Raw genomic sequence first — 144179 nt, 5'->3', positions numbered from 1 at the left:
TATGACAACAGGGCTCCCAAAACTGACTTTTGGAGAACCCCACTGTATGACAGGTGCCATAAAGGTTTAGGGTAAATCTGAATAAGACTGGCTATTTATTAAGTCTATAACTTATTATTTTTCTTTTTTTTGTTTGCTCTCATTATGATCAAGTGAAAGTAGATTAAAAATTATCAAAAGAAAAAGCTAGAGAAGGGACAAATCATCCATACCACAGATATGGGGATTTTTACACAAATTCCTGTTGGGATTGATGCTAAAACAAAAGAGTCTTTTTTAAATGAGCTCCACTAGCTCTTCCTGCTGGCAATTGCAGAACTCATGGGACTGAGACCTTTAGCAGAATCGCTGTAATTGGATGATGGAAGCCTTTGGAGTCCTCGCTGGCCTCAAAGACTAACACCACCATCATAGCTAGGAAAATAATGTATGTACACAAACTGTATCAAAAGCTACCTTTGCATATACTAGGTGTTATCTAAAACATACATAGGCTACACACACTCATGTAATCCTTCAGTTTTGCCAGATACATGTTGCAGCTTTCCATTCCTGGTACTAGGCCCTTTCCTTCAGTCTCCCCCTCAGGGCAAGATCCTCTACAAGCAACATGATCAATAAGTCAACAGAAGTCTATTTATTTCCTTTAGAAGTTACCAACTGGGGAAATTTGTCTGATCTTTGGATGATTGACATGCTTGCTGGCAGAGAAAATGGGCCCCATGGCTTAAATTTGCGCAAGCAGTGTTGAATCAAATTCACAGATTTGCATGCTTTGTTGTCTACCAGTTTGACTTCATTTTGGGAACAAAAGCTGTCTGGCAAGTGCTAAATGGATAAACAGTTGATGCAAGGATTTCTACACTCCCCAACCGTCTACAACTTTTATTTGAATGGTTGTAGAAAGAGTAAATTGATTGAGTTTTTGTTTATTTTCAGTGAATGCCTCCAGTGGTCTATGTCAACTAATCAAAAATAATAATAATACGTGAGGAAATATCAATCCAACAAAACACATCTGTTGACAGCATTTTATCTGTTCAGGACCACTGATTCATTATTGACTAATTTATTTTTGAATACGGCCCTGTTTTTGTTTTGATGGTGATGAAAACCAGTTTCTGAAAATCTGCTCTGCCATTTTATTTTCATTTTTAATGTTTTCCAAGGACAGCACAGATAAAAGTTTGTCAGGATTGTTTGGCACATGACCAGTGTTGGGGAAGCTACTTTGCAAGCATATGTTGTAAAACAAATGTAGTTCAGCCTGGCAGTAGTTTGAACAAACTACATTTCTACCCCTGGAGAAATATAGTTTGTAAAACTACAGATTAAAAAAAGTAGCTTTAGCAACAACTTATACTCATTCTACTCATGTAACTCAGAGTTAAATAAACCAACATGTGGTGTAGGCTATATATAGTAAAACAAAATAGCCTACAAAGAATTCACATGCCAGCAGAAATATGCCTCTCCACTCAGTTTTTGTTTTTTTAAAGAAAACAAGCTGATATTTTTTGGACATACTATTTTCTCATTTTCTCTTTATATTACCCAACATGTCTACATGTCTACATGTTGGGTAATATAAAGAGAAAATGAAAATCCTACCCAAATACCCACTTGTAAATGTAAATCAGTCAACAGAAAATGTAATAAGAGGTCGACATAGTCTAGAACCATGACAGGAACGCCAGAGGCAGCGTTGGCTTGGCATGTCATGACATGATTCATGCCTTTTTTCAAAGAGAGTGGATGTAGTTTAAAGCAGAAGTAAGCGATCCGGTCGTTTTGGCTAACTTCTTGTCAGCCAATGGAGTTAGCAGCCCCCGCCCTCGTCATGGATCTATTGGTCCTCGTCCCTACGTCACCACATTCACGCGCATCCCTTGGCTGCACACACAGCCCTTTATGCCGTTCTTTCTCCTCATTGGATAAAGCTTGTAGGATACAAGGAAGTATACAAGAAGTTTTCAGAGAGCAGAGCAGAGTGACTGACAGACCTGTGTTTCAGACCAAACACTCTATATAAGTGATTGCTGTCAGAAGATATAACTATTTAAGACTTATATTAACACAAACATTCCGCTTACTTCTGCTTTAACTACCAGCAAGTTACAGCAAATTGTAGTTAAGCTACTGTATGTAGTTCAACTACATGTAGTTTAAGTCTCCCCAACACTGCACATGACCCTCATTAACATGTTTGACATCAGTGCCGGAGATGGTGATGAATCACCAGTGATTGGGCTCCCAATTGTAATTACAGTGACACTTTGAGAAAAGTAATCATATAAATCCTCTTTATTTTGGAGAGATAATACTAGAAATCAATCTGTTCCCTCACCACCAACTCAAATGTGAGCAAAATGGCTGTTTATTTTACTTTGTTGATCAAACACCAAGCTTTTCCCCAGCAACTCTTGGTCTTATTTGAGATTCAAATCAGTGTCTTCATCTCTTTTGAACACGTTCAGAGGGAGGATGAGTCTCAAATGAGTCTGTTCTGTTTGACAGCTCACAGCTTCAAAGGCGAGAGTCTAGACTGTAGCTAGCCTCTCACTGAAGACTGAATGCCTGCGTTTCAAAGCATCTGCTCTGCTAAAGTGTCCTTGAGCAAGAGTCCCTACCGGCTCCTCTGGGGCAGCTGAGCAAGTGATGGTGTTGAGTGGAAGTGGCTTCAACAACCATTGTGTTATAGTTTACCCCAAGGAACAACACCAAAAAGGCCAGTTTCTCTAGAGACTTTACATCCAGCCAACTGAAAATATACATTTCAAAACTGTAAATAGTGAGTAAAACTGAAGTTTGGAAAGGGAGGTGGCTTGGTTCCTGGAGATTTTGGAGCATTATCAGAAATAATAAATCTGTTTTTAGAAATAATATAACATTTAATTGTACAAACTTAGCTCAATATGTTACTGTATGCGGCCCCGTTTCCTCTCTCTTTCTCGACTCCCTCCCACTGTATACGTAGATTATACACATACCATCTTTGTGTTCGAGCCTTTGTTTTGTTTGCTTTGAGGTCGTAACAGTAACATGTGATTTCAAGCAAGGTTGAGGTGTTGAATGGCGTCCACTCCTAGTGCTTGTTGACCTTGAGCACCCTGACCTGCTGCAAGTCTCTGCTGTATCTCCTGCACTTCACTAACAAAATGCTCTCTCTCTTGTGGAGTAAGTGGTGTTAAAAGGCTAAAGAGATATAAGATGTTTGTTGGTTTGCTTTTTTTCTGTGTGAGTGGGTTTTACACAGACTGCGGTCACTACACTCCCATCAGTTGGATTGTTATCGTTAATGTGCCATTAGAGTGTCTTTCATAGCAGTGCCACGTATTACAATCGAGAACACAACTGGAGCAAAACCAACAAGTTGCAAACATAAAACAGCAGCAACTGGGCAATGACGCCAGTTAACAGGAACGATTCTGAGTAATCAAACAGCAGTGAAAGATAATTGAAGAACGGTTAAACAGTTTGACATGACAATCAACACAATTATAGTCAAAAACAATGAGATTTGTAACTGGGTGTTTACAAATCTCAGTTTTTACATCTTGCAAAGTTCACCACATGCGTTTGGAGAACAGATTGAAAATGTGACTGAAGCTAATGCATTTTTAAGTCAAACTGGAGGGGACTGAAGCTGCCGTTGAGTTTAATTGGATTACTGTCGAACTTAAGGTGGGATCTCGGTGCACACATTTACATGATCAGTTTGGAGTGTTTAAACACTTCACATTTCAAACCGCTCTTGCCCTCTTCTCAGTGGTAATTTACACTCTGTTTGATTAATAAGTAATACATTGCATAAAATAATTGATAATGGGATTCCATTAACATTGTCATGGTTAATTGACAAAGCAATTAGCCATCTGTTGATGGAGCAGATCTCGGAACGCATGCTGACTGGTGTAATCCATACACGCACACAGTGACAAAAGTCAGAGGAAACACTCGTAGCTGCCATCACAAGACAAGGTTTATTTTATACTGAGAGAGAAAGAGAGAGTGTGTGTGTGTGTGAGTGAGTGTCGGTGTATGCCTGTGTACATTTACACCTCAAAATGAGCCTTCACCATGTGTTTCATTGTTGACCCAGCAAGTCGCAGGCCTGCGTGTGTGTGTGTGTCAGGTTGGACCATCTGTTCTCTCCATTTTTAGGCACTGCGTGTTTTTACAAAGATGATCTTGAATCAACAGAGCAGTTCGCTCACCTGTGACCGAGCCATCTGACTAGTATTTAACACCGACAACAGTAAATGTTATTGAATTGCTGCAGCCTGCACCGCTGTGTGTTCCTGTTCCTAATAGGACTTTTCTCCTGCTCATTATACTTTTCCTGGTGTTTAAAGAGTCAGATGGGGAGCATAAGAAGCACAGTAATGGTTATGAGCTGCATTTAATGCTGTCAACAGTAAATGTAAAATCAGTAGTTTTTACCTTGAAAAATAATACGATCATTGTCCTCTAACTGATTACGACATGCAGCATGAGATGCAGTAAAGCTTTATGAGACAAGTTGAACCCAGGCTGAGTTCAAATCTGACTCACAGCTTCACAAGGGTACCTATCTTTGAAGTCGCTTTTTCCCATATCAAGTCTCTGTTTTTTCACCCAGATGTCAACGGAGCATGTTACGCCCCGTTGCCGGGGAAAAGATAAAGTAAAAAGGTGGAAAAACTGCACGAGCACGACACGTTAGCAGCCAATGTGTATTCTCATCAGTCAGCCATACTGCTTCTTCGACAACACGGAATTGAAGTTCCAAAAGTATAACTTATGCAAGTGAATTTTGATAAAAGGTAAGTAAAATGTTGTAAACAAAAAGTGATATAAAATAAACTATTTTTATCTGTAAGTGCTGTTACTGTCTCTGTTGTCATCTTCCATACCTGCCAGGCAAAAGCAGTTGAACACCGAATAGATGATCAATCATCATTTTAACCCTTTTAACTCAAGACACATGAAAACAATGAATTCTTCTTCTTCTTTAACTCACTCTTTGTAATGAATTGCTATATTAACATATGAAAATCATGAACTTATCAATCAGGTCTTTTCATGAATTATTATTATTAATATTTTTCTATGCTTATATCCTGTTTTAAACAACATTCAACATTATAATCATGACACAGTCCTTTTACCCACATTTTGCCATGAATTATTATTATTAGCCATAAGCTCTTCTTTTAAACTCAGCTTTTTATCATGTTCAGTATTATACCCGATATTATAACCATGACAAGCATGTGTATTCTCTCACAGAAATGTTTCAGATCCATCAGTTAGTCTCCAAACTAAAGCCTGGAGGCTGCCCAATAGGAGTACACTGACAATGAGCAACTCTAAATGGGGCAGTTAGAGGTCATTCGCTTCCGCTGCCAAGATTTTTCCAATGAGCCAGTCCACAGATGCAAAGGTGTGACTTAAAATCCATAGGGGTGTTTCTCAAAGCTCCAGGCTACCACTGACCTTGCACTCCTTTTCAGTTTCATGTTTCAAGTTCAAGATTTATTGTAATCTGCTCCGGTCCCATCAGGAATGTGAAATTAAACTCTATCCAAACTTAAGAAAAATATGCAGTTCTGAAAATATATCTGTTATTCAAGTTTTGGGAAAAAAATCAAAAAACATGTTTATTTTGAATCAATAGATAAAAATCACTTAAAATAATAAAATACTTTTTTTTCATATTGTTATGCAATCATCATTAACACTTCTCACTCATCCTGAAGAAATAATTCAACATTACTTGGTGCAAACACACTGTTTCCAAATGATGGAGGGATTATACAGTCTATGAATCACTGCACACAAAATCTTGAAGAAGGAAACTTGTGTGACTCACTTATTTATATTTTTACTTCAGATCTTAGAAGAGCATCCAACCATTTTTAACAAATTGTAATCCACAGGCCACATTCAGCACAGCTCAGTACGAAGACCAATAACCTGAAACAGACAAGACATTTTTTTTCTGCTTCTGTCTTTATTTCTGTGAGGCACGATGAACGACCTCAGATTTTGTGCCATAAATGTGCCTGTACTTCGCCTGTTCCTGTCTACGCTGAAGGAAATTCAGGCTTTTACATGTAGCCCTCCCATAAATTATGGAAAAATTTAGGTGCAATCAATAAAAGGCCTTCAACGTCTTCTTCTTATGGATCTATTTATAAAGTCTTGTCTGACAGGACATGTCTCTGAGGAAACCTTTGAATTACTTATAATTACTTTTTTTAGTCCCTGCTACTTTAAGCTGCAAGAAACAGTAACGCGCTGATGAATGACCAGCTACTGAACATAAAGATGTTCTAATCCATCTTTAATGATAATTTAGACATTTTCTTATTAATTTTCCATCAGGTTTCCTTGGAGTGACCCTGAATCTAAAGTCTTGCCATGCACTTGCTCCCACTTCAAATGTCTTTCCACTTTTCCCTTTATCTCTCTCCTGACCATTATCTATTCTGCCTTTTTGTCACCTCTCAACCAATCTCACTCCTCTTCCCTTTCACTTTGTCCTTTCCTTCTACTCCTCCTGTTTTCTTTTTGTTTTTCACTCCCTATCCTTTTGCTTTCTCCTCTCCTCTCCGCTCCTCTTTTCTCCTCTCCAGGCAGCCAATTAATCTTGCCTGGTGCTAATTCCTCATGAGTGCCATTTAGTGGCAGCTCAGCGAGAGGATCCATAAGGATTTAATGTGTTTATTAAAAGTTTGACTGCCGGTCGATGGAGACTTCTCCTCTCCCAGCAGTCTGCTCTCTGTCTCTGCCAGCAGGACCATGCACAGCATGCACATTTGTGTGTGTTTATCTGTGTGTGGAAATTCCTCAGGGCTGCTGCTTAGTAAATGATTTTCAATATCTGTGACACATTGGGTGGTAGAAATGAAACAGACAGTGAAGAGACATTTCAGCAGGTTGCTGCTTGACAGAATTGTTTTCTTATTTTGCCTTCGCATTGTCATTTGAAAGTCCTTTTGACTGCAGGACACTTATTTGTGTATTGTTGTTTGAAAACATTTGCAATATGAAGTTGAAAATGCTGACGTGACTCAGAAATGTTGGAAAAGTTATTTGTTGAATCAGGATCAGTCATGGAGGAGCATTTCATGAATATAGCATTCATTTATTTATGCAGCCGCTTTTGGTCTTCTGTATATTGTATTAGAAGTGTAGTGCAAACCCATTCTCTCTCAGTGTGTATGTTGTCTGTGTGTTTAGATCTGACTGAGCTACAGTATGACTTTGAGAAAACAGCATCATTAACTTTGTAGTTAACTGTGTCACTGGGAGACAGGTCTCATAGGCCAAGTAACTATTCGGCTAACTTTTGCAGTATGTTGAGATGCCTATGAATATTCCCTTCTACTTATGAGTAAACGGTTAAAAGCAGTGGACATAACATAAGAAACCTCATTAAAATGAATTACAACAACCAACATTTTACTGAACATTAACTTCACAATTTTGGAAAAGAAATACTTTTTTTTGCCTCCGTATGCACACAGTATTTTGTCTGTTGTCCTTGGTCCAGTGAAGTTTTAGCTGTAAGGATTCACCTCTGATGCAGCTGAACATTGCTCTAAGAACAAATTAATTAACTGGATACTGCTTTGTCAGTGGTGTCTTAGGTGTGACAATGTTTTAATTAATTATTTAATAGTTTATAAGCTGTTGTGTATTAGTAGGACAGGCTCATCAGTTGCTGTGCCCCTGTGCAGTATGTTAATATGCTGCTTTATTGCCCCGGAGAGAGTCTTATACTTGCAAGTAGTTGATATTCCAAAAGAATAAAGTGTATCTATTGCGGAGTAAAGCATTTGGGATTAGTAGCTGCAAACAGCTCTTGGATTGTTTGTTGATGCAATCTTATTTCTAAACTGCAAAGTGGCTCAGTAGTTGTGTTAACGGGCCTTTCATTTGCTGCTGAGACTGAGAGCAGGCAGCAGAGAACATTTAAAAACTAAGAAGAAATACAATACAAAAGATGTTTTAACCAATTCTGTATTTCTGTTGTCTTGAGAGGAGTTTTCAGGAGGATTGACTCACTGTCTTTTCACTATCTACAACTATCTTTTCACTGACTGTTGCTTTTTAGTGTACTTTTTGGTCAAGTCATGCCAAGTCTATGCATCCACTGTAAGTCATCTCCTATGAAAGAATGTTTCCTTCTTTTTTAATCTGCTTTATTGATTTACATCATTTGCTTCATCACTGTTTCACAAAATTGCTTCTACATTTCACAAGCATGGAAACAAACGACTACTCGGTGAATGATGATGTCCTCGGTTGGTGAGCTATTACTCGCTCGCCATGCATTAGATGGTCTCGCATCTCTCCTCACTTCATTTCTGAACCAATGCCAGGGTGAAAGTTGGCAGGTGAGAGGAATAAGAGAGGGAAACAAAACCTTTGAGCGCTCATATTTCTTTACCCGGCGGTGAACTCAGGGTTGTTTCCACCATCAGAGCTGGTTGTACCTCATCTTGCTACGTTCATTAGGTAATGAGCAGCTAGATGTGAAAAGTAAATTGAAACTTCATGAATAAATAAAATAAATGATTGTTGCTGTTGCTCCAGGTGGTGATTTACATTTACAGTACATTTCCCCCCAAAGCTTAGCAACTACATCCACACTTTTTCAATTTCACATTTATGCTTGTCTAAAAAGAACTGCTTCATCCAAAACACCTTGACCGAAGTTGTCCTAAGTGATTTTTGCACTTTGTTATAGCTAAAATTGTAGCTGAGATGTGACTGAACTAAAAGTTTGATTCACATCACATTTATATTTACTTTAGCCATTCATAATTTTGTGTCCCCCATGTAAAAGGATCTTGATTCATTATGTTTCTCTACTAACTTTTTCCTTTGGTTGCATATAATAACCTAAGAAAGAGAAACAAACACAATTTAAGTTTGTTACAATTTGTTAAATGTATACCAAGGGGGCTGAGTTGCAATAAAGTGCAGTTGCTATAATGTGAACCATTATGGGAGGTGTAAACACGGAGTCAGCAAGTTCACTGTGGGCTCCAACTTTTTGAAAATATGTACAGTATATGCTTTCATTTTCATCAAACTAGCTATGGGAAGTTCCAGATTGTACCCTGGCTGTACAGAAAAACATTACTAGATTCAAATGTGATGCTTTTCAAGCTGTTCTGGAGTTAATATTTGATCCTGACCCTGTGTGTGCATTCTAGTTTCCTCCAGGCGCTCCAGCTTCCTCCCACAATCGAGAGACAGGGACATTAGGTTAATTGGCAGCTCTAAATTGAACATAGGCGTAAATGCGAACACGAAGCCGTTTGTTTTTATATGTTAGCCCTATGTTAGACATACAAGCTGTCCAGGTGGGACCCTGCCCTCACCCAATATCAGCTTCAGCCCCCCCACCACTCTAAAAGAAGAAACAATGTGGCTAATGAATCAGTGAATAATGCATAGTTTGACACAGAAATTCAGCCTGCAGCCACACCTATAGGGATTCACACAACTATACAATTGAAATTTGTTAGTCCAATACAATGATGTAAGCATTGTTTTATAACAATTTTGAATTCTGTATTTAATTAAGACAAAACCCTTTGAGCTTCCACAGTGGCTCAAAGTTCAGTACCATGGATAGTTCCACCATAATGAACTAACAGCCAGAGAGCCGAGGAGCTGGACTGTCTCTGAAAATACATTTTCATTATGTGACTGCAGGAAAGTTGCCCTGACATTCTCTGTACCCTGAACCTCACAAAAACTTGTTCAAGGTCCTTTCGTTTTTCTGTCTCCGTCTTTCTCTCTTTAAAAGTGAAATTTTGTTATCCCTTAGTGACAGGGACTAGTTAAGCGATATCATCTGCCAGGGGACAATCTGTCAAAGCCAGGACAGAAAGCTGGCAGTGGAAAACTGCAGGACAATCCCTGATACCGAAGAGGCACACAGCCAAAATGAAGAGCGGGATGAGGGCAGATGGGCAAACCAGATAGAAAGCAAAAGTTTAAGGCAGGGTTTGTGGGGTGGTTGTATGACAGGGAAAGAGGATGGGAGGCCAATGACGTGAGAGGTCACAGTAGAGATTAAAAAGAGAGAAAAGAAAAGAAAAAACAGCCAGGTCAGGAAAATGAGAATGTTCAGTTGTTTTTGACTATACAGAAATTGATATTTTAACTTTTAATGGACAAGAATTGCACTACCACTGGATATGTGTTTTGCAGCAATATAGCTCTGCATTAGCAAACCAACCCTCAGAGTGCACCTCTAACCTAAATTAAAATCCAAGAAGTTGTTTGATATTTCAGTGTGATGCAGTCATGTCGTCATGTAGTTTTATAGTGACATCAGATTGGATTGGCTTTCAGTTATACCTCAATAATTATGGGCCCAGTGTACAAGCACACACACAGGTATAGGCCTACTACATTTTACTTTGGTGATGTGCAGTACATCATAAATTGAATCTGTATGATATTATCTCTGTTAACTGTGATTCAGAGGGGTTTCAGGGGTTTGGATTACTGTTTCTTGACATTGTGTCAGAAAATGTTGAGTTTATACAAACACCTGACAGATTTTTACTATCTTCCACAGAAAACAGCCAGGGGTCTTAAACACTTACTATCACCTCACAATTTTTGACAGCCAGCGGTCTTGAAAGGAGCTGCTCTAGTTGGAGACAGCTGGAACATAAAAATAGACTGTAGCCTATATTCACATAGTGCAGTCTGGTGACACAAGTTTCTGCCATGGTGACTCTGGGTATGTTTGCCAACTTCTTGTTTTAATGCCTAAAAACCTGCTACTAAACAATTCACAATCAGTTGTTGAATTTTTATTGCAACTTTTGTACAGGTTAATGGGCACTGAGTGGAAGAGGCCCACAGGTGTGGCTGTTCTTGTATAGTCCTGTTTCTTAAGTTTTAGCTGGTGTTCAGCAGCTGCTGTGTTACACCCTTGTTTGAGGAAAGCAAAAGAAGAAAAAGACAGTTAAATTATTAAGTATTGAATGAAGAAAAACATATAAGAGAAGGAGGACTGGATCAATCATCAGAGTTTTTACAATGTTAAATAATACCTGTGTAACTGTCACTGAACAAAATACTGTAATAATAAGAAAAACAGATAACGTAGCACCCCTGTTGCTACTAGTGCCACTAACTGCCATTGTCCTACAACACGCCCTGAGTGATGGCTGGCTGTGAATCCTCTGCCTTTAAAATGGCTGCAGCTTCTTTGGTGTTGGCATGTCAGATATTCCAATGGGCAAAGCACCACAGACAATGGAAACACACACTCATTAACAGCAGCCAGCCCCAAAACTGCATGTGGGGCACCGATGGCAGCTGTAACATGCTGTTAAGTTTGTAAGTGACACCCAAGAGATTTTCTTTTTTTTTGTTTTGTTTTTCTAAATGTATTCACTTTTCATCCAACAGTGAAATGACGTAAAACCTCGATTTCACTGTTTTCAGCTGAGTTATCGTCTCATCTTTGGAAAGTTCAACCTTGATTTGTCTTTGAGGAACCTGCAGTTAATGCTCTTTGGAGGGAGGAACTGCCCATAACAAGCCAAGGCGCGCACACACACACACACACACACACACACACACCTAAATTTACAGCCCCTGACCACACCTGTGGTAAATGATCCAGCAAATGGAATACTGCTCAATCCTCACTTTAATACACAGCCATGCACACACACATTTTCAATGCAAATATTATAAAGAAAGGACAAACTGCTGTACTAGCGGCACAGAGAAATGTGAAATCACACTTTAGTGTCAGCAATGACTCCCAAAGAACCAGCTACACAGTCTTATACACTCAAATAAACACAAATCACAATCTCACACACACACATAGAGCTGGTCTTAAAAGCTTGAAATCAATCCGCACATAACATTTAAGGCAGCTGGAAAGTCATCAGATTCTGAGAAACTATTTCATGGTCTGTTTATTCAAAAATTTAATTTTCTCACAGTCTCTCTTTTGCACATGCACCCACACAGATATATAGCTAACATGGCCAAACCTGATGCAAGAGTCTTATATACCCAATTTCATATGGGGAAAATGACTGCAGTCTGAACACAAGTTTGAGTGAAAAGGTAAAATATAGATCAGAGTGTATTAACATCTCAATATGATGCTTATTGTTTGCATAGTGTAGACAATGACAGACTGTTGTGACATCCTGTCATAGTGATTTCAATAGGTGTTAGCCACAGAGTTTGTGATTCACCAAGACCTTTCACCAAGAACTTTTTTTAAGACTTGTGATGATTTACTATAGTGTTTTCAGTTGTACAATTTAATTGTGCTAATAATAATGATGATGACCATTTATCCAATTGTATAATTAAAACACATATTATTATTGATCTTTTTGGGGATTGGGCAAAAGTTCAGTTGCAAATCATGAACATGAAACAATCCAATATTTACTGTATCTGTTGCTGCTCTGTGTAAGCCTACTAAATGCTTAATCTAGCATGCTAACATATTTACAATGGCAACACTATTGATGTTCAATTTCGTTTTTGGCCAAATAAAACTTTTGAAATGTCAAGAGATCACCAAAGTTATTACAATTAATCCTGAGGGTGGCATGGATCTCTGTACCAAATGTAATAGCAATCCAGGTATTGCAATTTTAAAACCTCAAATATCCACCTGCTAGTGTAGCAAGGGGAAGAGTGAAGGCATTACCAAATTCATTAATACTCATCCTTTGGGCATCATGGGGGAAGAAAATTGCATGGCAATGCATCCCATAATTACTGAGATATTGCAGTGAAAGTGGTGGACATCCATCCCAAGGGTCACAAAACAGAGAAATAAACACAGTGGGTTGTGGAACATGACTGGATAAAATAAAGTGGTTTTGTGAATCTTGTAAACCCTTGTGAGGAAGACACATCAAGACATAAACTTTCAAGATTTTGATTTCAAGATTTCAAGACTTTTTTTCCCACATACTGTAAAGGTAGACGAAACAAGCTGTAAACACAACTCTGAGATATTATTAGTTATGACGTTGTGTTAGCATCATTTGCAAACAGACACAGAGCAATACTTGCATTTAATGACTATGCTAGCAAAGCACTAAATTTATCATGATTAAGGTGCGTGTTGTTTGTTGTATGAAGAAAGGAAACATATTGTTGAAAAGTCACGTTGCCAGTGGAAGTTGTGGTAGAATGTCATTCCAACATTCACCCTCCCTTTAGCTCCGGTCTGGTTACTCTAAACCCATGTGGTAAATGTCTCTTTAACAGCTACAGGTCACCGGCTAATTGCTAATATGTCTTTCTGCCATTTGGTGCTGGGCAGGTAGGGTACAGTGAGCTTATCCAAGCTCTTTCATTGAAAACACCATCTGGAATGGACGATTATGGGAGCGGTCAACCGAAACACAAACCTGTTGTGGGCAGGAGACCATGACAATAAACTAAAAGGAGCTGAGGAGAACATGAGAGTCTCATTCACTGTGGGTTTGTCATTACTTGAAGTCATTCAATCTGAAATCTCCTTCTTTGGAATGACATGTAACATACTGTACACAGACACGCACACTGGCTGAAATGTCCTCACACACATTCACACATTCCATGAAAGTCTTCAGTCCCTGCAAAACAAAACACATCCAAGACGCCTGGAAATGCAGAGCATTTTATTAAAGACTGACACACTTGAGTATTTATAAGGAGTGTATGTGTCATAGAGTCATAGAGTGAACAGCCAGAAGCCCCACTCCATTATCCCCAGTCAGTCTGTAGACCCTGTACATGTAAAACATACCTCTTCTCCCAAGCCTATATGACCTCCCCTACCCATAGCCGGTCTCTCCATCACCTCGCTCATTAATGTGTCACTGTGTACTGTCTCTCCCTCGTCTCCCCCTGTATGTCTCTACCCTGTTTCTTTTGTGTCTTTTTAAGCGTCTTTGGGTTTTTGAAAAGCGCTATATAAATTAAATGAATTATTATTAAGCCAACAGCTGTCACTTACTGTCACCTACCAAACAAGCACTCACACACACCAAATACTGTGCACGAAGTACACACCCACACACTGTCGCTCCATAAATGCACTCCATTCACCATTCCGAAACACACCCATACACCTTGTTATGAACACATACACTCAGCATACAAAGCTTTTGTCCCACACACATGCACACGCACACATGCATACACACAGACTTCTGTATTCATCTAAACTGATGGGCTCATCAATTTTTTAAATCTGCATTGTTCTTAGGACAGCAATTACCATCTTTCCCTCTTGTCACATTGCCCAATATGAATTGGTCACACAGGGTGAATAGCTTGTTATTGCAGTAATTATATTCAGTGGTTATAATTCTCTTCTTACCACTCGCCCCACTCCCTCTCCATGATGTTTTTTTTTTCTTTCTCCTCACTCTGTTTTGCTCTTGTACTTTTTTCTTGTTTTGTGCAATCCCTAGTTTTCCCATGGCTGCTTCTCATAACCAACTCTGGGCTTGTTTTCCAATGTTTAACTGCTGCATGGTGGCTTGAAAACAGAAGCACCCCTCATGTAACATAAACATTATGTTAAAAGGTCCTTTTCTTACTATTATTTAACATTCATTTGCAAAAACTAATATAAAGTTCTTTGTCATAATACCAAGTTTAACATATACTGTATGTATACATACCAAAATATGGACCTCAAAACATCTGAGTTTAAATTAGATTTCACTGCCATTGATTCTTTATGCTTTGCCTCTTTTTTAATGGAGGAAGGTGGTCAGAGTTATTGCCCAGTTCTATATTTTCAGAAGTGAAGGATGCTGAGGTTTCAGTTTGTCTTTGCTTGGTCAAGGGTCCCACTAAAATATTAATACACTGTAATGCTGAGTCAGAGAGAGATGGTTATCAAGAACAAATGTAGATCTCTCGAATATATTGCATAAGTGAATTGCATTTTAAATCAGTGCCACTCGTGTTTTTATTTTCTTCCTCTCCAAATAAGTAACATTTGGTCCACCATATGTTAATGTATGTATCATTTTTAATTATGAGTTTTCAGAATTAAACTCATTGTTAGTTTAGGGATTTACCAAGAGAATCGGGCAGATATACCAATTATTGCCAAGATGAGCTTATCTTGGTAACTTTTAGCTACAGTCAGAAAAAACTTTTTAAACTTCTATAAATTACTTTCTTACTCATTTAGTGTTATGCATTTGTTAAATGCAATGGATGCTGTGGAAGCTGTTAGATACTCAAGAAACACTCCAGTTGACAAGAGTTGATTAATAAAAGCATCTAATCTGATTACTTCTACAAATTCTGCTCTGAACAGTAAATTAATGGTCTCAATGTGCTGCTTCTTCTGCGTGTCATTGCATCGTTGTACCCGATGCACCTTCCTACAGTCTGGCAGAGATTGTTGTTTTGCCGGAGTTTGTGATTGATTAACCTGGACAGCAGGCCGGTATCATTTCGGCTCTGAGCCTAACTAACAGCTGCTGTGGAGCTGCTGTGAAGGTGGTTTGGGACTGTCAACTTAATGTCTGGAATCTATACCAGAGACAGAGGGAGGTTATAAACTCAACAACTACTTCTGTCATATGGAAAAATATGCAGCACTCACGCACAAGTAGACAGTGCATGTGTGAAAAAGTATTTCTTTCTTACATAACTTAGACTACAGTTTCCGCTGAAGCCAGTCTCTCTCCCGCCCTGAGGCAGTGTGTCATGAGGAGGGGCATCACAGAACATCTGCTGCATCATGAACACGCAGGTTACAAAACAAGGGCTTGCTTCTTTGCACAGCAGACTGGGCTGACCTGTGCTGTAGAGGGACATTAGAATAGCCTTGCAAAATTTAAGGGACACTGGGAAGGCCAGCTTCCATCTGCTCGGGCTAACAACCAAAAGTGCAGCTCTCACCCACTCAATATGGAGAAAGACTATGATTAATAATGCAATTTTTTTAGCAGAAGCTGCTCCGGGTGTTTATAAAAACTGACCTAAAATTCAACAAGCTATGCTTTTATTACTCCGAGTAAAGATAGGTGCGACAGGTGGCAGCAACATGCCCTTAGAGAATGATTACAACAAGACTGTTTTGGATTATATGACTGAAATGAAAAATAAGTTCTGATGTCCGGCTGCTGGTGCATCTGGGAAAACAAACAAACATGTTAATTTGGTTTTCGTGCCATCATGATGGATACGTTGTCAAAAAAAAAGACAACTGGCCATGTGGACACAGTAAGTCAAAAAATGGGCAGTAATTAGCTACTTAACTACTCACTGATCAAGCATTAAGCCTGGCAGTAGCTGAAACAGAAAAAAGAGCCAACAGTTGGTGATACACAAAAAATCTTTATAGTGAAGCTGTCAAATGCTGCACATGCTGTTTAAAAGCAGTATGTAGTTAGTCTACTCTGGTCAGTTTTAAACTGAACTGTAAACTGATGACACTTGTTGTAGTGAAGACAGATCAACCTTGCCTTTAAGACAGAAAGAAACATAAAAAATATTTTCTTCTCAAATCCTCTACAAGGCGATTACTTCTCGTTACACTAAATGGCATCTGTCTTCTTGACTCTAACCAGCCAAACAAATAACCTCTGCTGTTATTATTGCTGAGATGTTCAGTCAAACTGCAGAGGTGAAATGAAATTTCAACTTTAAGTGCCCACTGTATCAGAGATGTCACAGATGGCTGGTTTGTGATTGAATTTTATTGTCAAAAAAAAGATCAGACCCATGGATGTAGTTCACAAAGAGCTGTTGTGTCTCAGTGCTGTGAACGCAGTATTTCTCCATTTTGCGTTCTGTGTCATGTTTGGGCATTACGACATGAGAAAGAATTACTAGATTGGAAAGTGTGTCTCTGATCTGTCATCTTCCATCCTGTTACCGTACAAGCCCAAGTACCAGCTGATGCAAACGCAATCTTGGAGCTGTGTGTGATGGGGAAAAAAACATCTAAACATCATCCAAAACAATCAAAAAATGCTTGCTAGCCTTAATTTGGCTTGACTAAAGATCAATGTTTTCATTCTTAGCATTTTTCATTCAAAAAATACCCAAACTTTATAAATTAGTGAAAATAAAATACATACTGCATTTAGGCTATTGAATGAAATGATAGATGGACTGTGTATGTCATAAAGATATAGTACAAAGGTGTTTTGAAGCTTGATCGTATAATTGAGGGATAATTTACTTGCTGTGCTTTGGCATTTCTTGCGATTTGTAGGATATTCTGGGATTTTTTTCCGGCCAATTCCATTCCATTTCAGTTATGCTTTTTAAAATAATTTCTTTAAACCTACTGAAGTAATACATTAAGGTCAGTTTATTTTTACCAGACCTACTTTTCTCTAAACCAGTGTAACATTGTTTTCTAGAAATCATTAAGAGAATTAAACTGCATGCTATTACTTGTCTTCTGCTCTTTGATTCTAGTCAGTATTGCATGTATTATTTGGTTTAAAAAAATCCCATGCCACAAAATGTGTTTACCTACTGTAAGTTACCTCTGAAATGAGACAGATTTGATAGAAGGTCAATGAAGATCCATCTGATCCTTAGCCTGGACAAACGTACCATAACCTGATGGCCCTGAATGTTGTAACATCTCAGTTTTTCAGACTCAGGTCGTCCTTGTGAAGCGTCTGTGGCGTGGCCGGTTCCCCGTCGGCCTCCTGGATGACAGATTGGTAGCGACCTGATGGTGTCTGGATGGCTGGGCAGGTGGCTGCTAACTGACTGCTGGCTGGCGCTCTGAATAGTCATCAGCTGCTGGCTGGCTGTGCTGGTGGTTACCTACAGCTGCCAGGCTGTGGGATGTAGACTGGCTGCTGCTACACTGATTGGCTTGTTCTCACCTCGAGGGACCGAGGGGCTGGGTGAAATGAAATGAAAGCTGGTGACCCTGAAAAACTGACAGAAGTTGTCATTGTCGTCTTTGTGAGGCCTCATGTGGCCGCCTCTTTTTTAGCAGGCGTCCCTATGTGGACATATGAGCACATGCACAGTATATGGAGTCGAACGGTGCACATCGTTTTTAATCATTTCAAATTAGAGATTAGATTAGAATTTAGATTAGAAATTGTTGTTAATGAGAAACCTGGACCTTCTCAGTCTGACTAATGTAACATGCTAACTTTACACACAAGGGATGCAGCACAAGCATCCCACAGGTTTTCCAAAAATAATTTTGTATATTTCCACTGCCGCTGACTGCACATGGATGTTGTTGTTGGGCAATATGCTGTATGGTTTAAATTGACGGGTTTTTTTTCCCAACAATACATTTTGGAATATAATCACCACTGCTTCTATTTTTTCCAGATATCCCAGAATGGCCCAAACAACCCACTAGCAGGAATAGCTACAGTTTAAATTAACTGTTACCAGACATAAAACTGAATTGATGACGCTTCTTTTCCTTCTTCTCAATAGAAAAACATCAACTAATTCCGTCACCATGATTTCAACCATATATGCTCCCATCTGCGTTTTAGACTGAAAAGGTTGTTCTACAATTTGTAAGATTTTCACTCATCAGGCGCTGGTTTTGATTTATGACCACTTTACAACAAAATCCATTCCATGAAATTGCCACTCTGTAACTGCCTCTCTGTGTGGTAGTTTTCATTGCTACCACTACAATCTGCCAAGGGACAAATAGAAGGCACTTCATGCATGTAATGGATGTAATGGCACAGGTGTAAAAAGTAATAAAACAAAGGATGAGTTCCATTCATTCTCAGGGTTCTGGTGCTGTGCAGACGGGTTGGCATGCTATCACTGCCATATTGTCATGGGACACTTGAATAGAATAGAGTCATCATTATTGTTAATAGAAACACCTGTGCTTTTTGTACTATGACAAGCCAAATGCCTGCTGTGAAAAAGGCCTACGAGCACAGACTGTCTGGTAAAGTGATTTTCGAATTTCTGACCGAGAGGCTTCTCACAGTCTTTTGCTGCCAGTGCTCAATACGAGTCCTTTTGAGACGAACCCTGCGATCCGTATTATTAAAACACACTACTTGTTGACACAAGCAACCACAGTGTTGCTGTATCTTCCAGGGCTGAAAACTTAAAGATTGTAGGTTTGAGTTGGGTGAAGGTTATTCAGTGTGGTTTTAAATAAAAAAAGAGTAATCTCTATCTCTGTCTGTCTCTCCCAGTCAATACTGCCCTGTGTGCTTCTGTCCTCTGAGTACCTTACCATTGATTCAGTAAAGATCGACTGGCCATCATTTGTCAACACACTGACCAAACTCTCGCAGACCTGTGCCTTTGTGACGGTAAATACTGCTACTGGAAATGAATGGAATAATATTGTTAGCCTGACTATCAGTTTGACAAGCTAGGGGATGTCCACATTTAAGAAATGGCATACTTTTTTTACCATGTGATTTATGATTTATTTGTTTAATAACTGGAAAGACAACAGGCATGTAAATGAGTGTTTACATGGCGTTGTGACTCGTGTTAAACTGCACACTGCAGAACTGATGGATCATTATTCCAGATGTTTGTGCAGTGGGAGATAAATTAAACCAGGAATGTACAAACCCAGGAATGATTTTAATTGTGAAGTGTGAAATGCTGTAGTGAATGTAAAGAAGTACCCTGGGAAGGGAAAGGAAATAACAGCAACTTGGCGGTGTCTGTTTATAGAGAGATCATTGATAGTCTACAGCTGAGTTACCAGCACATACTGGAACAAAACAATGAAAGGAACAATAATGTGGACATTAACAATGAGATAAGACAACAAACAAGATACAAGAGAACAAGAGCAATGCGATGAGGCGGAGAGATGGGACTTGAGCCAGCTAAACGGGCACCAGCATCCACAGCAGCGGGCTGAGTCACTTCATATACCGCCAGCCGGGCCACTTCTGCCACGTGAAGTCACTGTGTGACTAAGGATAAGATACACACTCAGAGCAGTCACCCAGTAGAAAGGCAGCTACACACTCCTCAAGAGAGTCAGCAGGCAGCGAGATAAACATGGACTCCAATAGTCAAGTATGTTTGCATATGAATTCTGCCTGAGCTCGATGTTGGTCCTATTAATGGAAAAGCCAGGTCATCAGTCCACCATCTTGGTGCAAACAGTTCTCGTGAATCCTGTGTATCCTACTTCTGTGACCTTCTGACTTTTCCTCTGGTGTCACCAGCAGCTCAAACTTTTCAAATGAAAACTAATGTTGGATGGATTAGAATTAAATTCAGCTTCAGTATTAACTGTAATAACTTTAGCCATTATCTGTTTTTTTTCACCCCTCACAGGATCAACATTCTAATTAATCAGTTCACTGCTGTTACACCTGCTAAACTGGTAACATTGGCCCTCATTAGAGCTAATTAGTACATGTTAACATGTATTCTCTAAATTTAGACTGTGAACACCAGAATGTGGCACAGTAGTGCTATTTAAACTATGGTCCACCTTTATAACAGTGTCTGCAGTTGTGATTAAGTTACCATACAGTTTAAATGTCTCATCATCTCTCATGACTATGGCTTTCACAGTTAAAAGGAGTTCTACAGACATACAGTGATACATCAGCACTAACTCAGTAAGGTATTCTATATAAAGGTGAGGTGTTGCATTGGGAGGTGGATGAAGGAGACAGAATGAGGCCAATGTTAACAAATTAGTGACTTTAATTAAAGGTGGCACAACAATTTGGGCAAGTTGAATGTGTTTAATACTGTAGTCAAACTGCTGTGTATGAGAGCCAGTTTGAATGAATATATGATCCCACTATTCAGCTGGACACGGTCTACAGAGCCTGCAGCTCTCTGCTCTGTACTAATCACTAATGTCCAGTCACTGTTTGTGTTGCTGCAGTTTCCTTTCTCTCCCTCGTCTGGGTCTTGGCTCGCTGTCGTCTTTTCTTTTTGCTGAAACTCTCTTTATTTTCTAATTTGTGTTTTTGTCCCTTTTTGTTGTTTTGCCTGTTCGCCCCTTGAAGCATATAGCATAAATAAAGCCCTTGTTTTCTTGGTGTATAAAATAATTGTCTTGTTGCTACTGTCTCTTTGCTTTTACTTTGTCTTTGCTTCCCTCTCTTTTAGACTCTTCATTGCAAACAGCCTAACCTGAAGTGGAGGTTTACAGACAATCAGTGAAATGGCCTTTTACTACACAATTCATCCTAGCTTTTTGATTAGTGCAGATTTTTGATTATACTGTATCTTCTTTACAGTATATTAACTAATTATTGTTGTGTCTTCTGTGTGAAAAGGAGTTACAGTGTTAACAAAAATATTAATTACTCTCTCAAATTTCACTTAATTACATGCAGTTACATTCAGTTGTATTGCTGACCTGTTAGCTCTTGTTAACTCTGATCATCCTTGCTGGTATATTTATTTCCTGTAATGCTGGTTTTGGTTTTGTTGTTTGCCTCGTCTACATGCATTGTAGATTGAGATTGAGAAGGAACACATCTATGGTTTGACCTTTACTACCCCAAATTCCTCTTCCATCTCTCCATATTTCCTTTTGTGTGAGAAATAAAAAAGTAAAATGCCAAAAAATAATCTTTAAGATAGCAGTATCTGTGTCTGTACTAAAGTATGATACATTTCTCCTTGTATCACTGATGAATATTTGTGCAATATTGTCAGTTTAGTTTGGAAAGAAGTTGCTTTCATTTAAAGGGAGGGATACCAAATCCTGACATTTAGAGCTGCTGCTGCAGGAAGTAGAAATATGTTCTGTGATCAAAATCAATCACAGCTTCACTGGAGACATAATGTCACACTTTCTGTGTTCACTTGTCATCCCGAACGATATGGAAATATCACCAATAAACAGAGTTAAAAATCTTTGAGGTGAATGTTCACCCCTGTAGACCTCTGTTGCTCTGCCGCAGGAGGAGATCTAAATCTTTTATGTAACTGAGGAGATAATGAGGTGGTAAAGCATGCAGGCTGAGGCAGGTTGAAGGTCACTTGCTGCACAGGTGAGTTTATTTCTGCAGCACTTTGACACCTGTGGCTGTGTGGAGGATGCAGAGAGAACTCAGACCATAAATATGGTTATGACCTCAGAGCAGCAGAGTATGGAAACCTCCTGGCTTTGACCATGCAGAGCAGGACCATGTATTTTTAAAGGGTGGCTTCCTTTATTTAAAAAAATATGAGTTGTACATTTTTCCCACTGAGAATTTACAAAAGATTAAATAAAACGCTGTAAACTTGTCAATTTAAAGTAAATGTGTGTTTTTTATAATCAAGCGAGTACCATACATTAACAAAACCAATAGAGTTTTGATGACTTTGAATCGCAATCTTAAACAATTTTGATTTTGGCAGAAATCAGTTTGCAAACGCTTTTTTGTTTGTTTGTTTTTTTGTTCACAGTTTTTTTGCATCTTTTTGGTCTTGGTAGGAGCTTTCACCCACTCTAGGCTTCATATTCTGAGATATTTTTAGGCTGTCTTGCTTGCACAGAATGTTTATTATCTACCCACAACAAAGAGTAGAACAGGAAGACAGACAGTTGAAATCATAATGTTCATTTTTTAATCATCAGTTGAGGCTTGAACTCACAACCTTTGACACCTAAGTCCATCTTCTATCTCACTGGCTAGTGACAGATCATGTGAGGCTTCACAAAGTGAGTAAGCCATACACTGTCATGTAGGCAGATTTGTAACCACTGTAAAGAAGGAAAAAAAAGAAAAAAGAAAAAAAAAAACCTCTGCTTCCACATTTCTTGTTTCTCACTGTACTATCCATAAAGGCAAACATGCCCCCACAAATGCATGGACTCAAATTGTTCACATGAGAGAAAATCTCAAAATGGTGTGAAAAATTCAGTTTTTGAGAAAATTCTTAAATGACAAAAGTCTCTTCAATGTTGAGGCTACAGTTTGATTAAAGTTGTGAAGCTGTAGCACGTATGGTTGATTTGTTATGAATTTTCAAAGTTTTGAACTTTAGACGCTTACTGTAGCGCCATCATCAGGACTATTGGCACTATTAGCAGTTTACAGGTGAGGTAATCTGGTATGGGAAAATGAAGGAAACCAAGCTCACTGGAAATTCCATATGCACTGTAAAAAAAAAAAGAGCTGTTCCAATGTAAAATCTTTCAGTAACTAATTCCCTAGCTATTGTTAATTTACTCAATTTCTCTGTTCAAGTAATTCTCTCAATTAAAAAATCTTGGTTGGCTCAATTTGATTTGTTTGCTTGCCCAACCATCAGAAGAATTCACTCAATTAAAGTTTATCCATTATCCCAACCATTAAAGAATTCACTCAATTAAAGTTGATCCATTATCTTATCATACTTTCAATTAGAAATTCTTCATTGGACATCCCAATGAAAAATAGCTAGGGAATTAGTTTCTATACAATTGTTCATTAAAGCAATCAACATAAAATTCTTAATTGGATGTAAAACTAGACATACTGAATCAACAGAATGAAAGCAGCAATGTTTTTTTAACACAACTTTATTAAAAATGCAAATAGTGCAACTTTGCAGGAACTGGCACCAACTCCAGGATGTCGACCTTAACTCCGTCAGTTGCAGTCTCCACATCAGCTGTCTAAATTAAAGTACATACAAGACTCGTTAAAATCTTTCAAGATATTTATAGCAGAAGTGTTTCCCCCTGATGCCTGAAATGTTGATTTAATGTCTTCATGATATCTTTGAGAAAGTACTGCAGGCCTTGGATTGCAACCGATCTTCGATGCATGGTAATGTTGTGTTCTGTATAGAAAGAACAATTAGGAAATTGCATCACACAATGTTCAACACTGCATTATTACTTGCACCGATAGGCCACACGTGGGAAAATTGTTTCACATTAATAAATCATAAAACAATATACACAGTGGGTCCTGCATATATCATATGAAAAAAAATATTGCTTAAGTTACAGCAGGCGAAAACAGTGAAAACACAAGCGCGTCACAAAGAATTTCCCTCTGTTGTATGTTGATTAGATTAAATTTAATGTAGACCAATCAGTTAGGCTAATTGTGAAACATGAATTTATTGATATGAATGTGATGATTTCTGTACATCCAGAGCCCCGGGGCAGCACTGCTCTTCTGACCTGGAGCCTCACTTTTCATTTAACAAACCATTCAATGAGATCATGAATTAACCAGCTGCTGACTCCTTGACGACCCTCTACTCTCTGTGGCTGCTCCCCAGGTGGAGCTTCACTTCTCCAAAAACGTGGGAGCAAATTTCCAAACAGGCGTCATTTGGATTAACTGTCCGCAGATTGGGACTCTAAATGATTTCTTTCTCGCATGAAAAAATATTAAAACTAAGCGTTAGTTTAGCTGATGGCCGGTATCCTCCAGCACATTAACATTAGCTAGTCAGTCATTCACTTAATGAATCATTTGTCATTGATTGAACGAGTCACTCGTATGAAATGTCACATGACAGCCAGCATCTCTTTGACTGGATTTATGTCTTTTAATTGAGCCAACAGCTAACTGTGGGTGTTCACTGTATTTGAATATGTTAGTTCTTTCAACAATTTCCAAAGAATGATCATTCCAACATAGATTAACAGGTTCAGTCAATTGATACCACGCCAAGAAATTGATTCAGCAATATATTTTTGGTTAGCCCAAAATGTCATTCATTGGGTTTTTTACAGTGTGGATAGAGCATTTGTTTCACAGGGTGGTCTACTGGGATTTGTCTTTTCTTCAGAAAACAAAAAAAGTTTTTCACAAATCCAAAGATAAAAACACACATGGAGAAACTGTTTTCTGCTCTCACATCACGTCAAATATAGTGAAGGTGGTGATACGCGTCACCTCACCTAATAAATCTGTGAGTAGTTCACAGCCAATAGGCATCCCCCTTTTATATGAAACAGAAAATGTCACAGTCCTTCACGAACTTGCACAGCAGACAATGAAAACAGGTTTATATTTGGGGAATTAAAACTGTATCTATCCGAGATCATCCCCACGTGGTGTAATTGAGTTTCATATGTTCGCTTTTGGGAACGGCTACGATAAAACAAATTCTACAAGACAATAAATGGCACAGTAAACAACAGAAAGTGGTGATAACAGATGGTTGGTGTCCTTTCTTGTAGCCTGTAGACCTGAGTCCTACAGTGTTCAATCAGTCCTATCTTGATACCAGAGCTGAGGTTATCACTTGCAGCCTCTCACTGTGCATCTATGTTTCATTATCTAGTAAGCAACATTAGTGTTTGTATTTTTTTTTCCAAACTATCTGATGGTGGAAGAAGACATATCTGCCTCCTCTCCAGATCTAACCATTTCTCTCCCTCTATGAGGAGACTGTGGAGATTTTGGGATATAGCTGCATGTTTATCATGTTTATCTTGCAGACACCAATAAATATTATAATCCAACAGCCCCTCTCTATGGTTTTATGAAGTGGAGTTAAGGGAGTCTGGGTCTTAGCTGAGCTACAGCAGCTAATATTACGTTTCTGAAATCCATCTGCTTGCTAATTCTCGTGGTAGCTATGAAACTCCTACGTGGCCCTGTGGGGCTATCGATTGTATCTGTTTCTCTTGTCACTGTTAAAAAAAAACGATAACACCAACAGCTGCTTAGTCAGCTCTTACACAGATAAATTATCTTAGAGGTGGAGGAGGAGGAGCAGGAAAGGACGAAGGAAAAAATAAGGAAGAGGAGATTAAAGAGGGAGATTGGTCGGGAAATGGAACAGAGATAAGGAGTGAAGATAAGAGAAAGTGAGAAAGAGGTGGGTGAAATTAGGGATGAAGAGGCAAGAGAGGATGAAGACAGAGGAGGAAGAAACAGTGCAAGTATATAAAAACCGAGCAAGAGGAGACCAGCGCTTTGTGTAATCTGATTTTTGCAAGAACACCTTATAGTAGGTATTGTACATATTGTACATATTGTTACATGTTGTAGACAATATCACGTAATACTCTAGAAAGTTTCAATTGTTTTGTTAACAAGATGTATGCCAGCTATTTCTATTGCACTAGATACAAGGCTAAGATTTTAAAATCTATATTCACTTAAGTTGTAAACATGCAGAACCCTGCATCTCCCATAATGCAACCCATATAATTTACTGTTTTACAGTACCTGTGCTTTTACAGTCTAAATTGTACACCTCAATTAAGCTGCAAGTTAAATCATAACAGTCAGTGATTCATGCTTTCACCACTGCTTTCAACAAATAATGCTTTTTTAGTAATGATATAAGGGTGAATGCTGATACACATATACATTCAATCTGTTTTTAGCCGCTGAATTCATTTTGAGAGTATTAAACAGATTATTTGTTATAAATGTAACTTGTAATTGTGTATCACTGCTGCACTTCAAAAGTCTCTTACTGCCCTCTGTTGATCATTTTGCTTCAGTAATGAAGTAGGCCTACACCACGGCACACCATGCTTAGTTTAAGTGATAACATTTCGTGTCTTGTTTTCAAAATGTCCCCTTTTTTTTCTTTGTCACTCTGGAGAGTCTCCCCATGCCATGAAAACCATCATTCTATGTTCATTTTCATTACACCAGCCCTGCAAGACTGCGGGTCCCAACTGTGAGATTTCATCCTCTTTTGAAGTCTGCTGCTGGTCTGATTTAAAATGGAGCTCGGAGGCAGAGCAAAGTTATGGCTGGCCTGAAAAAGTTTGACAGACAAGAACGATGCATGCAAGAGTTTGATTTTACAGAGTTAATTTAGATAGATAGATTATAGTACACCCTCAGTTTTGGAAGGCTTTTGTGATAACATCAGTGCTGCGGTGGTGTTTCAATCACGTGTTTGGTTATATTTTAATCATACTTTTTTTGCTCTCTATAAAGCCTCTCCACGTCAAGACAAAACAATCCTCTGTTTACTCCCATTATACGAGCACGGAAGCCAACTGTGAAAGTTTTCAGCTTCGTTTGAACTCTGCTGCTGATCTGATTCGAAATGAAGTTCCAAGGAAGAGATAACTCGCGGTTGGCCTGAGAATTAAAAAAGACGTACAACTGATTCACTCAAGGGAAAGTTTAATTTCAAGGCTGTTAAATTTGCTTTTCAGTCCGACAGATAAATCCCTCGTTCTTTCTAATTCAAATAACAACTACACATTTCCTAATTTTCCTCTCCGAAATGCAGTATGCACTGTATGTACGCTGTACAGGCCTGATCCCTGAAGGGCTAACCCTTGTTTAGCCACTGTTCTCTCCAAGACTTGACTCTGGAAGCCCTGGGTCTCAAGGGCAGAGAGGAAGAGGTCTGAGAAAAAATACTGCTAGAAGGAAAGAGAACATTGGACTTCCAGCAAAACAACTCAGAATGAATGCTAATGTTGTTCCATGTTTGCTGGATGTGTCGATTGCTTGCTAACATGACAGCCACAGCAACTTCACAGGGTGAGGGTTGTGTTGAGTTGTGGTGAGCTCTGGTTCATGGTGCATCTAGTCAGGGTGCACAGATGGAGTGGGAGGGTGCTGTGTCAGAGCCTCATAAAAAAAGCCACCCGGGTTATCAACTGGAACAAATTAAGGGAACATCCTACAATATAATGCAATCCAATACAACAGTGCAGTGATAAACAACCTTATAGTATATCTATTAAATTATTGTTGTGTTTGATCCAGAAAGGCCATGATCCAACTATGGTAATTTTCTGTGACTCCAGCGTGCGTAGGGTGGATGGTTTAAATAATTTTCTTTCAAATTCAGATTAAATCGCTCTGTGGTGTCCTTCCACCCCGCCGCTACACCCTACTCTATCTTGTATTTCTCACCGTGCCTCCCCCCTGTTTTGCTTTCTTCCCACTATCTCATTTTAGCGTCCACAGCGCCCGGTGAGGTAACAGATTAGCGTGCAAGAGGCTCACTCACGCCTCCCTCTAATTGGAGTCTGCTGAGCTGTTAGTTCAGCCTCCATCTATCTCACTCACACTGGTCAGTCAGAGAAGACAAGGGGCCGGATTTACTAAAGGTTTGCGTGTATTAAAACGTGTGCAAACGTGATTGCACGCACAAACACATGTGGAACCTGATCTACTAACCGGACGCACCGAGGATTGCGTCTCTCAAACGGGCAAAATAGCACGTGCGATCCATTTAGCGTGTTTGCCTTGATGAATATGTAAATATGGGCGTTTCAGCCAGAACGTGCTAAATACTGGGAGGAGTAGATGCAAATAGATTTATTTAGCGCGAGATTGTGGTGGCTGTTTTTGCGTCTTTATTTACCACGTCTGAAAACCATGTACTAACTGATACAACTTTGCCAAAACGTATGCGTTTATTGGTTTGATACCTGTGAGAGCTCCATGATCTTACATCTCTGCATTTCCTCACGTCTGGGTAATTCTGTAACAGTTTTTCAGCCGTGTTAAAAGTCTTTTACGCGCCGTTACGCACGGGGCACGTCTGTCCTGCAGTGCGCTCCTCTCCTCTCCTCTCCTCTCCTTTCCTCTCCTCTCACCTGAGGACCCGGACTGAGACACGTCACCGCTGCCTTCACCCGTCTTTGATCGCTCTGGTCAGTGGTCAGAGCGTTTAGATCCGTGTGTCCCACCTGAGCTCTCTATTAATCCACTCGATCATGGGCGGCACACACACACACATATTACAGGTGTGTGATTGTCGCTGCAGCTGCTGCCTGTTCGTCACTATATGACGAGTTGGGCCCTGTAGCGATTTGTGTTTATTTATCTAAACAGAGCGCGAGAGAGATGAATGCTGTCATTGTATGCATCGGATCAAATGTCATTCTGTCCCTTCGTCCGTCCAGCTCTCTGTCCACTCTCTCCATGGCTACACGCGCAAAACCCTCATTTACATATTGCGGTTTGCACGTGTTTTCATTTAGCGGGTTACTCTTAGTAGAGCACCTGTTTTGCGTGCACTAACCAAACTCGCAATATTATAGCGGGCGCAAACAATATAGCGTCCGCTATCTGAGATCTTAGTAAATCCGGCCCAGGGTGTTCAACATTCTTCTTAATAAATCATGTTAAGCTAATATCGGCTTCACTGTCACAACCTCAGTGCTATGCTATAGATATGCTGGTATGGTATAGATATGTTGGTGTCCGTCTGTGTGCTCACTTTATGAAGGCCTTGACAATCAGCTTCAAATTACAAATAAACAAAACACAACTCCGCCCACACCAGTACATCTTTCCCAGAATGAGATGTTGTATCTTGATACGAACACACTATTATGTAAATTTATCACAATATCTTCCTGTATTATTTTACCACAGCATAGCACGACCACAAAGTCCTGATGAGGCAGATTAGGTTGCAGCTGAATGTTAAGTTCTCCATATTCATCACTTACAATACAATGTTGTTATGCTTCTATAGGTTTCCCCGCTAAACTCTGAAGTAGAGTAGCGCTGTTCTCTAAACATCCAATAACAGATTCAATATTACCTTGCATATTTGTCCTTTGATAGTGCACCTACTTTCTTCTGTTACCTCAGAATTTTCCTTGCCACAAGGACAAAATCCTTATTCAGGCTTTGGGGGGTATAGTTAGTAAGACAATGAGAGAGAGAGAGAGAGAGAGAGAGAGAGAGAGAGAGAGAGAGAGAGAGAGAGAGAGAGAGAGAGAGCATGTGTGTGTGTGTCTGTGGAGAAATAGGGGTGAGGATAATGCATCCTGCTGGGTATGTTTATTACTCTTATTCGAAAAAATATCAGCAAGTGAATACCAAATGTTGGCATTTAATCATAACTGAATACCATTTGTATCATATCCCTATGGAAGCTCATTACTGCCAATGTAATGAAAAAAATAGAACTGTAAGTCAAAATAATGGGCATCTTGCTCGAAACAATGACTTAGTGCCTCAAAAATAATAATTCAGTATCTTAAATAATTACTTACTTACTTTTTTTTTTTTCGTTTTTACATTTTTGAGCAACATACATGCATTAACTATGATGCATATCCCAGTTGACATTGGGCAAGGGCAAAAAACAAACAACCTCACACCTGCAACATCCAATATATTGGAATTCTTACAGGTGTTCATAATCGTGTGTCCATCCCAAAGCATTTGTTGAGTGTAATTTGCCTTCCGTAACTGCACAACATATTATAATGAAGAATTTGGCAAAGGAGCCAAACTATCATCCTTCCTCTGCGAGTGAGGATATACATAGAGGTTACACACACTCCTCGCTGTCTGTGTGGAGATAGAAAGATATATCTTGAATACACACACAGAGAGAGACACATGCACACACAGAGTCTCAAAGGAGTGATGAAATAGATGAGAAGAGGATCCACGGTGAGCCTGGAGGACTGGATAAATATTGACCTGAATGCATGAGGTCTGTCACAGTACATAAAACGGGCTATACGCTTACTCAGACACGCGCACGCGCGCGCGCGCACACACACACACACACACACACACAGATACACAGATACACACAAACATACACCCACACAAAAATACACTCACTCACCAACTGTATGCCCTAACAGAACCACTACTGAACTCTATAAACTAGACCTTTAAATCACACTTGAAATATGTATTTGAACAAAACCTGCAATCAATATTAATATTTATGGAGAAAGTGAGATTGAGCCTCACTGGGTGAGGTATAAATAAATCAAAATCTTGAGTGTGTGAGACAGAAATGTGTCATTGCTTAGGTGAGATTGCAAGCACAGTTCTATCCAGTGCTTGTGGGTGAGGATGGGGTGTGGTTTGCATACCCGTTAAAAGAAGATGCAATAAATGCTGCTGGCAATTCATTATTTTCTTATAAACAATGATGCTTCAGGCTCTGCTTCTGCTCTTTTTATTTTGTAGTTATCTAAATATGTGACTGACAAAAATGCTACAGTATATGTTGTGTGTGAGATAATTCATTAAAATAAGATACATGAAATAAAATCTATCTTGGGATGGAAGAGGCCAAAAAAATGAAAAAAAAATGCAGTTTATAAAAAAAAATATTTTCATTTTGGAACATCTTGCAGAAGATGTTCAGCATGGTGTAGATTTGGGAGATGGTGGTACAGCTCTGGTACAGTCCCTGTTAGTTTATAAACCTGAAACTCAGCTTTATTAATCCCCCATTTGGGTGACTTGAAGACATGCATAACAATAACAGAGCCCCCAGTGCACTGATTATGAAAGGATATGGTCATATTATATGTCAAATTAAACAGCAGAAGCTGGGCTACAACGTGTAAAAAACCATGTTTCTATGACCCAAACACAGCCCAAACACTACTCAAACAAACAACTAGACATCAAACTTCATAAAGCACCTCTGTGTGGACCCAGTCGCCACATTTCTGGCTCGTATACTACTGTACATTATGCAAAACACATCAGCGACCTCTCATCTGAACGTAAACATCGGGGCGTCCCTCAACAACCGCGGCTAACACAGCAGCTAGCAGCAGCACGGCAGAGGGAGAAGACAACAACCAGCAAAGTCGAGCAAACACAGACACTGCGTGGCCAAAACATGGTCGTACATTTGCTCTTACCTTTGCTGTTTTGCCGTGAAAAGGTTGTGTTATGGGTAAATCCACAATATTTCCAGTTGAACTCTGCCTAGTGTTTACATCTGAACCAGCCGGGCCGAAACACGACGGCTCTAGGACCCTACACGGAGCCTGACGGAGCGCATACAACCCCACGTTGGCCTGCACGTGGATCTGCTGATCTGATTGGTTCATGGCTGTCACATGGCTGCCAGTGCGGCCAATCACATCGACCTGGGTCTAGCGTCATTCCTCTCTCTCTATTGGTTAAAATGAGCCGCCACTCACTCGAATCGACCACTCCGCTGCAGAGATAGAGGCTGAAAGCCAAACCCACCCAAATAAGCTGCTCTGAGCAGCAGGACGCAGAGACACTGAATCCACTATGTTAGTTATTTCCAATCGGTTCCAGTAGATTTATTTTCAGTTAGTTTATCCAAATTGTACGGAAGCCCTAAAGGGCCAAGTCCGTATAAATTTTTTTATTATCGTTTTCTCGTGATAACGACTTATTATTTCGTTATCTCGAGATAACAAAGTCTGTTTTCTCGTGATAACGAATTAATTTATTTCGTTATCTCGAGATAACAAAGACCGTTTTCTCGTGATAATGAAATAATCATAGAATGTGTGGTTGACATGGTTGCCAAGCAACATGTTTCCCCGGTGCAATCGCTTCTGCTTACGGGGAAGTAGCAGCTGGTTAGCCGCTGTATGTTCGTAGCAGGGGGCTACTACGTATTAACTGACTCGCCGCTCTGTGTGTGTGTGTCGCGGTGATAATTTAACCGTGAAAAGTAGGCTACAACACACACAACATAACGTTACAGCCGCAGTGTTGTGAGTGAATCATGTCGGGACAACCAGGCTTCCAGGCCGCCGCCGCCGCCGCTGCTCTAGTGGCGGCCGGGCACCGGGGTCTGTGAAGCGGATTCATGAAGCCTGGTTGTCCCGAGTCCCGACATGACTCACAACACTGCGGCTGTAATGCTATGTTGTGTGTGTTGTAGCCTACTTTTCGGCTACAACACACACAACATAACGTTACAGCCGCAGTGTTGTGAGTGAATCATGTCGGGACAACCAGGCTTCATGAATCCGCTTCACAGACCCCGGTGCCCGGCCGCCACTAGAGCAGCGGCGGCGGCCAAGCACCGGGGTCTGTGGAGCGGGTTCATGAAGCCTGGTTGTTCCGAGTCCCGACATGATTCACTCACAACACTGCGGCTGTAACGCTATGTTGTGTGTGTTGTAGCCTACTTTTCGGCAACAACACACACAACATAACGTTACAGCCGCAGTGTTGTGAGTGAATCATGTCGGGACCAGAGCGATTGCTGGTCTGGACAACCAGGCTTCAAGAACCCGCTCCACAGACCCCGGTGCCCGGCCGTAGGTGGCTCACACACCCGGGGAAGGACATCCTGGCAGTGAGGGTGTGTGAGCCCTGAGCTTTGCCTTCCCCGCCGTAGCAGCAGCGGCGGCGGGGGCGGCCGGGCTCACACACCCAGGGAAGGCCATACTGGCAGCATAGTTAAGAGGAGAAACTTTCTGCTTCTAGTTTAGGAGCAGCGCAGCGGCTCGCGGCTGCAGCTCTGTTCACTAATACACTGACTCCATTCTCAGTGTATGAAGTGAACAGAGCTGCAGCCGCGAGCCGCTGCGCTGCTCCTAAACTTAACAACAACAACAAGAAGCAGAAAGTTTCTCCTCTTAACTATGCTGCCAGTATGGCCTTCCCTGGGTGTGTGAGCCCGGGGCCGCCCCCGCCGCCGCTGCTGCTACGGCGGGGAAGGCAAAGCTCAGGGCTCACACACCCTCACTGCCAGGATGTCCTTCCCCGGGTGTGTGAGCCACCTACGGCCGGGCACCGGGGTCTGTGGAGCGGGTTCTTGAAGCCTGGTTGTCCAGACCAGCAATCGCTCTGGTCCCGACATGATTCACTCACAACACTGCGGCTGTAACGTTATGTTGTGTGTGTTGTAGCCTACTTTTCACGGTTAAATTATCACCGCGACACACACACAGAGCGGCGAGTCAGTTAATACGTAGTAGCCCCCTGCTACGAACATACAGCGGCTAACCAGCTGCTACTTCCCCGTAAGCAGAAGCGATTGCACCGGGGAAACATGTTGCTAGGCAACCATGTCAACCACACATTCTATGATTATTTCATTATCACGAGAAAACGGTCTTTGTTATCTCGAGATAACGAAATAAATTAATTCGTTATCACGAGAAAACAGACTTTGTTATCTCGAGATAACGAAATAATAAGTCGTTATCACGAGAAAACGATAATAAAAAAAATTTATACGGACTTGGCCCTTTAGGGCTTCCGTAAAATTGTGTGAAAATAAAGATTAAACAATAGTTTATAGTATATAGACATTTTGGAAAGTTCGCCTGGATATTTTGTAGTAAAATCTCAATAATTTTGTCCTGCTTCAATTAATCAGAATCAACCACTGCAGAGACAATGTTCACATGTTGTACAATGATTTTATAGAGAGTTTGAGCTTCATCAGCATTATTCTAAAGGGCACTCATCAAAAATATGATTTTTTTTAGGCGAATATTAATTTTATTAATTTTTTTTCTGTGTGTCATCTTCATTTACTCTTCACCAGTAACAGATATACTGAAATTTACACATCTCAGCAATTCCTCATTTTTTTCCCTTTACTATGACACCAAAAGTATTCAAATAGACCTTGTGGTTGCAGAGATATACTCATTTTATTATGGATATGCAATTTTCGAGAAAAGGCCTAAAAAATAGGCTTGAATTCTAAAGGGTTAAAAAAAAAAAAAGTGTTGAAAGCGGGCGGGGTGAGGCAGTAAGAAAGTAGTTTCCCCTTTGATCGGTTTACACCAGAGGGAGGAATAAAAAGGTGAGTTCAGACGTGGATGATGCAACTCGAAATAACATGAAGCCAGCCTGATCTGTCAATAGCCTATGTGGTAAACAAAACCTAGTGTTCCTGGAGAAATGACAGCAGCATACATGTTACCTCAAGATCTGACATGAAGCTGATTGTCCTGAGCCTGCAGGGACAGTCTTTCTGTAGAGTCTCGGTCCACTGAGCCTGATGTGGAGTGATAAGAGTGACTGAGAATGAGTAGGAGCAACTGTACTCCAGTTAAGAACAACCCTGGAATAGAAACAGCAGATGTTTGGCAATTTTGATTGAGATTACTTATCAAAGTTCTAGATCAACATTTTGTAGATTGTTTTTTTCTAGAGTCAAAAGTTGCTCAAGTTATAGTGACATGTTTTATTTATTTTATTTTATTTTTTGATCAAGAGATGATTGCAACTCCAAGGTTCCTACTCCAAGGTTCCCAGTCCCGTCTATTGTAGGTAGGATTACTCATGTAATCTGTTTTGAAGGTGAGGCATCTTGGAAAGCCTGTTACCAGATATGACCTAAATCACTGGAGTGTGATTCCTTTAATCCCAATGACACGTTCCAGTATATACAGATACAGAAACTGTGATCCTCTAGTGCCAAAATTCATACTGCAGCATGACAACAACAAGCCCCAGACATACAGGCACGAAGAAGAGACAAACAAGAACGAGGAGTCCTGTAACAGATGGTCTCGCCCCCACAGAGCCCTGATCTCAACATCATGAGATCACATGAAGAGACAGAAGACAGCAACAAGCTACCTGCCAAGCCGGAACTGTGTGCAAGTGTACCACAGAGAACTGGTGCTGTTATGAAGACAATGGGTGACATCATGAAGTATTGATTTGATTTTTAACTATTTTTAACTATTATTTAATCTATTATTTATTATTAAATAATAAAAAACTACTCACAAAAAGTTAGAGATATTCAGCTTTCGGATGAAATTTCAGAATGTAGGCTACCTACTCTAAAATACCTTCTCTAAACCTTTGAATGCACATGTCCAACTGTTTAATGTTTCAGTACCGGGGACTGAGGCCAGGTGTTTCGTTCCTGTGTGGAGTCTAACATGAGAACATGAGATACTGCGGACTGAGGCCAGGTGTTTCGTGAACACGAGATACCGGGGACTGAGGCCAGGTGTTTCGCTCCTGTGTGGAGTCTAACGTGAGAACACAAGATACCGGGGACTGAGGCCAGGTGTGTGGAGTTTAACATGAGAGCACAAGATACCGGGACAGTGAATTAATGAAACGCTACAAATTGGATCGTGCAGGAATCATGCTTGTGGTTGATCTCATTAGAGATGCACTTACTTCTCCAACCCAACGCCACAATGCAATACCACCCGAAATGAAAGTCATCACAACACTGCTTCTTATAGGCCGGTCAGCAATCACAGACACTGATGAAAGCTGAGCCATTTTACCCTCGTTAATACCAAATTGAGTTGAAATGTTAAAAGTGCAAAGATAGGAGTTTCTGTCCATTCCTTGTTCACAGTTCTCCGAGAATGTTCTGGAATCACTCATAAGCTAATGGTGCGTTCCAGGCAGGCTTTTGAACCCGTAAGTCACGACTTCAAGTCACCAGTTACGAGTTTGTAGCGTTCCAGGCAAGTTACGAGTTACAACTGGGAACTGGGAGTACATCGATCTACGAGTTCACAGGTGGGAAGTTACGAGTTTGACTGTACATTCCAACGGGTAACCATAGGAACAGGTCGGAAAAACACGAGTTACGGGTTGCCTGGAACGCACCGTAAGACTCCTTGCTAGGAATTTTTAGGTCTATTTTGGCTTTTCTGACTAAGAGGGTCTCTCACGCTTTAAGTCTGACAGACTCTGAGTCTGAAAAGCCGAAATAGACAAAACACATTTCCAAAAGTCGTACAGTTCTTATCCATCACCCCGAGACCCAACTCTGTGGGAGCATGGGAAAGCCAAGTGGCCCCCCGGGGCCCCTAGAGCAACGGGACCAAAATATTCTGATAGAGGACTCTCTGATATACAACATATTAATATTTCATGATGATAAGTTAAAGCGTGTATGTTTTGTTGAGAAAAAGCAGGAATGGCTGGATTCACTTTGATGTTTGACCCCTGTGACCTTTGACACTTACCAATTGGCTTTATGCACAGCTCCCCTACTTCCTGATCGTACACCAGCTCCTTTAGCTAAAAATTCAGCCTGATAGGCCAAAGCATCTGGAAGCTATTAAAGAATTGCTGTTGAAACATTTCTCCTTTAATATGAGGTCGGAGAAAGGAGCATTGCTTTTTGGCTATTTGTGACCCTTCTGAATGTCACAGAGCTCTGAATCTTTTGCACACACAATCTACTAGACATTCTGGACCACATATTAAAAGCTCATCTTCCCGCATCAAAGTCTTGGTGTTTTATTCAAGGAAACGGGGTCAAAAAGGTCACAGATCAGCGACCTTTGACACTTGTGAAGGTCGCACGGGTTTGAAATTGCACATGGTGGATGGCCTTAGGCCCCGGACAAATACATGAAACTTTCAGCCTTATAACCCCAAGAATGTGGACGTTATTAGACAAAAGGCTTCTAAATCTAGGCTTTGAAGGCCGAGAAACGAGCCTGGACAGTCAGCTGTGACCCTTCTGGACGTCCGACAGGTCTGAAATTCTAGAGAAACTTTGTCTCTAGTGCTCTGAACAACCTATCAAAATCTCAGCTTCCCGCATCAAAGTCTTAGTGATTTATTCAAGGAAACAGGGTCAAAAAGGTTAAATTTAACACTAATCAGTTACCTCTGACCCTTGAATTCATAATAATGTTTTTCAGATAAAAAATAAAATTTCACTCATTGAATTAAAAATTACATTAAATGTGATGTGATGTGGACCAGAAAGATGCTGGTGAAAATTATGAAATAACAGAAAAAAAGAAAGAAGTCAATCCAACTTTTATGCACTTTATTGTTGAATTTTAACAATATAGCACCCTTTTTTTATTCAATGTTGAAAACAAAAAAGATGTTAAGACCTTTTAGTTACTAAGAAAATAATATAAGCTCAATTTGTTTTATTTTTTCATTTGCTGGTAACAGCAAGCTCAACCAATCAGACACGTCGCTGATAAATATGAGGATTATGGGTAATGTAGTGCTTCTCTGTGATATGACATTGGAAACAAAGCGTGTTTTCTTAAAATAAAGTTGATATTACACAGGGCTTTTGGACTAGCAGAAGCACATAATATTGTTACACAGTCTTCCTTTGATGGTTACAGCGTTGTGGCTAATAATCAGATCTTTCTTCAGAATATTGATTAAACAGAGCAGCTTTTTGAACGCGGAAGTGGTCTTCACCTGTAGAATCCACAACCCCCCCCCCTCCTGGTCTGACGCAGCTTCCGACAAGGACGTAATTTATTTATTTATTGATTGATTATTCTGCACCAAACACCATGATCACTAAATAAATAAATAAATAAATAACCGAAAGGACGTCCTTGCCGAAAGCTGCGTCAGACACAGCAGCATCAGGTTCAATAAAGATTTAAGGAAAAGTTAAAAAAAAAAAAAAGTTATTCTCTGCTCACAGCGTCTGTCAGTGCCGCAGCCGGGTCGGCTGGATCACTTGCTCTGACGCTAGGGATCCACTGGCGTCAATGCGATTTCTTGCCGGACGCGACGCCTCTGAAAAAACGGACGCTTCGGTAGGCGGGAACACAGACCGGCGAGTTAACGGACAGTGGACAAGCAGACCCCCGCCCCCCCGAGCTGTTCTCTATCTCGCTCCCCATTGGACAGCGACCCTGCGTCGGACGCATTCATTTGCATAAAGTTGAGCTCCGGTCAACTTTTGGACGCGCCGCAACTGCTCGAACGGACGCGCCGCGTACCCAGAATGCTTTGCGGGCGCGTCATTAACGGTTTGACGCGTCCCATAGAAATGAACAGGCAGCCGCGTCGCGGCGGACGAAACGAACGCCAGTGGATCCCAGGCGTGAGCGTCACATATCGCCGCGAAGGGAACTGCATTGGAATCAACTGAAAGCCGAGCGCGTCAAAACCTGACGAAAAACGGGCACCTAATGAGTCAAGCATGTGACGATGAGGGACAGTGACCGTTCGTCAGGCTGTTGACGCACTGGGGGTGAGAACGTGTTGATATATCATTGGATAAAGGTTGTAGGATACAAGGAAAGTTTTCTCCTCGGCTTACAGCAGAGAAGAGTGACTGACAGACCCGTGTTTCAGACCAAACTCTCTATGATTGCCGTCGGAAGATTTAATTATTTAACACAAACATTCCGCTTACTTCTGCTTTAAAGTATTGTTGTTTTTAAAGCAGCCTCTTTTGCATATTACTGTTTAAAGTTGTGGTAGTAAACCAAACAAGTGTTAATAGTGCATTGGATTCATTTTTAAACACACAGGATCCTGTGCCCAAACCCTTAATGTACCCTTAATGTAATACATCATTCTTTATGGCTACCATGATGATCTCCTCATTAACTGGTTTAAACAGTGATCCAATTGGGATATGCATGTGGCAGTGAATGATATAAAAAATCACTGCAGCAGAATGATGCAGTGAATCTTCCTCTACAGTGAAATTGTCATGGGGTGGTTCAGAGAAGCAGCGTGCACAATACAGCAGCAGAGGCTAGGGATTGGAACAAGGCTTCATTTATTAACAAGCTGATATTATGGGCAGCAGAGTCTTTGAGGGCAGAGGGGAGCAGACGCTGGACAAGGAGGAACCAGGGGAAAAGGTTGAGGCTGGCAGCTGGAGTGAGAGGCATGAGACAGGTGCAGGGGAAATGAGAAGGGGCAAAGCAGGGGGAAGTGGAGAGGATGAGCTGATCCAGTGCAGAGCAGGAGACAGATGGAGGCACGAGTCGGGCCGGAACTGGCTGCAGGCAGAGGGAGACAAATATCAGCAAAAAGCTCAAACAAGCCAAGACGTTCAAAAGAGGATGAGAATAACTGTGTCGCTGAGTCTACGATCTGGCAGCGCGGTGGAGTCGAAGCCTGGTACTTAAACCAGAGAAGATTGAAGATGATTAGCAGTTTTCCAGCCAGACACTTGTGCACCTGATGCCACTCCTGTAATCAGAGCACAACACAGACAGACAGACAGACAGAGGGGGGGCAGAGAGGGCAAAACAGAAATACGCGATCTCACACAAAAACACTTCAATTATCATATGTGATGCAGCTTGAAGTACCAACCTGGGTATCTGGGTATCTTTAGGAGGTGGGTTAAAAAATGAGTAGAAATGAAAAGGTACACCACAATCTATTTCCACTCCAAGATAAAGTGCTTCTACTCATTATTCTCCATGTTACATCAATTTCAGTGTACTCACCACTAAGAAATCTCCATTCTCCATTAAGTTACGTTACTATTGAAGTAATCCTATTTTTATCTAAATCTCATAACTTCAGATATATCATTCTACTTGAGAGAAAAAAAAACAGCACTAAGTTTCATATTACTGACTCTGCAGCAAAGCCAGAATTTAAACCGTGGGTGTAAGCAAAACAAGATCTTGTTAACTGGGCTTTGGTTTTTCTTTGATACATCACCAACTAAAATTCAAAAAATCAAAACATTACAACACTCCCACAAAAAAATACTTGTCCACCAGTCTCAGAACTCTAGGGATATGACTGAAAACAAAGGTTCTTCTTTCCATTTTATTTTTGGGCAATTGGTAGTTCTTCTCCTTCACCATCCACAAAAGTGCTTGCCCTTCTCCCTCAGGATTGTACTTAGTTTAACCTGCAGCTGCAAGGCAGTAATTGACTTTGGCGTTACGTGGCTTCTTCCCTGGTGTGGATCTTAGCCAGTGGTGCCTTGCTTTTCTTTCACAGTGTTAATGCTCAATTCAGCGCAGCCAATTTACATCCACGTTAGTTTCCATCAAAGACCACCAAGGGAGTTAACCCAAGGGTGTAAGAGATGCCTCAAGATCTCCAAAGCACTTTGCCATGTCATGGGACAGAGAGGTAAGTCAGATGTAGAACTAAAATTTAATAGAGACATGCATCAAAAATTATTCAGCATAATTACTCTGCATAATCAGCCTCAAGAAGGTGAGAGAGAAGGGTATTCCCAGTGAAGGGAATTTGTGTCTGAATACAAAAACAATGCAAACACATCTAGATTTAACAGAATCACAACAGGGTTTCAAAGAAAGTCATTTATAAAGTATGACTTTTTAAACTTGCTCTATTATCTCCACCCACTACACATATAAACACAATGTTCACATGAAAATGACAAACCAAATGGTTCTATTCATAATATAGACCTTAAATGGTGGCATATTCTCCAATTTGAAGATGCAGGAATGAAGGGCATGGAGAACCAGGGTTAACCAGTTAACCTTTGTGATATTCAGTCTAGACCTGTTAAACTGATATGGGATTTCAAACAGCCTTTCCATTGACCTTTGACCTCATCCTGAAGAAGATCAGAATACAACATGCTCCAGCATCAGAAAGGTTTGAATGAAACAGTGAGCACCTATTTGCACTACGGCCAGTATTCTGGGGCTGAACCCGACTTCTGACCTCCCTGTTGAGGGAGACATGTTTACAACGGCATTAAAGAGGAGGACACTGCATTTAAAGGTTTTGGCGTAGGTTTAAACATGGTCAGATTCTCCAGCCCAAATCCAGGTCATCTCCCTCACTTTCGAAGCAACACCACCATCTACTGTTGTCATTGTGAGAACACACCTCATTAGACATGTCAAGAGTTCCCCTGACATTTTTATTTGCATGCCTTCATCTAACAACCACAAGTGAATGTTGTTTACAGCCATTCATCTGTAGTCCGAGTGAGTAAAAAATCAAGTGTTTGTCTTTCAAAGTTTCACTCTTTTTTGTACAAAAATCTTTTCTGTGTTGCTGCTCATCTCCCATGGCTCAGTAAACAAACACTGTCCTTTGAAGCACAAAGTGGGTATTTTGTACTATAAGGACAAGACAGCTCTTTAGCTCAGCATGAATTTGAGAACAAGGACTGTGGATTTTGTCTCCCATCACTTACATCAAAGTTGCTTTAAAGAGGGAATCTCATTGTGCCAAGGAGGAGGAGAGGAAACAATTGCAGCAACCAATAACTATTTCAATGCACATATGGGGCATGGTAGTACAGTATTATACAACACAATGAGTACATACCCATCCCTCTGGCTCTCTCCATGGTGCTGAAACTCAGCCACTCTGCCCCTTGCTGTGGTTTAGAAACTATGAAGCCCAGGTTGTTTTTAGCCTTGTGTTTTAGTAAGTTAACGATCATTATAAAAACAAAACAATAGCAAAACTATAAAGAATTACAGTAATATCTTTCATTCAATTTAATTCTCAAATATTTCTTACTAATATAATGTAAGTTTTGAAACCCTAATAAGGCTGCTATTCATGTTCAAGAACTTTTTTTTTTTAATGTTCAAGAACTTAGCTGCCTAATAAAAGTGCATGAAGTTAAAATGTTCACTTAGGATATTAATTCCTCTTCTGCCTGTTTAATCAGATATTTTCTATACAAAACTAAGCTCTAAACAATCGTACTCCTTTTGAGCCTGAAAGTGACAGTTGACTAATTCGAGAATTGTTTTCCATGCAAAAAAAGAAAGAAAAAATCCCAGGAAACAAAATCCTTCATTTGAATCACAAATAACTCGTTGTGTTGTTGGACAAAACAAAGCTTTGTGGTTGAAAGCTTTGCAGCATAGCCAAACCACAAGCAAAGTTTGTTTAAATTCGACAGAAGGGACAGCAGGGTAGAAAAGAAGAACGTTCTCTTATTATCGCCCAAAAACAGGGAGGAGAAGATACATAGCACATTTTGTTTGAAGTCCATTTCATAATTACAATAAGGAGCCCAGTAGCAGATTTGTGTACACAGAAATGTATTAAAATATATACATATATTGTACACTGCAAGTTAGAATTATTTTCAGTGTTCATGTGTTGGCATAGGCACTTTTTTTTATGTTTTTCTTTTCTTTTCTTTCTTTCTTTTTTTTTTTTTTACAGTACTTCCAAAACAAAACCAATAAATCAACCACACATTCCAAATTAATACTGTGCTTCAATTAAAGCTGGGTTCCCTTTCTATTTTCCTCCTTCTTCTTTGTCTTTACTTCCTCCCTTTTCCTGGTGCCCCCTGGTTTTATAGTGCTCTTCTGGCAGACTTCTTAGCTTCTCAGCAGCCTAAAAACACAAACACACTTCTAAAGACAAATACAGGGACAAAGAGTAATTCACTGAAATCCCGGATTTGCATTATAATTAGTGCTGGAAAAAGGTTTTTGTTTACTCTGAAATGTCAGTTTGCTGTTTTACCATTGTCTTTTAATGTAAGTTATGCATGTAGTATGTTTGTCAGAGAGCTAAGCATCAGATTCTGTTGATTAGCTCAGATAATTTGTAATGTAAAACTCTGAAAATGCCACAGCCTCAAAAAACACAATCCAAAAAAAACATCTGTGGCAAGAAGAAATGTCAGCTGTCACAAGTCAGAATGAGAGATGAACCTCTTCTGTCACATCGACAAGATTATCAACCGTTCTTGTGTCATGTTTTCCACTGTTGTGAGGCTAACCAGTCCCCCAGCATGACTAAGGGTAAGGGTATTAAGCTTATGTTGTCCCCCAAGGTTCGATTCTTGGGCCACTGTTATTCAACCTGCACATGCCCCTGTATCGCTGGGTAAAACCTTGACGACAACAGTGCAGCATTAATGAAGTTGATCGTAGCTCTTTCTCGTAGTGCCTGGGTGCAATTAAATTTCCTTGAATTAAATGAAGATGGGAAAGTCATTTTATTTTAAAGTTATTACTCAGGTTGTTTCCAGAGCTATAAATACAAACACCCAAGACAGAAATCATGGTGTTTTAATTGACTCTGATCTGAGCTTCAGCAGACACATCAAAGCAATACCTAAATGAGCATTTTATCATCTCAAGAGTAAGATTTGATATCTCCTGTTCAGACAAGACCCAAGGAAACTTGTTTATGCCTTCATGACAATTGTAATGTTCCCCCCGAAAAATCCATTTGACATGCAGTTCATTCAACAAGAATGAGAAGGAGAAGAGCTGAGCACATCTCTCCTGTTAAACCCTTAAATCTTTACACTGGCTCCCTGTGGTCAACAGAACACAGTGGATCCAAGGTGTTGGTATCAGTCCCCAAATCACTCAACAACGTGGGGAAAAATAACATCAACCAAATTTGTATTGTTGCCGACCTTGAAATCTAAATGAAAGGTCTTTGGTTGATTGGTTTCTCTGATCCACTTTTACTTGTTTTGTAGCAGGATCTTTGTATAATATTTAATGTTATGCATCTTATGTTCCATATATTATACACTTGTACTAATTGCTCTTATTCTGTTTTTAATTGCTTATATTTTATGTTGTATGGTGTGGTAAAGAAAGAAGTCTAGCAAACTTCTGTCTTATTAAGAGTGCAAAATCTAACTTCTACTTAAATGAATCCATAAAAAATATCAATGATCCAAAAAAGAAACTCGCTAAATCCAATTGCCCTTGCGAAAGAGATCCTGAATAAATAAACGTGCGGTACCCTAACATTGTTTGTCTCTATGAAAACCAGAACAGTCACTCTGTGTCTTCAGTCTCACGACTATATGACAGGGGGATTGTACATGTGTTGTATACTGACCTGTTCAGGGGTGAGGTCTCTCTGCTCCAGGGCGAGCATCTCATATCCGACCATAAATTTCTTAACTGAAGCTGAGCGCAGCAGAGGAGGGTAGTAGTGAGCATGTAGCTGCCAGTGGGAGTTGTCTTCTTTTAAATAGGGGCCAGTAGGGGCTCCTGAGTAAAGAGGGGGAGACATTTGAGTTGAAACATAGGGTTAGTGTAACACTAAATGGACACAAGGTCAATCAGAGACTTTGGTTACACTGATTAGCAGATTAATCAAATCTAACTTTACAGCTAATGTACTCTATCGTTTCTCAATTACCCATTTCAAGAATATTATTATTTTTTTAAACATTCACAATCAGTAAAATCAAGCAGTTTTTTACTCATTTCATTTCACTTTGTCAAAAGCTATTTAAATTGTTTGCACATATATCAGGACAGTTTTGACATTTTTGTCAAAAAAATAATAATAAAACAGCCGGGAACCAAATGATGAACCCCTGTCTACCAACTGAGTTACAACCACACTATAACACCATCCTAATGGCCTATGGGCTTTAAGCACAGCTCCACTACTTCCTGAAATAAGCCAGCTCCTTTATTTCCTGTCTTACATTATTGGACCAACTAATTAATTCAGGTGTGTCTGACCTCACAACAATGGTCAGACACACCTGGATTAATCAATTGGTATTGTCATTCTACATGTTAAAGGGATAGTTCAACATTTTGGCATATTCGCCCATTGCCATAATCCCTATAGTTTTAGGAGTAGGTTCGTTACCTTTAATTGTCGGTGAAAGCTATTTTTAGAACGGCGGAGCCGAGCTACGCTACGGAGGCTAATGAGATTTCTTGGTTTCCCTCATAAAACTCATCAAATACACAATCCAACAACTCCAAAACGCTCTGGTGGACAAGATGTGACCTGCACATTCACCACGCTATGAGATAATAATGGAACGTTACAAAACAGAGTTGTTTTCGAGGTAAATTCATGCAAAACCGTTGATGTGCGTCACCGTCGGGGGCAGTTTTTTGGCAAGCAGTATCTGCATTTGCCTTGAAAACAACTCTGTCTCGAAATGTTCTGTTATTATCTCATAGCAGCAGTGCAAGATAAATAACATTTAAAAATGGACCCTGTCATAAAATAAATAAATAAAATAACCAAAAGAAAAAATAGAAATCCTCTGTGAGGCACTTTGTGTTACATTGTATGAAAAGTGCCATATAAATAAAGTTGATTTGATTTGATTTGAAATAGCAGCAAGTAATTACAGCAGTACAAAGTGTAAAGTGCGGAGGACAGACTTAAGGCATTAAGTTCATATCAGCATTGCTGTTCTGTCTTTGAGGCAGCCCAACCTGCTGCCTGAGGGGAGTTGGGAGAACAGTTTGTGTGCCGGGTGGGTGGGGTCCTTTTTGATAGATGATGTTCTGCTTCTGAACCTTGCTGACATAAACGTCCTCCCAGGTGGGGAGGCTGCTGTTGGTTATTTTTTGTGCAGATTTGACCACTTGTTGCAGCACCTCCCTGTCAGTCACAGAGCAGTCCCCGTACTAGACAGTAATGCAGAATGTCATCGGGCTCTCCACCACACACGTGTAGAAGGAGGTCAGGACTGCAGGGCTGAGGCGCTGGTGGTGTGCCTTCAAAATGATGCTGGCTGTATTGGTGGCCCACCTCAGATCGCTGGGAATGTGCATGCCCGGGTATTTAAAGGGTGGACACTATCTCCACAGCTGCTTCCCCAATGAAAAGGGGGAGGGTGGGGGTTCTGTTCGGAGAAATGCACAGAAGTTCTGCATTTCTGGTCAGATGGAGTCACATTATGTCCATTTTGTTACAGTATCAAACAAGCCGACATAGGCCAGAAAGAGCACTAGAAAAGGAGGTCTGCTGCTAGCCAAATCAGCACATCAGCCTGCTTGCCTCTCCTCTGTCTCCATGAACACCGCTTCCTCTTTCCCTTGAGCTGGTATGTTTTACCCCTACAAGCTGCTGTGCTCGGGAGCTGCATTCTGCCCAACACTGCTTTAAGCTCTGGGAGCACTGAATTAAAGAAGTGAAGTGAAGAACTGTTGGTATGATTGGTCCACCGACCTGTTGTTGATATACCAGTGCCCATGTTGTCTGGATAGCAAATAGACCTGAGTCTCCCTGAGAACCCACAAATGTGCTGGTCTTAAAATGAGTCCTGGTCAGTCAGGTGCATTTCTGGTGTATTGTTATCATGTGAACCACACTGTTTTACAATGAATCCTACAAATCCCCATGAATCTCTTTATATTTGCCTGCCTTTAGTTGTCTTGGCAACCACTCATTCAATTCATAACATTCAGGTCTGAAGAATATTGCTTCAACAATGGATGATGTCATCATGTTCTTTAGGTCCGTGTCATCAATTACTCTCAGAATGTTGACAATGGACGATAGCATCAGAATGCATTACTGTTGGACTTCATTTGATCTGTGAGTCAAGGACAAGAAAAGTTCCTCTCCACGTTTCTCTGGACGTCTAAGAAGACAAAAAGAAGATAATCAGCCATCATGAGCTTGAAGACCAGACAGTCCCGCTACCGTGTTCTGGGTCCTGTCTCCCAGGTGGATGTGAGCCTGTTTGGAGGCCTAAAACCAAGACCACCCTCCCAATCAAAGCTTTCCATGGCCCAGTCTCAATCAAGAGAGACTGCTCGAATCGTCACCAGTGACAATTTGAAGGACAGGAGGCGCCAAAAGAAGAAGGTGGGGGCAGAACCAAAACATCTCTGCCTCGAACAGATTGCAGAGAAGCCGTGGATGGAGCTGAGGGCCAAAGGTGAGCAGAGCCTGCTATCAGAGTTTGGACTAAAGCTGACCCACCCTCCACCCATTAACAAACCATCTAAAGCCCTGTCCTGTACACTCTCCTTCTCTCCTAAAGCCTGCCTCCCGCCCATCCCAAGTGCTGCCACAAAGAGGTCCGAACCCCACTGATCTGTACTCTCCTGCTACTGTACCACCATGAACACCAGCATGTGGGTTTTCCCTGGGTGCTCCGGTTTTCCCCATAATCCAAAAGAAATATGTGATTTGTTTTAATATGAAAATAAATGAACAGAATATGAAAATAAATGAACAGTGCACATGGTTTTTTATTGTTAAATAAAAATTACAAAATACAAATGCAACTGGCTTTAGTATCCCTCCACCACTGTCAGGTTATAAGAAAGTCTAAATGTGAATATAAAAAAAAAATAAAGGGCTTCTCAGAGGACTCTCAAATGTCTGGTCTTAAAGAGGAACTATGAAGTCCGGTTGCTTTTCCGCTGTTTTGCTAACCCTCATCCTGGCCATGTGTTTACAACGAAGCCGGAGGGAAATCAATCAACAGAGCCATAGATAACATGTTATACAATGTTACGATGTGTATATTTGTGTCTTTTAATCTGTCATAAACAAGAGGTTACGGGGCGCGTTTGTGTCAAGGTGCACAGAGACGAGAGCTGGGACACCAGGGCAGCGGCCCCGAACTTGCAAAGATGTTTTTCAGCCAAGAGACGCAAAGTGACACCCATGTTGAAGGCAGAGAGCCTCCATTCTCCCTCGTAACAAGTTAAGCTATTTATTAAACCATCACAATTACTCAAAAACGGTTTAATTAAGGTACACATGTAGCATAGTTAAGCTACAAATCCTGCATAGTTCCTCCATAATGACGCCTTCCTGATACAGTATAAGGTTCAACACTATTGCGTTCAATGCCCAAATGCTATACATTCATGCTAGAATGAATCAAGAATAAACTTTCTAGTGTGAAATCACCAAATCTCCTATGGGGGCCTGGTAGTTTGAGATCTGGTGACTGTGAACGTCACATTTCTACTTAATTTTCATATTCATGCAGACCACCAAGAAAACATTGTTCATCTGTCTTCCTCATGTTTTTCTGCCTCTTTATCCCCGTTTTTCCTTTGCCACTGTCTGCATGCGCAACGTCACAAACTAGTGGATGAATAATTACATTATTGCAAAAACCTCCAAATCCTCTCAAGAGGGTCATTACCAGAGATACATTCTCAGTGATTTGTGACTGTATTCTTCATTTAAACACCTCTTTTGCTGCCTGTTTGGCTCTGTGATCTTAGTGGAAGGTAACGAGGTGATCAGGGAAGTAGAAACTGCAGTGACATATCGCTCTTAAAAATAACACAAAAGACTTAAAAAGAAAAAAAAATCCCTGGAGCTATTGTGAGCTTTTCCTTTAGAGGTGGCTTCCTGACAATGGGAGCTGATCAGACACAGATAGAGGCGACAGGAGGGAGACATAAAGGAAACTAATGGATAGCAAAAGAAAAAGAAAGAACAAAGAAAAGACTAAAGAGTCTAGATAAGGAATGGATAGAGATGAATGCCCCTATTAGTAGACAGTTACAGAATTTTTATAATATCCCCGTGTTGGTTCTGCTGCAAACTGTGTGGCCATATATAGTATGTGCATATTAATATATGAATTAGCATAAAAGTTACAGATACTCCTTGACAGGGGGACCACCTGTTGTTACTGGTGTAATAATCAGAGACAAATCATAATAAGGTATAAGCAGGTACCTTTGTCTAATCCATGATTTCCCAGATGACTCCAGCACCATCCAACCACTTCTCCCTCCCTCTCCACTCTGCCACTAATAAGCCTAGCCCTAAATAAAAGCTGGCTGCCTCCAAATGAGCTGAAATAAAGCAGAAACACAGATGGGGAGATAAAGCAGCTCATTATGTGAGCCAGGTCTGGGTGTGTGTATGTGGATAAGAACGCATTTTACTAAATTAGGTGGTCAGTGTTTACAGTATGTGTAGCAGACACAGTGTCTGTTAGAGTCTCTTTTTCCTTAATCCCCCTTGATGATCTTAAAATAACACCAGTGTTTTAGGAGTTGAAAGTTCCTCCAATTAAAAAACCATTGAAGTAGTCTATCAACTTCAATAACAGCACTGGAAAAGCACTGAAAAAGTGGTTCATTGTTTTTGTTTTTTTTTAAGGGAAAGGATTCTTAATTCCACATTGTTAGAGGATCATGAAACAGTTTCTGGCAGTTGATATTCAGAGATATTTGTTGTAATAGTGGGAAGTAATTCCATTTTAATTTGATTTTTTTTTTCATACTCCAGATGGCATATTACACTAACTGATCCATGGGAAAAGCGGTGCAGTGGTGTAGTTTATTTACCCAACCACTCTCCTTCTCTCTGCTTCACTTGATATGGCAGGACCGGTGTAACGCATCTCAAGCCGACGGTCGTGTGAGGGATTTTAGACAGAAAATAGCAGCTGCAGGTGTTTTGACACAGAGAATGAATAGAGGCAAACCTCCCTTCAGCAGGCTTGTAGCTATCGGCCTGACAAAGCTTGTTAGTTCACTTTGGAAAAGGTAACATTACTGTACCTCAGTTAAAGCAGAAGTAAGTGGTCCGGTCGTTTTCGCTAATGCTGCGTTCCAGGCAGGCTTTTGAAATCGTAAATTACAGCTTCAAGTCACAACTTACGACTTTGTAGCGTTCCAGGCAACCCACTCGTGTTTTTCCGACCTGTTTTACCTGTGAAAGTCACTATAACGGCCACTCGTAACTTCCGACCGGTGAACTCGTACCAGATCGAACTGGTACAACTTCACGGTCGGAAAAATACGAGTTTCCTTGAACGCACCATAACAGTCCTTGTCCCTACGTCGCCACATTCACGGCGTCCCTTGGCTGCACACACAGCCCTTCATGCCGTTCTCTCTCCTCATTGGATAAAAACTGTAGGATACGATAAATGTTTTCTCCTCGGCTCAGAGCAGAGCAGAGTGACTGACAGACCCGTGTTTCAGACCAAACACTCTATGTAAGTGATTGCTGTCGGAAGATATAACTATTTAAGACTTATATTAACACAAATATATCACTTACTTCTGCTTTAAGGATGGCACAGTGATGCAGTGTTTAGCACCCCGCAACCCTGCACAGATAAGCAGTAAGGCCAAGAGATGGATGAATGTTTTTTGGGGGGGCAACATGATCCAATCTATTGGTTTTAACAAAAATCTTTTTCTTTTTTGTTCTTAGTGTGTGTGTTTTTGTGTGTTTAGTACAATATTTTCCTCTACAAATGGTTCTGTTTGTCACGAAAAAAAAAAAAACGAGGTGAATTCCTGCCTATAACCTTCAAAACAGCAAGGTAAACTGACCTATGAGTTTAGTGTCTACCTGGGAAATAAAACGGACTAGAAGATTAAAGGCAAAACTTAACACAAGATCTGTAGGAGCCTGCAACTTTAGACTGAGATTTTACTTCAAAGATGTGATATCTGATAAAATAAAAAAGAAGAAAGTGAGTCAATGACTGTGTCTTCTCCTGCCCTGTGTCCTTTTCTCTGCGCTACACTTTGGGAGGGAGCGTATCATCTCTCTTTTTATAAACTATATCTTTCATGTGGGCTGCCTTGCTCTGAGCGTGAAAAGGCAGCAACGGACTGACAGCAGCGGGTCAGCGACCCCGGTAGTGTGTTCAAAAAAGATACAGCTCTTCATTCTCTCAAAGAGATGAGATGATATAATCAGGGCTTGAAAATGGTCTCTCTTCAATATCTTAGGTTCAGTTACTTCCTCTCTGTGGAGCCATGGACTAAATTATTTCTTCCGTGTGGTAAGTTTTTATTAGTCATACCATATGTACATGCATCAGCCTGAGGCTACTTATAAAAGGTGAAAGAGATCACAAAGAGACCCAAATATATATTCATTTGGAGAAAGTAAGAGGCCAATGTAAGGGAGGAAGAAAGCCTGTGTTCATGAGCACATTACCAAAGATCAGTGTTCTTGCTTTTTGAGAATTGTTAAACCATTCTGTCAGAAACACAAGCTCTATATTATATCTATATTATATATTTGCTCCTAGTTCCCGTGTCAGTGAGGTTTCCTTTGTCTAAAACCACCCAGCAGGACGCAGCTGCTGCAGGGATTGAACCTGCGACCTTTAGCCTCGACAAGGATCCCTCTGACCGCTCAGCCATGATGACACTGCTCTCTCTTCCTGTCACACATCACTCATCGCATCACCGCACTCTGCTCACCTCTACTCCTCTTTGATCCCGCTGTGAGTTGCGTCTGTGACATCGCTCAAAAAGAGACATTCCTCCTCAACTGTCTCAGAGCAGGTAACTATCAGAAACCGTCTCAGCCGGGCTTTAGACTCACACAGGGAACAGCTGCCTGATGTCAAACACCTTTCTGTCCAAAGACTTACAGCCTCGTGTGTGTTCGCGCAAATTGCTTCTTCACAAAAGGCCAATTAAACATCGGCCGGGCCGTCAGCGAGAGAAGATTCACATCCACATCTTGGCTGATGTGATGCAAGTTATTTCAAAATAGATTTATTTTGGATGTTATTGTCTGAGGTCTATGCAAATTGTGTTTATCACTGCGTGTTCTGTCAAAACGAAAAAGTAATTTGCCGTTTGTTGCAAAGGTGCCGAGCAGCCAGTGTTTTTGTATGGGGGCCTGTTCATTCATTTGCTCCCTGTCTCATTACTGCTTCATTTCCTCTGACCTGTAGTGCTTTGCTGCGGTGCAAAGGTAATAGAAGCAACATGAAAAATGGCAGCGGGATCCAGACACATGATAGCAAATAAAAAGTAGTCAAACTGAACATGTTTAAGATGAGAAACTGTGGCAAACACTGACAGTATCTGATGTTAATGTCCCTTTCTCACTTACACTGCTCTATCACTGTAACCTAATCCTTTTTCATACCTTTTAAAATCACGATCCCCTCGCAAGATGTTGCAACTTCAAAGGAAATATAGGACAACATTCACACAAATGACTAATATGTAACAATCTCAGATTACAGCGTATATGTCTTTGATGCACTAAAAAACACTTTATCTAACAGAAATGAAGCATTGTTCTTTTGACAGACCCAGATGAAAGCTGTTCACTTGATACAAGTTTCTCTGCTGTCAAATGCAGTTTTTTGTTCATTTCAGAGTTCAAATTATGACATAACATGTTATTTAATATGTTGCTATTTCCAGGTGACTTTATAAGAATCCTTGACCACTGTCACTCTTATCTCCAGGACCAAAAGGCGAACACTGTGCAGCTTTCCTGTCTCCGCCACTACACCATGAGTGCTCTTTACTGCCTTCATATAGGAGACATACACCATAAATATATTCAGATGAGTCTGAGTATGAGCTGAAGTGGTAATGAGAGAGTGGCATTAGAGTTGAGTGTCTTGTTTGTCAGTTTATTTCAGCAGAGATGATGCAACCACATCAAAAGGTGTCTAACCCGTGAAAAACAAGATCCTTCCCATGACATTGGACAATCAATCATTATATATATATTATATATTGTATGTAATATTAATGTCATCTTGGCGCATAGCGTGATGTGAGGTATTGTAAAATCACATGAGATGGAAACTATTGGAGAACACTGAGTGAGAGGAGACGCCCTCTGTGTGTAAAATTATATTGATCTTATGCTGTAACCAGCATAGTACAGAGTGAAGACTGACTCCAAGGACAAAAGGAAAGAGAAAGGGATGGAAGGATGGCAACATAGTGAAAGAGAGGATCAAGACGGGGAAGAGTGTGAAGAGACAAAGAGAAGGAAGGGGAAACAGAAAGCGAGGTGCAAAGAGAAAAATAAGAGGTGGCAACTATGTTGTCTCTTGGCGGCCAGAGGAGAGGTGGAGGTGAAAGGTATTTAGTGTATTAAAAGTCTGCAGGGTGTTGAGCTGTCATAAAAACTTCAGGTGAGGTGTGACAACATTTTAATGCACGTCTTCCCTCTTTATCGCTTGTCATTCTTGTTTAGGAGTATTTTACAATCCCAACTCAACTTCCCATATTTCATGACGGACTCTCTTGCAAATTACAGTCACAGTAAAGCATCACTGTCAGCAAAACTCATTCACATATTAAACTGACTAACTAAGTGCACCCTCACAGTCGGTCTGATATGTGAACAGCCAAAAGATTGTAGCCATGCAGTTGGGTTCCTATGTACCACAAATTCACAGATTGTCAAGTATATGACTGAAATGATGTTAAATCTTCCCCTCCATCTGTCCCCGCTCCTTCTGTCACTCAACAGGAGAGGCTTTAAACAGGTCACTTCATTTATACCAACACCTTTTTTCTTCTTTTTATCCCTCCCACTTCCTTGCTTTTTGTCTTACCGTGCCAGCCCATGGAGTAGGGGAAAGAGACTTCAAACAGATTGTCGTACTTGGTCAGGAGTTGCTTCATAATATCAGCCAGATCTGACAAACAGAGAAAGACAGAAAGAGATGAAGTGAAAAAAAAAACACAACAAGAAAGTGGCAAGGAGGAAGTCAAGTGATATTCGTTATCGAGTGTTGTTAATAATGAATGATGTGCGGGAGGGGAGCTGAAGGGAGCCCATGTAAGAGTGAAAACTGAAAAATAGAAACTGAAAAGCGAGTGCGGTCTAGGCAGCTGGAAAAGTTGGAAATTGAAAATAAGATAAAACTTTTATTCATCTTGAGGGGAAATGAAATATAAAAGAAACACCTGAATATATGATGAACAAGTCAGCCAGACAAAAAACAAAAAACAAAAAAACACTGTAGTCACACGCACGTGTATGTTTCTCTCTTATGCACAAACCCTAGACAGATACAGAAGGTATCGTGGATAGTCTAGTATTCAATCATTTGAGTTAGCAATTAAATTACCACAGTATTATATACAGTAAGTCAAATAAGAAATATATTATAGAAAAGAAATATAAGAATATAAGAAATATATATTTAGTGTTGATGACTTGACAAATGACATAATCGGGCTAGTCAAGAAAACCCACCGAAAATTCCCACAGGACCTGAAGTACTATTGGGCCAACTTCGCACATTATCAGTTAAATACTGTCTGGATTGATCAAACTCTTCATGGTCCTTAATTGCTCATTTGGACAGACACTGGAACCAACAAATCAATGTGCTGTTCTGCTGGCTGACAGCATGCTACAGGAACACGTTTGAAATGACTTTAAGTGTCAAATCCAAAGTTGGTTCAGACCACAAAAACAAATCTGAAATCTGCCGACTGCAGGCACTGTTTTTTTGTTTTTTTTCTGAGCTGATGCCTGTTCTGTTTGGGGTGAAACAGCGCTGATGGGCTCTGTCTCAGAAGACACCGACCCACTGATGCTTCCCTTTCCATGTGCCTGGAGCTCCACATCTTGACTTTACACAGGCTCAGACAGTTAAACAGACTCAACTGCCAACACACAGTAGGTCTTTATGTGACTCTGCAGCTGATTTGCTATTGCAGTGTTGTATGTTGGTGAGGGAGAATGATGGGTAATCCTAAATCACCTCAATGGTGAATTGCAACTGTTATAAATAACAAAATATTGTTATTGTTATTGTTTCCTTAGTCACTTACTCCCCACACACACACATTAACACGACACACACACTCACCCTCCCTCTCATCTGATGTCAGGTCGCTGAGTCTGAGGATGTGTCGTCGTGGTAACAGCAGCGTCTGGTAGGGCCACGTTGCCCAATATGGAACCACTGCCAGCCAATGAGAGTTCTCCACCACCACACGCTCCTAAGGAATGACAATGTTTGATTGTTAGAGTGAAACAATGCTATTCTGTATAAGATGTTTTATAGATTTTGTTCTCAACTGTGATTTATTTTTCTTTCTAACAACGTCTGAAACACCAAGCTGAAGTAAAAGCACAACTTTTGGGATCTGTTCCAGAGTTAAGAAAACAATATTCAAAATGTAAATTACTAGTAAAAAAAACTAAACTTTATATTGTGTATATGTTAGTGGGTAATGGGGGCGGGACTAGATAAGCTTTTGCTTCTCCCGCTTTTCCCTTTCGGCCATGTATTGTATTATTTGATGATGAAGTGTGATGATGATGATTTAAATTGACATGCCCGAAATAAACAAATTGATTGATATGTGTTTTGTGTTTACTAATCTTGAACACAGAGGGTTTGTAGTTTGTAAGACCACAGTCAGTCACAGTCACACAGGTTAAACATCATCATCTTGTTAAAATCAATGGGAGCCAGTGAACCTGAATCTACGCCCATCGTCTGTCAGCTGTTGGAGCTCCTTGAAGAAATCTCCTTGGTGAATTTAAGTTTTCCAAAAGCAGTTCAAGCATCTTAACAGTCAATTTATCCACTACTTGATTCAAGAGGACGGCTGATCTCACAATTCTGCTACTGCTTGACATCTCTCAGCTTTTCTCATTTCATGATTTTATTTCTCCTTTTCACACGATTTGCTTTTTTCCCCACCTCAATCTTTCCCTGTTTACGTCTGCTCTGTCTTTGGCAGACATCCTATACAGACAATACAATCTAACATTTGTCACCTGTCGGCTGACTTGCAGGTAATTACTGTGCAACACTGTCTTACTGTCCTACTTACTACACTCTCTTGTCTGACTGTGTTAAAGATCAATGTCGATTTAACATGTGGGTGAACTACACATTCACCCACATACTGTATGTTAGAGCAAACATACCAATAAAGAAAGGCCAAACAGATCTTGATCGCACTCCTTTGACTCAAAAAGTATCCACAACCAAAAAGAATGCAAAAGCAATCACCTTTTCACAGATTATAATAAAAAAGGTCAGTCAGGATTGGCTGTTTGCAGCAAGAACCCTAATGATCATAAATTGTTTAAATGCAGAATGTGTCAGAAGCTGAGATTTAACAAGCTGGTGAGCAGGAACAAACACAACCTGACCTTGGTATTACAATCCATTAGAAACAGATTAAGTCAGTGTTAACGTGTGTGAACATGTGTGTGTGCTCACACCAAAGCCATGGTAGGACTCTCCTCTAAGTCAGCTTCATACTAATCCCAAAACACCAGTCACAATCTATCCTGTACTTGTTTTTAATTGCATTGGATTTATAGTAACCACTTTCAATATATAATATCAAATATCAAATATCAAATATTTCACAACTCTGTCTGATCACAAACTGGAATGGAAATACTTTTGCACTGAGAGCATAAACCACAATTTGCAGCAACATTGATTGTCATTAGAGTGAATGTCTTAGTGCTATGTCTTAAGGGCATACTAGGGGCTACACTGAGTTGCCATCAATAAAAAAAACTGAAAACACACATCTGTGCTAGCAATGTTTCCTGTAGCTATGCAAAATTGGCAAAACATACAAATGGCTCCTTTACATACATGTTTTACTTTTTATATTATTTTATATCATTTATATCATATTATTTTAGGTTATGTAAGCTGCTGGATGATCTGAATTTCCCTCCTAGGGATTAATAAAGTATTTTCTATTCTCTTCTATTTAAGTTATGAAATACAGTATCTTGGCTACATACAATAGCTAAATAAAACAACCTGAGAGAGACAGGTGGAAATTGCTACAATGACTGAAACACTATATTGTATATAAACTGAACACTGTCATCTCATTGCTATTACCCAACCCCTCACAGCTCAATTGTACTGTGCCTTCTTTGTGGGTTTTGCATGTAAAACTGGGAATCTTTTCTGCCATCACTCTTCACTATGTTTGTGGCCTCAGAGCTGACTGTCTCTACATATTTTTGAGATGTTGTTTCTGTAATATCAGATGTTATTCAGCTTCACATTGTGTGTCTACAAAGCTTTGTACTTCTGAACGATGAGTCACTGCTTAATCTGTCAAGATGTCGAAAGAAATTCGTTTTTTTTAAGACTGAATACTTGCACATCATCTTATAAAACAGAGCATCCTTCTCACACAGTCTTTTAGTTTTACAAATAGGCTACCTGTTGTGTTATGTGGGCGGTGAAACTTTCTTCTTCTTTCTTCTCACTGAATGTTTCACCCTTCCTTCTGGTTTCTGTAATTACTTCTATTACATTTGCTGTCTTAACCTTGCATTTATCTAGTATGTTAATTAAATATCCAGGTGCTGTGCTGTGTATGAAAACTAGTTACACAATCTGATCACTGGTAATCAGACAAGGCAGAAAGAGGATCCTGGGCTATAAATCTCCCAGAGGTTTGAACAAACTTGTCCAGCAAGGCATTAGTGCATAATTAAGGGATCTACGGGGGATACTGTGGTGTTTAATAACTGTGGAGGAAAACACAGAGTAATCTAACAGAATCCCAAAGTGTTCAGTTCTCTTAATGAACTGTACTTGCAGTATAGGATTCTACTTAGCATCTGGTGCAATAACATTTTCAGTAATGCTTCTCTCTCAATAAATAGGCTATTTTGAGGAAGAAAAGGAGTATGAAAGGCATAAATATTATGTGTGTCTCTCAAGTATTTAGTCAGTGCATTGTGAGCTACATTTTGAGTGGTTATGCGTTATTGATTTGATCCATTCTTTTCGCTTAAAGACAGTTTTTTACCACTTTTATTCTGGTAGGAATTTCAGCTTTGTCCTCCTCAGGCTTGAACAGCATTATAAAGGAGGGGAATGAAGATAAATAGGAGAGAACTGGGGTCGAGAGGAAAGATTGAGGAGTGGGGAGAAGAGACACAAAGAGTGAGAGGGGGGGGGGTGCAGGATGTCCATAACACACACACACCTCACACAAGGCAAATCCTGGAGTTTTTTCATTCAATTAGCTTTCGAAAGTTTTGGTTTCAAAGTCAAGTGTGTCACCTGGGACCCAAACCCCAATTCAAACTCCTCCAGACACTGCAGTGTGCCAATTTATGGTCCTAACCTTGGGTCAGAGAGACAGGAGCAAACACACACACACACTAACACAATCACACACAGGCGGACAGGACCTAGTAGTTTAAGGCATTCTTGCAAACAGACACACTTCTGCTCCCACTCTTATTTTATAAAGGTCGGTCCCCATGAGCAGCTGTCTGGGAGAATCTAAGTGTCTACTCTGCTCTTCTCAAAACCTTAATGCTATTCTCTCTTTCCCTCTCTCCGACACACACACACACACACACACAGTAGGAAAGGTATCAGCTCCTTCCCTGAATGAATCAGTGGCTCTCTGATTACCCTTTCCTTCTTACTCTCTCCTTCACTCTCTCCGTGACTTTGTGTCTCTGTTTCTGTCCTCGCTCCTCTCTCTCCATCCCTTTGTCTCCTTCATTTGCTCTCCCTCCTTCTTTAATCTTTTCATCTTGCTCCTCTGCCTCTGCCTTGCTTTGCGCTTCAACACTTTTTGGTTAATTTTATACTTGCTAATCAAGCCGATCCTCTGCCTCCAACTATTCTTGAAGAGGAGTGAGGAGGAGTTCTCTAGACACTCAAAGAATCATCTTGAACTCGGGAGGAGAAAAAGTAGAAAAACCCTCCTACTGCGATAGTCCCCGAGTGGATTTCAGCCTGGCGGGTAGAGAGTTCCTGGTCTTATTTAATCCAAATGTCTGAAATGTGATTTTCTCTGGTGTTGAAATAATCATCAAAAAATCATGGATATATTCTCCAACAACATGAACAAAATCTGTGTTTTAAAGAGACAGCCTGGCCTTTTGGGAAACACTTTGCACTTTCTGGCAGAGGGTTAGGTGTGAACATCAATACTCCTCTCATGTCTGAGCAGTAAATATGAAGCTCCAACCAGCCATACATTATCTTAGTCTGACACGGACATGAAATACTAAGAACAGCTAGTCTGGCTCCGCCAAAAGATAACAACATCTGCACACCATCGAGTTGCAAGTCCTGGGGCCGTATTCACAAAGAATCTTAAGGTTAAAAGTAGCTCCTAAGGGCCGAATTTAGGAGCAACTCCTAAAAAAAGTGGGTGTGTCAGTCTTAAATTTAGGACTCCTAGTTTTTTAAAATAAGAGTAATTCACAAAGTATTTTATGCCTAAAAGTAGCTCCTAAGTCTGGGAAAGCTTCAAAGTCCTCGTGAGGACTCCTAACTCACTAAGACCTATTCACAAAGAATCGGAAATGGCTGCAGCCAGGCAAATGTATGGAGGACTGCGAATTGCTGCAGAGGGGGGAGCTGGAGCACCTGCCCCTTTGCCCTTTGATGCCCAAAGTGCCTTTTTGTCGGTGTTTTTTTTTTTTACAGCAACAATATTTACAACATTTTCGCTATAAAACGGGAGTAGTGACGGTGACGGACTGTCTAATATAGGCGTCGCAACGGTCGGACCGAGGTGACTGCAACCGCTGCGATGCAGTCGTGCTGATGTGATCCAAAAATATTTTTTAAAAGTTGGTGGGTGCGTTAGACACACACATCAGTTGGTAGTAATAGCTCGCGTGATAGGGCGGCTTCTTCACTAAACTAAACTTCAGGCCACAAATTTGGGTAATGCATTTTCTTTTCTCATCATTATTATGATCACCATATAATATTAGGGCTGTCAACAAACGTGAAAATTAATATTCGAATGTGGGAAGAAAAAAAATCAGCTGCTTTGCGAGTGTGCGCACTGACCCTCATAGAGTTACATTTGCACAGCGTCACTCTGAAAGTGGAAGTGACACGCAACAAAAACTGTAGCAGATGCAGATGGCAGGGAGAAACACGAATGGACAGAAAGTTCAGAGCCGAACTTGGCAGCAGAGAGAGTGGTTTGGACTCGAAGCAATCTGAAAAGCCCCGTCGGACCTGACGGCAAAAAAAAGAAAAGAAAAGTGAAGCGGAGCGGCGGCGGCGAGGAGGAGGGAGGGGAGGGGGCGGGGGGCGCCGCCGGCACACAACAACCAATCACCGTGTTGAGCGCCTCGAATTCGTGCACGAGAATTGACGTAATCCATAGCAACGGGGCGTCACCAGGGCGTCACTCTTACTCTGCTCTTAGTGATTTATCCTTAGTAAGTAGGTAGGTGAGTAGGTCTCAGCGGCTTTGTGAATAGCTTTTAAGAAAAAACTCCTACGTAAAAACTTTTAGTGCGAGTTATGAGCACTCCTAGCGGTAAGATAAAAGGCTTTGTGAATACGGAATCTTAAGGTTAAAAGTAGCTCCTAAGGGCCGAATTTAGGAGCAACTCCTAAAAAAAAGTGGGCGTGTCAGTCTTAAATTTAGGACTCCTAGTTTTTTAAAATAAGAGTAATTCACAAAGTATTTTATGCCTAAAATTAGCTCCTAAATCTGGGAGAGCTTAAAAGTCCTCGTGAGGACTCCTAACTCAGTAAGACCTATTCACAAAGAATTGGAAATGGCTGCAGCCAGGCAAATGTATGGAGGACTGCGAATTGCTGCAGAGGGGGGAGCTGGAGCACCTGCCCCTTTGCCCTTTGATGCCCAAAGTGCCTTTTTGTCGGTGTTTTTTTTTTTTGAGTCATCTACAACATTTTCGCTATAAAACGGGAGTAGTGATGGTGACGAACTGTCCAATATAGGCGTCACAACGGTCGGACCGAGGTAACTGCGACTGCTGCGATGCAGTCATGCTGATGTGAGCCAAAAATATTTTTTAAAAGTTGGTGGGTGCGCTAGACACAAACATCTGTTAGTAGTAATAGCTCACGTGATAGGGCAGCTCCATCAGTAAATTAAACGTATTGTCAGTCTGGGTTCAAATCCTGCTATTGAGAGTGAGGAGTCACGTGACGATGGTCGGCCATGATGGAAGGAGACGCTATCGGTTGCCAGGGGCAACGTCATCAGAACAGCACAGAGACGGACTAAATTCTAGCTCTTTTTTGCGCCAACAGATCAACAAATTACTAGAAAGAATAAGGAGAAAGTAAATCACTGAAGCAGTTTTTAACACAGCAGTGATTTCCGGCATTGTAAAACAGTAAATTACGGAGTAGACGATTTTGTTTTGCCCATAGACTAGTAAGGCTGTTGCCACCGGAATCCTTCCATCATGGCGGAGAAGGGGGGCGGGGCTCTGACATGGATGTATTGGGGCTCTGAGCTGTGACGACAACTCCTCAAGGGGTGTTCACACCAAACGCGATGCTGCGTTGTCGCGCGTCGAGATTACATGTAAAGTCAATGCACAGACGCGATTAGATGCGAAATCGCGCCGGGCGACGCGATACGCGCGTCACACGCGACGCGATGGACGCGATGCCGCGAAAATCGCACCAACGCCCGAGTTGAAAATATTGAACTTTTAACGCGACATCGCGTGACGCCGTGACGCGACAGCCTATCAGCGTTGAGATTCTGACACAACAATACACTGCTACCGACTGCTACTCACCGGAGACAGATGGACAGGCACTCTGCAGCTGAAATGAAGAGCCTGTAACTTTAGTTGGTGTCCTGCCTGGAGATCCTGGCAACAACCCTAGCTGCTAGCAAGTCCTCAAACTCAGCAAGTCTGAAGTACCGTACAACGGCCGCGATACGAGCGGGGCTGAGCGGAGTTTTTTTTACCGGCTACACCAGGACCAGGACGTCAAGGATCAGCTTCACCTCGTCCATTGTCAAGCCTACGGTAAAATGAGTGCACTTTCTGTGTCTCAACACATTTTTACATCCGTCCTGTTAGCTGGATTGACAGTAGAGGGGAGGGGAGGGGGGACGCGATGACGCGAATTTACACAAAACCGTCACGCGTCAAAACACGAGCGATAGCGCGACGGATTGCCATTTGTCGCGCGAAAAAATCGCGTTCATCGCGTTTGGTGTGAACACAGCTAAAACCGTCACGCGTCAAAACACGAGCGATAGCGCGACGGATTGCCATTTGTCGCGCGAAAAAATCGCGTTCATCGTGTTTGGTGTGAACACAGCTTCACTCTCAATAGGCCACAAATGTGGGTAATGCATTTTCTTTTCTCATCATTATTATGATCACCATATAATATTAGGGCTGTCAACGAATGTGAAAATTAACATTAAAATGTGGAAAGAAAAAAAACCAGTGGCTGCTTTGCGAGTGGGCGCACTGACCCTCATTGCATTTGCACAGCGTCACACTGCAGAAAGTGAGACGCGACAAAAACTGTAGCAGAAAGATGCAGATGGCAGAGAGAAAGACAGAAAGTTCAGAGCCCAACTCGGCAGCAGAGAGAGTGGTTTGGACTCGAAGCAATCTAAAAAGCCCCGTCGCACCTGACGGCAAAAAAAAAAAAAAGAAAAGTGGAGCGGAGCGGCGGCGAGGAGGAGGAGGAGGAGGAGGAGCGCCTGTTGAGCGCCTCGAATTCGTGCACGAGAATTGACGTAATGCATAGCAACGGGGCGTCACCAGGGGCGTCACTCTAAGTTTGCTCTTAGTGATTTATCCTTAGTAAGAGTAGGTCTCAGAGGCTTTGTGAATAGCTTTTAAGAAAAAACTCCTATGTAAAAACTTTTAGTGCGAGTTAGGAGCACTCCTAGCGGTAAGATAAAATGCTTTGCAGCCTTTTATCTTACCACCGACAAAAAGGCACGTTGGGCATCAAAGGGCAAAGGGGCAGGTGCTCCAGCTCCCCCCGCTGCAGCAATTCGCAGTCCTCCATACATTTGCCTGGCTGCAGCCATTTCCGATTCTTTGTGAATAGGTCTTACTGAGTTAGGAGTCCTCACAAGGACTTTTAAGCTCTCCCAGACTTAGGAGCTACTTTTAGGCCTAAAATACTTTGTGAATTACTCTTATTTTAAAAAACTAGGAGTCCTAAATTTAAGACTGACACGCCCACTTTTTTTAGGAGTTGCTCCTAAATTCGGCCCTTAGGAGCTACTTTTAACCTTAAGATTCTTTGTGAATATGGCCCCAGGACTTGAGTGAATTATTTTTAGCGATTGTGTAACACAATTACTGTGTCACTTTTGTTTAATGTAAAGTTTTTTTATTTGGATGTCAGCTGACTGAGCCACACTGGAGCCCTACTAAGATTTGACTTGGACTTGCAGACTGGGAACTTAAGACTTTAACTTAAGGTTTAATTAGTGAACTCCTCCACATCTATATTATGTGTTTATCTGTGCAGGATATTAAGACGGACAATCCTGGTCTAATTAACTACAACATTTTGCTACAATAACACAATATATGTGTCAAGCTATGATACATAGCTGCTGACTCCAGTCACACATTTGCCACACAGATGTGAGAGCAGTACACCTTTTGTTACTGTATAAAGCCCAGTTGCAGGAAACATGGCCAGAGTCTCCCCTTCCTGCACAGCACTGAGTGACAGAAGTGTTTCTGTGGAACCTTATAATGTCACAGTGAGGGTGACCTTTGCTCATTTGGATATAAAATGTCACCATGTCATCATTTTATCTAGTAAGATGTTAAACACTGTCATAATCTGTGCACATTAAATATAATCCTATCAATTTGTGAGTTATGGTCAAAAATGTGTTTTGTGAGGTGAAGTGACCTTTGACCAACCGAATCTAATCAGTTCAGTTTTGTAGGAACCTTTAGGAAAATGTCTCATGGAGTTACTGAGATATCACATTTAAGAGATACACAGTCAAATATCCATGCATCCTGCCAATGCTGTCGCAGACACAGAGCCATAATAAGGTGAAAACAACTGCCACTCATTATTGTTGTGTGACTGCAATAACCAAAATATGTTCATTACTACTTAACTCTTAACAGCTCTGAGGGCCCTAAAAGTGCTGCTTGGTAATGGCCTTTAGAACAGGAGAAGCTGGCAGCACATTTTATTGGCTTCTCACTTGATGAACACACATGACGCCAGATTTATTGTGTTTTAGCTGTGACTATTACCTGAGATTAAGTATATTAAATAATAAAGTAGCATAAGTAAGACATCTCCCTGCAGCTTCAAGCACAGAGAAAAAAAGAGTTATAGCTCTGTCAAGTTTAATTCTCCTGCAGAAAGTTCATGGTTTCCACTAAATGTCTGCTTACTAATACGACATTTGCCAGAATGTTAAATGTGCTCAGACCCTGTCTTTATTTACTGCTGGCAAAACCCCATACACATGACTGGAGAACCACTCTCTCACACACACACACACACACACACACACACTCAAACACACACACAAACACACACAGAGATGGTTTTCCTTCACGCAGGTTGAAGATGTACACTGCAGCATTATGCTAATGAGCCTCTCTGCTGTCCAATCACACGGTTCACTGACTGAAAGACAGGCCGAGGATGCTGATGGGAAAAAGAGGGAATGATGAAGTAAGAGGAAGACCTGGAAACATGGTGTGGTGGGAAAGGAGTTGAAGAAGATGGATGAAGGGAGAAGCCACAAGGGCAATCATGGTGAGAAAAATAAGGTACCACCGTTTTCTTTTTCTTTCAGCATTCCTCTGATGTTTATCACCTACCACAAACATGCAATTAGGGATTATTTGGTTTTCCCTTCACCATACATGATACATTTTCACTGAGGTAATTCAAAGAAAGTACTTAATTAAATCTTACATGCCTTTTCAATCATGTATATAATTTATTTACTGTATTCTGGAGGCCTAGGTGTATTTCATATCACTGCATTTGTATTTACTGTATCACCCTAATTGCTGCATATTGTCTGTTTTCTTCCACATCAAGGGGAAAAGCTAGTTAAAAGCTTTTTAGGAGAATCCAAACTGAAGTTGGATTTAATGAGCCCAGAATCACAGTAAATTATGACTTTCTGAGGGCAATTTTAGCTTTAAATGTGCTTTTTTTGCCTGAATGTTTGCATGTGTGTGTACTGCACCTTTTTCTCTGCCTCCTGCTTGGCGTAGTGCAGCAGCAGCGGCTCTCCATGGTTCTGAAAGTACGCTCTCTGACAGCGGTCTGACAGAGCCGGCTCATTAGGCAGGAAGTTGCTGGCCCACACCTATAATGTCAGGGGGAACAAGAAGAAGATGGAGGAAGATGACGATGGGACATGACAAAGAATTCTAGACCCTATCTATAAAGTTAGAGTTATGTCCAGTAGTATTACACTCGGTTTAGAAAATTAAAAGAACCTGTCCACTTTTCCCCCACTTTGCTGAATCCAAATGGCCACATTATACCTGCGATTTGACAGAGTTATATAACAACACCACTCAATAAATACATATTTCAAAGATGGGATTTCTGGGTTCCAAACATCACTTTCATTTTTTTTTCTTTCAGGCTTTTTAGATTGATAAATGGTGTTTCCACTGCATCCACCACTTTCATTTCAGTACAGTGTGAAAATCAACCTGTCCCGTAGACACTAAAATGTAATTGAAATGGGTAATTCATCACAGCGAACAACATCAACTGGGTACCATGTACCAGCATAAATGGCCCCTGCAGAAATAAATGTAGGGTCTTGCGGTAGATGAACACAAACCATTTGTCAAAGTTGGAGCAGTTGTGCTGAGTCACGTGACATTTTCTGTCCCTGCTGAAAAATAAGTCATGTTATGTACTAAAATCTTATGTATTTCTGTACATGACTCAAAAATCTACTCTCAAATTTGTGGCTGTTTGCTTATGTTGTCATGCAACTGTCAATCAAATCTGTCCATTTACTTTTATGAATCATGATATTATTCCAAACTCGTACCAAAAATTGCATGTTCTCTCTGTGCCTGCGTGGGTTTTCTCTGGGTTTTCAGCTTCTTCCTCCAGTCCAAACACATGCACACTAGGCTATCTCTAAAATGTCCAGATGGGTGTGTGCAAGCATCGTTTGTCTCTATATGTTGGCCCTGTACACTCTCTTCACCCTATGTCACCTGGGACTGTCTTCAGCCTCCCAATGGCCTTCCATGGTAAAGCACTATACCAATGGGTGATAGATGAATATTAATGTCTGGGAAACAGGACGTGTGACTGTTGTGTGCACTTTCTGATCATATTTGGACTTTGGTGTTTACATGGAACATGGCCATAACAGGTTGCTGATCATGCGCCAACAGGTGTCATTATTTCTCATCATCTCACCCACTATGAGACAGTTCAGGACAGTTCAGGACCTTTCTCTTTTCAGCCAGATTGTCTATAAAGCACTGTGATGGTACTGCAGTAAGCATGTACAACACAACAATTACTGTATGTAACACTGACAAAAGTAAAGGCAGTTTATAATACTCAAATAGTGAATTCAAGCTAGCTTCTGCTAAATGAGTTTATACTCTATGTCTATGTCTGAATGGAAAAATATTAATTAATTAAAAACAAAAACAATACTTAAATTATGAGGTATTTTTATTTTATCAGATACAAAATAAAATACTTGTGTTTCATTTCATTTACAATTACAAAAACAAATACTGTACTAAATAACTATGTCGTGCCCAATATTAAAGCCACAGCAGCAGTAGTCAGTGACACACAACTGATTTTGCTACAATTAACATACTGTAAATGTCAGAGCGACATTTCGTGTGCCCACTGACATAGAAACACACACACACACATGCACTGACAAAATCAGTTTCCTGATTGTGGTTAATAACGTCTCCAAAAAAATAGAAAAAATTCAAAGCAGCTGTTTTGATGTCTGACTGAGACAAACATATTGTTCACTCTTCTCTCTCATCAGCCACCAACTGGCAGTCTGCACCACGCACTATTCACAACACAAAACTCTGACTTAGTGTGTAAACATCCCTGAAACAATAAAGCATTTGTTGCCCTGAAACAGGGGAGATACTGTAGGTCATTTCATTTGTGGAAACCATTCATCTGTGTCAGTCATCTCCACAAACAGCACTACAGTCCATTTTAAACCATGTTTTGGGGTAAACACGCAAACACAAAAAAAATTAGCCACATAACGTACTTGTAGCATTTCAGAGAGCTTTTTATGGCCGACACTGAACGTCATGACAGGCATTTAAATAATTTATGTTTGCACTTTATGGTATTTTAATGGATGTAAAAGCAGGCAAAGACTGCCAAATGACTGAGATGTTTGCATATTGTTTGTTAAAGTGGCTCTCCGACTATGAAATTATACAATTATGCAAAAACTGAAATATTGATTAGTGATTTCTGCATTGGGGGGTGTACATGAGTTTATGTGGGCTGCAGATTGATGTTTTATGCAGGCTAGAAGCTGTTTTGTTTTAAGAGATTTTAGGTCTTTTACAGTATAGTTTTAGTGAAAGGAACATATTTGTGCCACAGAGAGAAGTTTTTTCCAATTATAACATTCCATCGCATCATGAACAGGGTAATAATCAGAGGCATTCTCTGCTGCTTTGAGCAGCACTGCTTCAGGCTGCATGGCAAATTGTTTTCCGATTAAACACTCGTCGTCTCCCCCAGAATGCAGTGCAGGAATCCCACTGTCATAGGCTGCTATGAATGTGCTTTATTTCCTTCTCTCTTCACAAGGCGAAGGGAAAATTAGCAGCATTGACTTCATGGGGGAAATGTAACGAGGGTCCTCTTGATGATCAGCACCCTAAGTACTAAGTGTCCTACTGGCCTCGCCTCAGGAGCACGTGTCATATACTGCAAATCACCCTCACTTTAGATTCATTTTATTTATGAATACTGAAGCATATGTAATCAGATAGAGGAACTGTTAAAAAAAAATTGGAAATTATTCCTGTTTCATGGAATTTTTGCCCTGAGTCTTGGTAAGATTCTGTACACAACTGCTGCAAAGATAGTAAACAAATCAGATTGGTGTAATGTTAACATTAATGGCTTCTGAATATTGGCTGCAGGCTACTGCCATGTTTGTAATCATTCATGATCCTGGAAAGACACAAAGATACAGATAATATTGTGTGAATGGTGTGAATATGTGTCAATATTCTACATCTGCAAGCCTCTAGGCATTTGTAATAGTATCGACACGCCTGCCAGCATCTGTAGCTGTGGGCCTATTTCTACACCTGTTATTGTGTATACACAGATCTATCTCCTTTCCAGCTGCAGACTGCTGCTTCTCAGAGAAAAATAGAAAGCAAAGATAATGCACTCAATGTCTACCAGGGAGAACTTCTGGAAATGACATGTATTACACTTAACAGCTATTATGAGTGCATCCCTGCTTTTACATTCAGCGTCCGAGTGCTCCTCAACACTGAAATACGTACTTAGGCTGTAAGTATGAACTCAATAACCGTCTGCTCCTGAGAGGCAAATGTTTTCAAACACAATCTATGCACTTCACAGAATATACTTTGGGCTGCTTATATAAAAAGGGGATATTTTTATTCCAGAGGCATAAGTTCGCCCTCCTCCACTTATATGAAAACACATACAGCTCTGTTCCTCTGAGACCAAAGTTATCAGAAGCAACACAGCCTCCAGAACATGATTAACATTTTCTGTTCGTTATTCTTCAAAGTTTTAGATCTATGCTTTATACGTTTTGGCCTGGAGGGTTTGTCTGGCTGTACTCACAGATACACGCACATTAACACTGCTCCTCTCTTGGACTTTGATGTCGTAAGAAAAAGAAATCTGGACTGCAGGAAATAAGAAACAAAACTGCTAAAACTTTTAAAAGGGCTTCACCAAAGCCTGAATGCAGGTTTCATTTTGTTTTTTGTTTTTTTTACTGGACAAGATGAAGACAACTCTTTTTTCTTTTCTTTTTTGACCTGGTAACGCACCTGAATATGTACATTATAGGGTTTTTAAACCATCACAAACATAAAGCTGAATGTGTTTGAAGAACCTTCCCGAAGAAACAAATAAATAACTGCTCTCAACCGGGTAAACGTCCTGTGATGGCACACCAGTATAGTGTTATTCTAAGGTCACATACTGCCCTCTGCTGTTTATTTCAATATTACAGCCTCAGAAAACTTCAAATACAAAATCCAAGTGGGCTTTTGTTTCTACCTGTCCTGTGAAAGCCAGTTATTTATTTTACCCCAGAAGCCTGAAGTGCCCCTGGATTTGAAATTAACCAAAGAGGAGGAGCATCACTGAGTAAATGCAATCAATTGCTGAGCTGTTACATTACAATAGCATCTTCAATGAGCTCCTCACCATAGTGAAGTAAACTTTTTATAGCTTTTCCATTTCCATTTGCATTTCATCATGTTTTTGTAATGAGCCACTCAACCTTTTTCTGTTTAATATTAAAAGCAAGGGGGTCAAATTAGTGCTATATTTAGTGACGGCAGTGAACAATCAAGACAGAATCCTTAAGTGAATAGTTCAGGATGTTAGGAACAAGATATGCCCCATTATTTAGTGAGATTTAGAGGTGCTAATAGGATTTTTTTTTACTGACTGCCCCTGACTTCAGTCTTTAGGTTAAGTTAAAATATCCAGCTTCATAGTTTCAGGACAAATATGAGAGGTGCGGTATGTACATGATGTATCTTGTTATGTAACCATCAGCATGAAAGCCCGAAACCTTTTTATTCTGAGTGTCAAACTATTCCTTTAAACATTTTGAAAAAGCAGTAAATGGCTCTGTTGGAGTGCTGTTGAAAACGGTTTTTGCCTGTTGCCAGTATTTTCCATCTCTATCACAATTAAATTTGTTCACATTTTACTCAGCCTCATCATGAACAAAGTTAAACTTGGTATAACAGCTTCATTCAGAGTGGCTGCTGTGGTCAATCAAAAAGTAATTTGTATTTGCTTGGATAACTGACATGTTATTCTGACAATATTGAAAATGTAATATATCCCTTTGTCTGCCTTGACTAACCATCCTTCTGTTTGTGTTGTTCTCCCTCCTAATTCTGCTGCTGCTCAGCGTCACACTGTGAGGTGACAGTCTGACAGGAAACATCTCTGTCTCTCTGAGTTGTTAGTCTTGCTTGAATCACCTTACTGAATGGAAAAACATGAAAAGACAATGAACCGCCTGAAGCAGTAATATAGGTGTGACTCTGTATAAAAAGCAATAAAAGGAGGAAATAACACACTCACATGAACGTGCTTACCCAAAATGTGACAAAGGCACACAGTCACTGATGGTTTCAGAATGAAGAGTTAATTAACAGCTTCTATGTTGAGACAAGTCTGGCTCAAAAACATTTCAACACATGTCAACGGCACTCTCAGAGTGAATCCTAAAAGCCAGATGTGCAAATTGGACCAGTGACAGATTGTATTTTGGAAATGTGTGAATATATTTTTATGTGTAGCTGAAATTGCACAAAGTCCAGACAAGACTGGACTAATTACAGGTGAATTAGAGGTGAATTACATGTACACTTCAATCAAAAGACAGCTTGCATGTGTTTGTGCAGCGTGTCATGTGTGTATGTTTCCTACCTGACAGTGAGGATGTGGATTTGAACATCCCATCGTGGCTCCTTTATTCTCAAATATCTACAAACAGAAAATCAGAAAGCAGATTAGGCAAAAGTTTCATCCTTTGCAAGATTGACATTTTACTGATCCTAAATATGACATTTTTCAGAGGAAACTTAAAATACTGGGTTGACCTGTAAATATTATCTAAAATATCAATATTTTCCATTGCACACACTGGTCAAATTCCTTTGTGGACTTAAGAAATGTGTGCTAGCATTCTGTGATTGATCTTTTTTTAACTGACTAAATATGAATACTAAAATACTTTACTCTAAACTATCTTTAAAAAAAATAGACAAAAATCAATAGGATGAAAACCACTAGACAACTCAGCATCAACTCAAACTGTAGTTTTATGGCTGTAGCTAATGGCTCATGAGGATCCTCTCCACACTGAGCTGATGAAAAAGCTGTAATTTTCTTTGCATCACTGTGCATACACATTTTAATGAACATAAACATGTACATCAGCCATTAACCTCGAAATTGACCAGTAAAATATCCCCTGCATGTGATACAGGAAGTGTTTGAAACCTAGCTGTAAAAACTTTGACGTCTTATCTACATCCTCATCTCGGCTGCTGCTACAGTTTAGATTTGCCACTTTGCCCAGAGGCATCATTAAAGTTTCAACTAATCCAATGCGAGACACATTAAAATGAAAAATTTGGAAAATGCAGAAAACCAGATGATCAGTGATGCTGCAGCACAGGGTGAAACGTTTAGCTCATACAGTTTTACAAATATCCACTCCTGAGGGAGAATTAAATCATAATGTACAAAAATAATTAGAAATGTGTGTGTGTGTGTGTGTGTGTGTGTGTGTGTGTGTGTGTGTGTGTGTGTGTGTGTGTGTGTGTGTGTTACCTGAATCCAGGGGTAGGTGCCGCCAAGTTCTTCAACAAGCTCTGTCCACTTGTCAATCACCTTGACAACCTCCTCTATTTTCATGAGAGGGAGGGTGACATCAGACCAGGGATGGAAGCACATGACCTTACTGTAGAGCACATGAAGAGAGGACAACAGGGAGGAACAGTCACACATCAGACAGGTTACACAACCTCGACTGTGATTGTTCTGAATGTGATAACTAGTTAATGTTCTGTCTCATCAGTTAAATAGTAAAATGTGATTACTGGACATCTGAAACAAGAATCAAGACTTAGTTAGGATTAATTCAGATATAACTCAGTTCCTCAGAGATCGGCGGTCTCCACAAATACCAACAGCACTGGTAGATAGTTGTAAAGTCTCTGGAGTAAAAACAGATATATAGAGTTGTAAACACAGAGATGCAGTGAATCTTCTCCTTCACCACCCTATGAATAGTTCATCCACTGTAAAGTGGTTAAATGAGGTTAGATGAGAGCACACAGTAGACTGTATACATCTTTCCTATTACAAGAACAAGACATGTTACAAACACATTCACGTAAAAATTTCAAACAACGCTCAGCCCTCTGTGGCTGTCACACACCACTGTGTATTGTGCATGTAAGGGAGCACTAACAATGCATAAGCTCTCCCATTAGGCTTCTCCAAGCCATCTATCGACTTTGACAGCAAACAAATGCAACGGTCGATAGCTATAGATCAGAAAGCTGGTTCGAAATGGTTCACATTCATGACTGAATGCAGCACACTCCCAGGAATAGTGATTTGCAAGATGTGGCCACAGGTAAAGCTCTTATTCCCTGCTTACCAATATACAGCTGCTGAGGCAAATATCACTGCTCAGAAATCTATGTCATAACATCATTCAGACATCTGCAGGGTGTTCTTCTGACACAGAGGGAAACATCCCCATCTGCTGGTGGCATGTTGGAAACACACATTTACATGTACAGTACTTGCGTGTTTTTATGACTTTGTTTTGAAGCCCCATGCAGCTGATTGTGATAATGATGATGATGACAACTAATGAAAGTTGCCTCATGTTGTGTATGCTCTGATTAAACTCATCAGTTCAGATGTAATTAGTGAAAATATGAACATATCGTAATAGAAGATGCCTCCATTTAGATACAGCCTCGATTAATTCAAACATTTAGACCGCATATACATTTATATTATGTTGTATTAAATGTCATGTTAAATGATCATGTGCAGTATCAAACACGTGTTGTCTGATGTTTTGAAACTAACATTTCTCTTCAGCCCCTTAAATAACAAAACTTTATACAATAAGACAGTTGATGTGAACTGACTCAGTGCTGTACAGTGTGCGTCTGTCACACTAAGCTTTGTTCTTACCAAACGCCTCTGGCGGCTTTAGACTGGAACAACGGGTGTTGTTGTGAGCCTGAAGGAGAAACGGGAAATGTAAGTCATTTCAATACTATTTACTATTTACTGTAATTTCAGACTATAGAGCATGCATTTTTGAAAGCTTTCTTTCTATTACTAGAAACAATTACTTGTTACTGGTAGTTTCACAGAATCATAAATGAGACTTGCCTGGATCTGGAGCATCCGGCTGAAGAGCAGGGAAATCATTTTCGAAAACAAAAGTGCTGTCATAGTCTGGATTTATCTGAAGGAATAACGACGGACAGACGAAGAGACAAAAATGGGAGAGAAACTCAAAATCCCATTTGTTGTCCAAATTGATTACCTTAAATAAGGCCACATACATCATCTTGGAGCCAACACATCTGTTCATTTATTATACCTATAGTCTTACCTCTCCATTTGCGCGTGTGTTGCCAGGACAGAGTGGATTGCAGGGATCATATCTGGGAATGTGTTCCTCAGGAGGTTTTTCCACCTGACCTGCCCAGGGTCTCTTCATGCGGTGGGCCGACACCAGTACCCAGCTGTCCCGCAGTGGGTTGTAACGCAGGTGCTGGTGTTCTAAGGTATGAGACATACATTAAGATGAGGCAATGCAATTAAACACACATAAAGAGAGGGTTGGCAAAAATGGGACCTTATTAGTGCAAACTGGAGGAAATTACTGATGTTTCTTGTTGAATGTTGCCAAGCATGGCTTCAATTAATTATTACTTTAATTAGCATTTAGCATTTTTATTTATCATTGCAAAATAGTAAATCAGTGTAGCACTGTGTCAAAAAGACTATCACGCTCACTACTACACACAATCCGCAAATGAAACACATCCAAAAGCATTCAGGAACAAATGGGTTCCTGCAGTTTCTACATAGCAGTGAGCAACAGGAACTACAGTATAGTCACGAGGCTGCACAGCGCTGTGTCTGCGACTGTAAAGCGATGAGCAGGTCAGTGCAGCCTGACAAATAAGTTGTCACCTTATTTCATGTTACAGCGTTGACATAAAAAAAAAAAAAAAATACACAAATGAACTCGGGAAACTTAACGTGGAGACCAAACTTGAAAAATATGATATTTTCACTGTAACTACAGTGTCGAACGATTCTGCCTCACATTAAAATATAACCAAGGAAATTTTATGAACAGCTTTGACATTCAGGTAAATACGGCTGGTAAACAGTCCTCGAAGCACTGCTCTGACTGCAATAACACTCAAATTTAAGTCATTGCTACGGTGATACGTTTAAATACAGGACAATTATAAAGATCCTTCTTAAAACTGTCAATATTAATGGTAATGTTTAGTGGAGTCATAAAGCCAAGCAGAGTTTAACTGTGTATCCTGTGTGTATGTGATTCGGTGTGATTGTAAGTGGTCTACTCGTGTTGCTTTAGGTAAAGTAAACCAGCAGGACTTAGCCTACAACATCTGCACGGACCGATAACAATATTTTCATCAGCTTCTGCTCTTTAACTGTGATGAGCTGACAAACCTTCATACCTTTAGGATCAAAACTGACTTCTTCCTTGACGCTCATGTTGGTCGGTCTGAGAGAACCACTGGCTCCCTCTGAACTTTAGATATCTGGTACTACAGCCATGAAGAGAGGATCGCCGGCGCAGGTCCACAAATGCATCATTGTCACGTGATTCGTGTAGCCTTCATAGTTTACGGAAGTTCTGAGCCAGGAGAGATGCACGGACCAGTATATCTGGTAATTAAGAGTCGGTTGATGCCTTCATTTACAATGTATACTATAAAAATAACTTTAAGTTAAATCTCTGTTTGGACCACACTACTTTAAAGTGAAGCTACGTAATTTTAAGTAATGTTTCATGCTAAAGAAATCAAAAAACCTCAAGTAGGTTTTCCCTGTGTGCTGGCAACCCAGGAGTCGCAGCTGCCGACGCGACCAACTCGGCTTGTGATTGGTCCAGTGCTGATGTCCCGCCCCCACCTGAGCAGGAAGAAGCTGTCAGCGGGACTCCACGCCTCCTCTGCCGATGGCGTGTTTGGAGCGACCTGTCTTCCCCCAGTGTGCACATGTAGTGTAAACCTGCCGCCGTGTCTTCGTCTCTGCGTGTTGTTTCAGCCATGTCTGTCGTTAAAACCAGTTTAAGACTGTTCGTGTTGGTCACAGTCTCCGTCCTGGCCGTGCTGCTGCTGCGCCACTGGATGGCCACCAAGCAGTACGTCTTCAACAAAGAAGACGTAGCTAAATTGGCCAAACAGTACGCAGGTGAGTTTGTGTTTGAGGAGTGTGGCGCCTAAACAGAGTGGAGACCACCCTGTAAGTCACTTAGATGGAATATAATTATGACATATTGACTGTAAATCCCTCTATTCTCAGGACAGGACCACGAGCAGGCCTTCTCCAAAGTGGTGGTGGAGCTCAGGAAGAGGTAACAGCCACAGTATTTCTTACTACAAGTGGGGCAGTTATAGAAACACTGAGAGATGCAACTAATGCAGCTAACATCATTAGTAATTAATATGAGCACTCGTCCAAGACATGTGTGGTTGTTTATGCTGAAAGTGACCATTCAAGCACTGGACTGTGACTTAACCTTACCTCCCACTTCAGGACTTTTAGCATAACATTGTTAAAAGTTTGTTCTATTCAGCCTCAGTATTTGCAGTCCAATACAAGTTTTCAGTATACTGTAAGTGAACATCTGCCACTTTCTCTGCTTTGGTAAAATTTAAGTATATATATACTTTTTTTTCTTTTTTTCTTTTTTTTTTTTTACAATTTAGTGGTCAAAATATAAAAGGCTGGATCGCAGATGACTGCAGTACAGAAACAGATCAGAGCATGCCCCTGTCCTCTGCCCAATTGTAATAATAGCACTAATACATTACCCAAAGTGGTATGAATAAGACTATAGTAGATTGATATTGTGTATTATTTGTTTATCAACATTTGTCAACAATCTTTTTGGGTCTTTTGATAAGTGGTGAAAACACGACCTGCATGAGACATGTGATTTAGAGTTTTTCTTAAAAGTTAGTTGTACTTCCCTGTAAGTACATGTAGGAGGATATCACTTGATAAATGTGTCTCATTGTACATTCCTAGTCTTAATTTAATACTTTTAAGCATTCTAATTCTCTGTAAGACTGGTAAAGGCCACATTTGGAAAGGTGGCCCGAATGAATATTTAGCTACTTTTATTTGATCAATTCCCTAAATGATTAATCTGTGAGCCAAATGTTTTGATCGACTGAGCAATTAAGTCAAAAGTTCTTGAAAGATCCAGCTCAGTTTTACAAACTGAAGCAGACAACAACACTGCGTCTTTGCATGTAATCCCTCTTTAGTTTGTCTTGAATTTGGTTCAAGTCATCTGTGTGATTTTTATCAATGTTGTTTGGGCACTCAATATGTTTCTATAGTTGTTAATAGCTCATAATGTGTGATTGAATCAGGTATCCGGGCCACATCTTGCCAGACGAGGACCTGCAGTGGGTGTTTGTGAATGCTGGAGGTTGGATGGGCTCCATGTGTCTGCTCCATGCCTCGCTTACAGAGTACTTGCTACTGTTTGGAACTGCAGTGGATACAGGAGGACACTCAGGTGAGAAAGGAGCGAGTTAAAAGTCAAAATAAAACAGAGTAGTTGCTCCTGCACTTATGTAATAGTAGTTACGCTTGTTCTTTTCCTTGGATTTGTGTATATTAAATTTGTGTCTACTGTATGTCCACTTCCTGCTTCTTTCAGGTCGTTACTGGGCTGAAATTTCTGACACAATTATCTCTGGTAACTTTAGACAGTGGAAGGAGGGGACAACAAAGAGTGAAACATACTACCCTGGTAATACTTTAACACACAGTTATCTGAAACATTGTTATAGGAATGTCTCGCTCTTTTTTCATTCAATAATTGATATACACTTCTCTGAATGACATTTTCTCTTACCTCCCGAATCTTTGTCCCACAGGTGACACCATCGTACACGGTGTGGGCGAGGCAACATCAGTCCAATGGACCGCAGGCACATGGATGGTGGAATATGGCAGAGGTTTCATTCCCTCCACACTGGGATTCGCTCTGGCTGACACCCTGTTCAGCACCCAGGACTTCCTCACAATGTTCTACACCGTACGCGTTTACATCAAGGGTATGCTGCTGGAGGCTGGTACGCTGCTTACAGACGCCGGTGTCTTCTGAAGCACAGCTGAGGCTCAGAGAGCTGCACATGGACAGTCTGTAGTTCGCCACGTCTTGCTGTTTTACCTGTGAACTCTAAAATCTAGCATGGGGAGAAATCTGTGCTGAATAAGTTTAAATATTAAAATGTCTTACCTGAAATTGTAGACAATCCGAGTTTGCTCCCGCACAGTTGATCCCGCCATCTTTCAAATGATCTCTCATTGTCAAAAGCTTTACAAACTGTGTCTGACTCCACTTCAACCAGTAGTCTTAACATTTACCCTGTGACTTTAAACTGCTGTACTACCCTACCAATACCACCTGACAACTTATCATTCTGAATCTAAGCCATCACATAGTCCCTCAGTGATCTTCAACATCTTAATACACACAGTAAGCATTCCTAAGAGAGCTCAAACTGCCTGAATAGTCACAGTCTTTGGTGCCATGAAAGTACACATCATCCATACTTCATCCGGCTTCAGGAATTGAGGCCTTAAAGCAGAAGTAAGCGGAATGTTTGTGTTAATATAAGTCTTAAATAGTTCTATCTTCCGACAGCAAATATAGACTGTTTGGTCCGAAACACGAGTCTCTCAGTCACTCTGCTCTGCTGTAAGCCGAGGAGAAAACTTTCCTTGTATCCTACAACCTTTATCCAATGAGGAGACAGAACGGCATGAAGGGGCGGTCCTCTCTGTGTGTGCAGCCAAGGGGGCAGTTGCATAGACCGAGGACGATGCGCGTGAATGTGGTGACGTAGGGACGAGGGCGGGGACTGCTAACTCCATCCGCTGACAGGAAGTTAGCCAAAACGACCGGATCGCTTACTTCTGCTTTAACTTCTCCGACTAGTCCAACTACTCCTGCCAAATCTGAGAAAAATAATGCAATATTAAAACCAGGTTTTTTTTGCAGCATTCAACAATATTTTAAAAATAATAAGAATCAGAAAACTTGCTGTTGCACATTTGTGGACCAAGGAAATATGTTTAAAGCAAATATCCAATACTTAATTTGGCTTGTGAAATAAATCCAAAATGTAAAGCCAAAGTCACTATTTTCTAAACATCCATGTTATATTTTTATGCATGTGGAGTCCTAGAAAACGAGGACCTCATTTTGAAGACCTGCCTCAGTGGTCTGTTGATACTATATCAATTATTTTTTTGAAATTTTTGATGAGGGTGAAATGATGTAGAAAGCTGCCTGGATGATGTGTGTGTGTATGTTATGTCCCATCTTGCCCAGTTCTCAGATCCATACTAGCTCAGAGACAGCAGTGGTTTTAATGATTACAGTTACTTTGCTCAACTCTTTTTCAGCAATTTTCACATTTCTCAGTTTTTCATCTCACAATCCCATTTTTTTTTTTTTGGAACAAGAGTTTCAATCATGTATCTTCTCCCTACCATTTAGCATCAATGAAATTTATAATGTTTGTAAACCTGCTTCTTTTTAGCTTAACATTAACACTACAAACTTTGGTAACTTCTGTGTTATACTGTAACTCTACGTGTTTCATCCATTCATTAATTGGATGGATCAAATTTGTAAAACATGACCTCATTCAATAACTGTGGTTTCTTGACATTAAGTAGACATGGCACATTATTTTTTGGAAATGTAACTAGAAATAGATTTGAATGATCAACTAAACTACAAAGGTACAGTTTCCTCAGCCTCTGTTCATCGTCTTGAAACTTGCACTAGCCCCACAGGGCAAAAAACGAAGCACTATCCACCAGCCTCCATAGTTACACATTTTAACAGTCCTGAGCAGAAATGGCAGAAAATTATTTTAGGAAATCATCTTGGTGTATTTCACTAGAAATTGTACTGTAAAAGCAAATGACTGCTGCTGTGTCTGCCATTTCCTGATAAAACAGCCTTATTCTACACACATGGTTTCCATGGGAGTGAAAACATACAGCAAAATAAAATGCAAGATGGACAGAACACTTATTACTGTAACTGAAATGCTGATGTGTGGATGTGCAATTACTGTGAGATGAGGGTGAAAACTGACAGTCCTGGAAGAAATAAATGTTTTTAAAGGAAAATTAGTCAAGCCTGTTTTCATTGTTACTGTACTTTGTGTACACTATCAAGATCAATGTGAAAAAAAAAACTCACCATAGCACGGATGGGATTTAGAGGTCAACTCAAGCCACGAGGACCACATGTAACCATGATTCAGCACTACCTTGTTTATCACAGGAGTCTCAACACACTTGATTTTCCATTGTATAGGATATCACTGCATAATTCATCACCCTTGCCCTTGCTCTAGAAAACAAAACAAAACATTTGGGGTAATTTTAGCAGGTGAATAGAATGTGAGTGAAATCACAAAAGTGACCTTATATAAAGAAGGAAGAAAAGATGGCGAGGTTGGAGATGAGATTAGAGATTGTGAGAAGGTGGAGGGACGGTGTTATTCAATAAAACAGGCCAACAGAAAAGAAGATAGACACATCCATCCTCATCTCTGTCTGTAAATGCCAAGAGGATGCACACAAGCTGATCTGTTGTCATCATATCCATGAGAGGTCTAGGTGATGATGATTGAAGTGTGTGTATTTCACAAGGGTGTGTATTTGCTTATACCTGCTTTAGTGTGTGTGTGTATGTGTGAATGTGAACGTTCATGCCTGTGTATGCGTTCTAAATATATAACTCTGTGGTGTTCCTGTTCCCTGCCTATCAATCCATCTCTACATGTATGTTACCATATTACCACAGTTATAGATTTAATGTCAGCCTAACAAACTGCCCGACCCCTCTGCCCTCTTCCTCTTTAAGCCTTTTAAAGGAGATGTATTCATAATCGAAGACAGGCGGCTGATGCTGAAATACCAGCGTGCTCAGGCTGCAGCCACACCTTAATGGCACAGACGACGGCCTCTTTGACTAATCACTCTGGCTCCTTCCAGGCTGATGATATCCTCCCACATGTTGGCCTGTGCAAATATATCATTCAGTTTGAGATGTAAGCAGAAAATATCACATAGGGTGGATACAAAGCATTCCCCAAACACACACACATGTACGCCTAACCAACATAAACATATCAGTCAACAAAGCAGCAATCACAATCACTCAGGTAGAAAACCAGTGACATGCAGCCTGCCAATTAGGCTCACATAATTAGGTGTCTTTTAGAAAGAAAAACAAAACCAGGGAATTGAAGAGAACCCATGACTTAATTGAGTCTCCAATTTACTCACAGCAAAGCTCTTTACTGCTCTCGAGTGGTCATCTTCAGGACCACATCACACGTTTGATATTTTTGGATGAAAACCTTCTTTGCAAAATCTCATCAGGACCAACAGATGAACCCAAAAATATGGCAAAGCAAATTATCAACTGACAGCAAAATTTGTGATTTGCAAGGAAAGAAAGTCAAAGATTATTTTTGCTCAATTTTCTCTGTCAACATCTCATGGCCATTTTTCCTTTGACTAATTTGGTTTGGTAATTTTGGATTTAAGAAATTACTTTTTTTATTAGATTAATGTATTCAATTATTCTTACTAGCCAGGGATTGCTATTGTTTAACATTATTCAGTTCGTTTTTCAGTGTTTGTACTAACTTTTTTTATATACAGTCAAAAATGTACACACAAACAAGAGGTGTGTCCTGAAAGTACGGAAGCCCCGAGGTGATGTGAAAGCGTCAGGTCAGGATCTTAGTCTATGGTCAGGATGGATAAAAACAGAGCAAACTGACAAAGACGAACAATCAACTATTTGTGAAAACTGGTGATTACTGTCTCACTGCTCTCTTGGTATTAATAATGGAGCTCTCATATCAATCCATGAAAATCGCACACCAAGCCCGGGAGGCGGTGAGTGTCTTGTCTTTAATATACTTTATATCAGATTTGATTGGCAGCTAACAGTACGTCAAGTTTGCAACTTTTAGCTAACCGGGTCTTGAACGCTTATGGGAAAATAAACTGTCCCATATGACATGTACTGTCACATTACTTAAGTTATACGATGCATTCCCAAGTCAATACCTTATTGTTCATGCAACAAACAGCAGCAAAACTATCACAACTACACGATAAGCCGCTAGCAGTTGAGCTAATCAGGCTAATTTTACATACCGTAGATGCAACTACTCGGCGTCCGCTTGTTGCTTAGATACGAAGTCAGGTGGTTGTCATCATTAGTGGCACATTGTCGCCCCCTGCTGGCGACTGGTCTCTCTGTCCACCGCCCAGTCACTGCAACGTTTACAAAGAGGCAAAGTAGCTACTTTGTACTGTAATACAACGTTAGTAGCCTACTGTGCTGTGTAAAAATGTGTTAAATCGCTTCAGTGCTTTTTAACAAGGGACATTTTGACTTGATAAACACAGGTGTCGTTGATGTCACCTGTGGTGGCTGTATGCTATGAAAAAGAAAAAAGAAAACAAAATATATAATTTCCAAAATAATTGGTAAAGTACTACTAAATCAAATATACTAGGACTCTGAAATAAGAAGGAGCCGTTGTTGATTACTAGCATGCTTTTCTATGTCAAAATGTCAGTGATGATCGTTGTTATTAGTTACACATGATGCCACTTCCTAACTAAATCAAGCTTCCTAACTAAATCAGCTCAAGTTTGACCTGTTTCTGAATGTCAGTCACTGATTATGTTCTGTGGTGTTGTCCAACAGGATGAGCTGAGGACTGAGATGAGGAGGAAGAGCCTTCTCAGCCTCATCCACCACCACCTGCTGGGGCAAGGGTCAGTATGAAGTACAGATAAGCAGCTACTTGATGACATGTGAGGTGGACCCATAGGGGTGGACCAGGTAGTTATTATAGAGGTTAAAGGGGCATGTCAGAGAACAATATGAAATATCTAGATTTCTGGTTCAATACACATTATAGTCCAGTAATTTTAGGCCAAAAAAGGGGTCAACGTTAAACAAATTGCAACAGAAGCAAACTCAACTGATTTTGTATCCTCAGCATGTCCTGAGTGAGGGAAAAAAAGCCCCGAAGAATCCCATTAGGGGAAAGTTTCGAAAAACACCCAAACATATCCCATTTATACGCATATAAAAATTTTTTTCGCGTGTATAGGGTAACATTTTTAACCTTTAGATATCTCCATGAAAATTACTGAGTTGATCACTTATATTAAGACAAACAAAAAATGTATAACAAGTTTTTTGAAATTCTTTGTTAACATGAGCAAATTTGCATAAATGTGTATACATTTGCATAAATTCCACCGTTTTGACGGCACATGTATATATGAAGTTGCTGTGGTGGTACCGGCATGAAAACTGGAATGAGTTGACTCCATCGGTCAACCGACAAGTTGACCACTTTAAATTTCAAGATGACTGCAATTTTTCAAGACAGCCACATCCTTAGTAGAGCAGGTATGACATGAGCCAACAGTGCATAATCCAATTACGTATGGCTAATTTGCATACATACAACACCTGATCTAAACATTGAGTAGAGCAGGTGAAATGTCTTGTTCAATCTTGTTAACATATAATATGTTAACAAGATTGAACAAGACATTTTTTAACTGTAATATGATATTACAGTTAAAAAAGGAATGGAACCAATTTAGGCTACCCATGAGCATTAATAGAGACGGAGCATGTCATACCTGCTCTACTAAGGATGTGGCTGTCTTGAAAAATTGCAGTCATCTTGAAATTTAAAGTGGTCAACTTGTTGGTTGACCGATGGAGTCGACTCATTCCAATTTTCATGCCGGTACCACCACAGCAACTTCATATATACATGTGCCGTCAAAACGGTGGAATTTATGCAAATTTATGCAAATTTTCTCATGTTAACAAAGAATTTCAAAAAACTTGTAATACATTTTTTGTTTGTCTTAATGTAAGTAATCAACTCAATCATTTTCATGGAGATATCTAAAGGTTAAAAATTTTACCCTATTCAAGTGAATTTTTTTTTAATATGCGTATAAATGGGATATGTTAGGGTGTTTTTCGAAACTTTCCCCTAATGGGATTCTTCGGGGCTTTTTTCCCTCACTCAGGACATGCTGAGGATACAAAATCAGATGAGTTTGCTTCTGTTGCAATTTGTTTAACCTTTTCTCATAAAATGACTGGACTATTACTGGAAGATGGTGTGTGAACTTTGTGCCAATTCATACTGAAATCATAGCAACAAACATACAGATACATGCATGTGTTTATATGTAAAGTATAACTACATGCAATTAATAGTCAAAACAAGGTAACTTAGTCATGTTGGTTACCTAAACATAGGACAGATGTATGTGTGTGTCTGTCCAGCAGCTATGTGGCAGCAGCAGTGGCCTTGGACCAGGAGACAAATGGAGGTGTGAGAAAGTTTGAGGTGTGCGATAACATCGATCTGGAGATGGTGCTGATGGAGTACGAGAGTTATCACTACGTCAAGTTCCAGAAATATCCCAAACTTATCAGAAGAACAGCAGAATCAGGTACATGACCTCCTCTAGCACACTGAACACTGAACAACATACTTAGCAAACAAATCTGAAGTTCTGGGATATGCTCAACCTTTTTCTGGTTTAGGTGAAAACAAATGTCCAAGAAGTGGTGGAGTAAAGAGGTGAGAATGTCCAGCCAGCTCTCACACATTTATTTCACATCATATTCATAACTTATGAGCCATGCATTGCCCTACATTATGTTTTGTGCCTCTCTTTCATCAGGAGTCCCCATTCAGCTACAAGGCCTCTTCCCAAAATCAACCCCACCCAGAGGCCACAGTGTGGAAATGGAACAAAGAGGGCGGCCCCTGGTGTAAATACAAATAGACATTGGCAGTATTAAGTACAACATAACATATGGTATATTACACATACTTACTTTCTGTGTATCATGCTGCAGGAGAATGGTTCGTCTGTCCCCTCAGAGACGTCCGAGTTTGGTCTCAGTGTTTCCTCAATTAAAAATGGACCAGCAGGAGAAGCAGCTGTGAACAGAAAGGTACTGAGGAAATAAATGGTGGTTATTTCAAAAAGATACATTTTATTTTAACTTAAAGCAGAAGTAAGTGATATATTTGTGTTAATATAAGTCTTAAATAGTTATATCTTCCGACAGCAATCACTTACATAGAGTGTTTGGACTGAAACACGGGTCTCTCAGTCCCTCTGCTCTGCTCTGAGCCGAAGAGAAAACATTTATCGTATCCTACAGTTTTTATCCAATGAGGAGAGAGAACGGCATGCAGGGCTGTGTGTGCAGCCAAGGGACGCCGTGAATGTGGCGACGTAGCGACGAGGACTGTTATGGTGCGTTCAAGGAAACTCGTATTTTTCCGACCGTGAAGTGGTACCAGTTCGATCTGGTACGAGTTCACCGGTCGGAAGTTACGAGTGGCCGTTATAGTGACTTTCACCGGTAAAACAGGTCGGAAAAACACGAGTGGGTTGCCTGGAACGCTACAAAGTCGTAAGTTGTGACTTAAAGCTGTAATTTACAATTTCAAAAGCCTGCCTGGAACGCAGCATTAGCGAAAACGACCGGACCACTTACTTCTGCTTTAAGACAATATTAATGCTTGTTTTACTCAAAATTGTGTTTGTGTCACTCTGCCTCTATATCTGTCAGAAATACAAAACAAATCCTTTTTTAAATTGATTTTAAGAATTTTAAACCACTTATGTCTGTTCTATTCTACACCTGAGTGTTTTTAAGAAAAAAACTGTATTGTCTAATTTGGGGACAGGTGACTGACGGTAAAGGTCCGATTCATGATGCAGTGAGAGGAGCCGGCATTGACTCAGACCACATGGTAATTATCTGAACAACACATCTGTAAAAGAAGCAAAAATCTATTTTTATTAATTTTGTGGCACAAAATACCTGAGAGTTTTATTTCATGTGTTTTTGCAGGAATGGCTGCTGAAACCTCTCAGTGGCTTTTCCGGACTGAGTGGTGAGATGAGAGAACTGGCTTCAATCATCAGCAGGGTACAGACCGTATGGTTTACACTAAACAGAAAATAGAGGAGCATTTTTTTGTTCATTTGTTTTTTTTAAACCTTTAGCACAACGTAAATTCTAAAAAGCCATTTTAAGCCATTATTGTAATACCAAATATGTCCACCAGAGAGCAGTGAGACCTTTATTAGTTTGTTGTATTAATGAAGGCCCAGGTTCAATATATTTCCCTTATCTGAAAGGACACCTATCTATGCAAGCCTAATCGCACCAAGGTGTATGTGTGTGTGTGTGTGTGTGTGTGTGTGTGTGTGTGTGTGTGTGTCTGTGTGCGTGTGTGTGTGTGTGTGTCCATTACTAGCTGGTATCTCCCACATGCAATCCCTCACTCTGTGTTTGTTTGTGTGTGTATGTGTGTGTGTTCACCCCTATAGGACATCTATTTGCACAGCCCAAACGTGCGGTGGGAGGACATTGTCGGTCTGGAGGACGCCAAGCGATTAGTCAAAGAGGCCGTCGTCTATCCCATTAAGGTGCGTCCGCTGCCCAAGCACGCTGGTATTTCAGCACCGGTCACCCGTCTTCGATTCTGAATACATCTCATTTAAAGGGCTTAAAGAGAAGGAGGGCAGTGGGGTCAGGCCAGTTTGTTAGGCTGACATTAAATCTATATCTGGAATAATATGGTAACACACATATACAGATGGATAGATAGGCAGGGAGGAAAGCAGGCGCTCGTGGAATGCCATCAAGATTTATACGCATCGCCACATTAACACACTTTTGCCTCTGTGTACAGGAAATTCTCGTACAAATAAAAGCAGGCGCACAAACGCATTAGCGCACTCACAGAAAATACATAGACACGCTTCTATCATCATCACCGAGACCTTTTTCTCATGGATATGATGACAACAGATCAGGTAGTCTGCATCCTCTTGACATTTACAGACGGAGATGAGAACGGATGTGTCTATCTTGTCTTCTGTTGGCCTGTTTTATTGAATAACACCGTCCCTCCACCTTCTCACGGTCCCTAACTTCTGCCTCCATTATTATTCATTCTCTGAGGTATAAGGTCAGTTTTGTGATTTGAGTCAGCCCCTGTTTGCCACCTAAAATTCAGACTGATGTGCAGTGTGTGGTATTTGCAGCACTGATTCAGCCATACATCACCCAGGTCACTTTCCCTTGCACACAGCTCAACTTCTAATTCATCTGCAAGAAAATGGAAGTACGTGTTACACTGCTGGAAGTTGGTAATAAGTTCAAAGCTATAAATTGTTTTCATATTGAAACACGTCTACGCTGTCGTAATCTTCATATTTTACTCACTGCTTTTATCGCCCACTCTTTTCCTGCCTGACATTCCCTTTTTTCTGTCCTTTACTAAATTTATTCTTCCATCTCCTTCTCCTCCTCCTGCAGTACCCCCAGCTGTTTACTGGCATCCTGTCTCCATGGAAAGGTTTGCTGCTCTATGGCCCCCCAGGTACGACCTCCGATGCTGTATACCTTTATCAGATTGCAAAAGGAAAAACATGTTTTCTTGATTTGCTGTTCATTTGTTTCCTACTATGAAAAATTTGCAACGTTTTGGAAATTTACCTGCCATGTATTCTTGTGATGACCTGGCTCACATACACACGCAGGTACAGGTAAGACCCTCCTGGCCAAGGCTGTGGCCACAGAATGTAAGACGACCTTCTTCAACATCTCAGCCTCGAGCATCGTCAGCAAATGGAGGGGAGACTCAGAGAAACTGGTCAGGGTAGGTTGTCCTCTAATTAAAAACTGATCAAATGCAACAAATAAGAAAAAATCAGGTTTATACACTCATTTGTAATGTGTGTTTTTTAGTTTCTATGTTTAAAAAATCTACATATCTATATTTCTGTAGGTTCTATTCGAGCTGGCCAGGTACCACGCCCCATCCACCATTTTCCTGGATGAGCTGGAGTCAGTGATGGGTCAGAGAGGAACCAGCATGGGGTGAGCTCAACCACAAATGTAGATGATGGCAGTTTAACCTGCGCTGAAGGTCCAGTATACTGTACCAAAACTGTTTGTCCCACAGGGTTGACCCTATAGTTACTGTGTACTTGTGTGACTGTGAAGAGCTTTAAATGACTTGTGTAAATGGCAGATGTTGATCTAATAGTGTGGTGTGTTTTTTCAGAGGAGAGCATGAGGGCAGCCGCAGGATGAAGACAGAGCTGCTGGTTCAGATGGACGGACTGGCCAGTTCAGAAGACCTGGTGTTTGTACTGGCTGCCTCCAACCTCCCCTGGTAACACTCAGCACCTCAACACCTACAGCTTGTATTTGTTTTTCATAATGAATTATAAACAAACTAATGTCTGTGTTGCCAATTTACTGTAGGAGGATGAGGACATTTTTCTGATCAACTGCTGCTTCATTTCACTTTTGTGTGAATTTGGCAATTCCCTAAAACAAAATCAGATGTTATTATCATCATGACATCTGCAGATTACTTGGATTTCAGCACCATCCAATGATGATTTTTAAATTGCAGCTACTGAGAATCTATTTCAAAAATTACACCCATAAAGATACAAGCTGATAACATTACTATTTATTTTATATACTTCGATCCAAGAACTGGAACCTTTTTTTTTTTTACAAATGAGAATTGATGAAGGGACAATAATGGTATTTAATGAGCATATACAATGATATCAGTTTTTGTACAGATGTGTAACTAGTCTTCTTCTCTCAGGGAACTGGACCACGCCATGCTGAGGAGGTTAGAAAAAAGGATTCTAGTGAGTCTTCCACAGTCTCCAGCTCGCCAGGCCATGATCTCCCATTGGCTGCCCCCTCTCAGCTCCACAGGAGGAGTGGAGCTACGGACTGAGCTGGACTATCAAGTCCTAGCAAAAGTGTGTTACAGTATGATTTTTTGAGACGTTTTAAATGTAATCTGCTGCGCTTTGTCACTAATATGAGAATTGCAATATTTGGCATACAATCTTTTTTTCTGAATCTGTTTTGTTTCCCCATCAAAGAGAGAATAAATGTACAGTAAACTCAAAATACAGTGCCTCAGTTAGGCCTGATCCGCCTGTGTTTTGTGTATATTTCAGGATATGGAGGGTTATTCTGGCTCTGATATTAGATTGGTGTGTAAGGAGGCTGCCATGAGACCAGTCCGCAAGATCTTTGATGCTCTGGAGTCTCATCGGGATGGTAGGACTACACACCATCTACATGCCATGTGAATAGATTAGATGGCCTAAATCCATATAAGATAAACACCCATAGCAGCCATGTCTTCTGTGAGGTGTCCCTGAATATTGACTGTCACTCTTCCTCCACAGGAGACACTGACATGCCTGCCATCCAGCTGGAGACTGTGACGACAGCTGACTTCCTGGAGGTCCTTGCACACGCCAAACCCTCAGCCCGAAACTTGATTGACAGATACACAGCCTGGGAGAGAGAGTACGAGTCTGTCTGACACCGATCACACAAAGACTTATTTTAATATGGAGACAAGACTGCCACACTAACATTGCAACATACTGCAGTTATACTTAGTGGAAGCTGTAACAAGAGTTTTAACATGATGCTATTTTTAAGCCTATGTTTTTTAAGCTTTACACGTATGTCATATTGTACAAAGCTGGTAATGTATTAGTATTTTGTATATCAGCATTATGATTTCATATTTGATACTGAGGGGAAAATACTGAAATGTGTTAATACAAAGCTCCTGAAGAAGAACCTGAGTGAGTGCAACTTATTCTGCTGCTGCCTTAAATGTTTTTTATCTATATGATAAGTCTGAGCACAAAACATTAAACAAGAGTTACCAGCTGAATATTTATTGTTCATACTTAAATTTATACATTGTAATATAATGACAGACATTGTGGCACAACTTATTTCGACAGGTAGTATTTCCTTTTAACATTTTAGACCTAAAGAGAGGAGATTCAGAATCAAATTGACATTTTCATTTTAAATTTAGAGAAGTCTGAAACAGGCGGTCAAACTTTGAAGAACCACAAGATGGTTATTTTAATATAATCATGGTGAGGGGAATCTTTCTCCTCCCTTATGTCCACTGTTAAAGCATTATAAGTCTACAGAGATATGTCAATGGAAGGAGTGTTTCTGTGCAAAGCCTGTACTTGAAAATGAATGTGTAGAGTTCTATTGTTACTTGTAGCTTATAGCAGGTTCTTCAGGATGTGTTCAACAGCATCTGGGAAACTGTTACAGGTCAGGTGGGGAGGGGGGTTGATTTTATTCTCATCTCCTTCCCTGTATTTACCTGAAAGATAGAGAGAGAAGGTATGACACCAAACACTAACTAAGCAAACATTATCTAAACATGTACTGTAGGTTTCAAATGGGAATAAACTGGTGGAAGACGTCTATTTTTTTCTTACCGGTTCTGACTAGAATACCCAACATCCCTGCATTCTGAGCTCCACCCACATCATCTCTTGCATCCTGTAGGAACATTGCAGAGACACAAACTATTACAGACCAACGTGTAATAAAATACACAGTTGTTGCTACACATGTTCACAGGTTGGAGTATGGAATATACTTACATCTCCTATCATGACGGCTTCACTGGGGCTACATCCTAAGTCAGACAGAGCCTATTTGGTGGAACAACCAGAGAGCAATAAAAAAGTTAATCAAGTGTTTTAATCAACTCTGAATCCAATTCAAGTGATGCCTACTAAATCCAATTATTTAAATACAAAAATAAATGCAGAAAAACTGTACATTTGTGCAATAAATATAATTGAAGCATATGATGAGGTGGGATTCAGTCCATTAATAATTCTATTTCAAAGAGCAGTGCATTTGTGTGAAATATTTTAACATGTATTTAGGGAAAAGGTGAGGTAAGTGAAATTTCCAACCTGTGTGAAAAAAGTTTTTTCCGGCTTTCCCACCACAGTGGCTTTACAGTCTGTGGCGTACTCCAGCCCCGTCACAAAGGGCCCGGGGCCAAGGGCCAAACCGTCCTTACGTTTGTAGTAGCGAGCCTTATGGATGGCAATGAGAGGAGCACCATCCAGAATCATTCTAAAGGGAAAATGTACACGATCAACAAAAAGTTCAACTTTATTGAAAACTACAAACTAAAAAGCTGAAATTTGGCTGCTTTTCAATCATTAACTCAACTCTTCTCTGCAAAACAAAAATGCATCACATGTGATTCACTGAGAGTAAATAAATAAAATAATAAATTCAGCACCTGAAAGCTCTGTTGAGTGCTTGGTAGTTGAAATGATCTGGAGCGAGTCCGATGACAACAGCGTTTGGATCTGAGGTGTCAATACCTGTTAACAGGGGGGCATTACACTCAGATACAGATTTAAATACGCAAAGAGCTGCCATGTTTTTTGGTTCAATATTAAATGAAATAGTGAAGGTTGTTTCATTGATGGTCAGGACTAATCATCATTAGTTACAAAACTAAATTTGACAACCTGTTCTCTCTCCATCACACACACAAATGTAACCCAGTACCAGTGAAGTCCTCCAGTGCGCTGTCCTCCACCAGCAGTAGTGGTCTGTGTTGTTTCTGCTCCAACAGGCTCCTCGCTGCACTCAGAGATGTGAAGATCTCTTTTTCCTGCACAGTGTGGTTCATTTTCGAATGACAGCAAAATTAGGAGATTGCACCTGTTTCCTCATATTTTCATCATTTTTTTGTATTTATTTAGCATTACAATAAAAGCATTATTACTTGGCCTTTACCTGGAGGTTGAAGTTGAGACGTTGCAGTCGTTCCAGTAAGTTCCTCTTACTCTCCTTGGTTGTGTTGGTCACAAACTTCACAGCCACAGACGCCTGTCGTAACCTCACACCACCAAAACACACATCTTATTAATCTAAAATGCTAAAATTAGTAATATATTAATACTGGAGATTGTGGAGAATGTGTTCTATACATGACAATATGGCGCAGTGAATATATTTTTAACCAAAGGATTGTATATTCTAAGGACCTGTCCTCTTCATTCAAACTCCTCACCCTATGGTTTGGGGCTGTATCCTACCTGTTGAGGGCGTCCTGTGCTCCGGGTACAGCTGTGTCCTCTATATGCAGGGTCCCACTCAGGTCAATGAGGACGGCCTTCAGAGCTCGTCGGCCCGCCATGCTGGACACCTGCAGTGGAGGACATGGTGAACATGACCCAGAAAGACCTAAGGTTAAGAATATGTTATATAGCCTTTAGGGATGCAGTGGCTGCTTTGGTTTTGAACTGTTGTTTGGACATACACACACTTTAACCATAACATTTTTGCTGCCTCTACTGTAGTTTATGATTATGATTTTCTAAACCCCTAAATATGGCCAAGGTCTGCTGTGAATGGAGCTTAACTCAGTTTTAAAAAGCTTATTCGTTCAAAATAATATATTATTTTAGAGATTACACACCGGTAGATGCAGAATTGATCAGATTACAGCGTTATTCAAACCTGCATTAGGACAAACTGAGAGGATTATTGACTGGTTTGTCTCCAGCATTTATGGTTTCCTGCCTAGAATACAGATTTTAGGATTGTATTTTTTGGGGGGGAATTTGATTTCTGACTGTATGATCCCCTTTTATTTAGATATGCTTGGATTTCTGTCATGTACTGTAGTTATCAATGTGAGACTACAATTAATGCTCTTAATACCCACCAAAATAGGTTAAACATATACACGCATTCTGCCGGTAGATCGTGCATCTATTATTTGTATTTAGCTCAACTAATCACAGGAAATAGGAATAATCGGCTGCACCAAGCTGAGAATAAGCTTTTTTTTTCTTTTTTTTTTGCGTGTATGTGGAATATTATATTACCAGGACACAGGCTGTACTGTAACAAGTTTAACAGTTCGCTAAAACTGAGTCCTAGTGTGTCTGTAGTATTCAAGCATACTCAACAGTATGCAGTGACCTTAGATTGTGTGAAGATGCAGAAATCCAATTTTGAAGAGGGATTTTTGGAGAAATAATTATAAGACTCAATGATTTCTATGTGATGTACTGATGCCGCCAAAGCATCTCAGCTGATAGACCTCCATCATAAGCACAGGTGTAACTAATGACATAAAGCACTGCAGCCATCGTTAATGTTATGAATTACACCTGTGCTTTTCCTGTGAGAAATAGCAACCACTCCACCTACAACACACCATCAGAATTATGGTGTTTCATTTATATTCTTTCATATTCAGTGGTTCTTGTCTCATTAATACTGAATATATCACACTTAAAGGTTTCATCTCTTCTAAACCATTATCTCTACTTCATTAATATTCTTGTATTATTGCAACAATGGCTTTACATTCTTACTGAATTACCCAACGTGGTGTAACAGCTTGCTAAGTAGTTTGTGTTCTTTAACATCCGTAATTGCACTGTGTTCACACAGACTATAAGACACTTTGCAGGTGTTTGTTGTAGTTTTGTAGCTCTAAAACTGATGACACTATTGATATTAAGCTAATTTGTATTCACCTATATTACATTACTGTGACATTCCTGTTGTAAGTGTGGTATTTAATGGCCTAGTACTTCTCAGACTGACACTGTAACATTAGAACAACGTGCTTATCAAACGCTGTTAACATGTAGTTGATATGTTTTTAAATAATGGTCTAGATTAGAAAACCTTACTTACTCTTCACTGCACCTGCAACTTGTCCCACACATGAATGAAAGACGTAGCTGGGAACTTTAATGTTTCTTTCATGCATGTACAGCGCATATGTTGGGGCTACAGAAGGCTGCTGTTTTAATTGTAAAAAACTGCGCAAAAACTGTATAAAGTTTATTTATTTAGATAAACTACCCGGCTAACCTTCGGCAGCAGCAGCAGCAGCTGTTCCTCCTGCTTCCTGTTGCCGTCGTTTTCTTCTTCTTGGTAGGTTTGATTTGGACTTGTACTGCCCCCTGCAGCTCAGTGACTGCAACTGCTCCCACTCTCCTCTAAATCCCTGCACCAAAACCATCTCAAAACAGAAGTATGACTTTTCTACTTTATCGGGAAGCCAGCAAAAATTAAAAATTAAAAAGAAGAAAAAAAAGTTTTTTTTAATGTCACATTCTCTTTCTGATATCACTCTATCTTCCTCTTTTTACTATTATTATTATTTTTCCAATTTATATCAGATAAGAGGGTTATCTTTAACCACTTAATCACTCATTCAAATAATAACAAAAAACATATGTATCCCATCCCACTAACAACCAACAGATGTATCGCATTAGTGCATCTTTTAGGGCATCCAGATAGATTTAATATGTTGGGGGGTATTATCAAAACATCAAAAACCTCCTCTCTGCATGATGCCAGCCAACACTGATCAAATCCTCTTTTCATGTTACCTCCACATAGTGAATAACACTGATTTTGGTTTTCAGTTTTTCTAAATATTATGCAGTTCACATGAAAGCACTGTGTTGGACAACTAAATTTCTAAATGAGTACCATCTTTTAATTCACTCTGACAGCTCTAGCTTCAGTTTAATGTTCTAGGTTTTGATCCTGTTTTTGCCTATTATGTTTGATGTTTTTTTCATTATTAATAATACACTCACTAACCCTTGATATTGCCGGAAACAAACCATCTGACTTTGTGGCATGCTTTGTGGCCACATTTGTTTTATTCTGGATTTTTCATATAATTTGTCTCCTTTCTTTTTTTTTGTTCAGAGGCTTGCTTTTGTGAATAAGTAAGCTAAAGAGTGGCAGAAAACTCAGAAAACTATAGAACTGAGGAGCGTAAATGAAGATGAATGAAAAAACTGCTTCAAGCTGACCTGTCAAACCCCATTCTCATGGTTTATTGTTGTCAGACCACCGAGCAAAACAACACGACCTGTGAGGAGCGGATACGTATTCATGTTCACTCGCCTGTGATCGCTTACAGATTTTCTGCCGAACCTGCAGCTAAACTCTGACTAATCACAGATCAAAGTGGCTTTACTGCGTAAATCTCCCTGATAAACATATGCTTTTAATTCCAGCAGATCCCCTTTTCCCTCTCACGCCCCCGCTCGTGTGCATTTAGGATCAAAACTACTGTTAATAAAAATATTTGTGAAGCTTAACATGGGAGGAAATAGTGATAATTCACAGCATATGGGGATTATGAAGTGGAGCACAAACATGGTGTATACAACGGCGGTAGAAAGAATACTGCTGCATTCTTTGTTGCTTGTTTGTTCCGTAGTTGGTTGTTGTGAACTGCAGTAGCCTGTGTCACTAATATGCTGCAACACTCAAAACATAATCAAAACAATTTCATTATACATAATAATACATTTATTTCACCACCCCATTAATGTTTGTGACATTTACTGGGTGTGTAAAAGGTACAAAAGTACATTGTTTCGAGTTATGTTTGGCAATAATGTTTAAAATTTACATTACACATATTATACCAAATCCTAACAAAAATAAAACACTGCACATTTTTACTCTTCAGTAAGTAGATTACTGAGAATGAACAAGCTCAAACTGTACTGCTGTTAAAGTTTACATTTGTGAGGCTCTAGTAGTGTAGGTGATGGGTTTCCTTCACTGTCACAATGAGGACTGCAGGACCATGTGTCCACAATTTAAAAAAAATGAAAAACTCTTATTGTATGGCCTAACTGCTGACCTGGAACATTGCACGATAAGAACCAGGGCTGAACCCAATGTCAGACACGCATTTACTGCACACTGCAGCGATCCATTGTGCTAAACCCCACTGTTAAGAGAAGTGAAACTGGAATTACTGTCTCTCCTGCTGACATCAGTTCTTTGCCACAATGATAAAAAAGTAACAAGTTCCTCATTGAACACATGACACATATCATCAGGAAATCACTGAAACAGATTTCCTTCGATGTGTCTGTGATAGAAGGTGTGATAAGACAAGTGAAGAGAAACACTGTGCAGCACAAAAACTAAAGCAAAGGTGACATTTTTTTCATATCTTGTCCTTTTGATGTGACACTGTCACAGAGGTTAAGGGCAGACATGAGGTGTATTTCAGTCCAGATGGCTGCTGAGTTCCTATTGTTATAATTCTGAATAATTGTGGTTTTCTCTTTTTTTTCCTTTTTTCCATCCACTGCCAACAGTTATGAAAAAAATCTTCCATACTGTTGAATACCGGCAATAGGCAGAGTCTCTGAATGACACACAGCACAATGTGTGTCTGTTTGTTTGAGCACATGTAGTTGTTCCTTGGCACATATCTGGTCTTCTGTCTTCATACTGGCACGCTGTGTTAACCAAACAGCAACAGCAGGACGATGCAGGCTGAATTCACTATTATTAAAGGCACTGTGAAAGACAAAAACAAGAAAACCACATCAACAAATGTCTCTCATTTGTAAAATCCCCATTCTCTCAATAGGAGAACTGGACAATCACTAAAATGTGTCTGAGTACTGAAATGTTTCTTTATCTGGCAAACAGCTCTGAATAATCAGAAATCTGTACACAACATTAAACACTGATCCAAATTAGTAGTTTGGGCATAAAGTAAACATCAAACAAGTATTGTGCTGTTATAAGGTCCCACCCACACTCTGGTATTTATAAGCACAGGTATCAGAATACCTCCTCGCAGAACACCTACAGTAGTCATTCTGAATATGACATTGAAACAATGTCTTCTATCATAGATGATAAAACGTTTTCCCCACCTCTCATGACAGTCCGAACTGAACGGATCAGATTGAGGATCTGGGCTTTGACTCCTGGATCATCCCCAAAACCTCCGACCCCCTGGTCAACACCCCAGCCGACTGAAGACACACAGAGAGAGGGATGAAGAAATGAGAATAAAGACAGGAGGTGGCAATAGATCGACAGAGAAAAAGTGGATGTTTGAATGGATTTTTAACCATTTAACCTCATTGTATTCCTCCATAATTAGCTGGCTGCAGTAAGTTAACTAGACAGCAGCGACTACAAGCTAGCTGCTTTTAGCGACGTTTCTCCGTTATTTCAATCAAATGTGATGCAGGTTGTAGAAAACGTGGCGGAATACTCACTCTTGCTGAGAAACCGCTCTTCGTGCAAGACGGCGATGGCATTAGTGCACAGGATAGCGGTCTGGATGAGAGAGTAGAGAGTAAACGCCATGCTGGCAACTTCTTCTTCTCCTCCTTCTTCTTCTTCGTGCACCACTCCCAGAGATGCAGATGCCGTAAACCAGCAGCGGAGGTCGTGCAGCAGAAGAACAGGACGTCCCGTGCTTACGACAACGCTGAACGCTCCCTCTTCATCATTTCAAAGTGGTCTTTCATACACAATGTGCTTCTTATAAAATATTAGGCTACGTCGTATTAGCATAGCATTTTATTTCACTTTTGATGTGCTAATTTATGTCGCAGTCTGCGTTTTCTTCAAATAGAAAAAAAAAGGAAAATAAATTACGGTAGGCTATGTAGAAAAACGGCTTATTTATAGGGTTTGTTTTTTTGTTTTGAAGATTTATGGTTGTGATCATGCATTACTGTCTAATAAATTGATTAAAGTGATTTCTTTCAGTCCTACTACTGCTTCTTATGACATGTTTAATTTCCCCTTTCATTTATATGCGATATGTATTGCGTTTTTATTTGGTTTTCATACATGTGTTTCGTGTTATTTATTTACGTTATTTTCAATTTGAGAGGACCTCCTTTATGTGGATATGACTTGGTGACCATCAACTGATCAAGGCTGTAAGGTATTAGTGCATGTTTCAATCCTAATCATGACACCTCATTCTGGTTGTTGTTGTATAGACTTTTAATTTACACATAAATAGTAGAGAAACTACAAGAACATATTTAAATACATCTGCATTAACAGTTTATAATGATAACATTTTTTCTTGGTAAATGACCACTTTATCCATTCATTCATTTCATTCTATAAACAAGATAAGGGTGAGTGCTCCTTTCTATTCTCTCTGACAAACACCGGACTGCACCGTCATCATTGTGTCTCTTTTTCTTTATAACATTGTAATAAATAATATTTTCACAATCAGGGTCTGATACTCAAATAAATAAACAAACAAACACATACAAGTAGACATGACTGTGAGGCTCAGTGATCTCACTAATGACATTTTATACAGTCGGGTGAAATAATTTACAGGTAGATATACAACACTGACAAACTTTGCTCCTCGTGGCCCAGACATTCTCTTTAAGAGCGAACACGTAAACAGAATTGGCCTGTAAGTGTCTGTTCACCGTCTGCCAACACCCTATAATCTAAAGGCAGATACAGCAGCTGATGGTGGCAAGTTTTTGCCTGTAAGTTAATGGTTGGAAAATTTGGGTGGTTGTTAAAAAGTACCTTCAGGGTGCTTCAAGCAAACATTTCTTGAAGCTATGCTCCTATTTTAAAGTTTTAAAAAAAGCACAACCGGATGCAGTAACATCTGCATTGAACATAATACTATAGGTTTCCTTATACATTCAGAAATCACTCACAAATACTAAAATTGTGGGTACAAACTGTTCCACCAGTTTGTGTAAAGTGTTGAACCCTCTTTGTGACACCACCCCATAATGATACTGGTCAAATTCACCAATAGGTTTAAAATCTAAATCACCAATAGTCCCTGAACTCTGATTCCCTTCTCTCCTTTATTTTGTTCTTCATCTGGCATCTTCAAGTTAAAACTAAAAGCTTGAGTGAATCAAGTTCCCATCAACATTTTATGTCTTTAGTGATGACTGATCATCATAAAGTAGCCTAGATAATTGGTGGTAATGACGATTTGTCCTCACGTGGAGTTTTGTTTTCGTCAGTAAACATAACTGGATGTGATGAGGAGAATCCCTTGGGGATCTAATGTTGACGATGAATACAAGTTGGTATGTTTGTTTGTCTTTACGGTCCCCATTTGGTGATACCACAGCAACAACAACAATAACAACAGCAAAAAGTCTTGTGTGAGGTCCATCCTCATCCACAGTCTGGAATATGTACAATTGGGCCAGCAGTAGTCATAGTCACAGTTTTCATGCCCAGTCTGACTGAGGATTTTTAGTGTTCAGAGTTTCTTTTTTCAAGAAGAAGAAGAAATCTACAACTGCCTTATTGGTGGTCTTCAACAGCCTTAGAAGGAGTTCACAAAGGGCAAGAAAGGCTGTGGTTGCTTTGGTCCTGGTTGGGTAAAGCTTTGAGTCTGACTGCCAGTGCAGCAATGAGGAAAAGAGCGGAAGGCTCCTGATGTCACCAGTTTGTCTCCCTGTCACCTCAGTCTTTCTGGGATATAAAGTTAACCATGGCAGAATGAACTGGTCCAAATGAGTCCTTCCGAGTTTAAGTGCAGACCTATTAACAGTGGTGGTGCTGAAGAAGCAGCCAAATAATAATAATCTCACCTATATTTCTCTGTCAGTTTTCTTGTGAGTTTTTTTTTTCTTTTTTCTTTTTTTTGTTCTTGGAATATTCACAGAAATCCAAGCAGCTTCCTCCTTCTAGATCCTCTTTCCTCTGCCTGCAAAGATGATACATAAATGAAAATTGAACATTAGTATCATATTACTACCAAAAACACAATAAAATAATAGCTACTGTATAGTATTTTCTTTTACAGCTAAGCTTGTGAAACCATGGTGAAAATGTGAGAATAACTACTCTTATTTACACAAGAAAAGAAAGTGACTGAATTGCATCTTAAAAGCACCACCTGATTCACTGTATTCCCCTGCGCTGACTTAGCCAGGCTAGCGCCGCCTACTGGTTCCGGCAAATTTCATTTGCCTCAACAATGTAGTCAGGACACTAGCAATGCGTTTCGGTTTGCTCCGTCCGCCAGAGCGGACGGACCAATCAGCGAACAGACGGGTAAGTGAAGGCGATGACGTTGAACTCAAGCGCTCAAGATTAACCTATGAGCTTAACCGGTGTATAGCACACGTGACCACCAAGCAGCAGCGATTAGTTGAAGCAAATGTAAGCAACCGCCTCCCGGAAGCAAACGAATCCCTATGGCTCGTGTTCAGACGCTTTTTGAAATGTAATGAAATAAGCGGCTGATGCATCAGGCTAGCGCTGACTGTGATCGCTTGTTTGATTGATAAACTCTAGCCTGCATTTGGTCTAGCTTAAAACAAGGAAAAGCTGCACTATCAAATGAATGGAAAAGTCACCTTCTACTTGTTGAGATGCGAGCTGATCTTTTCTTTCCTGATGATGTTTGCGTAGGGAATCTGAAAGAAACGGAGGGTAGAGGCAAAAGTTAGATTCATCTGAAACAGACAGGACTTATACAGTATTTATATATAAAATAAATGGTCACAGCCAAAAGTTATCAGTATTTGATAGGGGTTTTAAACTTCAGCTCTGGTTCTTAGTGAATACTATAGTATGTGAGGCTTAATACACTGTTTTGTTTCAGAGAATGGATTTATGAAAAAAAAACACATTTCCCTTTTTATGACAAGAAGTGAACCAAGATTAAGATTTCATTATATTTTCTAAAATATGCCACAGCAACATAAATCACAAATTGTGTTTGAGTTTACTTTAAAGTCTGTGTCAGATGAATGTGTCATTACTCTCCATCTGCTTCTTCTAGACACATTTTTCAATTTTGAGCATTTTGTTGTGTGCACATGCATGTACATGCTTATAAATGAGTTTGGATGCATGTTCAGTCCTGTGACTTTGTGGTTACACGGGTGCGGCGCTCTTGCTCTTGTGTGTGCTTGGGCGTATGTGCGCGGCTTGCGATCTTGTGCGCACAAGCGTGTACAGTTGTGTCAGAAAGCAAAGACAAACACCGTCTGTCAGCTCGTCTGCCAGCTGCTCGCGTGATTGATGTGGACGGAAATGCTCAGACGGCTGCAGAGGAACTTCTCACCCATGAAAGACAAACTAGATGATTGCCTCTGTCTTTTGATGGACAAATAAGCAACGGCACACATGTCCAGTTGAGTCCAGCTGATGCCTTCATTTCATCTTCATTTCATTTCTGTATTAGTTTAAAGACTTGGCTTAGAAGCTCTTATTTTATGTCTACAATCTACTGCCGTCATACTGTTAACTGAGTTATTATTGTCACATTTTCTTAGCCATTTTGATTTGTTCTTTATTTGTTTGAACTGTATTTTCTTGAGTAGTGCTTCATAATTAGTCCTATCATCATCAAAATCATTACCAAGACTTCCAAAGCAATCAGTAAGTTTTTTTTAAATTCACTTCTAAATTCACTACCATTCAATTCTATGAATGGATATTTTAGTTGTCATTTACAGGCGAAGCAATGATATTTATGTGCTGTCAGTGTTCAGCACTGATTGTATCATTAGTAGTCTCACCATCTGTAACTGTTGGACCATCTCCTCTCTGTAGGCGAGCTCTCGTTTCATCTGGTCTTGAAAATTATCTGAAATTAGTGTAAAAATCCATGATTAGCCTGAGCAGCATTGTCATTTCAGTAGCTGATCAAGTCACTGAGGTGGTGAAGGATAAAGAACAAAAAAAGGGAAAACTAAAGAGAGTAAAAGAGTAAGAGATGGAGAAAAAAGAGACAGACATTGAGGAGAAAGTGAAAAAAACAGAGGAGACGTTACCCTTCAAAGCAAAAAGAAGAAAAGGGATATGAGGTAAAAAAAAAAGAAAAAAAAAGACTTACGAAAGACAGGAAAAGGTGAAGTGCCCTTCAGAGCGTGAAACTCTTGCTCCAGTCTCCTCCTGAAGTCGATCTGCTCCAGCAGGACTTTCTGAAGCTCCTCTGCAGGGGCAGGAGAGAGCAGAAAAAGAATGAGCAATGAAAATACAAGAAGAGCCGAGAAGAAATGTTTATCTACAACCTGACTTAGTCTTTACCTTTCTCCATGTTCTCCACATCCTTCTTCAGTGGGACAGGAGAGGCAGCTCCTTGGCTTTGATCGCCTGAAAACAAAGAGCAGTTTAGTTACAGTACATCAGTAACATCTGACACCAGGAGTCCGACTACAGCACCGGACACTATATTTCATTTGTCAATCATTTCTGGATCACATGACTCTCCCTCTCTCATATTGATCTGATGCCTCATCTGTCTTCTCTCAGTGTATCCTCCATATATTTTTACATGAACCATCTGAATTCTGCTCAATTTATGAACACTCGCTCTGACTTCCAGTGTTCAGTGAAGCACTGCAATTCACTCCTTGGCCTCTGGGTGTCAGTGTAAGCTTGTGGTAATGGAGACATTTACTCCACCTCTTTCACAATTACAATCTTGTCATTAAAAAACAGAAATTTAAATTAGAGAAATGTGCTGAAAGCTGAGGTGAAGGTGTGTGTTGATGAAGTTAAGGTTTGACTGGACATTACATCATTTTTTTCTCAAAACCACAAAGCTGTGTGCTTTCAAACTGTTGCGTTGTCACGTCAAGAATTTGTATTTTTCGGGGGAAATATATTGTAATTTAACAGAAAATATGTGTATACTGTAAGACTATTGTCATATTTACACAATGTTTAATATGATCTCTATTTTGTCTGTGTAGATCTACTTGTTGCTTGAAAACTTAACAATTCCCTTCTTTCCTTTGTGACAAACATCTCCATTACGCGCTGCTCCCAAATGTAGCAGTTTGAAAAGTGTCTGTATTGTTTTTGTGTGTATATATGTGTTTGTGCTAACATCTGAGTTGTGACAATGAGGCATTGAACGCCTTAAATGAAGCAATCCAGCACCCTCGATGTGTATATTCTCCCCCAGTCATTTCATATCTTGGCTCCTTAAGCCTCTCTATGCTTCTTTCTCTCCCTCATTTAGAGCAGGGAGAGCTCTCCTCTCCTCTCCTCTCTCTCCTCCTCTCCTCTCTCCTTTCCTCTCCTCTCCTCTCCTCTCCTCTCCTCTCTCTGTCTCATTTGACAAGCAAATTTGCAGACAGTGCCTGAGGATAACAACCTCGTTTGACAGTCAATTAACCGTGAATAGTCAAAGCCAAGGCGGTTTGCATTACATAAATGGAAAATTAGATTATTTTTTCTCCCTAGAAACAGAGGGAGAGTTTAAAGACAGTGGAGAGGGGGGGAGGCGGTGGGACTCGGAGGAATCAGGCCTTCTAATCACGTAGAGCTTCCCACCGCCCAGGGAGACGTTTGGCAATCAGGGGAAAGGTGGTCTCATTTAATTTGTTTCGTGTAATTTTTCGAAATACATTATACATTATGCGCAGGGATCATTACGGTGTGTGTGTGTGTGTGTGTGTGTGTAGGGGTTGAGGGAGTGGGGGGTAGATATAAATGTTGGCACAGATGTCATAAAGCACTTTTAATGTCTTCCTGACAGATATAAAAAGGCAATAAGCTGTGATCTTTTTCAAACGGGAAGGGGTTTTTTTTTGCGCTGAGGAAGGGGGAAAAAAAGGCAATTATGTCGGCAGCGATATGGGTCTAGGATGGAGATTGCCAACGCGGCTGCTTATCTCTGAGCTGATGTTTTCTTGTTGAACTATAACGGCCCCCCTAAGAGTAACAGCCCTGGTGACAATGCTGCTAAAGAGAGCAGCTGTGGCAGAGTGGCGGCAGGAGCAGCTTTCCACTGCTGTTTCATCTCTCTGTACTATTATGAATCCTAACTCACCGTCTGATAGGAGGAGGAGACTGAGGAGGATGAAGGTGAAGACTATGGAGCCTTCCTTCACATGCTTTAAGCATTATTTGAGTGTCATTTGTGTAATAATTAGAAATGTCACTGGATTTTTTGTAATAAAAAAAAATCATAATTTTTCCAATGAGATTTTTTTTTAAAATCCACTTTGTTTTAAATATAGACATTTTACATATTGTGTGTGCTCCATTAAAACAGGGAGGGCCATCTGTGTACCATTCAAATTTTATTGTTATTGTTTCTGTTTGACATTTTTTAATTTACCTTTCAATATATCTTTTTTTTAAAGATTTTTTTTAAAGAGATGTGTTAATCTTTGAAAGGTCTTTTGATTTAATTTCCTAAAGTACAGGGTTTAATCTGCAGTCTTATTAAGAGCTCAGTTACTCTGTGATGTGAGATTCAAATTAGTGAGGAGTGAAACCAAATGCAGAATTAAATGAGCCTTTTCATCCTAATAATTATCTTCAGTAAGAAGCTAACCTGCCTTTTTTTTTCTTTTTACATTTTACTGACTTGTCTTCATTGAATAATTTGATGTTTTAACAGCTTCTCTGCAGCCATTTACAGAAAGAGAAAAGCACAAGTATGTACCTGAGCTCTCCCTCCAGTAGTCCGGTGCTGACGTCTCACTCTCTGGTGCAAAGAAACTATTCTGCTCTTTGTTTTCGTCTGAGAGAGAGACAGAGAGAGAGAGAGACAGGATGAGAGATTCACTAAGGCCCATTGGTTGAGCTGGTTATCCGGACACATGGAGATAACTAAGTGTGCGCATGGATGTGTATCTCCTTTGTGTGTATACGTATTTAGGCTATATGCCACGCATATGTGTGTGTTTGTGGCCACGGCACCACGAAACACACAGAAGACATTTTCTTCAGCAAAAGGGTCAGAGTGGGAGATGAGAGGAGCAAATGAAACGTCACAGGAATATGAGCCTTGCAGGGACACAGAGACACTATAAAACCACTCACTCAGACAATAAATGAAACAAAGATGCTATAATACAACTCAGACGACCCGACTCAGATGTCTGATGAAAACAGATAGTGTGTAACACTTTGCTGAAATAGATTGTGTAATGCTATTTGATGAAACTGTAAAAACCTTATCAAAGATTTGATGAAACAAACACCTTGTAAAACAACTGCGAGGTGGAAGATGTAGTGTCAAGAAACCCACGCAAACAGTCGAGCGAGCAAAGTGATTTTTGTAAATTATATATGACAGAGAAACTATACTTTAGTTTTGCAAATGCTCGATGAAACAAAGACGGTATGTAATGCACTTCAACTTTTGTGCGGTTTAAAGTGTAAAAAGCACAAAATTCACAGTTAATTACATTTTCAAAGCAGGCAACACTCAAATCCTGAGAATAATTTCCTGTCTTATCATTTAAAAAAAACAAAAAAAACTCCTCATTAGAAAAGCCAAAAAACTAATATCTGTGCTCACCAGAAATGCTGGAGTTGTCTTTGGTTGCGTACGCAGGTAGCCCTTCATCTCTGTTTTTGTGAATCTGAAAATCACATATAGTCAGTTAACATTTCAAATATCAGTTGTGCATCAGTTATAATAATATTTATGAGTCTTATACGGTAAAGTAAACCATGTATAATTCTTACTCTTTGACATGATACTCATTTTTTATATCAACAATTTTCTTTTCTTCTTTTCAATTTTGTAATCTCTCTCATCAGTGCCCTGCTTCTTAACAGCCTAGGCTTCTATTCACTCATAACGATTTGAATTGCAGTACATGGTTAATCCCCTTTTCCCCTCTGAAATCAGTGAAATCAGGTATCTGTAGTATGTTAGTCAGTGAATGGTTTAACTTGTTCTACTTTAATATGCTGCTCATAACTCGTCTTGTCGTTCTCTCCCCCAACTCCTCCTTCTCCCCCCTCCATCTCTCAGAGGCCTGGTTAATGTGGGAGTCGACAGGTTAAAGATTAGAGTTGCCCTAACAGGCTGAGGTGACAGAGGGAGAACAAACACACCGTGGCTATTAAACAATCCACGCCTGGGCCTATTAGCCGGGATCAGAGTGGGGTGACTGTTTCAATTTCTACTGGGAGAAACCAGCCTATCAATCTGCTTATGCAGATCACATCACTGCCTGACTGCAGCACCATTTAAATAATAATTAGCTAAAGTGGCCTGGGGGGATATTTACGTTTTTGTAAGCTGGGTCCTCTCTGTGAGGCGGGTTGGAGCTGGAGAGAGGCAGGCCGGCTGGAGGGGAGGCGGGCAGGCTGGGGGACTCCTGCTGGATGGGGTCCGAGGAGGAGGGAGGGGAGGTGCTGGGGTACACGACGCCACTCCCTCTCTCCTTTCCCCTCTCCTCTCCAGCACTGTCGCTCAGCGCAGGGAAGTACAGGTTGGTTTGAGTCTGTGGTGGCCTGCTCGTGAAACCTTCCTCCTCCTCGTCCTCCTGCTTGGATGACTCCACATCCACCTCCCCCTCCTCTTCGCTCTCCGCTCCCTCCGCTTCTCCCTCGCCTCCGCTTTCACTTCCGTAACTACAGCTGCTGGTGGGCGATAGCCGCTGGTGGCGCTCTGACCCGCCGACCACGACCCCAAAGTCTTCATCAGTTGCCCCGGCGACTCCTCCACTGTTGCTGTGGAGTTTGGCGATGCTCTCTGCATCCTTGATGACGGGGCGGAAAGCCGAGCCGTAGCTTGGCTTCCTGCTTTGGAGGGTCGGGGTGTCCAGGAGTTTGAGCCAGCCCTCTGATGTCACAGGTCGAAGGTCGGAGGTGACCGCCGTACAGTCTGGTTCAAACAGCCCAGATCTTGGGGTGGCCGTACTACTGCCAGAGGCCAAGGTTGCACTGACACTATTTCCGTTGCCAGCTACAGCTCCAGGCTCACTGGGGTCTGAGAGATCCAGAAAGGCCTGCCTGAGAGAGGGGTTGTCTGCCAGGGAAGTGAGAGCACTGGGCTGAGGCTGGAGGTAGGTGGGGACAGGGATTCCTCCTGCTGCTCTTGGTGGCCAAAACATGCAGAAAGGTGGATAAAAAGTGTCTTTGCGGCCAGGCCATAGAAGACCAGACAACCCTGCCCCTTTCTGCCCAGCTGAAACATCACTGTCCTCTTTTTTCTGCTGGCAGAGGCCGAACGCTGGGAAAGGGTAAGGTGAGGGGAAGAGTGATGTAGGAGGGAACTTTTGCAGCATGCCGAAGCCTTTGCTCGGGACAGGGATGACAGGGTAGCTACGTGGGGTCTTACGGGGAGACAGGCTACCTCCATCCAGATCGTCATCGTCCTCAAAGCGGGCTCTTTTCTGAGCACCCAGGTCAGGTCCCATCATGTGTGAACCTGGGAGACTCTTCATGGGCCCCATGGAGTGACACTGGGATGAAGAGGGCAGCGCTCTTTTTCGGCTGCCTCCATTGAACATAGCTTTGACGTCTTCCCATGCGTAAACTAACTCGTCGGCTGGGACTTTGTCAGAGAGTTTGAGATGTCGTCGCCAGGAGTTAAAGTTGGCAGCATCAGGCTGGGTGTACTTGGCGTCTGGTGTGCGATGAGAATGGAAAATGAACTTATTTGGGGAGAAGTACATATTGCAGAAGGAACACTTGATGCATTTGGCTCTGGAGCTGTTGTAACGTGCTGGTATGAAGTTACCACGGCAACCCCAGGCACACTCGTGCGTCACATCGAAAGCAAAGTTGTCGGGCAGTTTCGGCGGCGCATTCTCTCCCAGGAAGGACTTGCACAGGCGCTCGGCTTCACGCTTGGTGATCATACCACAGCGGCGTGATGAGATGGGCATGGCCCCGGCCCGACGGAGGATCTCCAGCTGAACCGGAGTGCACTGGACACAGGTGATGCCCAGCGCCACGCGACGATTATGAATCTCATTGTAACTGTAGTTCTTGAGGAGTGTGTTGGAAATCTGCGCCAGGCAAAGTCTCTCATTGTGATCAATGACCAGTGATACGATTGGAACGCCGTAGAGGATGACCTGGCCGACCTGGTTGGGCTTGAGGGGTGAAGAGGAAGAAGAGGGAGAGGGTGAGGACATGGAAGAGGATGACGAGTGGATGTGGGTGGGTCTGGGTGGAGTCAGGGGTTCCTGCTGATAGCCAGTTGAGCTTGTCATAATGATGTCATTAGAGCTTGAAAGATGGGTTTTATCCATACTTGGAGGAAACTGTAGAAGGACCTAGAGAAAGAAAGAAAGAAAGAAAGAAAGAAAGAAAGAAAGAAAGAAAGAAAGAAAGAAAGAAAGAAAGAAAATAAATACATTTTATTCAATCTTTCTTAATTAAATAGGCAATGATTTCTATATAGAATAACCTCTGTTGATGCATTTATTCTGCCAGAAATATGTGTGTTATTGTGCATAATAAATAAAAATTAATATTTAAAATTGGATGTATTTACATCAGATTAGTTAACCGCCCAGTTTACGGCCAAACAAGACAACGCTGCAAGGACTCACTTGATTTGGAAATAAATCAACATCAATACCTATTGAAAATTAGATTTGAATAATAGATAATAAATAGGATCTGGACTGCTTTGAAAAATATTAGGAGCAGAGAAATATTTCAAACCATCAACAGAAAAGGCAAATACAATAATTATGTGTCATTTTCAGCATTTATTCCTGTATTTTCAAAATATTAAATATGAATGACCAGCAATCAGTAATTTTCTTTAAAATGACTGTCCCTGAAACTTTTTTTTAGTTTTATAGATTTCCAGTCATAGCTTGAAAGTAATATTTGTGTTTCCCTGGTTGTGTTATCAACAGCTGTTCAAGGAATATAGAGGTTTGAAAAAAAATGCTAAAATAAAAGTCTATGAAGATACTGAGGCACATAGTTCAACACATCCAGTCTCGCCTTTTTTTTTTAAAGTCTTACTGTATTTATTCAGCTCTAAAAAGTATCATGAAAAAAAAAACAGAAATCTTAAGAGTAAGAAAATATTTATAATGTTCCATGCACTGGGTAACAGCAATATTAACTTGTATTTTTTTACAGATTGCATTGTAATGTTTTTAGTGTTTTGGCTTTACTTTATTATAAACATCAATTAGTTAATTAGTTAGATAAATTCGTTTTAGTTTTTTTTTATGGTGAATTCTGAAATTTATATTTTAGAAATTATCTTTTAAAACAAAGCACGTCTAAACCTATTTGTAATCTGACTTTTGGCGTGTTTACAGAACAGAAACGACGCCGAAAAAAGAGAGAAATTGCTCACAGATTTTTTAATCTACTCATTTAGTAAATATTTGTTTAAACAAAAAGCCTCAATCAGGTCTACAAATACATTTATACATATACGGGGAAAGCGTTATAATGTTAAAGCGGAACAACAAGGTAGGATAAATAAAACAAAGAACGAAAAAATGTCATTTTGAATTTAACAATTAAGAGATTTGTTAGAAATTACAAAAGCGCGATAGGACTAACATAATGTGGCGTAATTGCGCAGACTGACCAACTACCATGAGACAATGAAGTAATTAACCAACAAAAAAGTCCAGGCTCTCGCCTAAAGTTCAGAAATGAAGTAGCCCGTTGGCTCAAATATTAATTTTAGAATTTCACATCGGCCAAGATTAATTCAAAGCGACATTTTAACGGCAGCTATAGGCCTGCAAACTAACGCGCTTCCCAGGTAAAGTCAAGCCTCCAACTTATCGTGGAACAATTTCGCTGGCGGTCCTCACAGTCTAACAAAGTGTTATGATAATAATAGTAATAGGAATACAAATGCACCACAATTAATAGGCTACTGTTCACGATAATAGCAACAATAATAATAACAACAACACAGTCTTTGTCTACATTTTAAATTAGGGTGCGATAGCCTGTGCAACGGAATGTAAGATGTTCACATTCATTTTCCTCTTTGTGAACCATCGCTCATGTCACACACACACACACACACACACACACACAGTTTCCATTAAGCAGATACATTTTAGAAACAGTTGAATCAACTTAAACTCAAAGCTGAAACGGTCGAGCAGTACTTACCTCTGACTCCCGGGAATAATCCCAAATGCGTGGAAAAAAACGAACCCCGTCACGAGACAAATCGATTTATCCTACACAGTTTTAAAAAACTCATTTTTATCACGTGAACGAACAGATTTCACTGAGTTATATCCGAGATGAACAGAATCGGCATCAGCTCGCTCTCTCTCTCTCTCTGTCCAGCTGACGAGTGAGATGTGAGTAAACTGCGACGCTCGCGCGGCTTTATTCGCTTTTCAGAGACACCACGCGCCGTCCTGATCTCTCTCTCTCTCTCTCTCTCTCTCTCTCTCTCTCTCTCTCTCTCCAGACAAGGCACCTGCCTCGTCTTTGATTGGCGTGTAGCGCGAGCTCAGCCCACCATCCAGGACACACACACACACACACACACACACACACACACACACACACACACGTTTTTATTTCTCTTTGCTGCCCCACCTGAGCAGACCAGCTAACTGACACTCAAAAGGCTGCAAAAGTCAAAAATAACGCCACGGACGGCAGGACGCACGGAGCGCGCACTACGAGCATTGGCTCACGTGAACCCGCACATTTCAGGGTGAAACTCATAAACTACATCAGAACCAAAACAGAATTTAAGATCCGGATCATTCTGGCGTCTGCACTCACTAATTGCGACTTTTAATGAATATTAATTTGGAATTAATTTGACACTGATCTCATCTCTACAAACAGTTGTAACTACAGTACAATCTGTCGCTATCAGATTGGTGTCTGCAGGTCGACTGCACACACTTGAGGGAGGGACGGGTGGATGGGTGGTGGGGGGGCACTTTGACATTTAATAGCCTAGTTTGGAAAAAGCCTGGAATAAACAACGCGGGAGTGTGACTTTTGATACACAAAGCCCTGAGTTGTGAATTAATTAACAAACTGATGTTAGGAGCGACTGCTGGCACCAGACACAGGCAGCAGATGAGCTTGGCATCGGAAATGTGGCTTTTAAACACAGACACAGTGTGGAGTAAAACATTAGTCTGACCATAGGGCCCGAGAAGGAGGAAATAAAGGCTGAGGCAGCAGTCAGACAGGCAGGCAGTCTGGGGATCAGAATAATGTCTGTCAGTACAGTTGATACTCATATTCAACGCTGAGAAGGCTTTTCTAAATATGACTCTATACATGTGCAGGATGTTCCCAGGAGATAGACGGCAGCAGGAAGCACACTATATAGCCTATATCATCTGTTGTAATTGTGGGTCAGAGGAGCAGCTATAGCACCTAATGCTGAAACGGCACAGACAATTCACCTGAAGAGGGCCATCGGAAATTGCAGTGTGGGAGTATTAGGGGAGGGGTGGGGGGGTCAGATCAGTTAGCCTGTTCTCTGGGGTGGCAGAGGAGTTTCTAGCTACGTCCCTGCTCCAAGTCCTTAAACCGGCATGTTGCTCCTGCTGCTCAATTACTTCTTCCACTAAAAATATGCAGGCAAATTACAGATATGAAGGCACAGACCTAAATATGAAGCCTATAACCCAGATATTAGCTGCCTCGTAGTCATCAGCAAATGTTTGAATGATGCAAGAAAGGATCTCATTTAACTCTGAAGGCACTGTCCCAAATATGGAGTGTCCTTGTTAATTAAAACAACTTCATGAAGTTCTTTTTGGGACAAATTCTTCTGTGGCCCATGTTTCATGCCTGGAACAAAAAAAGAAAAGAAAAAAAGTGGAAAACTTTATCCCAGGAGTAACTTGGATGTAAGTTCTGTAGCCTATTTGTATTGCGGCCTTCAGTTTATTACTGAAGACTGTTGGGTATTAGAATACACCACTTAGCCTCTTGTCAAACAAGCTCCTCTCATGAGGTGCAGGGAACGTTTTTAACAGGATGTTTTTGATTATATAAGAAGGCCAGAATAATGTTGATGCATAATGTCCCTGCTGTTATTGAAGCTTGTAGGCCTCCAGGCATTCAGAACAATAAAGAACTACCATGGGGGGAAACAAGCAGGGGTGCAGTAAAGCAGTACCGGCTAATGTGAATGCTAATGTAAATGTATTTCAAAAGAGCCTGTGAGCATTATTAACCTGTTTCTTCACAGTCTGGATCCACACTCTAATTCCTCTTCAGAGATGTATACCCTCATGTAGCCTAAATAATTTTGAGACTCACAGACTCCACTTTTACACTTTAACTTCTTGTTAGCCACTGGCCTATTTATTTATTTATTTTCATCCACAGACTTTCAGAGATAAAAGTTGTGCCCAACCTCACAGAAATTGATGGAAAACAATCAAAACATGTTACTCTTTTCAGTTCTTTTTAAACAATAAATTACAAATTTCTCTGTCAAAGCAACTGTCAAACTAAAAGGTTGTCGGTCAATTAAGATAGGCTGTAATTTATTCGTTACCTATCTCTATTCAGTTGTTCAGTCTTGATCAACATGACAGGAGCACTTTTAGGCTCACTCTACTGCACGTGTGTGCAGGAAGCGACACAGAGGAGCGCGTGAGCCCCATCTGCTCCTTCTGAAACCAATTTAGGTTGTCACCGCGCGTGCTTTTGTCTCGCGGACGGACGCCACGGGAGCACTCGTCGCTCGCGATGGGACGAAAGAGGGGGGGGCGCGGGCGCGAGCCACGCACGGGTGACGTCACAATAGATGAGAGGAAATAATAAAAACACGAAGAGAAGCTCTAAAAGCTATAATAACCAACCGTTGTACATACGAAAAATCTATAAAATATAAATATTTTATGAAGACTTTGCCTAAGTTTTTCAATGGTAGATTCCATGTGTTAGAAAGCTAATGTTTCTGCAAAGTTTACCCCCCTAGAACAAGTTTTTTTTTTTTTTTTTTTAAGTTTCTAAGGCGGATTTTTTTTTCTTTGGGTTTTTTTTTACCCTACGTGGACTTTGATTTAGCAAGCCTGTATTAATAAGTGGCAAAGCCTATAAGTGTTTTTCAACGACAATAATGGCTCTGTTTTTGGTAAACTCGCAATGATGCACAACTTGTGTCTGTGTCTGTGAGAAAGATGTTCCTGACATGTTATCAAAAGCGGAGCGTGTCTAAACCATGTGAAGCAGGAAAAGGCTTATTGGAATACAATAGCACTATTAGCCCCTTTGGAATACATTTCACTTTTTTCATAATGCATTAGTCGGTCGCCCGACTGAGAAATTAATCATGCGTTTAAAAAAAGAATTGCTTGTGTGACCTCGGAGGGTCAAAGCAGAGAGAGACGTAGAGGGAGGGAGAGGGAGAGAGGGAGTGCTCCAAACATAACAAATTAAGAGCTACAACACTAAGTGAGCTTGAGACTTAACATCAAATCTGTCAATAAATGAAACATGCCCCGGGTGAGTGATTACCATATTGAAATGCATCGCCTGTTTTTCTCCAAACGCACCGGGTCCAGTCTGAATTACAACTTACTTTTTTATCATCAGAATCTTTTGTAAAAACAAACCAACAAACAAAAACATTGATCTATACCATTGCTATTTCCCCCCAGCCTCTCTAGGAATATGCAATATTACACAAATCTGTATTTAACCAAGTGTCAACTTATTTCAGCCCATCCTGTAACGACCCACCAGCGCTCATATTAATTTATTGTGGATTTAAAAGCAGATGTAGGCTACAATATGGTGCACAGTCGCCCTGCGTGTCCCAGTTTTAATCCTTACTTAATGCTGCTCGTCTTTTACAGAATGAGACTCTTCTGTTCATCTGCACTGAAGATTTACTGTGCATTACAATTAACACACATCTTAAATAAACTGCTGAGAATTATAATGAGGATTATTTACGTGTTAGTTTTTTTGTTGATTTTTTTTTTAATCCGTCCACTTTTCTTGATGAGGACAAATACATTATTGGATCTGGACAGGGGAATAGGTCGCGCGCGTGTGTGTTATCATGTCGCTCTGTCGTTTAAGAAAGTGTGAATACCACAGTCTATGGTGAATACACACATCAAAACAATAATATAGTGTTATTAACCAATAAAAGAAAGGCCTCATGTAAAATCAAAACTTCTCTGTGCTTTTGTCCATACCATAACACGATTTTGGTCAGTTTTCGTTTAATTTATTATATTAGGTTAATTGTTAGCAGCACACGCAGCATATGTGAGACATTCACAGCACCAGTTAAGGCAGGCATGTGGAGCCATCTGTTCTAATTTAGCTTTTATTTGTCATGTTTCTATTATTACAGTGTTCCCACAGACGCAGCCCCGCGAACGATGCTGTCCTCAGTTTGTTGGACGTGAGCTCGCCTGGGGCGGTTGTACCAATTAGCGCAGCAGACCAGCCACTAAAGATCCCCATATTTCATCAAAGATCTGGAACATTAGCCAGAGTGAATTATTAAGAAATGATCATTTTACAAAATGTGATGTGATGCAATGTTCAGAGAAGCTGAGTGTTTTTTTTTTTAATACATGCATAGGTCTTAAATCCTCTGTAATTGAATGCACAGGCCCCATAGGATTTAATCTATTTATTTTTGTTTTAATGTTTATTATTATTATTATTCAAGAAAAACAATAATGAGTTTTTCCCTAGGTGTCAGCATAATAATTAATCTAACCATAATGTAATGAAGGTATGCCATACATGTGAGGCTAAAGATTAAAGAATGTTTTATTTGACTAATACCTATAATGACTTAAAAATACACACAGAAGATCTGATTTTCTGTGTGTGTGTGAGGGTTGGGGCAGGTTTGCTTGGGGGGGGGGGCAGTAGATCTTTGTGTATGTGTGTATTACACTGTTTTGTCTCCAATAGGCACTGCATAATGACATATGACAATAAAATGAATCAAAAAGCTGCTGTGACACCATTATAAAATTCTTGACTGAGCATCCACTTTAACCATATGAGGAGGTCTCAGAGATACTAGTATTTAGTTGAAGAGGGTCTACATTAAAGTTCCATAGAAATAATCTAGAAATCCTATATAAAAGACTGTATTGTACTGTAGGCTACACTGTGGCTTTCATCTGCTCCAGACATTTAAATATTTTACTCCAGAGATGTCAGTCAGTGACCCTCACTATCAGTTCAGGTACACAGGCCTGTCTCTGCCAATATGAAAAAATAAACAACTTATTTAATTTAATTAAATCAAGAAATTGACCTCACTTCAATAGACAAACCTTCCTCTGAGACAGCAGCTGTTAATCTTGTCTGTCTCTGCACATGTAAACAGAGCACACTGGGAAAACACTGTGTTGAAACAAATAATATCTTCTTGTTAATATGCAGACATTCAAATCCTCATATTAATTAATTAATTTAAGATAATATTTAATTATTTAGCATTTAATGAGAGAAAGATGTGCAATATGATTAAAATGAGATGACATAATTCAGAAGCAACCAGTGCTTTGATGAATAAATATCCATTTAACAAATGAAATTAGAGAGTTTATACCCTTGAGGTACTTTGTGATGGCTTCAACTCCTGTTGTTATTGAGATTCAAAGTGTCTCTGAGTTCACAGTGGACTGACTTGATATTATGTTTTATTATCCTATCAGTGTCGTTTTTCCAGTTTCACTGTGACATTTTGACCTTTGCAGCATTTACTACCATAATTTATTTCCTAAGTGATTTTGTAAAGGACCGAATACAGACACAGTACACTGGGACCTGCTGGGAGATGCAACTTTACTTACTGAATGATCTGGGTTCGTAATTAAAGGCTTCCTTGACTTTTAATGACCCCTGAACACAAGCAAAGTTGTGGAAGTTGCTCTAAGTGGAATGACTGATGAGACGTTTACAGTGAACACTGAAGCCAATTAGCTCGATTGCAGACAGACTGCTGGGCGCTACAGTGCGCTTTAGAGGCAAGCAGAGAGCCTATGGGTCAGAGAGGGCAGCATGAAGTGTGTGTGTGATTGTGTTAGTGTGTGTGTGATTGTGTGCGTGTGTGAGTGTGAGGAGAGAGAACACAATGTTGGGGAGAAACAAAAAGCCAGTTTGTAGATTTCTTTTCTCTTGAATCAAGCAAGAATGATAAGTTTTCTACATTTGTCATCCATCTGCTTAGCCACTAAATCCTGTGGCAACTTTCTTTTGTGGCTGTGTCTTGCTAAAAGCAACACGTTTGTATGTTTGTCACAACCAAACTACTTAATTATGAATAAAAGTTTCAGAACATTCAGCTGCTGATGCTGATGTTGTTTCTCTGCTCTTACCAATCTAAGCAGGTAGATCTATTAGAAACCTTGATGGCATGCTATAGAAACTGTACATTGTAATTTAAGGTATACAATACAATTTGAAGTTAATGGGCTACAACATGCAACATCATTGATATGGCTCTTTTAACGTTTTATCTTGTGAATACAGTATGGTTTAGATGTGTTGTGTTTATAGACATGGTTTCTTATAACGCTGAACTAGGATTTAGCAGTGGGGTACTGAGCTAAGTGTTACACATGGGTATCTGATACTGAAACTGATACTAAAGAATACATAAAAAGTCAAGGTGGTCTCAGTGTTGTGCTGAGGAACACACTGACTTGTCCTGTGGTTATGGCAAGTTTATTCTAATAATAAAGTCAACAGCTTCATTCATCTTTTGACACAATTTTGATAAAAGTTACTCTACTGCTCGTACTTATGTTGTTTTTAATGTTTTAACTCTAATTATCTTTTACAGCATTATACAACACTAAACATGTAACTTCATTTTCTGGATCAGGTTTGTGAAGAGAAGAAAGGGGCTAGAAAGGAAGAGAGAGATCCTAGGCAGGCGACACACTGTAAGACTATTATCTCTCGTCCAAGAGAATCATTCAGTTCTCCACGGGGTGTCAAAGCGACACATCTCGGCGGGGAGAAGATAACTAACCGAGATGATCTCACAGTATCACGGCTTAATTTTCTTTACTGGGGAATATTCGGCAGTAATGTAACTTAAATAGGCCATTGTGGAGCAAACTGCCTCGTTTTATATGGGACATAAAATCATGGAAACTCACCAAAAAGGAAGATTGGCACTTAGGCCTGCACAATGCGTTAAAATGGATTCTGAATGAATTACCACAAATGTCGTCCCATAAGGCCTGTACTCAGTTTTTTCTTGGTATGTGCATGAGTGCAAGAGCTTGTTGTTGTTTTTTTTCAATGAAAACTTCACTTCCTCATTGTTATTAACCTTGTACTCATTGTAGAAGAACTCAATTCCCACATGATTATGAGCACATTTGAAAAGAAAAGGCATGATTAAGGGCAGGAAAGTAATTGCCTTTTCTTGTCTGTGTATGTGGGTGTGTGTACGTTTACACTTTACTGGAGCTCACATGCAACCATCCACATGTGCATGTCGAGAGTGTTTACTCAAGGGCAGTTGATAAAAGCGGTCATCAAGCAACCTGTTGGTGACCACATGGTCTTAGTTTCCTGTAAAACTAACCAACAAGAGCATCATCTTGAATTTGGGTCTATTTATTATGCAATATATGGCTAAAAGTACGTGGATGTTAGTTCGGGGACTCTTTTTTATTAGGGTCCTTTATTCCTTTTAAAAAGGATCTTAATGCTACAGCACATAATGATATTTCATTTTCTTTGCCTCACAAAGCAAGCTCTATTATGAAATGGTTTTCTGTGTTTGGTTTAGAAGAACCTATCTGAGCCCTGAACTCCATCCCATCCAGCACCTGCAAATCCCTGAGGACAGGTTCCAAAACTTTGTGGAAAATGTTCCAATTGAACAGAGCCACATAGTTTGGCCACATAGTTTATGCAAGTTTTGTACTAGATGCAGTACATGATCAATGTTGTTCAATGAATGGCGTTCATTTAATATGTTCTATACATGACATACAGTGAACGCCAAACTGAACAAATCAGTTCACAGATGACAAACATGAACGTGAGCAGCATTCACACTAGCGAGAGTAAATGCTGCTAGCGTTGTAGAGCAGTTCTATGACATGCTGCACGATGTCTCCATAGACACAGCCCAGCATCAATAGTAACTTGCTAGTGGTACAGACAGTAGAGTGTAGCGCAGTTTGAGCGGTTTTATAAACAAACATGTGAAAACAGACATTCAGATTGTGGGCCAGGTACCAGGTATTTCCTTATACATTATACCTTCACTGTAACTTGTTTTTTCACTTCCAGCAGAATATAACACGTTGCTTATTATGCACTACAATATACTCTCAATCTCTAATAGCCACTCATGTCTGTGATTCTTCAGTGGTTCAATAATTGATTTAGTTTGGAAGTGGTGGAGATTTGGGGCTGGTGATGGACAGTAGAGGGAGGTTCTCCTGAAAAATAATAGTGGTACTTTGTTTAAACAAACAGAACAAAGAAACGTGAACTAGTTTTTTTTTTTTTTTTTTTCATTTTTAGAACTGCGAACTTTGTTAAAAATTAAAAAAAAAAAAGTAACCATGAGTGTGAATTAATTCATTTTCATCTGTATACCTGAACTTTCAACTTTCAACACTGTCCATGATGCATTTATGTGTCCTGTCTTTCACTTGTCCATGTTTCTGACTTGTCTGTCCATCTGCCTGAGTAAACAAGAGGTATGTTAATGTGAACGTTAAGGGCTCTATTAGTGCTGCAGACAGGAAGCGGAACAACCAGGGCTTTTTCTATTCGTCCATTATTAATGAGGACTGGAGGTTAATCTACCGCTTAATCACCAGGCAACATAGAGAGTGATGCAGAGAATGGAGAGGGTGAATAAAAGGGGGCGAGTGAGAGAGTTTACTTTCTGCAGAAATCAAACAGAGGAAGTGAGAGAGAAAGACATCTGTATTGATGACCTCATCAACTATGATCAATGAACTACAAATGTGGATGTGTAAGAAACCTCTGTAATTGTCCCTGTGACAATTAGTTAAAACATGAGATCATCCCATTAGTGCAGTAGTAAATGTTGTCCCATCTCAGTTAAAACAACCTGGGTTCATACAGTAACTGTCTTGGGTAACAAAAATAAAAACTGGCGCATCTTCTCAGAAAATATTCATATCTGTGTCTTTGTAGCTGTCAGAGAAAATACTCCACCACTATCATAATGCACCAGTCCCATAATCTTCCAGACCAATTTAGTTGGTTGTTCTTTTTTTTTTTATTCCTGTGAATATTCGTCCGTGACCTGAGGACTGTGCCAACTGCAAACAGGCTCAGCCGCCATGAATTCCCCAATGACAACACTTTTTCGCACTATGTCCTGATATAAACTATTGAGTCTCAGCACGTGTGTGTGTACCTGGTGTTTGTGCCGTCGCAGTATCACATCAGTGTGACCCTCCTCACCCCAGACACAGCATAATTGTGTAATCCTGTGATCTATCTTGTAATCCCTTCAAACATACAGTACAGTATCAGAGATTTCTGCCAGATTATATTTTGTAGAGCTGATCTCCATTTATTGTTCATATGTTGTTAGAAAAAAATACAGAAAAATCAGATCTAGTGATCAACAACACAATTTTTGAGGAGGATGCTAGGTTCAAATAAAGCAAAGATGGAATTATTTTCTAGCAAAATAATGATCTGTGTAAATATGAAAGAAAGAAAGAAAGAAAAACAAACTTCAATTTGAACATATCATCTTCAAGGTACCTTGCCATGCTCTGGCCAAGTCATTGTAAAACATGAATTTAAAAATAAATATGAAATCCGATACCAAGCACAACCAGAAATATTCTTCTGAAAAGAAGCAGCTCACACGTTTCACTGGCAATTAATGTTCAAACACAGAAAAACAGCACTTTTATTTTTCAATTATTAGATTTTTAATTATTTGATATTTGTGTTAAATGCAGTTCTGCTCAAGGGCTCGCCATTATAGATAGAGGCTGAGTTTTAAAGAGGGGCCACCAGGCAAAATGGTAAACAACAGAATTAAATGGTAATAATTATTGTTCCAGAAAATAATTATTGTTCAGCTGCCTATCTGCTCTGGTGTTTAAATAACAATGAATATTAGCTGACTTTTTTTTTTCCTGTAAGACAACTGTGTGTGTGTGTGTGTGTGTGTGTGTGTGTGTAGGTGGCTTAAGTTGAATCACATATGCAGGGCACAGATAGGCACACATGCAGCAAATACAATAACACACTCACAAATCCACACGCAGCTGGAGATTAAACACACACAGTGGGTTATGCAGATAAATAATATAATATTCTGCATGTTAATACATGTAATTTCATCAATTGTTATCATTTTTACAACGAAAGGAGTGACTCAAACTCAGTTGTATTATTACTTTTAGTTAGTCCCTGACTTTGCAACGTCTTTGAGGTGTAAGTTATGGTACATATTGAAAAAAACATGATGAAGAAATAAACATTTCTTTAGACAAAAATGATACCAACAATCTGTCCACTGCAAATTCAGATTGTTTTCCACTGCAGTAATTTTTCATATTCATCTGAAACTGTTTTTTTTATTATATAGAAACAAAACAGTTCTTGTTTCTCTGAGACAAATTTTAGCTCTGTCGTCCAAACAGGATTCTGTGGAGCATAAATGGGTGGATTTTACATCTGTATTGTTTTTTGATGTGCTAATCCTCCACGACACAGCATCATCAAAACAGCTTTTATCATTATTATTGTTATTATTGTTATGATTCTGCCTGATCTCTGTGAATTACTGCTGATCCACTGACGCGTAAATACCCTTCTACCACAGTGTGTGAACGGAGGGATTAACAGGCTGAAAGATCCATGAAGGATATGTGACACTGATCTCGCTGCTCTAATGATCATAGAAATGCGAGTCTGTTGTTTTTGACACTCAAACACGTTCAAGTCACATGTGCAAATTAATAAACACACAAACAACGCATGCTCACTGATGTGAGCACATACACAAACATACTGTGTCTCTTACACTACAAGATGTTTTCATGTTGGATTATCTTTTCTGGAAAATGAATGTAATCTATTTTTCACAACCTAATGACAGATGTTATGAATAAAAGAAGAAAAAAAAAAAAAACAGTTTTAATACTACTACTACTACTTCGATTCATTCACAAACAAGACATTATCCTTGTATAATTACAAGACTTATTTATGAGTTTGATTACAGTTTAGAGTGATAATCACAGCTGTTGTACTGTATCTCTCACACCTTCAACCAGAATAGATTTTACTGTCAATCTTTTGATGCACATTATTGTTGTATCTTGAAGGGACAGCGAGGAGTTTGTATCTGGTTATAAAAAAGTCTCATATTAATGTGGATGAATCTACGTTACCCACACTTGTTAATGGGTCTATTTTCGATATATCATTTTGTCTTTATCGTTATTTTGTTATTTTTCTAGTGGTCGGCTCACCCAGCATTTCCTACTTTCGGTTTCGCGGACGCTGCCTGGTAGATCATGGGAATAACGCAGCAGAATCGCCGTTCATGGTCGGAACTACGATGGTATCTGATCGTCTTTGAACCTCCAACTTTCATTCTCGATCAATGAAAACATCTTGGCAAATGTTTGGCTTTCGTCCGTCTTTTGCCGGTCCAAGAATTTCACCGTGCGTGCAGAGGCTCATGGGAAATGTAGTGTGAAAACACTTTGCTTTCCAAAACTCCTCGTTGTCCCTTTAATGTGGAACTTATAGCAGAGTGCATTATTAAGTGCCTTAACTTACAGTAAGAGGTCTTGAAAAGTGTTTTATAGTTCCTATTAAATCATAAATTAGCCTCAGAGAGTTTACCAGCGTGACATGCAGCGCCTTTTAACCTTAGACTCTCGATTTTTACAACAGCTGTTAAAGCTATAGTGCGTAACTTCTATGTGTCTGTAAATATCCGTTTCACCCAAGCCACTACAAGAGGAGATGATACAACACTGATTAAGCCATTCGGCTCCTCTAACACCTCGCAGTATTTTTCAGTATTTGTTGTATTTGTGTTTGGTGTCTTTAGCGACATTCGCGCGCTGGCGCACAGGAAATAACAAGTTTTACCTGACAACGAGAAGGGAGGGGGGAGGAGAGCACTGCTAGAAGCAACATGGCGGAAAACCCGAAGAAGCGACCAAGAGGTTCAGAAGTGGATCCTACTAAAAAGAAAAAGCCGTTCGGCAGAAGGTCAAACGGTAGCAGTGGGGAGTGGAGGGGTGGGTTACACCGGGCCATAGGCCTATCGTTGTAAAATAATGATGCGGTTGTGGATGAAATAATTGCCTATCCACGCAGGGAAATATTGTAATGACTTTGGAATCATCATTATATGTCTTGCTTCTTTCTTCTTTGATTACATTCCAATCCCCTCTACAACTGGCTGGAGGTCAATGAATCTTTGTTTTGAATGTCAAAGGTTCGTTAGACTGAGACTGAATGAGGAGAGATCTACTGCAGCTATTTGTAGCTGGATATCCTCAGCTGCAGGAACCTAGACACACACACACACACACACACTGTTCATTTTAGTTCTAAGTGCCCTGAAGTGGCCTCGATGCCCTGCATTTGACTCTTAAAATACTGTGCCTTTACCAGCTTCCACTCTAAAACATGGATTAAAAATCATAGCTGAGAGCATAAATATGTTTGTGTCTTTGGCGTGTGTATTTGGTTTTTATAAATCCCCGCAGCATATTACACTTTCAGGGGCTCTGTGCGCTAAGTAAGAATCACAGAGTGTAAAATTGACAGATGGGGCTATCTGGTTTTCTTTTAAGTGCTCAGGGACACTCATACAGTTTGGGTGGGTCTCTTGTCATCAGCGGTGCTTTGGTTAATGATGACAGCTGCACTCAGTCATGATTTACTTATTTTAAAAGAGAGTTATCCTCTAACTCCGCCCACCTCGTCACCATTGCCTCCTCTCTCACATGAAATTAAGGACAACATGTTGACTTCTAAATCTAAACATTAAAAACATATGCGGTCCATTAGCATAGTCCCCAGATGTTGTGGTGATAATCCCAGGCCTTCTGCCATTCTGATTGGCCCAGAACTTTAATCATGAGATTGTTAATGCAAAGTACTGGAAACAATAAAAGTGCTTTGTGAGTTTAGAGCTTTTTGTGACACGCAAACACTGAAGTTTTCAAAACAGATTAATATAGAAGGTGCAGAGGTTGACATGGGATACATTATATGCTACATGGCCAAAATATGTGGACACATCAGTATAGTAGTCTATACTTTTACAGCTTTTGGTCTATAATATTGTCTTCTGAAATCTGAAAGGTGTTCATAGTGGAACTCTTTAATGAAAGCTTAAGGCAGTGGGATGCTAACTTTTATCTTTGATAGAAAGTATTTCAGTTGATGTTACTGTAAATGTAGACCCTCATCTGATTCACTACTGCGGTGTTCCCCAAGGTAACGTCCTGGGTCCTACCGGATAAGGCATTTTAAAGATACCTCCTCCTAGATGATGATGATGTCCAGTTTCATATCTCATCCCAGTCTCCCCATGGAGCTAGGTGAACTGAACAGAAGGTGAAAGCAAAGCAACCTACAACTGCAGCAAATTAGTGGCAAATTCTGCTATACAGATGGAACAAATTCTCTGAACAATGTTCAATTTCCTTAGAAAAGATGTCATGTGTTTGTGGCAACTAAATAAACTTAATTTCATAAAACTTTTTCAACGCTTCAAAGAGGAACTATGCAGGATTTTTTTTTGTTTAGCTATGCTACATTTTTACCTTAATTCAACAATTGGAGTAATTGGGATGGTTAAATTAATGACTTGTTACTTACGAGGGAGAATGGAGGCTCTTTGCCTTAAACGTAGCATGTCTTGGCTAAAAACCAACCTTGCAAGATCAGTGCCAACCCGTTGTCCCACCTCTTATCTCAGTGGCCCCGCGAGACGAACGTGCCCCGTAACCCGTAATCTCGTGTTTATGACAGATAAAACTACACAAATATACACGTCATAACAATGTATATAATATATAACATGATCCATTGCTCTATTGATTGCTCTCTGCTCACTTCGTTGAAAACAAATGCACATGGCCAGGAGGAGGGTTAACAAAACAGCAGGAAAACGACTGGACTTGCATAGGTCCCCTTTAATGTCAAAACATTCAAGACACTGAATCATGTAGATTTAGATAGCCGCTGCAGAAAAACGGAGGCATCCTAAAACGTTTGTTATCGACTTAATCAGAGTAATCAAAACCAAAGATACGAGTGCAAACTTCTGCAAATGCGTGCAGAAACATGCCCTATACTCGAGCACAAGTTCAGGACGGAAATGCGAGGTCATTTGGTGCAAGGCGATTTAAAATGGTTATTTTGCAGACGCAGTTTTAAGTTGATCCTCTGAGTGTCTGATCTCTAAATGAACGTTACAGATTTAAATCTCTCCCTCTCTCTCTACTCACTCTCTCTGATCCCAGGCTGCTGGTAAACCTCTGAGTTGTATTTGAAACCCAGAGGCCACAAACAAGATATTTAAGAGAAAGCAGATCTTTAAATGTACCGTGTGTTGGCCTTCTCAGCCATTTGGTTGACATTTGCGAACAGATTTCATGCTGTAAATGATGACAACAGAAAAGGACATTGTTTCCATCATTGTCTTTTTGTTTGCTCAAGTTCTTAGGGCTCATATGAACAGAACAGATTGAACCTGAAAAGGTACCCTATTAAATTAAACAATTTTAAATCAGGGATTCAGAAGACTCTGGCAGTCAATCAGGCAAACGAAAAAGGGAAAATTAAATTATTTCTGCATAAAATGTACAAAAATATATATTGAGCTGATGCTTACTTAATGTCTGCTTCCTATAGCTGCTCTGAATATAACATATAAAGTGTTACATATACCGGCGACTGACAGGTAGACACATATGTGGTTAGATTGGAACTGGCAAAAACATGAATTGAAGGTTTGAAAGTCAAATGTATCAGTAGACCTTTCTTCCTTTCCTAACATTGCATAAATAACCCCATAGGACACTTCACCTGTTGTGAGTTGACTGCTTTCTCTCCACTGAGATTTGAAAACAGAGGGAGAACATAGGTACAATATCTAGAAAGCAACCAACACAGTATAGCAGCTTGTGGCTCAGCCCTGAACAGAAAATGAAGTTCCCCATGTACAGCAGTACACTACTGTAAATAAAACTAACAAAGAGAAGAAACCCCATCACAAAACATATCGTGTTAGTTGAGCTCTCAGAGACTGTCAGACTGAGAGATGTGGGATTAGTTTCATATGGCTGTTGTCTGATGCAGGTCACAGTTTTATAAGCCTCGGAAATGTGCTTGAAACATAAAGTTCATCCTCGGCCAAAGACCAAACACAATCCAAGCACAGCTGAGCTTTAGTTCACATTTGCACATGTTTGTATGTGCATCCTGCACTGTACACTACTGTACATTATGCCATAATGGAATCTTGATTCTAGTTAATGTGCTGTTCCTGGGTTGCGTTATTCACAACTTTATTAATTAAATGACAGAGATTTCATTCCTGATTATTTCTAAGTTGATTATAAGTGAAATATTGCCTCATTTGCCCGCAATTATAAATCCCTGTTAGTAAACACACACGCATACGCTACATGTACACACACAAGGAAAAGACCTAACCAAGTCCTACTATTAGAAAAAAAAGGTAATTTACACATGGATGCTTGATACTTCCACACAGACAAGAAAACAAAGACTGCAATTATAATTCATGATTAATTGATGAGTTAAATTCAAATAAATAAAAAGTCTTTAAAAAGTCCAACGTTGGAGTTAGGTAGGTTAGTAAGGTTTTCAGGATGACAGCAGAGGCACTGCACATGCACTGCACATGGCACTTCACAGTAATACCATGGGTTCATACAGGTCAAATAGGCAGCGAGTCACTCAGCTGCTGTACTGAGTAATCTGTGATCGCTGCATATTTACAGAGAAATCTGTCTCTGTACATTAAGATTTTCTGGTATTTACAGCAGCTTTAACTTATAGCGTGACATCTGTATATTGAAGTAATCGAGAGTTATAACAGGATCAGGTTCAGTCAGTGGCGGATTTCCATGCCAAGGGGTTAGAGTTAGGGTTAAGTATTCCTTGACCTTATGAGATGTAAATAATAGCTACCATAAGAGATTTCTGCTTTTGTACTGGAAGACACCTTACTTTACAAAAGAAGGTATTTTTAAAAATCTATTTATTCGTCGTAAAATCGAGCAAGAGAACGGAAATTTAGTTTAAAAAAAGGGAATAAACTCTGAGACTTTATGGATATTTTTGCTGTGTTGTGTTGTGTGTCAGTGTTGGTGCTGGAGAGTTACCATTCATAAATATAACATGCAAGGGTACACAAATATGCATGTGTACAGCTTAGTGATGTAAGTTAACTCTCCAAATGTAAGTAGAGAGGGATGGGAATTATTGGCCCAAGATGTTTCCATTATGGTCTTATTGTTGTGTGACAGGTTTTCAGGATTAGGATTAAAAACATATGCAGCTCACTCACTGACATGTAACAGCTGCAGATTCCCACACATTTGTTATGGTTACATGGACAAACAATGTGTAACACAACATGGAATTACAGATATATAAAATTATATGTTAATCTTACAGAACAATGGTCCAGAATTGTCTGTTTGACACAGCGAAAGAATTGACCAGTGTACGTGCTGTGATTACCATGTGGTATGCCTTATCTGGATCTTAACAGTAAGAGCAGCAAGGTAAATGAGGTAGCCCAGACTTTCTACTTGATAGCCATGTTATCCATTGATTTCCATATTATCCACAGAATCTCACTGCTTCTCTGGCAGTCCCTGGACAGGTTGAAAGTCAAAGGTACAGCAGTACTACTCTGGGCTAATTCTGTATGTTTGAACTCCCCTCCTCTGTCTCTAAAGTTGAGCCCAGATGCTCTGTTAAAAAAAGAAACGCTTAATGGCAACACGCCGTCTTATTCACCTGTGGCTCATGACCACAAGTGAGAGTTGTAATTAAACTTTAAATTTATTCAAAGAGCTTCGTTTACAGGCTCAGTTCTGTCTTTCACTGTCAGACACAGTGAGTGCACGAGTTAATGCTGCAGTAATTCACCTGTCAACAGGCTTCCTCTCCTTTTATCCCTGTAGTCACTTTGGTCCTAGAGGGAACCATATTTTCTCTGGTCTCAGACTTAACCTCTTCAACCTCAGAAACAAACCAACGGTGCCACTGTGTACACAATGAAGGCCATTTTCCAGTCAGGACAAGAGTGCTTCATCAAAAATAAGCAATGCATTCCTGAGTCCCTCATATTAAACACTATTAAACACAAGGGAAACAGCTTTCAGTCTCATATTGGCGCTCTAACTTCAGGAGTTTGGTTCCAGGGGCAGGACAGTATATGGAGGTGAACATCTGTATACAGCTGGTACTGTTCACACTGTAGAGGTGAAAAAAGTGGCCCATATGACATACACAGATGTTTTGTGGGAGAGCCCAATAATTAGGTGTTTCAGAAAAGTGCATTGGCCAATATCATCTCAGGGCTAAATAATATCAGTGTGTTATCATTCCACCATCTCACAGGATGAGGCTAAATAAGCTTAATTTGAATTTGAGTTTGACCAAAATGTGCCCACTGAGGGAATAAAACAGGGGGGAAGGACACTAAGATCAGAAGCAAAAGCATGGTTTATCTCACATTTAAATGATCAGGCAGCTTGAATTCAGCTTCTCACTGTGCAATAACGTCAATATTAAATACAAGTTATGTCACTGACGCAGAGAGCATGGAAGAGTTTACATCTCACTGCAAACGGATTATAACTGGAGTTGAAATAAATATATTTCATTGATTTTTCTCTGGTCTGAATTGTATTAATTTGTGTGGCTCCATTATGATCTAATTTAAAATTCCACTTATTTTAATTTCACCTTTATCTTTTAAAAAACCCTGCGTAAAATCCAGCTCTCCTTGAGGTATAGTTTGGTTTCTAGTCTTTTGCTACTTCCATATGTGTCACTGGGCGTTCTCGCCCAAAACCCTTGGAGAAGACTGATGGTTAACATCACTTTCTTTCACCCCCTCTTCCTCCTCCTCTTTCCCTCCCTCCCCCCCTTCTCCGTCCTTCCTTCATCACGTCACACGGCGTGTCCTGCGGGATCCGGGAAATGATTAAGGAAGACAGTTTCAAATACCTTTCAAGCCTCTCCCTGATGGCACCGTAAAGTAGGTGGGCATGGAGAAGGTGGGAGCTGGCAAGAGGAGGATGCCAAGCTGCCCGGCAGAGACAAGAGAGAAGGTAAATATTTGAGTTTATGGGTATTTTTTACATATGGGGAAGTAGAAGGGGTGATGGGTTTGCCAGTACATGGGGATTTGTCTATGTTGGTGAGAGGAATGACTTGTAGTACTTTGATAAGTTTCTGTGTTTGCTGAGTTTGCAAGGTACAATCAGAATGGGCCTATACACTGTATACAAATGACTGTGACTGAGAGAATAAGAAAGAAACAAGTGAAACAAATCTGAACTCCCCTCACATTTATCATCTCCTTTAAACCTGTAATATACTTCACATAGGGGTGCTCATGGTGACATACATACAGGGTCCCTCATTGTGACATGCTGCTCGTTGGAGTGCGTGCATGAGTGAATACATATCTGTGTCTGTATGTATGTCTATGTATGTGCCTCTATATGTGTGTGCATGGGTCTTTGTGAGGGAGAGATAATGAGATCTTGTTCAGCTGAGGCCTGGTCTTGATCCCCAGAAGCCCTGGACTCATTTCAGTGAGAAACCTCTGAACAGAGTGAATACGAAACTGAGCACCTCTGGCAGAAACACAAACCTGGTCTCAAGTACAGGGATCTGAGCAGATGATAAGCCCGTTATGCACTATAAGCCTACAGAAGGCCGGGATGATAGTCTTTGTTCTTATTTGAGGATAGAGCTTTTTATGACTTCATCCATTTTTCAAGGAAGTAAATACAAGTCCCTGCACAGTACTTCAACTGCTTCCTACAGTCAATAACGTCTGCTGCCCTCTCTGCGCTGCACTTTTTCAGCTATATTCAGTTATAGTAGAAAGAACATGTCTTGAAACCTGTTTTCATTAGTGTCCCAAGTACCGGTCAGGAGGCATTTTGATTAAAACATCTGTAAGACATTTGAACAACAACATTAAAAAAGCTGCAGCACCTTCACAGCTGTTACTGTACATTTTTAAAATATGGATTATCCCATACAGCCCTTGAAAAAATGCTATTTTAACTACACTAAAGCAATCAGTTTTAGCACAAGAACACTTTAAATAATTCATCTGTTCCCAAGACCTGTGAGCTCACTGCTGTTGTAACGCTCTGTTAGATAGTTGTTAACTCTAACTACAGGTGCTACAAATCATATACAAACCAAACACAAAAGAATCTGCTTCACCTCTCGTAACGAGAGATAATGACAGAGAAGATCTCAGATCAGTGTGCAGTCTCTTTCCTTTATTGATATGATGGTTGGCTTGCTACGATACCCAGAGCCACCAAGATATTTGGAGTCGCTACAGTTCTGTAAACTGTACCAGGTGCACTTGTAGTACAATTATAGTTAATGGGTCTATTGTGACTCAAGACATAAGTATGCATCACCGTTTTCATCAACAGATAATGCACCTTTTGTGTTTGCTCACACTGTTCACATTTTACACACTGTTCACCACCAAAAAATGTAAACGACTCAAATTAATTCTATAAATCACTAGGCTTTAGTTTGCATTGACTCAGTTATGTAACCAAAGTTTACATAAGACTTTTTCCTTATTACCATTATAGAATATCTAATGCAGGCCCTGTGGTACAAGCTGTAACATAAAGGCCATTTTACTGTCGCTACCAATAATAATACTTCTACTAATATTATTATTATTTCCCAAAAAACACCATCTATGGTCACTGTTAAAAATACAGTGCTTAACCCACAGTGGTAATGTGAACCAAATCTTATTTTATTCGTCGTCTCAATATTATAAACTGCTGTGCAACCTTTTGGCACTTTCTTTTCTTTCTTTCTTTTTTTCTTTCAAGCTCTTTTCATTTCTCTTTTCCTCCTCCCCTCTCCCTCTCCTCTTCATTGCTGTCAGCTAGCTTCACCATGTGAGTTAGCCAAAGCTATCACTGTTCCCTTTTCTTTTTGGCATTGTTCAAACTAAATGGAAACAAGGTAATTAGCTTGTTACAATTAAAGCGAGACGAGCGGATGAATTGTAATCACCCGCAATGGAGTTCCTGCTTTCTCCCCTGCAGCCTCCAACAGGCCAGCTGAGCTATCCTCATTTGCATAATTAAAATATACAAATGATAATGGATTTTGTAGTCAATGTCCAGAGGCTGCAGAGGCAGGGATGAGAAGAAAATATGAAATCACAATAACAACCACGCTGGCTTCGCCTAGAGGGGAGGGGAGGGGAGGGGAGGGACGAGGAGAAAGGAAGGTAAAGAGATGGGAAGAAAAGAATGTGGTGCCACTGGAAAAGATGGAAAGAGAGAGAGAAGGATGTGAAGATAATAGAGGATAAGTGAGAAGAAAGAGAAAAGACAGCCTGAACATCAGGGAGAGCAGAATAAAGGTGGACCAATTACATTTGCAAATAGCACACGCCTGGCCCTGGCCTGCGTTGCCCTCCCTCTAGGGAAGTCTTTCGCCTGATTACATGAAATTGGGATAGAATTAAACATCTAAGAGTTGTCCTAAGACAAACCAAAATGAAATTAGAACCCGACTTCTTTTTTACCTCGGAGCGTCACAGGGCCGCACGGCAGGGAGGGAAGGAGGAATGAAGGGATTTTTGCAATTAGGTGAGGGACAATGTTGGTGAAATTAGGCCTTAGAGCTGAGTTCTTTCTCCCTGTGCTTTCTCTTCCCACCCACCCCCACCCCCACCCCCCTACCCTGGCTTTCTCTATAGTTTTCTTCTTTTTTGCTGTGAGAAAGTTCAGAGGCAAAACAGCTGTGATCTCTTGTTGCCGATGTGGTAATAGGCTTCAGATACGCACACACACACAAAGCACTGCGACGCCAAAATACATTTAGACACACTTGAGCCTTGGTGATTTGGCCTGTATGGCAGCTCAGTGCACAAAGAGCATGGCAGTAGAGTGGTGTGTGCTGTGAGCACCGGGCATAGCCCCAAAACAACAACTGAACAGCTCTTCAGTCACTAAACAAACTTCTGTGTTGCTACAGTAAAGGATTGAGGGAGGGCGTTCTCATGTGTTGAGGGACCTCCTTAAAAACACAAGTGTTACTTGCCTCATCCAAAAAAGTGTATGAAATGTTTGCTCAGGGGTTGACTATGAGCCTCTCTGCCTTTCTCTCAATGCTGTCGTCATACAGTAATTACCTTTGTATACATTTAAAAGATGTCTAAATTACTTACTAAATCAAACACATCAATCTAGAAAGGGTTTTGTTGTGTTATAAGACAATTTAAAATGTTTTATATTCCATTCATGTTTTCCCACACAGGGATCAGGGGTGATGCATTATGCCATCTGATCATACCAATGTACTGTAAGAGAGAGGGAAAAAAAGAAAGAAAAACAGATGATACAGGTCTTATCCACACGGAAATGGAGCTTTCCTAAAAAAATCTTTTACATTTCGCTCTTAAAGGTTTTCCGTAAACACAGCACGATTACAAGAAAATTCTGTATTAAAGCAGAAGTAAGCAATCCGGTCGTTTTGGCTAACTTCTTGTCAGCAGATGGAGTTAGCAGTCCCCGCCCTCGTCCCTACGTCACCACATGCACACGCATCCCTTGGCTGCACACACAGACAGGACCGCCCCTTTATGCCATTCTCTCTCCCCATTGGATAAAGGTTGTAGGATACAAGGAAAGTTTTCTCCTCGGCTTACAGCAGAGCAGAGTGACTGACAGACCCGTGTTTCAGACCAAACACTCTATATAAGTGATTGCTGTTGGAAGATATAACTATTTAAGACTTTTATTAACACAAACATTCCGCTTACTTCTGCTTTAACACTAAACCACTGAAAACAACTCTAAACACTGCAGTACATTTGCCAAGCCTGTAACAGTGCGTTCACACCGGGCGCGAGTTTGCCCGCTGGAATATTTGTTTTTACTCGCGGCATTCACGCAAATATTTCACTTGAGTTCAATATTTTGAACTTGCGCGAACAGGCGAATTTCGCCATTCGTGCCGCCGGCACAAATTTGCGTCCATTCGCGTCTTTACATTGACTTTGTATGTAATCTTATCGCGCGACAAATTTGCCTCGCACCCGATGTGAATGCACTGTAATGATGTGAAGCATGCACTTAAAGATTGCACACTGTATACAAGTTTCAAACATTACAAGCATTGACTGTATAAGATTACAAGTCGACAAAAGAGAATTTTGACTTGGAGTCGTGCCAGTCCCAATATACCGATATTATACCCATATAGTGGACGCATTTCAGTTGCAGTATCTGAGGGAGCCAACAGAGAAGGATTTCCCTCAGGCCAGGTCAGAGAGGTGGGGCTATGACATCATCGTTTCACAAAGGTATAAGGAGTCGTTTTGTACATGAAAATGCTAGGGTGGAGTTTTGAGGTCCGTTTTAAAAAATGAATGCTTTAGGGTCCCAAAATGCTGTTTCTATGTGGGTGAAATGCCGATACGATAAAAGAAAAAAAAAAAAAACTTTTGCAGATACTCCTACATTCATCCACATGCGGACGGGCCCACAGTTCTTCTAATTTTCTTAAAACCTAATCAACATAATGTGTCCTTTGTCATTGTTGTAAACATATTATTTACTTTAAAGGCAATAGCATAAAGCATACAGTTTAATATTTATATATATATTTATACACCCAGCTCTGTTTTCAGTCTGCACGAAATCCAGAATAAAATATCACTCCACTGTTGTAGCAGTGGTGATGTTGAAGTCATGCAACCACGGCATATTTATACAACCTAGCTTTGGCTTCTTACTTATGGTGATTGCATTTAGGATTCACACATTTTTGATAGTTACAGATCTTATTTTCTGCAGTAATCAATAAGCCAATGAAGAAATCCTACTAGATTTTTGGTCGAGAGAACAAGGGTGACGCTAACTTACAGACTGGTCGACATAAAATGTATAAAAACATTACTCTATTGATTAAAAGGTGCAATAACAATGCCACACAAACTCTAACCCCTGCTTCTACAACATCACACAACAGGAAGTCACTGTCAGGACCAAATAAAGTTTGGTTGAGTTATTGTTTGAACAATTAACCAGAACCCTTTATTCATCTGATGAGGCCATTCTCCTTGTATGTGTGGTTGTTGTTGTTTTTCTTTTTTAAGTTTTTGTTCACACTGCTTTTCTCTTTCATTCATCCCTCTCTCCATGGACCAGGAAAGAACTGCACTGCATTTGTCTCTCTGTGTACATATTGTTCTCCTCCTCTTCCTATTCCACTTTATTTCCCATCTACTTGCCTCCACGATGACTCAAATGTTCTCTCTTCCTTCCTTTGAAGCTATTCCCATGAAAACTGTACTACCAGCATGCGTGCGATGAAATGAAATGTTCATGGTGGTGTTCGAGGGTTCCCTCTGTCTCTCTATTTAAACAGTCATTTTCTCTGTTCTTTTGTCTTCATCCTCTCCTTATGCTTCCAATAACATACACACATACACATACACACACACACACGTTAGACTCTTCTTTTTGTCTTCTCTCTGCAGCCGTTTTCTTTGTGTCCATATTCCCTTTTACATCTCTCTGAACTTATCTTTACTCTCACTGCATCTATAAACAAATCTACGCTTTACTGTTTAGTCTTTATTACTTGCGCTTAATTCTTTTGTTAAAGTTATACATGCTTGTATAACTCAGCATGTGTTCCCGTTTGCATCGGCTCCCACCTCTCTTTGTCAGTGCGTATGTGTGTGTGTGTGCGCGTGAGTGAAAGCAATAACAGTGGCAGAGCTGTAAGTAAATAATGAGGAGTAATCAAAGTTAATGGAACCCAATGGGAGCCACAGCTTCTGTGTGTGGCAATAATCTCATTTAGAGAGAGAGGCAGATTTAGTGGATAATTGGGGCCTAAGTACTCACTGATTCCCCTGCTAACTAACTAACAGAGCTGCCGATGCTCGTTTTGTTTGCAATCACGCCGACACAGATGGAGCGCAAACAAAGACAAGACGTTCGATGCATTCCCTCGTCTTGGCACGTTCTCCGCTTTCGCCTTCCTTTCCTTTTTTTTGTCTTCTCTTCCCTCTTTTACCAACACGCCATGTTTTCCTCTCATTTTCTCCTTTCCTTTTATGTTGCCTCATCACCTCTCTTTCTTCCTCCTATACACTTCTGTTCTTGTAGCTTTCCAGTCATTTCCCTTCCTCTTTTCATCTCCTCGATTCTCCCTTGTTTCCTCTCCTCTTTTTCTTTGCTTCTCCTCTCTGTCTGTTCTTTAAACTCATCACCTTTCATTTGATCCCCGCTGTTCCCCCTTTGTGTTTTATCTAGTCTCAATTTCATTATTTCCCTCTCTTCTTTACCTCACTTTTCCTTTTTCCCATTTTCTTCCTTCCCTGGTTTGCCTCTACTCCTTTCTGTTTTCCCCTTCCCTTTCTTCCGACTTCCCCTCATTGTTTTCCTTTAACTTGTTTCTTCTTTCTCTCTTTGTTTTCATCTCATTTCCTTTTTTTCTTTTCCCACCCTTCCCTATTGCTTCCTTCCCCTTTCCCTTTCTCTTTCTTATCCTTTCTTTCTCTCCTTTCTGCACTCCTGTTTTCCTGCCTTTCATCCACATAAAGACATGAAAGTCACATGCATGTATGTGTGGACATGTATGTTTGTGTGTGATGGAGTTAATGGAGGATGTTGTCAGTCACACAGTGGGGTGCCACTCGATCTTGGGAAAGACCAGCATGCTTTGCTCCAGGTGTGCGTACGTTTGTGTGTGGAGTGGGTCTGTATGTTTTTCTGTGCAGCGGTCCCAGACTCAGAGGTGTCGAGATATCATTATGGAATAACACAACAGTGTGTGTGTGTGTGTGTGTTGCTTTTGTGTACATAGCTGAGTTGTAACCCCCATTTTAATAAGATGGACAAAATGTCCTCAACATGAAAAGTTGACCACAACTCTTAACTCTTCTTCCTATTCACACACTTCTTCCCCACCGCTTTCCAATTATCAGTCTTCCTTTCTTTTTCCTTGTAATCTTGTTGTTTTTTGCTAAACTTACCCCACTTCTTCCATTTCTCCCATTCAATTTATGAATATGAATCTCTGAAGAATAGTTAAAGCATCTCAATATTAAACAAAATTAACAAGAGAAATAATTAACAAACAGACAAAACATAAGCCACCCGATTTCCCCTACGTCTCTTTCATCTGTTTACACACATTTCTATAATCTTATGTTTGCTTTTACCTCCTATTTTTTTAAATTTTGTTTTTCTTTTCTATCTACAATATATTTTACACACTGTGATTACAGTATGATGAAGTATGCTTGATCAGTTCTCATTTCATCACATACTGCATCATAATGGGCAACACTGACTTGAGGATCAACCTGCTGCATTATCAGACCTAAGTGAGAGTCTAACTCCAGGTCCCTGTGGCAATTAAATCTGCAACTGTGGCAGCGTTAGCGCCTTGCGTTTGGTCTAATCTACAGAGAGTCATTACTCTAACAGGTTTTCCTTCTCTGTTTGACTGTGAACAGCAGAATTTGATCATTCCATGTTGTTACACACTCATCAAGCAGAGTAATTTTTCTAGGGTGCCAAAAAGCCTTGCAGGTCAGGTCACATATTTAAAAGTACAATTTGCAAAGCCTTCCAGCTACATTTAATATTTTTAAGTATGGTTATGCCACTGTGATTATAAGTATATGTGTTCAGTGTGTGAATGCATGGTGGTGTCTACAGATGAGTGCAGACGTTTGTATGTGTGTGTGTGTGTGAACAGCTTAAAGCAGCACAGCAGGGCAAAGCCAGTCTGTAAAAGATGTATTTAATCTGAAGATATTCAACTCAGGTTATTTTTACTTACCATCACTCGGTATTAAAAAGCACAGTTACAGTTATTGTTCTGTCAGGAGGTAGTTACGCTTATTGGAGAGGACCTTGGGAAACCAGGAAGCAACTGAGATTAAAGGGGGTGGGAGGGTGAATGCTGTTTAATCAAGGAGTGCACACACACCCACACACACACTGAAAACACACTTAGACCTAACTTGTATGCTGAGAACATACAAAACAATATCACTCAGTTACACTTTTATACCTCATGTATAATGTACATTTAGGAATAATAAGTACAATTTGTTCCCATTCTCTCTCTCTCTCTCTCTCTCTCTCACACACACACACACACACACACACACACACACACACACACACACATGCGCACGCTGACAACATGCACACGCATCTAAGGCCTAACTAAAGTCCCCATTACATAAATGAGCAGGATAAGATGCTTAAACATTATTTACACAGAGGGAAAGAGGGGATTAGGATCAACCCTTTGTTTCCTTTTGTTTCATTTTATTTTCTATTTTTCCTATTTGATGATATTTTTTGTTTGAACCTAAACTCAGAAATGATGAAACTGTCCAGTTTGCCAACAGAATTTGCAACTTATCTTTTTTCTTGTTTTGTAGACTCACCTTCTTTATTTAAAATGCTGCTCAGTGCTCTATAGTGGACATACGTTGTCAGTGTGATATAAAAGACTCAAAGAGAATAGATCACAGCAGCATTGAGTAGAAATAATGTTGTATAGTCTCCTGCCTGCAAACAGTATTGCTTAGTGAGTCAGGGAGTAAATCGACCTCTGCGTAAGAGAGCTAACTGGAGCGACAAGTCATTCTGTCAGAAGTCCTGATTGGCTCATTTAAATACCGCTCAGGTGTAATTGGCTGGCAAATTAAACTGTCATTATTGGACAGGTGAGGAGGGAAAAAAGCACAGGGAAGTGACAGGACAAAATAGCCGCTGTGCTCTCATGGGAAAACTCTGGGAAATAAGGGGAGACAGACATATACACACAGACACACACTTAGAGACCTCGTTCTAAAGTACACATGATGCATGAGCTCACTCAGACATGCATAAATACATGCAGGCCCTCTGAGTGTATGTATTTACTTAACTACAACTGTCTGATTCCCTTTGTCCTTTATTTTCCACTTTCTTAAGAGTCTTCCATTATCAGCTTTTCCAAATCTCTTTCTATCTTGCATCTCTTGTCCACTTTCTATTTTGACATGACTCCGTAATAAAAGTGATGGATGGACAGTGACCAGAGCTTCTCCAGGTGAACCCTGACCTCCCCGAGAGTGTGTGTCACTATAGCCCATCTGTGTGGGCCGTTAAGAGCCTCTCTTCCTTTGCCCTCTTTTTCTGACCCACATCCTCAACGGTCAACACTGAGAGCACTCAGGCCCTGGGGAGTGTGTCTCTCTTTCTGTGTGTGTGCGTGTATTTATTAGAGTCGGTACATCTAGGGGTAAGTCTTAGGAGGGAAAACAGACACACACAAAGAGTTTTTCATGATCTCATCAATGGATTGTGAATACAGTATTAACGATGGCTGGGCGGCCCCTGGCCACTACTTACTGAATCAGATATGTGACATCTGATATAGCCTCAATTTGAAATCCATTTGTAATGTAATATAGCAGTGTACTTCATGTGAAGGTCAGGACCCAAAGTTGGGTCACTGAAAGATCATAATTATTTTTTGTATGAAGCAGACTGTCATTTGCTTTTGAAGACATGTTAAACCAGTGTGTGCGGTTCTCTCAGCTTTGACCGTCAAACCTTGTACATCAGCCTGCATAAGATATGAATGTATTTTATTGATGGAATATCTAAGTTCAAAACATTTAAAGACTATTTTCTCTAGCTGCCAGCTATTTTCCCAAAGCAACAATTAATAGTTCGAATGAATAGAAATTACTGGACAATGGCCAGAGCCCAAGGTACCGTAATCAAATTGCTTGTTTCATCTAACAACTAAGATCTTTGATTTACACATGAGACATAAAAACAGATTAAAGCAGCCTATTTCACATTTGAGAAGATGGAAGCCATGAATGTTTGGCATTCTTTTTTTTTTATCCGTTATGCTGATAATGGGTAACGGGTCACAATGAATGAACTTCTTAATCAATTGTTTGTTTTCCTATTGTAATTTACAATGTCAGTGTGTTACAGAATTCCACTATTGGTTTTAACATTTTATCTGAAAGATACACTGACTTTCATCTTTAATGTAAGTAAATAATCAAACTTATTATTATTATTATTTACATTTGTTGTTCACAGCCACAGTCTCACATCGTTTTCAACATGGCAGAGATAAGCTCACAGATTCCACACTCTCAGATCCTCCGGAGCAATAGTGGTGCTCATTGCTCAAGGTACTGGTCACTGTTGAGGGAATGGACACAATTTCCTCTTCAGGTTTCCCTAAAGAGATGTTCCCAGTCACAAATTTGACTGATTGAGCTCTCTAGGCTACAGTTCAGCAGTTATATTATTTCTCACATATGCAACCAAAACAAAACTGAACCTGTTCATTTTCAACAGGACATTACAAAATTGTGTCCAACTGTTGCACAGTACTGTAATTACACGGCTTTCACTGTTAGTCCAACTCCAATAGATGATAGATTCAGAGCTGTGGGATTCAGTAGGGATCGCACAATGTTTTGCCTCACACTATCATACTATTAATAGGTGGTATTGAGTATGACATTATAATGGCCAACTGTATTCCGCTAATGACATGGTCCAGTGAACCATCTGTCTGGGGAATGAGAGGACAGCAGACATTAGATCGGCTGTCAGAGGTGACACACACGCATAGAGATGTTCTATGTGTGCACAGAGACACAAAATCACGGACAAACACACAGCGCTGTCATTAAATGCTGTTTAAAAAGGATAGCCTTTGGTCGGTGTGTGTTTTGAGTGCATGTTTTTGTGCACAAAGCTCAAACAAATGGATTCAATATCCCAAACTGGGCCTGTGTGAGTGTGTATTTGTGTCTCAAAGGCCTGTGCCCCTGTTGTGACATCATCTATGAATGTCATAATTGAGGGTCGGTAAATTGCCGCTGTTCCCCGCTCAGCGTCGCCCCATGTGTCAATACCGAGGTTCAAGGTGACGGTCCGGATCAATACGCAGAGACAGGAGCCATCCGCTGAATTTACAGCCCAGTAACAAGAGAGCCATGAAATGACGCTGCTGTAGCCTTCAGCAAGCTGCTGGACGGGACTGCAGCGCTGCCGGCGAGCATTTGTCAAGCATGCACACCAGTGATTCTCTGAGGAATTTTGTGCTCTTGTTGTTGTTGTTTTTCTTTTCTTTCTTTTTTTTTTTTGGGGGGGGGGGGGTACATAATTTTGCTCTGAGTTTTGCGTCAGTCACAAGTGTGGTGTATTTTTTTTTACAATGGTGGTTTTCACTTGAAGGAATAATGGGCCACTTACAAAAGAGATAATTTTGCTCGTCAGAGGAGCAAGCACAGGTGAGACTAATAATATTAACGACGGCTCTAGTTGTCCCAGTGAGTCATGCCAAAGAGCCAGTATTAATATTCTTAATCACAAAAGTGCTTCATTGATGAAATAACAAAATACAATAAGTTACTTGCTTGAATTTTATTTTTATTTTGCATATAATTACATTTGGATACAGATTCGGATACAGCGGATGAAAATGGATGGATGGATGGATAATTACATTTGTTTAAATTGATTTGTTAGTTCACTAAAATGAATATCTCTAGTAGGTAGTTTTAAATAACCACCTAATAGAATATGCATTAGTTATTGTATAATAAAATAGATAACATACTATGAATGTGTGACTGTAAGATTGCTGTCAAATTGTATTTTGGCATCACAGTTCAGCTACTTTCACTTAAGAAGATCTGAATATCTTTTCTGCTACTGCTATGCTTTTCCTGCCATAAAGTTGTGTCATCAAGTCATTTTGTTCCTTTTGCATGCAACCTGGCTGAATGGACTCAAGATCCATGGGCCCAAGGCCAGAAATACTCTGAAGTGACCATTATTACCATTTACACATTTACCAAAACTCACAGAACTGCAGGAGTTCAGAATTGTGTTCATCGCTCCTTCAATATATTTTCTAAGCAATAATAATACTGTTGCATAGTTAGACTACCCTCACAACAAAATTACTATGAATATCTACATATATTTGACAGCACAATACCTGCTGCAAAGTCTTACTTTACTGAAGTGCACAATCTGTTTAGTTTGGAGATGATTTGAAGACAAAATCATAAAAGAATACAATCATACTGTATTCAATGGGAACTTTGGTATAGAATAAAAACACATTCATTTCTTTGGACTTCCATACAGCACGTATACATGAATTCACATGCATGTGTGGGCGTGTAAGCACATGTGTGCATGTGTTTTTGCGTGCATTTATGAATTCATCACAGGAGCTATAGTGTCCAGCAGGCATGGATGTCACAATGATAGTAGGTGAGCTGTGAAGGTGACGATGCCTGCTGTGTGTGTTGGTGTGTGTGTGTGTTCCAGGTGATGGATTAGCTTCATTTCCAGTGTAAGCCGTCTGTTGTAAGTGAGTGAGAGTGTGTATGCTTGAACCCCAGCAGCAGGAGGGAGTGTGTTAGTGATATGTGTGTCTGCTGGACCATGTGTGCGTGAGAATGTGTTTCTGTCACATTGTGTCTACTTATAAGTGTCTTTACCTGCATGTGTGCGTGTCTGTAAGTGTGTGTGTCTGTGTGACAGTGGCTGAGTGATGGGTCCAGTATAGCGTGTAGTATAGCAGTCAGACGCTGGGTCTCCATCGCCGGGGGCAACGGCGAGGTGTGTGTACAATCAAACGTCTGTTGACAGACACGATGGACATCACACAGTTATGATGACCTCAACCTGCTGCAGGTGACCCCACCCCCACTCGTAGCCCTCACACGCACACACACAAACTGAAATGTACTTTTGGTGTGTTACTTTTTAACTTATTGTAAAAAAAAAAATTCCTGCTCGAAATACGCTTTGCTAATACAATCAAATTAAAAAAACAAAAAAACAAATACCGATTTATTGTGTATGTATACTGAATCCCTTTTTGTGAGTAATGGTCAAGGAAAACTGACCTACAGTATACAGTAGATGATTTCCATCAGCTGTGACACTGCTGCTGCTGCCTTGCAGTATTTTCTAAAAAACCTTGAGGTTTTAAACCCTTAACATTTTGTACAGATACAGTAGTTGTTCAACTGAACTGAAACCCTGAAACTTCTATTTAAAAGTATAATTCTCTTGCTTTCTATTCTCTTTATTTGCACGCAAGGAATCTTGAGATATGGTTTGGGGTATGGCCACAAAGAAACCACCATTTGGAGCCCTCATTGTGCAGGAAGAGAGGGCCACATTTGAAGGAGCCTTTGAAATTGGACAGTCTAGTCACAACGCTGTGATGGACAGTCTTCAAATGCAGACTCTGAAGGATGCAGCTGCTCAATTAGAACACAGCTTATAATGCACATGCTCTCAACCAGCTTGGACACATTAAGCTATAGGTTCAAAAAATAAGACCTTACAAACCTTTGATGTCTATGCATCCATCGAAAGCAATATGTTGTGTCAAGCAGCATCTTAAAAATGTCCAACATTTGCAATGATTTTATGCATTTATAATGAAAACTTTATGGTTTGCCATTGAATTCTCTTCCTGTCTTGTATTTCTTTTATACAATGTCACTTGGTGAATTGGTGACAAATGAAAAGAATGTTATAATGAATTGATATCATTGATTAACAGAAGAAGGATTAGAAAGGATATCAGCGGTAAATAAAATAGGAACTTCTTTCAAGACAAGACATAGAAATCAAGTCAATTTAAACTAAAAAATGGCCTCAAAGTGAGGCTCCATGTCTTCTGTTCAGTCTGACACTGTTATCGGGTTGCGTTTCAGAGCTGATGATTAATATATTTAGAATAAACCACATGGGAGTGTCTTATCTGTTGTGCATAAAATCAATTAATACAACTTTTTGATTTAGAAAAGTGAAGTGGGTAAACAGAGTGGCTTTGACTTAATGTTCATTTGTATGCTGGTGTGTATGCAGGCGTTTGTGTATATGTGCTGTATCTGTGTGTACATACTGGCTTGGTGTGTGTTTGTAAGTTGTTGTTTTTTTGTTTTTTTTAGTCCCCCTGTGAGCCCAAAACAAGGTAAACGTATAATAATAACATCTTCAGAATGTATCTCCCCATCTTTCTCCCTTGAGCAAAACAACCCACACCACATACCTCCTCCACACCTCCTCCCCCCGGCGGTGCGAGGAGCATCCGGGTGTGAAATGTAAAAGGGAGAACGCTGTCGTTCAAACTGTCCCAACCACCATTGTCTCCCTCTCTCTCCCGCCCTCCCTTTCATTCTCATCCCTCTCCCTCTCTCTCAGGTGGGCTGGCTGCTGCAGGTTGCAGGTGCGCAGGACCCCTCAGCCAATGAAAAATGAGTGCCGTCGCGTGCCGTGACTTTGATGAACCTCACCGTATGTCGGCCTATCACTCTTCTCCATTTGGCTTCCCCCGGAAAAACCGGCCTGCTACACATACACACAGTTGCACGCACGCACACACAGGTGGCGAGCACTCGGGACTGAGTATTTGTCTTGTTGAAGGAAGAGGCTGCGCTCGGGTAAATACGCGGTCAAGAGTGCCTGTTTGTGTGTGAATGTGTGTGTGTGTACTCACATAATACCCAAAATGTGGAGAGTGCTTGAGAAGATTTGGAGACACATCTGTTAAAAAGTTATTTGACTTTGAAGCTACTGCACTGAAAAGTTAACTGAAAATAAACAAAGTGATTTTTAACCATATGAACTCTGAAAGCTTGGGGTGCAGCAGACATCCGTGATGATCTGTGTGGTTGTAATAAAAAAAATTGTAATAAAGCGATTCACTAGAAAGAAAATTAGAAAATAGAAAGATTGAATGAATGAATCAGGATCAGCGTTGCAGAATGTGGTCCATTAATATAATTCACTCCATCCACTGTGAAATGTGAACCTTCTCCAAATGTCCTACTGCCTTCCTTTCTCACTCATGCACATTCCCCTTTTCTGCAGGAAGAAAACATTTTTGGATGTATTAACACCAATCCACAGTCCAGACGTCACTACTGCGTATGCATGTGTGGATCATATATGTGTGTGTGTGTGTGTGTGTGTGTGTCTGAGTGTGTGCCACAGATTGTGTCCGGTATCTGCTATGTGAGCAGCTAAGAGTCGGGGGGCTAATCCCTCCCAGTTGGTCCCTAATCCTGTTCTAATCCCTTTAAAACTCTCTATCAGCCTCTCAGGACCTCCGGAGGGGTTAAATCTTATCAAGTCCCCCACGCACCCCCCTACGCACACACACAGTACTACTGGTTAAGTGTCAACAAGTCACTGTCTTTCTTTGTGTGAAATGATCCACTTGATGAGATTATGTCATTTGAAACGGAAGGAAACCAAAATTTTGCTTAACCTTTCCGTCTTAGCTGCAGCCTCATTCATGTTCCTCATCTCTCATTCTCTATCTCTCCAATGAGGACAGATGCAAATGTAAGACAATGAGATGAAAGAGTATTAATTCCTTAAAATAATTAAATACAGCATTTACATTACAACTGTACCGCTCGTACCCCTTAACCAATAACAGTAATCTTAGCATCCTAAAAACCAATAAAGTGCATATTTTGATGTTTCTCACACCGCTCTGTTCTTCATAGCTGGGCCTTATCCTCATATAACAAGAAAATCCATCATCTAGCTGAACTTCAAATCAAGACCACTCTGTTGTTACGGGGTCAGAAAACAACAATAATTGTTTTAAGACAACCTGGAATCTGAGCATGTTTCATGAACTGAGAAAATAATGGACGAGATAAAGATAATGTTTTTTTGTGAGTTTATCAGTCTCTGTATTAGGACATCTATCGGTGCATCAACATGACTCCACAGTGACAACTTAGACAAGGAAAATTGTTTGCAGTGAGCTGATTAGTTCCTCCAGTGAGATCAATGAAATCAATTTGTATAAGATCAAAACTGTTACTGAACATACTGACTGAAGTATCCAGGTGTATGATTTTAACAAACCTATGCCAATCAGTCAGAGCTAGTTATACAGCAGGCTGTGGTTTGGCCAGCTTTAATTTTCTAATAAAACACATATTTCATCTTTTATAAAGGAAGTACCCACTTTCATTACACAAACACACACAGACTTACACACTCCCTTTAATCCTCTTGTTCAACCTCAGCCCCCCCCCCCCACTTCCCAAACAGACAAACGCATTACACAAATGAAAAACAAGTGAGAGGTTGGAAGAGAGGCAGGGAGGAGGAGGAGGAGGAGGAGGAGTGAGATTTTATTTAAGTGTTCTTGTAAGCCATCTAAGATATTAATGTTGCAAAGCTACTTATCAATATTTAAGAACATAAAAGGAGTGTGAGGGCAGAGGTTGGTTGTGTGTAGGGAGGGTAAACCAGGAGGGACCTGCACTCTCGAAGGTGTGTGTTTGTGTGCGTGTGTGCCTGTGTGTGTTCGCCAGAACCACAGTACAACCATCAGAGACAAGATGAGGTCTCTCGGACAGTTAGAGAAGAGGAATTGCCTGGTCTCTGTCCCACTAAAAGCTTTAACACACCCACAGACATATGTATACACACACACACACACACGTAAAAAAGAGAGTGAGAGAGCGAGAGCGCTGTTAAGTGATGGTCAGGAGGGTAAATACAACTGCTAATGCCCCATAACCACAACATGCTTATTCTATGTTGTGGTTAAAATGCACTGATTTATGTTTAAGTGTGTGTTTATGCGTTTATGGATGAAGACATTTATGTGTACTGTAAATGTGTATATGTATGAGCACAGGCATGTTTTATGGAGTCTGCCTGCACTGCTTGTAGTCACATACTGTTATGTTTGTGGTATGTAATGTATCTGTGTAAACAGATGCACATACAGCATCAGTGTTTTCTCTATTCATCAATACTTCTATCCAAAGCAATATTTGAATTTATGTCTGTGCAACTTCATCTAATCATGGTCAAGTATCAAGTGGCTAAAATTTATCATCAGATCTAAAATCACTCATTTGCCCCTGGGGATTTTTACTGCTGTCTGTAGTGCACATGACATCCTTCATCATTTTACAAGTGAGAGAAATATTTGAACGAGAAGAAACTTAGCAAACCTATGTCATGCAGTTTCATATAGTGCTGTATTAAGGCCAAATTGAAATCAGATTTTGTTATCTGTTGTACCTATACATTGGCTTCGTTGACCTTGTGACTTCCCAGCATAGCTGCGCCCCATTGTTGTACCAAACAGAAACATGTTTGATGCCTTGACATGTATCTTGCACACATTTCACCAAAATTCAACCTGACATATTGTCGTATTGTCAAAAACCTTTGGGTTAAATATAGTTTGATAAAATGTGTGTGTGAGTGCATCATGTGTAATGACTGTGACACCTGAGATGTGTGTGGTTCAATTGGTCAGACGTTAAAAATAGAGAAGAAAGAAGGTTGGTGTCAACATAGTCTCTCTCTTACCTCTCAGTTGTCTTCCCCTCATCCTGCTCTCTGTCCATCTGTCCATCTGTCAAACCACCATCTTCTTTGTGCCTCAGTTCCTCCCTAAACATTAGAAATCATCAGGGAAGGTGACGAGAGGTCTACTTGCAGGAAGAGGCACAAAGCACTGCAACCTCTCTGGGGGGAGAGAAAAGAGAGAGAGAGACATTTTCAATTCTGTGCTCATCAAATGAAAAAATAAACCAGATAAAAACCTCTTTTGTTTAAAAAAAAACCTCTATATAGCATATAATGTGTGTCTATGTGTGTACTAGTATACAGCAGACAAAGACAGGAAGGGGTGAGCAGCATGAACTTCACTCCGCAGGTGTTTGCCACCTCTGTAGTTCGAATACATTAGAGTGACACACACACACACACACACACACACACACACACACACACACACACACACA

General features: G+C 40.2%; 6 protein-coding genes across 8 annotated transcripts; 2 read left to right on the top strand and 4 right to left on the bottom strand.

Moving 5' to 3' along the window:
* Positions 1-42191: 42191 nt before the first annotated feature.
* Positions 42192-74165, bottom strand: galt (galactose-1-phosphate uridylyltransferase). Its single transcript, XM_085793834.1, has 11 exons — positions 73983-74165; positions 72872-73041; positions 72646-72721; positions 72442-72490; positions 71056-71185; positions 70147-70203; positions 64679-64801; positions 54568-54700; positions 53299-53382; positions 44100-44254; positions 42192-42623 (listed from the first exon to the last, which is right to left on the bottom strand). Exons 1-11 carry the CDS (start codon positions 74017-74019, stop codon positions 42525-42527), a joined length of 1113 nt encoding a protein of 370 aa, XP_085649960.1. The 5' UTR covers positions 74020-74165; the 3' UTR covers positions 42192-42524.
* Positions 74166-74437: 272 nt separating this feature from the next.
* Positions 74438-77143, top strand: sigmar1 (sigma non-opioid intracellular receptor 1). The gene is made up of 5 exons (XM_085793835.1): positions 74438-74721; positions 74833-74884; positions 75912-76060; positions 76205-76297; positions 76425-77143. Exons 1-5 carry the CDS (start codon positions 74577-74579, stop codon positions 76652-76654), a joined length of 669 nt encoding a protein of 222 aa, XP_085649961.1. The 5' UTR covers positions 74438-74576; the 3' UTR covers positions 76655-77143.
* Positions 77144-80337: 3194 nt separating this feature from the next.
* Positions 80338-88241, top strand: katnal2 (katanin p60 subunit A-like 2). Of its 2 annotated transcripts, none has more exons than XM_085793829.1 (16): positions 80338-80487; positions 81311-81381; positions 82934-83100; positions 83195-83231; positions 83335-83425; positions 83513-83611; positions 84357-84422; positions 84524-84601; positions 85006-85104; positions 86000-86063; positions 86224-86342; positions 86472-86563; positions 86751-86861; positions 87312-87474; positions 87679-87781; positions 87913-88241. In XM_085793829.1, the coding sequence occupies exons 1-16, from the start codon at positions 80437-80439 to the stop codon at positions 88050-88052; spliced, it is 1551 nt and encodes a 516-aa protein (XP_085649955.1). In that variant the 5' UTR covers positions 80338-80436; the 3' UTR covers positions 88053-88241. The 2 variants fall into 2 exon arrangements, with proteins under 2 accessions (XP_085649955.1, XP_085649956.1); XM_085793830.1 differs by having other exon boundaries at positions 80344-80487; positions 87916-88241.
* On the bottom strand, positions 88214-92474 carry hdhd2 (haloacid dehalogenase-like hydrolase domain containing 2). Of its 2 annotated transcripts, XM_085793833.1 has the most exons (10): positions 92423-92474; positions 90625-90734; positions 90323-90425; positions 90092-90197; positions 89817-89901; positions 89479-89644; positions 89158-89208; positions 88990-89053; positions 88761-88871; positions 88214-88269 (listed from the first exon to the last, which is right to left on the bottom strand). In XM_085793833.1, the coding sequence occupies exons 2-9, from the start codon at positions 90723-90725 to the stop codon at positions 88768-88770; spliced, it is 780 nt and encodes a 259-aa protein (XP_085649959.1). In that variant the 5' UTR covers positions 90726-90734; positions 92423-92474; the 3' UTR covers positions 88214-88269; positions 88761-88767. The 2 variants fall into 2 exon arrangements, with proteins under 2 accessions (XP_085649959.1, XP_085649958.1); XM_085793832.1 differs by lacking the exon at positions 88214-88269 and having other exon boundaries at positions 88585-88871.
* Positions 92475-93866: 1392 nt separating this feature from the next.
* On the bottom strand, positions 93867-95789 carry ier3ip1 (immediate early response 3 interacting protein 1). Its single transcript, XM_085792436.1, has 3 exons — positions 95617-95789; positions 95266-95367; positions 93867-94900 (listed from the first exon to the last, which is right to left on the bottom strand). The coding sequence occupies exons 1-3, from the start codon at positions 95705-95707 to the stop codon at positions 94845-94847; spliced, it is 249 nt and encodes an 82-aa protein (XP_085648562.1). The 5' UTR covers positions 95708-95789; the 3' UTR covers positions 93867-94844.
* A 1244-nt stretch (positions 95790-97033) lies between these two features.
* skor2 (SKI family transcriptional corepressor 2) lies at positions 97034-108385 on the bottom strand. Its single transcript, XM_085793828.1, has 9 exons — positions 108191-108385; positions 104362-106359; positions 103641-103704; positions 102780-102857; positions 100406-100471; positions 100212-100310; positions 99895-99962; positions 98725-98784; positions 97034-98069 (listed from the first exon to the last, which is right to left on the bottom strand). Exons 2-8 carry the CDS (start codon positions 106333-106335, stop codon positions 98728-98730), a joined length of 2406 nt encoding a protein of 801 aa, XP_085649954.1. The 5' UTR covers positions 106336-106359; positions 108191-108385; the 3' UTR covers positions 97034-98069; positions 98725-98727.
* Positions 108386-144179: the final 35794 nt, after the last annotated feature.

Source organism: Trachurus japonicus, chromosome 12 (assembly GCF_045865225.1).
Source record: "Trachurus japonicus isolate A0001 chromosome 12, Traja_1.0".
NCBI lineage: Eukaryota > Metazoa > Chordata > Actinopteri > Carangiformes > Carangidae > Trachurus > Trachurus japonicus.
Note: the sequence above shows the minus strand (reverse complement) of the source record. Positions and strands in the feature narration are given on the sequence as shown.

Coding starts and splice junctions, on each gene's coding strand:
- ier3ip1 (XM_085792436.1), bottom strand. CDS start 95,707: ATGGCGTTTACTCTCTACTCTCTCATCCAGACCGCTATCCTGTGCACT. Junction 95,368..95,616: donor AGAGCGGTTTCTCAGCAAGA/GTGAGTATTCCG, acceptor GTGTGTCTTCAG/TCGGCTGGGGTGTTGACCAG. Junction 94,901..95,265: donor AGTTCGGACTGTCATGAGAG/GTGGGGAAAACG, acceptor TGTCTTTCACAG/TGCCTTTAATAATAGTGAAT.
- katnal2 (XM_085793829.1), top strand. CDS start 80,437: ATGGAGCTCTCATATCAATCCATGAAAATCGCACACCAAGCCCGGGAG. Junction 84,602..85,005: donor TGGCTTCAATCATCAGCAGG/GTACAGACCGTA, acceptor TCACCCCTATAG/GACATCTATTTGCACAGCCC. Junction 87,782..87,912: donor TCTGGAGTCTCATCGGGATG/GTAGGACTACAC, acceptor CTTCCTCCACAG/GAGACACTGACATGCCTGCC.
- galt (XM_085793834.1), bottom strand. CDS start 74,019: ATGAGCGTCAAGGAAGAAGTCAGTTTTGATCCTAAAG. Junction 64,802..70,146: donor ATCCACATCCTCACTGTCAG/GTAGGAAACATA, acceptor CTGACATTATAG/GTGTGGGCCAGCAACTTCCT. Junction 42,624..44,099: donor GAGACCTCACCCCTGAACAG/GTCAGTATACAA, acceptor TTGTGTTTTTAG/GCTGCTGAGAAGCTAAGAAG.
- sigmar1 (XM_085793835.1), top strand. CDS start 74,577: ATGTCTGTCGTTAAAACCAGTTTAAGACTGTTCGTGTTGGTCACAGTC. Junction 74,722..74,832: donor ATTGGCCAAACAGTACGCAG/GTGAGTTTGTGT, acceptor CTCTATTCTCAG/GACAGGACCACGAGCAGGCC. Junction 76,298..76,424: donor GAGTGAAACATACTACCCTG/GTAATACTTTAA, acceptor TTTGTCCCACAG/GTGACACCATCGTACACGGT.
- hdhd2 (XM_085793833.1), bottom strand. CDS start 90,725: ATGGCGGGCCGACGAGCTCTGAAGGCCGTCCTCATTGACCTGAGTGGG. Junction 89,645..89,816: donor GCACTCAACAGAGCTTTCAG/GTGCTGAATTTA, acceptor TTTTCCCTTTAG/AATGATTCTGGATGGTGCTC. Junction 89,054..89,157: donor AAGCCGTCATGATAGGAGAT/GTAAGTATATTC, acceptor ATGTTCCTACAG/GATGCAAGAGATGATGTGGG.
- skor2 (XM_085793828.1), bottom strand. CDS start 106,335: ATGGATAAAACCCATCTTTCAAGCTCTAATGACATCATTATGACAAGC. Junction 100,472..102,779: donor CTACTGGAGGGAGAGCTCAG/GTACATACTTGT, acceptor CTTTGTTTTCAG/GCGATCAAAGCCAAGGAGCT. Junction 98,785..99,894: donor TGGTCCAACAGTTACAGATG/GTGAGACTACTA, acceptor CGTTTCTTTCAG/ATTCCCTACGCAAACATCAT.